This window comes from Balearica regulorum, chromosome 1, assembly GCF_011004875.1.
Source record: "Balearica regulorum gibbericeps isolate bBalReg1 chromosome 1, bBalReg1.pri, whole genome shotgun sequence".
NCBI classification, from domain to species: domain Eukaryota; kingdom Metazoa; phylum Chordata; class Aves; order Gruiformes; family Gruidae; genus Balearica; species Balearica regulorum.
In genome coordinates this window covers 199,211,875-199,341,999 of record NC_046184.1, presented here as the reverse complement: position 1 = coordinate 199,341,999, position 130,125 = coordinate 199,211,875, and the positions used below count along the sequence as shown (strand labels likewise).

Here is a 130,125-nt window from a genome sequence, read left to right as displayed (position 1 = left end):
TGTTGCACTTAGTACTGAGTTTGGTTTTATGAGGCGTGTCTGGAAGTAGAAATGCTTTCATCAGTAGGGATTTAAATAAAATTTAAGCCGGATTGAGTAATTTGTATAGGTAACAATCACAAGAAACTAGAACTTGTGTGTGTATCTGCAAAATGGGAAAGTGAATTTGGTTTTGCTCTCAGAGGTTTAGAAAATGAAGTCGCATATCTAAGATCTTTAAATAATCTAAGAATAAATGTCTGGAAGAATCAACTATGTTTTATAAAATAATACCCAAGTTTGATAGTGGCAAATGTAAATGCTTGAAAGAAATCCACAGCTCGTGTTGCTCACTACTGCCACAGCGTTTTTCATTTACAATCAAACAAAATCGATGGTAAAACTGAGTGCTACCTTTACTTTTCTTTGTTTTTGTTTGCTTGCTTGTATGTGTTAGAAAGTACGTAATGCTTTATTTGGGAAGGAGAGGAGAGTCCTGGCGAGGAATTCTGACAGAGCACAAATCCAGGGGTGCAAGCTTATTGCCTATGCTTTGCTTAACGTGCGGCTAGTTGGCAGCGGGGGTGAGAGCCAAGTATTAACAACCCTGGCATCTGTAAAAGTTCGGCTGTAAGGAGGGGTTATTCTGGTAGCATTGAAGGTGATGAATGTTACAAAGTGTGTATATAGGCACAAAACATTGACTCTTGTGGATTGTGAAGTAATGCAAAAATAAAAGCTTTGTAAAAACAGGAAAATAAATACTGTTGTAACTTTCTCAACACAGAAACAGGTTCTAGCTTATTTCAAGATAGCAGAAATCTTGGCATCATCTTCAGTAATGTCTTACGGCATTCCAAAGACTGTCTCTGCATCTCTTCAGTCAACACCCCCCAGGCACCTCCAGAGGCTCTGTCTGGATCTATACTTTTTATAGCCCTTGCTTCACTCTCTGCTTTGTCTAACTAGGTTTTGATGTCACCTGTATCTGGATTATATAAATATTTAGTATTTATCCCATATATATCTCAAAATCCACAAGATGCTGGAGTAATTAACTCAATAGCTTAATTATGAGTGATGAAAAAAAATGTTTCATTTACTGAAAACCTGCTCTTATATAATTTCATGGGACATCGCTGAGCCCTCACCATTGGGAGTAATAGCTAATTGTCTTTCCCTGTTCGTCCCCTCCACGAATGCATAAACTCCTGTCATATCCTCTCTCCATCCTTTTATTCTGTGCTGAAAGGGCTAATTTGTTGAATCTGTGCCATCCAGGAGCTGGTATATATCTTTATTATCCTTTTCACAACTTTTTGTGCTTTTTTTACGAGAGCAGTCCAGTACCTGCACAGTTTATATATGCACAGAGCAATGCTTTCTGTTGCATTCTCCATCATTTCCTAGTAATTCCTATTCACTTGTTTTCATTCTTCAGACACTTCAAAGCAATGGCTTGACTTTTTCATAGTCATTCCAAGATGCTTTCCTAAGCATTTCTAGAAACTAGAACAGTACCTCCTGGGGTATATATATGCCCATATACTTTAATAGATGTACTTTGGATTAATTTTCTTACTGTGTATCAATTTGCACCAGCGGACACTGAAGTCCATTTGCCATTTTATTATCCAGATACTCACACTGGGTAAGATCTTCTGCTATTCCTCATGGTCAGGTTTTGACTACCATGAACGATGCGTTTTATAACGCAAGCATTTGGATTTTTGCTAATTCATATGTGTAGCAACCTCTTTATTCATAATTTTTGCTTAAAATGAGACTCTGTCAACACCTAAAAGCTTACTTGCTACTTGTCATGCACAGCTGATGTTAATCAACTGGAAATGCAGCTATAGACTCAGATTGTACTTTGGAAATAGGTTTCATTTCTTTGAGGCTGAGCTCAACATGTGTTACACCTGACATTTTGCACTAACATCAGCAATAAAAGCACCTTCCCAGTTCAGCTCAGCATGTGTAACCAGTTTGTCTCTGTGTTTACTTTTCAAACACTCGTTTTAGTCATACTAAGACCAAAAATACCACACTTGCTTAAGCTTTGAGCAAACCAAGCTTTGATATCTTTATATGCATATTAGTGTCTGAAATAGGTACCCAGCCGTTATTTTCATGTTCACTTTAATTGCCCTCCCAGCCTTTAAAAAATAAGCCTTTGTCTTTTATAGAAGTGTTGCCTGAAGTGTTGTTGGCAAGGTCTGGCTAATACAAATACATGGTTGTAGCAGCTCAAATCCATAAAGCCGCAGCTTCCATGTCTACTCTACAACATTGAATTGTGTGAAGCTTACACAGCCACCGTGTCCAATACACTGCCTCCTCCCTCCCCGCACAGAAGAAATGGGCTCATGTATCATTTTCAAGGAACATTTTATATACAAAGAACAAACTTTTATTGTTTGACAGAAATACTTTGTTTGCTACTTCATCATCTTTCAGCTTTTTTAACAGTGAAATGTTGATTTGATAGAAATACCACTGTGGTTAAGTGCTGTAGGAGGAAGATCAGAGAACGCGAGGCTGGTCTGAGTGTGAGAACAGCACTCGGTGCTTTTTAAACCCAACTTAACGTAAGGGCTGCAAAGATCCTGGTTTATATCAGTGTTGCTGCAGGTCACTCTCACTTCTTCGGCCACAGGCATGGGTCCCATAATCCTTACAGTCTCCAAAAGCTTCTCTGTCTGACAAAAAAGCTTAAGATCACTGAAAAAAGAAGCCAGTACAGAAGATACCAACTTTTTTTGTGTGTTCACTGCCCAGTTCAAACAATTCAGGAGGCTTCTGGAGAGGGACACAGCACCTAGTTTACTTCCATGAGCTAGAGCTGTCTTCTACCAGACTGTTCCTTAAAATTATTCTCCAAAGTTACTCCACAAAACAGCGTGGCTCCTGTCTTTTCTGTTGGTGAAATCTTGGCTGTGCATGATAGCAAGGAGGTTAAATAGGTTTCATCATTTCATAGAGCTGTGAAAAAAAAATCAACAAACCCAACAGTGTGACACTTTAAAACGACACTTAAAGTGACACTTTCAAGTGTCAGTAGCTGCCCACTCCCTTGTTTCACCCCCCTGTGGCAACCAGAATTTACTTTGTTAGTGACTGTTTGCCTTTTGTCCCTAATTCGAACAGATTAGCATGGTTACCTCAACTTCCCAGGTCCTTTGTCCAAGTCCTGCAGCTCCACAGACACCTTCTCAGGGCAGCCGCCTCTTCCCTCACGGTGGGCACCTGGCTGGCCCAGCTCGCTTGCCCCAGCCAGCCTTGCAGCTCACGGGGCTTCCACTGCCCCGAGCTCTGCAGCCCCTGGCCCTGCTTATGCACAAAGGCTCAAATCCCTTCACAGGCAAAACAGAGTTGGTGGGTAGGACCCATATTTCCTATCTCTTGCTCCAAAAAAACATTTTGGGAGAGTGTAGCAGAGTCTCGTGTGAGAGAGGTGGTACGATACCTTTTCGCAGAGTGGGTCCCGTTTCACCAACAGCTGTATCATCAAGATGCACCATAGGGCCAGGCACCGACAGACAGAGGAGGGTTTATAAAGGAGGGTCATGATTTTCTTTGCTTCTGGGAAGGTGCTTTTCACTCTCCCTCAGAAATAATCTCTCCCCAAAGCAGAAGGATGTAGGGTACAGGCCAGAGCTAGGGGCAGACCTCACTTTTCACTGAGTCTCACCCTCTGTCATGCATATTATGGGTATGTAAATGCACTATTAGAGTTCAGGCAAAGTTTGCTCTGGTTTGCAAAGAACACTTTAATCTTTGATGCTTATCTGAGGAGGTTTTGTTCTTCTGTATCTCTTGGAGCACACAGAGCACAGAATAAACCCCCATCAGTTTACTTATTCATAGATAAAAGCCAATGAGAGAAATTGTTTGCAAATGCTGGAGCCTGGGGAGAGAAATTGCTAAAGGCAGTATTGATGGAGCAGCCATAAAGGCTGCCAAGCACAAAGGATAGTGCCAGTGAAGCTTGAGGAGAGGCTGGATGCCAGCAGTGGGAGAAGGACCGATCCTGTCCACCCCACGGAGGGAAGGGGAAGACATGGGAGGGGAGCATTGGAATTAAAATTTCTGCTGTCAGAAATTTTGTTGGACTCAGTGACAGGAGCTCAAGGGGAATGGAGGGGAGAGCAGGCGGCATCCGAGAATGATGTATGATTCCTCCATGGCAAGTGGGCTGGACTCACACATTTTACATTGTTTTAGTTCAATCCAAATAAAGTACATTCTCTTGTTCCTTCTGTCAATATTCAAATCACTGACTAAGTGACTAATCCAGCAGTTTGCTGAGGTCTCAAGTGCTAGTCCTGAATCAGATTAAAAACAAGCTGATTCAGTAATGACCTGGTAGCACCTATGTATACATCATATTAACTAAGTCATTTCTTGAATGCAAATATACAATGGGAAACATTTCCTCTTGCTAAGCTAATCAGAGACAAAGGACTTGATCTGGGTTTGGGAAGGAAGAGTCATGAGGAACTAAGGGGATGCAGTTAAAATCTCATGCTGTTGAAAAAAAAAAAAAAAAAAAGAAAGCAGTGGCTATTACAAAGAGCTTTCCAGGCAGAAGCTACAGTCAAGCCCACACCAACATGTTCCATCAACAGATCTGTGCTGGATTATAGGTGTGACCTGGAGATCATGTGTCTGTGTGGTGCTCAGTCAGCTGCAACTGAAATAAGGACAAGTCAAATTCTCAAATGCCCACTGTTTGCTTTTTCATGCCCTAGTTTTTCTGCATTCCCCATTTTTAGACTTTTTTCCCCTGGCAATTCAGCTACTTGTCAAACAGCACCTGTCACTGATCCCATCAGATGGCTCCTTCACATGTCAAAGCCAAGCAGTTCTTTCTCTATTTGTGGGTATTCAAGAACAAGGGCTCCATCACCACTGAGGGGTGAAGACAATTTAGCACTCTGCAAGGGGGTTATGCAAATAATTTGGAGAATGCTCAAAATCTGTTGACTTTTGGTGGCTATCTATACTCAGTGGAGCAGATTAAAAAAGAGCACAGTGTGACAGAGTGAGATAGTGATGCTGATTGGGGAAGATCTACAGCTCCTGCAGAGGTCTTGGGTGCTGAAGCACACAAAGGTACGTGCAAAGCTGGCATTAGTGCCCCTGTGCAGAGACAATACCGGGGGAGCTCCTGTCATGACAGAAAACCAAGCAAGCAGCTGCATGATCGAGCTTGGCTGTTGTTAGTCAACGGGCAACAATTTGGAGCTGGAAGGTCAACAGAAATTGTGCAAGACTCTGAGGCTCTGCATTGTACAGGAAATAATAAACTGAAATGGGCTTCAGGAAGACCTATTTGGCTAAGGTCCACCAAGTATATAAGGAAAAAGGGTATATTCCCAGATTATACTTGTACTGGGAAGGTGAACGGAAGCCTGCCACATAAAGTAACAGAGGTTGCATTTAGAAACTAGAAGCCATGCACACTTCTAAGGACACAAAATAGGTGAGAGAGTAGTATCTGCCTAGATCTACTCCTCGTCTTTGGGAGTAGTGCTTTTTGAGTGACAGCTATGGTTCATCAACGTCTGTGCTGGACAGCAAACAGCATTAAGGAAGGATTCAGATACCATCTGCTCACTGATGTTCCACAAACTTGAAAAGATACCAGTGATGATCTATACGCTACCTCATAACTAAGGTAACATAAATGTTACCAGCACAGTGGGAGAGTGAAGTCAGCTTGCTGGAATGATTCTGCTGACCTGAAACAACCAGACACAAAACCAAACTGCAAAGCACACAAAAAAGCTGTTGAGTTGAGGGCAGCTTCCTTTGTCAGAGGAAGGCAGATCCTGCTTAGCTGGGGTTTGGGGGAGGTGGGGCTGGACTACAGCTTGGAAGGACTCTTCTGAGTTCTATGGCATATGCAAACCCCAGGTGAGTAGCACAAGTCTCAGTGTATTTGATATGTAAAACCTGATAAATAAGCACACGAGTAAAATCAGGGGAAATATATATTGCTAATATAAGTTAACAAAAAACAAAAGAACTTTTTACTAAAATAATTCTTCTGGAGCTGACTAAAATGTTCATGGGCCAGTAAATGTGACCCTTTTCATGCCCAAATTTTTATGGTTTTGCTATGTTCCTTTGCTGCATTTCTACAGGTGATAAATATTCAGTAGAAATAGATGGACTTTTAATATTTAAGGGCTAGATAATGACCAATGCTTATGATTTATGACCCTCATTGATAACTTTGGTCTACAATTGGAGATAACAGCTAGGGATTGAACCAGCAGTTCATGAAAAGAGTCAGTAATTTATGACAGTATCATTGTGAACAGCCACAGGAAGGGTGAAGTGGTTGTCGTTTTGTATTCATCAAAGTTTCATAGCCCTTGTCTGTAACAGGTTGTAAAGGGATAAGGATGTTGGCTCTTCCCCAGCTTTGTGCAATAAGAGGTGGAGAACACTTTGAACATGGCAGTATCCTTGGGATACAGAGGCTGCTGGTGAAGAAATCCCTGGAACTCTTCCCTTGGTAGTCTTAATTGTCTGTCTGCTATTTTAGGATCTCCCTGACATCCTTATGAACTTTACATTTGTGGTTCCCAGTACTGACTTTCCCAATAGATCCTTTTCCTTGCCTGAACGACAGTGTCTTTTCAGCCCTGTCACTCTCCCCAATCTTTTTGTCAGCAGCTGCGATGAGCTGGAAAAACTGAGAACTTCTCTGTTGTGGTTTAGGCCCAGATGGCAGCTGAGCACCACGCGGCTGCTCACTCCCCCCCCCCCCCCCCGACTCCGGTGGGATGGGGAGAAGAATCAGAAGAAAAAGGTAAAACTTGTAGGTTAGGATAAGGACAATTTACCGGGACAGCAAAGGAAGAAGAAAATAACAGCAGTAATTATAAAAGAATATACAAAGCAGGTGATACACAATGCAATTTGTTCACCACCTGGAGGCCAATGCCCAGCTCAGGGACCCCTCCTCCCAGGCCAGCCGCCTTTATATGCTGAGCATGATGTCATGGTATTGAATATCCCTTTGGCTAGTCAGCTGTCCTGGCTGTGTCCCCTCACAGCTTCTTGTGAAAATGAACTCTATCTTAGCCAAAACCCAGGACATTATCCACGCCTTTTTCTATACCACCTACATCATGCCCAGATCCTACACTTTCCAATTAATCACCACCACTTTTTCTGTCTTAGAGATGTATAGAGAGATAGATAGATAGACAGACAGACAGACAGACAGATATACAGACAGACATATACATGCAGATATCATTCCCTTAGTCTATGGGCCATCCATCTAAAATGTCTGTTGAGTTCATTTAGTCCATGACTTTGGGCTCCATCTGTCATTACAGTCTTTCAGGGCAGGAGAGATGGTGTGTGCTGCTGGATTGTTACATGCTGCATCTGGAGCTCGCGGCTGGTGTATCTGGTGTGGCCCAGGCCCACGGTCTGCAGGTTGAAGATGTCGATTCTGAGGAAGTTGCTGGGCACCAGTTGCTGAAGCCGGTTCTGGTTCCATCATCACTGCACTTTGCTCAATTTCATCAAAGTTAATCCTTCATTAATTTGGGTGATTCTTACTGTAATACCATTAATACAGCATACAGCAATTGTAGTGATGACATGCAAAGGCAGGGTTATTTAGCAATTAACATCATACGGTTTAATTTATTGGCTATACTCACCCAAAATCAAATCCCCTTGAGGTACACATCAGACTTCCCCATCCTTCCACATCACTCACCAAGTGCATCCAGGTCCTTGAGCAAAAGCAATCCCACAGAGGGGTTTGCCTTTGCCTGAAGCAGGGCTAACCCAGACTGTCTTCCCCAACATATTCTTCATGTGCACTATGGGGACCTTATCCCCTTCTACAGTACGTGGAAGTTTTGATTGGGCAGGGCCAGCTCGATTGGCAGATCCCCTAGTGTTAACTAACCTTTGCTAAATGTGTATCCCAGTGTTTGAGGGTCCCACCACCCATTGCTCTCAGGGTAGTTTTTAGCAGTCCATTGTATCGTTCAATTTTCCCAGAGGCTGGTGCATGGTAGGGGATGTGATACACCCACTCAATGCCATGCTCTTTGGTCCCAGTGTCTATGAGGTTGTTTCAGAAATGAGTCTGACTCAGTTCTTTCTGGGGTGCCATGTCACCACAAGACTTGCTTTTCAAGGCCCAGGGTAGTGTTCCAGGCGGTGGCATGGGGCACGGGATATGTTTCCAGCTATCCGGTGGTTGCTTCCACCATTGTAAGTACATAGTGCTTGCTTTGGCAGGTTTGTGGGAGTGTGATATAATCAATCTGCCAGGCCTCCCCATATTTGTATTTCAGCCATCGTCCTCCATACCAGAGAGGTTTTAACCACTTGGCTTGCTTGGTTGCAATGCATGTTTCACATTCATGGATAACCTGTGCGAGAGTGTCCATGGTCAAGTCCATCGCTCCATCACGGTATGTTGCATCTCTTCCTTGATGGCCTGAGGTGTCATGGGCCCACCAAGCTATAAATAATTCACCCTTATGTTGCCAGTCCAAATCCACCTGAGCCACTTCAATCTTGGCAGCCTGATCTACCTGCTGGTTGTTTTGATGTTCCTCAGTGGCCTGACTCTTGGGTACATGGGCATCTACATGACGTACTTTTACAACCAGCTTCTCTATCCGGGCAGCAATATCTTGCCACAATGGGGCAGCCCAGATGGGTTTGCCTCTACGCTGCCAGTTGCTCCGCTTTCACTGCTGTAACCACCCCCACAGGGCATTTGCTACCATCCTTGAGTCAGTGTAGAGGTAGAGCACCAGCTGCTTTTCTTGATCAGCAATGTCTAAAGCCATCTGGATGGCTTTCACTTCTGCAAACTGGCTTGATTCACCTTCTCCTTTAGCAGCTTCTGCGAGTTGTCATGTAGGACTCCATACAGCAGCCTTCTACCTCGGATGTTTTCCCACAATGCGATGGGACCCATCAGTGAACAAGGCATATGGCTTCTCATTTTCTGGCAATTTATTATACAGTGGGACCTCTTCAGCATCTGTCACCTCCTCCCCTGGCAACATTGCAAAGTCTTTGTCTTCTGGCCAGTCTGTAATAATTTCCAGAATTCCTAGGTGACTGGGGTTTCCTGTTCGAGCTCACTGTGTGATCAGTGCAACCCACCTACTCCATGTAGCATCAGTTGCATGATGTGTGGAGGGGGCCCTCTCTTTGAACATACAGCCCAGTACTGGCAATCAGGGTGCCAGGAGGAGCTGTGCCTCAGCACCAATCGCTTCTGAAGCAGCTCGAACCCCTTCATAGGCTGCCAATGTCTGTTTTTCAGTTGGAGTGTAGCAGGCCACAGATCCTCTGTATCCCCGATTCCAAAACCCCAGGGGTTGGCCTTGAGTCTGCCCTGGTGCTTTCTGCCAGAGACTCCAGGTAGGGCAGTTCTCCCCAGCTGCGGTGTACAGCACATTTGTTACATCTGGTCCTGCCCAGACTGGCCCAAAGGTTACTGCATGAACTATTTCCTGTTTAATTTGTTCAAAGGCTTGTCATTGCTCAGGGCCCCATTTGAAATTGTCTTCTTCCGGATTAGGTGATCGAGAGGGCTTACAATGAGACTGTAATTTGGAACGTGCATTCACCAGAAAGCCACAATGTTTAAGAAAGCTTGTGTTTCCTTTCTGCTAGCCATTGGAGACATAGCTGCTATTGTGTTAATCACATCCATTGGGATCTGATTACACCCATCTTGCCATTTTATTCCTAAAAACTGGAATGCCCTGTGCAGGTCCCTTGACCTTTACGTTGTTTTAAGGCAAAACTGTCCTTCAGAGGGATTTGGACTATTTCCTTTCTCAGAAACTTTTTCTGCTGTCTTGCCCCATATGACGGTGCCATCAATGTATTGCAGGTGTTCTGGAGCTTCACTGTGTTCCAGTGCACTCTGGATCAGTCCATGGCAAATGGTGGGGCTGTGTTTCTACCCCAGGGCGGTCGATTACATGTGTACTGGATGCCCCTCCAAGTGAAAGCAAAGGGTGGCCTGCACTCTGCCACCAAAGGGATTGAGAAAAATGCATTTGTGATATCAGTTGTGGCGTACCACTTGGCTGCCTTTGACTCCAGTTCATATTGAAGTTCCAGCATGTCTGGCATGGCAGCACTCATTGGCGGCATGACTTCGTTCAGGCCACGATAGTCTACTGTCACCCTCCACTTTCCGCTAGACTTTCGCACTGGCCATAGGGGGCTGTTAAAGGGTGAGCAGGTTCTGCTGATCACTCCCCGGCTCTCCCACTGATGAATCAGCTTATGGACAGGAATCAGGGAGTCTTGGTTGGTGCACTATTGCCACCGGTGCACTGTTGTTGTAGCAATTTGCATGTGTTGTTCTTCAACCTGCAGCAACCCACAACAGAAGCGTCCTGTGAGAGACCGGGCAAGGTAGACAGCTGTTCAACTTCCTCCATCTTCAAGGCAGCTATGCCAAAAGCCCATTGGTTCCCTTTTGGGTCCTTGAAATACCCTCTCTGAAGGTAGACTATGCCAAGGATGCACAGAGCCTCTAGGCCAGTCACAAGGGGGGCATTTGCCGCTCATTCCCAGTGAGACTCACTTCAGCCTCCAGAATAGTCAACTGTTGGGATCCACCCGTCACTCCAGAAATACCAATGGGTTCTTCCCCTTTATAGTTTGATGGCATTAGGGTTGGGGTTGGAGTAGCCACAGTGCCTATTGGCCTGTTTTCCCTCTCTTCCCCCTGCTGGCGCTGCCTAATATAGAGCAGTGTTTGGTAGTGGCTAGGGCCCAGCACAGTGCAGTAAGTTGTGCCTCTTTGCAATAGCTACAGCATTTTCCTTTCAAATATTCTGTCACTTTGTCAGGCTCCTGTAGTTGTTTGGGAGTGAAGTTCCAAGCCATTGGAGGTGAGAAGGTCTCTAGATACCTGCTCATATTCTTCCATGTGCTATACCACCCATGATTATCCAGCCTTGGGGCAGATCTCTGGGTGGTATTCTTAAAACATTTTTTGTAACCTTAAACAAGACCTGAAACACATTCAGGAGACAGACCAATGGGAACATGCTGGCTTGAACGTCCCAAGGGTATTCAAGATTCTCAAAAGCTGCTGTAACCAGCCTGAAGGAAAAAGGGGAGGTGAGAGAGTGGGAGAAAGTATCCCCCCTGCCATCTTCCCCATAGATTGGGTAGGATTATTAATCAATTCCAAGAGATGTTGTGCGAGGTATGGGCATGATAGCAATGCCACATACAAATACAAGTTTAACTTCATGACCAGTGATGTTATCGTATTATAAGTCAATATTACACAGTACAGAAAAATGAGAATCCTCATTCCTGTCCCAGAGGTGATAAACACGGCCGTAGGGAATACATACAGCAAGTAGGGGTTTACATAACACAACCATGTGACCAAACAAAACACCACTGTGACCAGCGACTATTTAACTAATATAATAAATGTGTATAACAAATTTGTTTTGACACGCTCTGGTCAGATCTGTTGTCACCTCAACCCTTTGAGCCCCTGTTGGGTGCCAAAAAGGACTGTTGTGGTTTGGCCACAAGCAGCAGCATCCCCTCCCTGCCCCAGTGGGATGGGGAGGAGAATTGGAAGAAAAAGGTGAAACTTGTGGGTTGGGACAAGGACAGTTTACTAGAACAGCAAAGGAAGAGGAAAATAACACCACCACTACTTGTAAAAGAATATACGAAGTGGGTGATACACAATACAGTTTGCGGTATGGAATACCCCTGTGGCTAGTTTGGGTCACCTGTCCTGGCTGTGTCTCCTCCCAGCTTCTTGTGAAAATTAACTCTATCCTAGCTGAAAACCAGGACGTTGTCTCACTTCTGCATTTCTTTTTATTGAGGACCAAGAAGTCCCTGGTGTGCAGAATGCTCCCAGAGAGAAGAAAGGCTGTTTCGTGGGCCTGAGTCAGACAGTGGAAGATGACTTTAAGCTGTCTGGGGAGAGAGTTGTACTGGCTAATTTGAAAGGAAAAGATAAGTTGCAGACTGCCAGGATGTTCCCTGAAAGATCTCTCCAGGATTTCTGTGCAGCTGCAGGTGCATTTGAGCTGCACAGAACCAGGGAAAGGAGCTCAGGAGGTTATCAAGTCTACATTTAGACTGAATCAGTTGGATTTGGACCAAGCCCAAACGGACCAGATCATTCAGGAGTGGAGCAGGAATTACTGCTATAATTAATATAAGGAAGGAGTCCTTGATTTCTGGTGGTGGACCCCCAGGGAAGGTAATGTTCCAGGCACCAATGTCTCTGCAGCTTGTCTGCTAATGGCAGAAGTCCCAGCAGAGCCCATGGCAGAGAACTGTTGGAAGGGATCTTGCAGATATAGAAGAAACAGAGCCATCATGCCAAGAAATGGCAAAGAGCCACACTGCATCCTCTCAGAAATGCCACTGAGATTGTTCCTAAGCAATGTATGCATTCAGGTTTAGAAAAACTCCAGGCAGAGACAAGAAATATCCCTTTCAACCAACACCCCAAGGGAAGGAAAAATGAACCCCTTGGGTCAGGAATGTTTCTGCCTCTGGTCTCTACTTTATTCAAGTATACCATAAAGGGATTTGCTTCAGGCAGGGAAAGGTGAATGTCCAAGAAAACCACTGTCTTTTGCAGTGTTTGCATTACCCGTGTACTCTCAGTACTTACTGCTAAAAGTTAAGGGCTCCAGCTAAGCAAGTATTTGGTAACTTGTTGGCATTTTTTAATGGGTCAGTAGGTAATTCCTTTTGTTAAGAAATAAATTTCTGACAGGTTGCTGGTCCCTGTTGTTTGAGATTTTTTCTCAGCACCAAAATGTGCCTGCTGCTAAGTGGTTCCTGTATTAACTGACTTTTTAATGAGTAAATGGTGAGTGGCAGAATAAGTTGACTATGAAAAAAAAAATCTATTCCTTTGTTATCTGACTACATAAAAGGGTAACATTTTGAAAGAGAGGTTGGTGGGATTTGGAGCACCCTCAAGGGGAAATCCCCAACCCTACACTGAGTGCGTGCAGTGTTGCATTAGCTGGGTTTTCCTTACCAGATCCAGCTCTTGGCTCAGCCCACAGCTGCACTTGGCCATAGCTCTGTCCTGCACCCTCCTGTGCCCCTGCTCCCCAGCACAGTCACATACACTCACGTGTGTCACACAGGATGTCCACAGCTGCCGAGAGGGAGATCATAGCTGTGCTAGGATGCCCTCCAAGAGAGCCCCAGAGCAGCTCCCAACCCTTTTGCCAGACTCACTTTTGTCCATGCCGCTCTGTCTGATCCCAGTGGCAGCCCCGGGCTCACAGTCCTTCCGCTGCCTACACCTCGATTTTTCTCTCATCCCCATCTGTGTGTGCAGCCCCTTCCCAGTATGGCACTGTGAAGGACTGGGATGCCTTTCCTGGTCAAGGCAGCACAGGGGAACCGAGTGTTGGACTGCCTTGGCACACAGTGATGCCTGCTTTTTTTGCAAAAGTAAAAAGCAGGAAAAGGCCACTTCCCATATAGGTTGGGCTTTCAGAGAAAATGTAGAGGAAGGGGAGAGAGGCAAATTTCAGGTCTTGGTGACCCACAGGCCATGGGGTTCAAAATCAAAATGAGACCAGGCACTGCCAGGAGGCATTCACAGTGGGACTCACCTCTTTGGGCTGGCATGGGGAACACAGTGGCCCTGCTGGCATTTGCACAATACAGGCTGGCTGATGGCCTGAGTTGTACAAGGAGCTTTGTTTGGACAACAGAAAAGTGAGATTAAAACAACCTTACAGCAACTCTGTACATGTCTAGCTTGTGGAAAAAATGTAAAATAAATCATGCCTAAACCACACAAGATGTTTTACTGCTAGGTATTATATTGTTATGGGTAGAGTGTCAGGCAAGTAGTTTCTATTATTTCAAAAGAGATAGAATCTACTGGAAATTATTCTGATCGACAGCATTTATGTGAAGCTACAAGGAAATTCCAGGCAAGATCAGAATGTGCAGAGTTTCTAGTTCCCATCAGGGATTACAATTGCTGTTGAAACACTTTACTTCGAAACTGCAACCCGCAATCTCAGGTGAAGTCATTCTTCCTTCTGTCAAGACATGTTGCATTGTCGTGTAGCCTGTTGTACATCCTGGGAACAGGAATTTTGCCTGTAAATCAGCAAAATACACGTGCATGTCTATAACTTCAGAGACACGAAATGTTGGCATAAAACCTGAGATTGTTTATGCCCTTTTAGCCATGCACAGCTTCAGTTGGCCTGCTTAATTGGATTTGCATCTCTTTTTTCTTTTCTGTGGCACTCAGTACACTTCTAGCACTACCCATTAGTGTAATGGCACTGCCTGCTGATGTGAAAATCATAGCAAGATCACTAAAACCAGCTAAATTAATTTTTCTTTTTCCTATTGCTCATTTGAGATGTGCTATGACAGAGTTGCAGCCACACTCTGGCTTCAGGAAAAGAACAGCTTGTTCTCCTTCTGAAATTCCAGAGAGCGAAGGAAGATATGGGGAAAGTTAACTAACTACTCTCCAATAAGCCCTAGAAGCTACTGGCCAGATTTCTGAAATCCAGCACTTTCTGGTAAGCATTACATTTCTATACCACACCCCAGGACAACTAGGGAGGACTTGTGAGCTGTGCAATGGCGGGGGGGTGGGGGGGTGGGGTGGTACTCTCACCTCTCTTTCCTCATGTTAGACCATCCCTTTGGATGTGGAGCCCAGAAGCCGCTCCTTTGGCATGGAAGACACTCCCATAGCTTGTCCTACCAAAAGCCGAGCAGCTTGCTTTCTTCTAAGAACAGCTGCTGATGCTGACAATTTAATGTAAAATGCAGAATCCCACATCAAGGATCCTCTCTTTTTTCACACCTGCCTCATTTACAGAATAACTTCTGGCTATGCCTACCTTGCATTACATTATAGTACATTACACCGTATTACAGCACACAACATTGCAATGTGACATTTATAGGCACAGACTATGGCTACAGACATTAGCAACCACTGCAGCCCAGCAACAGCAGTCTGTAGAAACCGCATGTGTTGAGGACACAGCAGTCAGACCACATGCACATCTAGAGGGTTTGCTTCGGGCCAGTCCCCGTGGACTCACTGCTAGGGCCACTGGAGAATAAGGACTGTGCTCCAGGAGAGGGTTTTCCAGTTCTGCTCAATCCAAAGGAGACCCAGGCTGACTACTCAGTGCGAACCAGAACACCAGAATGAAGGTAGTCAGGGGATTCTCTTCAGCAACATGTTCCTGTCCCTGGTTAAAATGCTAATGTAGATACATCCTTAGGTTTTCCCAAACTCACCCAAGATTTGGAGATTTTTGCTTTGCTTGACCTGAGAGGACTCAAACCTTGATCTCCTACTCCCCACACAATGCCACAACCACCAGGCTGTAGGTTAGCCAAGGCTGATGTTGGTGTCCACTTCTTCCACAGAATTTATTCAGCTGGGCAGAGCAGAACAAAAGTCGGAAGGGCAAAAGGACAGGGAGAGAGAACAAGATAATTTGTGGGAGAATTTTCCCTAAGGACTAGGGGACTCAGCTGGGAAAGAGGAGGCGGCTGTGGAGTCTCTGCTCCCAGGATTGTTTATGCATTTTACATTAAACACTGAACTTTACTCAGAAGTAAAGTTACTCCTTCCTAGCTGTCAATCTCTAACCACCAGATGAGTCAGGACCTGTCTTGTGTGCTCTCTGTCCTGTGCAGTGTCCCACAGGAGCAAAGAGTGTCTCTTCTTCCTTCCCTCCCTCCACACCCGGCTGCCAGCCTCAGGAAGGAAAGATGTAGGATTGAAGGACAGGTGTGGGATTGAAGGAGAGGTGTGGGACTGAACCCTGCAGTCTGGGTCTCCTCCTTGTTGGGAGATAGATGCACCCAGAGGGACAGACAACTATCCAGACAGCTTCAGTAGGAAAGGAGGCATTTTGCAAGGTGCCAGATCGTGCCCAAGCACACGCAGGCATGTCTGCGTCAGTGGCTCCTTGTTCATGGATCCCAGGCAGATTTGTGGTGCAGAAGGGATGGGGTGTCCTGAGGGGGAAAGCTGGGGGCCGAGGGGGAAAGCTCTGAGGTGCCTCACTGAAGTGTGTCCTGAGGAACCACGTTATGTGTGTCCACACAAGAGGAAAAGTGACCTCCTGAGCATGGTTTGTTTTCAGGAGATGAGAATTTAAGAACTTCCTCCCAAAAGCAATAGTTAAACCTGAAAATAACACGTATTCAGGCTTTTGCTGACAGTGTTGCTGGGCTTGGCTAGTGCTGAGGGTTTATCCAATGTTCAAATTGGTTTAGCAGCACTGATGGCTTACCAAATTAAGGTAAAATAATGTATACAAGCTTTAGACTAATTGAAGCAAAGGAGTTTTCCAGGAATTCATCAAGATAAATATAAAATTAATTTAGTTAATCCAAACAGCCTTTTGCTCTAGAAAAAGCCCAAGAAAAAACAGCCCTTAATTTTCAAACATGCCATGTCAGACAAATACACCTCAGGGATGACCCAATTGAATTTGATTCTGCTTCAGGTTTGCAGATTGGGCTGTGTGACCTCTCATTTCTGATATTTACTTTTTTTGCTTTTTATTTACTCTTTTTGTCTCCAGAGGCAGTGGCAGATCTAAAGAGTTCCCTTGGGTGGGTAGCTGGTACAGATGTCTTTGACCGCCAAAGCCTTTGATGGCTAATCAAAGTTTTCCTACACAGTGATAAAGGGTTTAGATAGGTTTTGGGATGAGTTCCAAGAGACTGTTTAGGTACTTGATGGGATTAAAATAAATGTCAGACACCTACAGAGCTGCAATAAACAAAACCCCCACCCAGCTGCTACCCAGCCCTCCAGGCACTTAAATTCACTGGGTGCCTTCCACTACAGCCTGCAAGTTCACCCACAGCTCCTCTTTTCAGGGAGCTGGAGAAGGGTCCTCCCCCCACATCAGCCCCACCTCGGTGTGGGGAAGAAGAGGGGAAATGCCAGAGGGAGAAAGTGTGGGTGGCAGTTTGGCAGGTCAGGCTCTCCCTCTGGAGGAAGCCCCAGCATGACTTTATGTTTTGCAATAAACAGTGGATAAACACAAAAATAGTCTTGGGATCAAGGTTATCCCCCTTGGCTGTGAGGAGGGAAACCTGAGTTATACAGCATTCCCCTTTCATCCCTGATTCCTGTGAAATATCACACAGTCAGCACGGTTCCAGGTTATCGGTTTCATATGTCTGTGACAAGTGAAAAAGTTACTCTTACCGATGTCCCCTTTTTTCCTTACAGTGACCAAGAAATAGAAGGTGTCTCTGGCCGTCACCCCTCGCGGCTGCTGGGTGTGGGGAATGATCGTTCCCGAAAGTGCCTCAATTCTTCTCTGATCTCAACTAATTCTCTCTCATCATCAGATGATTTTGTCTTCTATCAGCCTCTTCTGGTGAAAATACCCCTTTAAACACCAATAATTATCAGGGATGCCAAAATAAAACTGAATCTTCAACCCAGAGTTTAAAGCATTTGCTGGGAATTCTAATTTTTGCCGTATTTATTCTGTGTTAATACAAACTATTATTATTATGCCCACAGATCGAGAGTCCTGGCCGCTCAGGAGCTGGCAGGGTGTAAAACCTTCCTGCTTTACTGCTCTTGCTACCCCAAGCTCCTCTGATTCATGGGCTCGTACACAAGTAAATGGCTACCCAACATCCAAGCCAGCGGTGAAAAAAGGCCCTCAGATTTTTTAAGAGCCAAACCACTTTAGGGAGCTTTCCCCCCCTGTCTCTTAAGTAATAAACTCTTTTCTGTGGCCACCAGCAAATCCCTGGAAATAGCTAAAATGGTTGTGAGAGCATGACCGCATGTCAGCATGGGCACTCTGGTCCGCACGGCGCTGGGGCAGCAATTGCTGCCTGTGGTGGGTGGGCACAGCCCGAAATGGGAATTATTTACCCGTTTTGCAGATCTGCTGTGAGGAGGTAATGGCTGCTGCGTGAAATGGGACCTGATGTTGCAAAAGGGCTGTGCAGAAAGTGACGGAGTGGTATTGCAGTGTTTTTAAGGAGTTACACCCTTCCTACGGGCCTGGCCCAAGCCCGCTGGAATCAACAGGGATTTGCTGAGTGACAGTGAGGAGCTTTGGATCCGGCCCTGAAATATCTGCAAGCTTGCGGAAAGTGTTGACATGATTCTCAGCATTGATGGGTGGGGGAAGGCTGAAGTAGAAATTCTGTCATTGATGGGTGACCCAGCAGCACAGGCAGGTGGTAGCCGGGTGGTGACGAGATGACTGGGGCGGCACTCCTGTCCATACGCCTCTTGGCACGGATGAAGCACAGTGCTGACTAGGGCCCTTGCTAGGACTTGATGGCTGAGTCAAGGCTCTGCAAGAACCTCTCCCTGTCTCCTCCTCCCACGGACCCACCTGCCCATTGCTCTGTGTGTCAGGCAAAGCGTTGGGTGCTTCTGTGCAGAGAAACCCACCCGAGCCACCCAGCTGTGCATGCACGCTGAAGAAGCAGTCATACTCCACAACTAGCATCAAGGGTGCAGGGGCAAGTAAGCGGAAAATTGCAGAAGTGTTATTTGCACCCCACTCCCATCTTTTTGGGTGAAGCTGGCCAAGTTTTGACTTCTGAGGGAGTTGAAAAGGAGGTCATTCACCTTTGCATGCCTAGCCTGAGAAATACAAGCCTGACAACACAGGGCTGCGCAGGGAGATGGGTATGCGCACTGCTTTGCGCAGGGGAAAGCTGCTCCTTGGTAGTGCTCTCGCAGCAGTCAATGGTGCCAAACCAGGAAGTTTGCAGAGGTAGAAATGGTCTCTGCCCACAGGCCCACCTGAGGGCAGAGCAGTGGCCAGTATGGTGTAGGATCTCAGATCCAACAGTCCCTCTGGCTTCAGAGGCCATGGTCTCTGAGACCACAGCAGAAACTTGTACATGATGATTGCACACCAAAAAAACTCAAAATGTGCATGGAGAACTCTGAAATGCCTGCCCCTCTGCCTTCCCGCCCTGGCAAGGGCAGCTCAGCAGGCATCAGGTAACAAAGACAAGAAGCCGCATAATTGCTGTTAACTTATGTCCCCACCTACTCTTTTAGACAAATCAATAAACACAGTATATGAGCTAGAAGTCGAGCTGTGAATAATCGTTACTCATATACACACAACAGGGACTTTTCCAGGCTGGCTGCTGGGCACCTCCTCACCATCGGCACCGCAGCGGCAACGAGGGGAGCCAGCAAGGCAGTGCATGCTACTTTACAAAGAACAGAAATGGATTTATTTCAGGAGCACTGTAATAAAGCCTTGGTTCAGTGAGGGAAATAGAGGTAACAGTGGAAAAAGAAAAACACAGCAAGCAATTGGGAGCAGAGGTCTGCCTCATGTTGGCTGTGGTGGTACTTTCCTGCACACCATCGCAGGGTGAGGGTGGGTGAGATGCTGGGCCGGCATGGCATGCACCAGCAGCATCCCTGCTCGGCAGAGGGGCTGGGGATGCTGAGGTTGCTTGGACCTGGCAGCAACATGCTCGTGGCTGCAGTACATGGGGTAGGGTAGGCAGCTAACTATGCAAAAGGAGGAGAGTGGGTTCAGAGAATCCCACAACTGGTCTCGTTTGCTTTTAGCGCTTTGGCATCCAGGTGTATTGGGTTTGCGTGGCAAGGTTTTGGTAACGAGTGGGCTACAGGGATGGCTTCTGTGAGGAGCTGCTAGAAACTTCCCCTGTGTCTGATAGAGCCAATGCCAGCCGGCTCCAAGATGGACCTGCCGCTGGCCAAGACCAAGCCAATCAGCGCCTCTGTGATAGCATATTTAAGAAAGGAAAAAAAAACAAAACAAAAAAACCAACTTGGAGCTTTTGCAGCCAGTGAGAGGAGTGAGAAGATGTGAGAAACTCTGCAGACACCAAGGTCAGTGAAGAAGGAGGGGCAGGAGGTGCTCCAGGCACCAGAGCAGAGATCCCCCTGCAGCCCGTGGTGAAGACCATGGTGAAGCAGGCTGTCCCCCTGCAGCCCATGGAGGGAGGATGAGGGGGTGTAGAGATTCCACCTGCAGCCCGTGGAGGACCCCACGCTGGAGCAGGTGGAGACACCTGAAGGAGGCTGTGACCCCATGGGAAGCCCGTGCTGGAGCAGGCTCCTGGTAGGACTTGTGGCCCCATGGAGAGAGGAGCCCAGGCCAGAGCAGGTTTGCTGGCAGGACTTGTGACCCTGTGGGGGACCCACGCTGGAGCAGTTCGTGAAGGACTGTAGCCTATGGGAAGGACTCATGTTGGAGAAGTTCATGCAGGACTGTCTCCCATGAGAGGGACCCCAGGCTGGAGCAGGGGAACGATGAGAGGAGTCCTCCTCCTGAGGATGAAGGAGCGGCAGAAACAATGTGTGATGAACTGACCGTAACCCCCATTCCCCGTCCCCCTGTGCTGCTGAGGGGGGAGGAGGTTGAAACTGGAAGTGAAGTTAAGCCTGGGAAGATGGGAGGAGTGGAGGGAGGTGTTTTAAGATTTGATTTTATTTCTCATTCCTCTACTCTGTTTTGCTTGGTAATAAATTAGATTGATTTTCTCTCTAAGTTCAGTCTGGTTTGCCCGTGACGATAATTGGCGAGTGATCTCTCCCTGTCCTTATCTCGACCCACAAGCCTTTCATTATACCTGTTCTCCCCTGTCTAGTGAAGGATGGACAGTGATACCTCGGCTCTGTGGGCACCTGGCCTCCAGCCAGGATCAACCCATCACACCAGGGTTGCTGGGAAGGGCTTAGGTCAAAGCTGCAGGGGGGCTAGGCTGAGAAGAAGACAGAGGCATGGAGGAGGGCTGGAGTCAAGGGCTGTTGTGTGTAATGGGAGCAGTCTGGTAGATGCTGCTGCTGCTGCTGTACATGGTCAGGGCTGCTGCCTGTTTGGTAGGAAAGCAAGACAGGGGGGTTGGGAGGGGGTGCAGGGAATTTGCAGGAGAGCTCTTCCACAGGCTCTGATTAGTCGTTTGGCACCACAGCCAATTTAAGCAATCTCTGCCCCAGGCATAACAAAGGGGAAATCACAGGGTGGGGAGATGCACCAGGGATGGGCAGGGACAATTAAGCCAGCTGCCATCAGAGAAACTGGCTGAACTACCACGGGGTGGTGGTGGTGCCAGCATAGTATAAACTGCCGGTCACCAACGGGTCAGAGATTTGGGGGGGGACCCCCTGTCCACGGTGGATGGCTACGAGGCAGGAACAAGGGCAGGCACAGAGTAGGGCTGGGAGCAGGTGTGCTCTGCAGTTCAAAGCAGCCCCAGCCAGCCTCTGCCAGCTTGTGAAGACAAGCAGCTCAGCTTTTCCTTGCAGAAAGGGTTAACTACTGCCCCACCAAACATAGCTGCCTCCCCTGCTCAGGCCACAGGATGTAGTAGGTGGTGGGAAGATGACTTGGACAAACAAGACACTGAAAGTTGCTGTTTCCTCATGTTGCCATCTACTTCAGCCTACCACAATGGGATATGAGGAATTCAGGACTTCAGGAGAGCTAACTTCAGCCTCTTCAAAGATCTGCTTGGGAGAATCCCATGAGTTAGGGCTGTAAAAGGTAGGGTAGTCCAAGAGAGCTGGTCAATATTCAAGCACCGCTTCCTCCAAGCTCAAGATTGGTGCATCCCGAAGAGTAAGAAACCAAGCAAAGAAGGCAGGAGACCTGCATGGATGAGCAAGGAGCTCCTGGAAAAACTCAAAGGGAAGAAGGAAGTTTATAGCGTGTGGACAAAAGGACTGGCCACTTGGGAAGAATATAGGAATGTTGTCAGAGTATGCAGGGATGTGATGAGGAAGGCTAAGGCCCACTTGGAATGAAATATGGGAAGTGATATCAAGGACAAGAAGAAGGGCTTTTTCAAGTACATCACCAGCAAAAGGAAGACTACAGAAATTGTGCACCTGCTGCTGAATGAGGTGGGTGTCCTGGGAGGATACAGAGAAGGCGGAGCTACTGAATGCCACCTTTGCTTGAGTCTATACTGCTAAGGCCGGCCCTCAGGAATCCCAGACCCTGGAGGCAGGAGAGAAAATCTGGAGAAAGGAAGACCTTCTCTTGGTCGAGGAGGATTGGGCTAGAGATCATTTAGGCAAACTTGACACCCACAAATCCATGGGCCCCGATGGTATGCACCCAGAAGTGCTGAGGGAGCTGGCAGACATTATTGCTATGCCACTCTCCATCACCTTTGAAAGGTCATGGAGAACAGGAGAGGTGCCTGAGGACTGGAAGAAAGCCAATGTCACTCCAGTCTTAAAAAAGGGCAGGGAGGAGGACCCAGGAAACTACAGGCCAATCAGCCTAACCTCCATCCCTGGAAAGGTGATGGAACAGCTCATTCTGGGGGGTCATCAATAAGCATGTGGTGGAAAAGAAGGTTATCAGGAGTGGTCAACATGGATTCACCAAGGGGAAATCATGCCTGACCAATCTGATAGCCTTTTATGATGGCATGACCAGCTGGGTGGATGAGGAGAGAGCAGTGGATGTTGACTACCTGGACTTCAGTAAGGCTTTTGAGACTGACTCTCATAAATAACATCCTCACAGGCAAGCTTAGGAAGTATGGGTTGGATGAGTGGACAGTGAGGTGGGTTGAGAACGGGCTGAATGGCAGAGCCCAGAGGGTAGTGATAACTGGTGCAGAGTCTAGTTGGAGGCCTGTAGCTAGTGGTGTGCCCCAAGGGTCAGTACTGGGTCCAGTCTTACTCAATATATTCATCAGTGACCTGGACGAGGGGACAGAGCGTACCCTCAGCAAATTTGCTGATGATACAAAACTAGGAGGAATGGCCAACACACCAGAAGGCTACACTGCCATTCAGCAAGATCTGGACAAACTAGAGAGTTGGGCAAAGAGGAACTAAATGAAATTCAACAAGGCCAAGTGTAGGGTCCTGCACCTAGGGAAGAATAACCCCCAGGCACCAGTACAGGGCAGGGGGTGACCTGCTGGGAAGCAGCACTGCAGAGAAGGACCTGGGATTCCTGGTGGACAACGAGCTCTCCATGAGCCAGCAGTGTGTCCTCATGGCCAAGAAGGCCAGTGGTACCTGGGGTGCATTAAAAGCATGGCCAGCAGGTTGAGGGAGGTTTTCCTCCCCCTCTACTCTGCCCTGGTGAGGCCACATCTGGAGTTCTGTGTCCAGTTCTGGGCTTCCCAGTTCAAGAAAGACATGGAACTACTGGAGAGAGTCCAGTGGAAGGCTACAAGGATGATGAGGGGACTGGAGGATCTCTCACATGAGGAAAGGCTGAGAGAGCTGGGTCTGTTTAGCCTGGAGAAGACTGAGGGGGATCTTATTAAGGTTTATAAATATCTAAAGGGTGGGTGTCAAGAGGATGGAGCCAGACTCTTCTCAATGGTGCCCAGTGACAGGACAAGGGGCAACGGGCACAAACTGGAATACAGGAAGTTCCATCTCAGTATGAGGAAAAACTTCTTCACTTTGAGGGTGACAGAGCACTGGAAGAGGCTGCCCAGAGAGGTTGTGGAGTCTCCTTCTCTGGAGATATTCAAAACCCACCTGGATGCCATCCTGTGCAACATGCTCTAGGTGATCCTGCTTTAGCAGGGGGGGTGGGACTAGATTATCTCCAGCGGTCCCTTCCAACCCCTACTGTTCTGCAATTCTGTGATTATTTGAAGAGGGCACTGAAACTGCCAGGGACTTTTCCTTGGCAGTTAGTTACAAAAGTCTGGGGATGTTTCAGATAGAGCATCCATAATTAGGGTTTCACACAGTGTGACAAGAAGCATCCCAGCTGAACACATCTCAGTCACAACTGGTCTTCCCTGCTGAGTCAATGACTAAGCACTAGTGAAGCCTTGGATAAGCTCCAGCTCTTTAACATACAGCTGCCATTGGTGTAGGTTGGACAAGGCTAGCACATCTGTTCCTGACCCACCTGGGTGCCAGGTCACCACAAGAGTGGGGCAGTGTTGCTTGACTACACCTTACCAGGTCCTACTGTCACGCAGGAAATGTCCAACCAACCCAAACCCATTTACAGCATGGCCATATGCTGGCACACAAAGGACCACATACGCCAAATTTCTTCATTTAAGCTTTGCCCACTTATCCGGGCTTAAAATAGCAACGGATGTGGAACTGATCTTCTAGAAAAATCCAACTGCTAGAATAAAAACTACTGTTTGAAAACTTGTAAGCAGGAAATGAAAATACCATATAGAGAGCCACTGTCATACCCCGTTCAGGGTTTAGCAGGCCTGTGCTTTATCACAGACCAGGAAAAATTACCCCTCCTCCATTTGAGGAAACTGTATCTGCCTTAACACATTTTCCAGGTTTACTGACGTTCAGCATAGGGCTATTTTAATTTGATCACTAAAAGCAGTGACACATTATCAGGCCTAATCATTAACTGATAGCCATTTGTATTCCCTATGGTATGCGATTTGCAGCATGCCCTGGATGAAAGTCCATCACAAGTTGCTCATGAAACACAGTTCTGGAACAGAAGTAGCTGTCTCCACACCCTGGGACCAGCACAAAACAAGGCCTGAGCCCTCGCTGTGTGCCCTGGGGCAGACTGGGGGGTGATCTGGTGAGGTACAGACTGAGCACCCACCTTCCTGACCCCAAGGGAGCAGTTCCATTAATTAAAGGTTTAAACCATTGCCATAGCAGGATGTGGAGCCTGCAAGAGCCATGATGAGGCCGCCAGGAACATCAGCTATAAAGGCAAACTTTTGTAGCACTTTTCACTTCTGCTTGTATTTGTGGTCTGCACAGAGAACAATACAAGTACAGTAATATACAAAGTTTTGTGTATATCTTTTCCTCCAGCTTGCAGGTAGACACATTCAGAAAACTAGCAGCAATTTCTTCTCACAACAGCAATTAAAAAAGAAAGTGTGCTGCAAAGGCAGGAAAGATCAGGAGTTTGCCAGCAGAAGAGAATAGATAAATGACATGGCTCAGCTCAGGCCCTCATGCAGGCACAGAGCTGACTAGGTATTTTCTCTCTCCTGCTGCTTGCACCTGCACCCTGTTAAGGTTCTACTGGTCACACATAAAACAACCAACTGACCCAAACCCACTTACAGCATGGACACACACAAAGCTGCGCTGGCACCTATAAGAAAAAGTGTGATATAACAGCAGGAGGAAAACTGCACCAAGTGTAATCTCTGCTCCTAGAGATACCCGCTGTTACGCCCCTTGAAAGAGTAGCTCTGTGATAGAAAAGCAATGAGGCTGATCTGTTTGCACTGGCATTAAAAAAAATAAAAAGGCAACTTTGCTGAGGTCAGTGTGTCAATGATATTTTTATCATGGCAATAAGCGTTCCAAAGTAGGAAACATACACAAGACACTAGAGCTAAGGTCTTGTACTACATCCACCTCACTGTCCTGCAGGATCCCCTGCTGTCAACAGCATACCCCTCCCACAGCACATACTCCCATGCACTCAAGAGTTACATGTGTACTGCTATTAGAATACAGACAACAGAATTAGGTCATCAGTGCTCTGGCTAGGAATGGGGTACGTATGGGCTATGTGCACTTTGGATGCAAAGTCCCTGCTTGAAAACAGTTTTTCACAAGCACTTGTCCTGCTTAAGATCTCCCTAGCATTCACACACAGACTCTCACTACATTGACAAAGGTTAAAGCGTTTGCCTTTTATTCAGACTTGTTCCGTTTCCAGTGATACTTTTCCATGTCCTTCAAACCCAAGAACACCTAGGTTCATAACAGCACCAGTCTACCACAAAAAAAGCAAACAAATAAAAACAAAAGTTCTATAATGTGATATAGCATAAAGAAACAAATACAGCTAATACATTAGAGAAAAATTTAAATCAAGTTATGTATGTTGCTATAAAACTGGTAGTATGCAATGAAAAAAAATTGGTAAGATTACTAGGTCTGCTAGATGTTTAAAACAAGTCTACTTAGGCTGTATCTATATTGTCATGCTGGTTTTAGGCATGACTTTGCACTCAGGACCTAGCAACCTCAATTACCCATACTACACACGGTGGGCTTTCACACAACTTCCCCTACAGCCAGCAGTGTGTACACAAGTATCTCAAGCTACCTGTTCAGACTCAAGCAGCACTTGCAAAGCTGTAAAGATGTAGCCTATTGCTGTCTCCTCCCTACGAATATGATATTACTGGGTTCTTCTGCATATGCCTGGTTAAGAAACAAAACCACAGTCAGTGGTATACTATAACACCTTAAGTAACATGGCATCTTAGATTTTAGAAAAATATTTTAATTGTCAGTTCACAAGTAAAATCTATCACTATTACAAAACATCTTGTAATACTAGAATATCTAGCTTGTAAAGAATTTTGTTCTTATTGCTGTCGCATGTAGTTTTCAGGAGCTGTGTCAGCATGAAGGTATTGGTGGGTTTCTCACTTGTCATAGTCAGTTTGTAAGGGTTCTCATAGGAAGATACACTTTCCTATTTAATCCTCACAATTTTCACATTTAGGCTGCCCTGACTTTTTTCAGATGTGCATAATTGACACCTGACACTATGTATCAAAGTCTCACCCAACTTAAATTGTCTAATATAACAAATTTTATTTGCAGCCTTTAAACAAAGAACATTCACTCAAAAAAGTGAACACCAGCATTGACACCCTCTTAGCTACTTGAAAATCCTATAACTGTGTTCTGACAGCTATCAGATATTAACTCATTCATTTCATTTTGTTTGGTTTCTTCCTTATTCTCGTGGTTGGGGTGATGTTTTGTGTTTCCAGCTTTTTTAGACCTTCTGAGGAAAAATTTTGTCAGTAAGTAACATAATTCAGCCACATTTAAAAGAATGCAAATGCTAGACACAGCAATCATGAAAATAGTAAACACTGTCTTTTCAGTAGGTCGAGAAACAAAGCAGTCTACTGTGTTGGGGCAGGGCCAAGCGTTACATTTCATTAAGCGAGGCATTCGGAACCCATCGTACATGAAATAAAATGCGTACATGAAGACTGCTTCAAAGACCAGTCTGAAGAAGATGCTGCTGGTGTACGTCCACCACAATGAGCCCTCAATACGAAACCTCTGTCTTCTGATTTCTTCAATGTCCTTATACTCACATTTCTGGTCTCCCTTTCTGAACTGCCTTTTCTTCTCATGCCTCCTGTAAGCTACATGCATGGCCACCAGCAGCGCAGGTGTGGAAACAAAGATCAGCTGCAGGGCCCAGAGTCTGATGTGAGAGATGGGGAAAAAGTGGTCATAGCAAACATTCTTGCAACCAGGTTGCAGAGTGTTACAGATAAAGTCATCTTGTTCATCTCCCCAGACTCTCTCTGCAGCCACAACCAGAATCATGATACGGAAGATGAACAGGACTGTGAGCCATATCTTCCCGATGCTGGTGGAATGCTTATTTACACCTCCTAAAATGGTATGCAGAGCTCCCCAATCCATTGTCTTGCTTTAATCGTCTGACCTAAGACAAGACAAACAAAACTGAGATTAATCAAGATGGGAAACAAATACCATCAAGCATGTGATATAAAATAAAGGCAATATCATATAATTGCAGCATATTCACTTGCTGTTGTAACATTTTGTTGACGCACAGTGGACTTACCTATAAACAGTCATAAATTAAGCAAAGTTGGCTCATCCTTAGCTTTAGAGCATAAACAACATTTTCATGAGGACATTCCAGCAATAGAGAGAGATTGGTGATGCTCTGCACCTTCCATGAGCAGGTCTGGATAACCCGCATTCACAAATTTTAGAAGTGTGACTAAGGCTCTGTATTGTTAGCTGAAGCAAATTCCACACTAACTTGAGGCAATGAAGGTAACATCTTGGGCACAATCCATCTCATCTTGAGTTGGATTTCTAAAAGCAGTGCTTAAAGATTCATCCCAAAATTGCACCTCTCTCCACTAGCTACAAAGAGAGCCTAGGGTAACTAGACAAAGACTCCTTCATTGTCAATGCCTGTCAATTCTCTCCTAACACAGACTGCATTACTCCTAGAATAGCAGAGATGTTTCAGAGGCTGGGAGAATGCTGAAGTCAACATTTGAAGAGTTCAGATAGGGCCAGCAGTAGCTCAGAGACTTTTCAACAGAAGCATAAAGTTTCAAGTAGGTTAGATTGAAAGTACTATGACCGTAAGGAATTAAAGGCTTTCACCTTTGTCTCCCACATACCTCTGCAGGAACAGCACAATTGTCCGTGTTTGCTCAGCTTCCACAAACAACAGCCTTTCACAGAGCGTTCAGAGGCATTTCAGCCCACCCCCCCTTCAGATGGATTTACAGAAAGTTAGTTTGCAAGCCACTCAATTAAAGAAACCAGCATTTCTTATGCCTATCAGCCAGGACCTTCTAAAAGCACTCACAGCTCTCTTTGCTCTGAAATTCCTCATGAAGGTTTTTATTTCTCAGCTTTATGAATTCATTTGCATCTCAGAGACCATTTATCTTTGGCATTCACAGCCCAGAGCACCAATAAGCAAAGATCACATTTTCAAGGTTTCTAGAGAAGAGCAGCCACTGCAGCAAAGGCCATCATATCTGTCACATGACAGTATCTAAGATTTTCCTAACTCTGAGCTGGGTCATATTGCATGCAGAAGAAAATAAAGACATTTCCTTACAGTTATCTTCTGTGTCACACTCCCATTCTGAGTAAGGTCAAAAAAACTTACTGATTATATAATTCTACTGTAAAGCAGAAAGTCAGATAAAATAATACAAAGTACACAACGGTTCAGGGAAAATTAGGACATAATTGTTATATGAAAGTAGGGTTTTTCCTTTGAGTTATTGAAATGTAAGCATAACCTCCCTTCACTGGTTCCATAAACTACATTTCCCTGGGATCATGCTGGTTGATCATGTGGGGTTAGACTTCAGGAGGTGAATACCAAGGGAGGGGGACTCAAGATTTCTTCAGATTGGAGAGAACCTTTCCCAAGTCTCCTTCAGGATGCAGAACTTAGGTGGGCTATGACCTCTGTATCTGACTAAAAACAGTCCTGGAAGCAGAGCTACTTTCCTATCCTGCTAGTTTATTTTTCCAAGAAAAGTTTATTTTTCATTAGCATACAGGTATAGAGAAAGTCTCTGTAGGTTAACAATCCTATGAGGACACAGGAAAGACCCTGAATACCAGAGACACTTAGAAAACATAGTAGCCAGATTTTCAAATACTTGTTTCCACCCCTTTTTTTCATTAAGTAGACTAGCCTTTCTGTCAGGATTTGCTTTGGAGATCATTATATGTTTAACAGAAATAGTTACTACTTTTATTAGGTTTTTTATTAATGTTCTCTGTTACTATTACACACATATTGCAATTACAGTACTTATAATAAAAATGACACAACTATGTTACGACTAGAAATACTTACGCACATCTGACTATAAATCTTGAAGACTGGCACCATGCACACTGTGGTATTACATGCATCATTCACTCATCCTTTAATTCCACCAAACGCCTTGTATTTCTTCTCTCAGTCATTGTTCCTTCTTCTCCCTGCCTGTCAGCCATCTCCTTACAGTGTGAAAGGCTGAGAAGTGGAACCTGCTCATAAGGCCCATTTCTTACGCTTCACCTCTCACTGTACACCAACACTGCTGCCTTTGTTACCACAACTTCACAAAGATTTCTTTCCACACACAATCGCTCCTTCCTGTCTCTCTGTGCAGAAGGGGATTAAAAAAATATGAGTGCCTCAAGGTGTTGTTAAAGGGTACCTTGTCTTCAGTGGTAAAGTTGGCTCAAGATGCTTCCCCACTACTGTTTGCTCCTGAGGTCACACTGCAGTTCTTAATCTGTTACAACTCTGTGGGGGTGCATTATAAACCAGGTGGCTTGTTCAAAAGCTATTCCCAGTATTAGCATGTTTTGTTTGGTTAGTTTTTGGTTTTTTTAAACCCAACCCATTTCACTAATCTGCTTTAGAGCACAGACCCACAAAGCATCTGAAAAGCACAACTTCATTTAAAAAGTAGGCTGTAAATTGCAAAACCCGGGAAGGAACAAGCAGTCAGTGGAGAAGAGGGGTTAGCAAAGCTTTATTGCTGAGGACAATACATTGTGAAACTATACTCTGCATTTGACTTGCTCGATCTCCTTTGAGATTAGACTGTGCTTGCTAAGCCAAAACACGGTGCTTCAATTCTAGCAAAATGTAGATGTCTGTACCTGGATCAATGCAGAAAAAGCCACCACACTTTGGAGAGGCAGCCTTTTGCCCCACGTATCCTAGTGACATTTCCTCTCCTTCTGAAAAAAGCTTTGTCTTTCATATCTGCCCAAACCCTCCCCGTCACCATCCCCACCTACCTTTCCAAATCCTCCAACTATCTCTTCAGCTCCTCCTGTCACCATCCCCTATTCTTCCTGCTGCTTGCCAAGCTAGTCACCAACCTTTGCTCCTTCTTGCTGAAGCCACGTGGCCTCTCAGGCTTGTTTTCATGCTGGTGGAATGTCATGACTTTGGGACACTCCAGAGATTGTTACAGACACTGATCAGACACCAGTAAAGTCTCACTACCTTCTCCCTGAAGGGTGGCACAGTTAAGATAGTAGGGCCATATTTAGGCAGCCTGCATTCCATCCAGGTATTTTGGCCCCAGTGTTTCCTGCTAGCTAGCTTTAAACAGCTCTCATTAATGCAATTTAGAAGATTTAATGAAGGCAATTCAGAGACTGCTGAAGCACCCACCTGTCTCCAATAAACAGACACAGTGACCCAAGCAGAATTTAAGTTAACTGAGTATGGCCCTTCACACTAGTAAACCATCAGTGCTAAACATCAAGTTTGGGCTCTCTGTACTGATATGATGCCTCATTTACTCCTGACTTACTCGAAAGCTAGGATGTTGACTCATGATCATTGGCTATATTTCTTCCAGATACTTGCTTTTGACAAGCAAGTAAAATATTAACTGTCTTGCTGACCAAAGGAGAAGAAAGCAGGAAAGCTACTTCCCTTTAATGGGTGGTAACTCTTATTTTCATCAAGCCAGTCCAGATACTATTTCTAGGTGAACAAATCCAGCTACATGCCTACAGAAATACCAGTATGTAGACAGTCAAGGACTGACTTGCTTTGCTGGTCTCAGATGTACAGCATAGTACACAAGTTGAAGACATGAAAGCTTAGGTGAATTTTGAGGGGAAAAAAGTAAAGTAGGAAGCAGGATAGGGACTGGTAATAAAGAAAGAAGCTGGGAAGAACAGAAGATAGCTGAAGTCAGCAAGGTTGAGTAATTTGGCATTTAGAACCCATTCTAACATGGGAGTGTATTTTCTTTAAATGTTAAATCTTCCTTAAAAAAAAGGAGTTGCAACTGGGCATGAAAATAAGCCTTTCCAAGTCTCAGCATAGATCTCTGTTCTGCTACCAGCTGAACCTTCTGTTCCAGTTCAACAATCAGAGGATCACAATAGTATATGGCTGTTACAGTAGGAGTTAAAGATCATAAAAGATCACCATCCACTGAAAAGTTAGTTACAAGGGAAATGGTTCTATATGATCACATAGCACATAGAGAAGCACATAAGCAGGTGCTTTGTTTTGAGGTTTTCACCACCACCAGTAGGCTAGACAGCAGCAAGAGAAGAACTACAACTTAACTATTTCTGTAGTTCTCCAGCTTCTGGGCAGTGTTGTTTTGAGCTCTGTGTTGCCCTGGCTAGACTTCTACTTTAAAGCTAGCTCCCGTAAGCCTACATTAAACCGCAATCACAGCACAGTGCATACACCCGGTGAAAATCCCTGCAATTCACAACACTGAAGACAATTATACTTGAGCTTCTGTGTTTGAGTACAGCTAGTTAGCAGATGCTTTTTTCACTCTGTTAAAGACTGTTATACTGGGAAATCATTAATCAATGGTTAAATCCACCACTTCAGCAAACCACAACTAGAATATAGTGAAGGTAAAAATAACAGAGGATACTTCCTTTCACATACACAGCATGACACTTGCTGTTATAGAATATTATCAAGCAAAAAAGGTAGTCATTAGCAAGTGTTACAATATTCGCTTATGCTATAGGAACATCTAGGAGTCTGTCAAGAAGAGGTTCACAGTACATTAAAATTACACATAAATTCAGAGTAAGATTATACCCTTCTCCCCATAACTACAAATTGGATATCAATTTACTTATTCTACTGGAATTACACAGAAACATAGAGGGTGTTCACATTGCCTCCACTCCTATTAGAATTTTACTGTAGGGTATACCAAGAACTACCAGTCCAGTGTGAAATTCCACCACTTTCAGTAATGCCTCCAGATACTGATACAAGATCAGCAGCCTACCAAGACAAAAGTTACTTTATCCCATGTGAGAATATGTTAACCAAGATAATTTTTAAGCAAAAAAAGCACTGATCCCAAGTGTCCCTCCCCACCCCCCTCAGCTGGGGACAAAGATAACTCAGATGCCTGAGAGTGGCAGTTCTAATACAGAATTTCTCCCATAGAAAAGCTTTAGAACATCTCAACTGCATCAGACTCAGGATGATTACCACAATCACTTTATGACCCAACTTCACACAAGTAGTATTGCTGTATGGTGAGGTCCAGCATGCATTCAAAGGCCCTCCTGATACAACTTTTCCTTCAGGTCTTCATCTAGACAGTTACACTGGGAGCACTAGCTTGTATATAGGGGCTGATACCAGCATGAAGGTATCTTAGAGCTATATGTGCTGTTTCATACCCAGAACACACAAACCTGGATTTCGGCAGTTTTGTATCGCTGTACCTTCACACTGCCAACCTGGAATCTAGTTTATTGCTAAGCAAAACAGCAAGCATTTAATTGCTAGTGTGTAAATTTTGTTATTCCTATTGCTGAGTTTGTTCTGGTGCTGTACCACAAGAGCGGTGGCATTACCAGAACTGAACCAAGGAAGCTTCTAATAAATAGAGATTAACATCCAAATACAGCATCCTTTTATTTCACCAAGAAAGACTGGCATACAGGCTTCAGCAACTACTTGCTAACTCCCTTCTCTCAGACTTCCTAATTGTAAGCCTGCCCAATGCCTCATATTCCCAGACATTAAACTGGGGATAATAAAATCTCACCATCTCACAGGGCTGTTCTGAAATGCTCCACTACGATAGGCTTCACAGACTCATACTTTGTTATCAGTGGACCAAGACAGGTAAGTACCAGTTCAAAGGTGGAAGCACAGAGCTTGAATTCAATCATCCAGGATGTCCCTGCCACCTCACAGAATACAGCTCCATACACTGCTATGGCTTTAATGCAGAGTTCAAACTGTAAGAAGATGCAGCTTTGAGCTCAGACTTCGGCAAACAAAATCCTTTAGTTTCACTATTATAGGCAGCTTCCAGCTATTTTAATTTTACAGCAGTATATTAAAAACTTCAAGGGGCATACAGCTGGAATGCTCTGAAATAACAACTCTACTTCTTTCCTAAAAAGTTGATTAAGATCAAAAGAGCAGTCTAACAATCACAAAACCCTGTGCAATCCTCTCTAGTAGCTCTTAAACTTTGTTCTGAACACCTATCTCCAGATCAGAGTGGAAACTGGAGAACACAAAAGCCATGACAGAGGGATTACAGCATATCTGATTTGACATAGGAACAGGCAAAGACTGATCAGGAACAGGAAGCCTCTGACAGTTGCAGGTCTGAACACTACAAGTATTGTACTTTTCTTCTACTCAAGTTTGCTAAAACAGGAGGCATTCTTTTCTCTAATTAAACTGAGTGTGAAATCCAGAGATGGCCTTTAACACAACAGATTAGGACCCAATATGTATGCAGTTAAATGTTAAAAAAGTATAGTAGTTAACTATCAACAGCATTAACGGTTCAGTTCTACCCACAATGTCCCCCTTATGACTGTCCCATATTCATGCCCCTACATGAGTTTTAAGTCATTTTCCAAGCATATTTGGAAATATCTACAGCTATTTTACTAGCCTACAAGTGTGATGGAGGATTACCATCCTCCAGAATATCTCCACACAAAATTCACTCCACTTGCGGAAAACAGGAAATCAGAAGTGCCAGTCATGCTTGAAGGCATAACAAGACCACACAAGTCCTACTAGAATTTGGCCTGTCACCCATTTTGCCTCCATATACCTTTCCTTCAAAATGTGCTTTAAATTTCTCACTTTGAAAGAAAGTCAGATTCCTGAGGACTGTGTCTTCACTGATGCAAGTACCCTATTTCCCATGTTTTTAAAGGAAGTTTTATACACATTGTGCCCTGCTCCCAGTCATGAAAATAGCAAGTTTTTAGTTATGACATTTTTATGTGTTTTTAACCTGTTATTTAATTCCTATTTCCTTCCCCCCAGACCTAGTCAAATGTCTACATCCCCTCTGCAAATCTGCCTACTCACTTCAATGTAACATTTCATACAAAATTGGCAAGTCACTGTCTCTTTCACACACAGACAGAACTTGCACCCTTTTGGAAATGCTAATTAAATTTATAAACACTAAGATTTTTATACTGCAGTGCAGCTTTTCCTTGAGCATGTATTTTGTTACAATTTCTTTCATCAAAAGAAATTTTAAAATCCATTTTAAAATCTATTACAGGAAGAAACGTTTGTATGAGATAAGGAATAGAATTAGCTTTCAACTTTCTTTAATCAGCTAATAGGAGATGTGTTTCTTTTTTTCCACATTCCTTCTGTTTTGACAGCAGGTTATCTCTCCTCATATATCATCAAGTTTTTCCTTACACAAACTGGTGTTCAGCCAGGCAAGAGTCACAGTTGTCCTTTCAGATAACTCATCATTAAATAACAATTAAAAGCAGCGAGGAACAGAACAAGGAAAAACATGAAAAGAAAAAACAAAGATTCCATCCATGCTCCTGTTTGGTGCAGTTTCTGGAACCACTGATTTCATTGGAACTGTTCATATAGGTAACAGAAAGAATCAACTTGCAAAGCATCCTCATTACTCACAGGTATCAACTGAGGTTATGCAATGGCTGTTATTAAGAACTTGCATTTATATCTCAAAGTGCTATTTTTCCAGCTACTGAGATAGTCTGCTATAGCTTTTTTCACTGTACAACTGCTTCTCAATTACTGTTTGCACAAATTAAATTATTTTTGCCCCATAATATACTTGGATTATGCGTCAAGGGATGCAAAACAGCAACACAGAGGCCCAAGCTTCAGAAAATTGAGAGAACTAGCCCTATCAGGACAGAATTAATTCCTCCAGAGAATTATTTTAATTTATGGCTTTTTATTGTTCCATTTTTAAGCTCTGTGATATGCAGTCCTCCTACCAATTACAAGACTGACAGTTCTGGGGACTGAAGTCTCCCAGAAACCCTGACACACGCAGTAGAGGTGCAACCTCAATGCTCTGCAAATGTGTTGGAAACTCCACCTGGAAAATTTTATTACAATGCCTAGTTGACAAATGGAGGTGTCTCCTTTGTCCAGGCTGACACCTGGCCCACCACTGCCTCATGCTCTACGCTAAGCTTAACACAATCACATTCACATCCTTCTGCCTTTCCTCTGGGGCTCTTCAAGATAAGTATCTGGCAAGCAGGGTTTCCAGGCTGAATGGTAGAAAGCAAGAGATACCAACGTAGGAAAAATAAGGGTTACAACTGTGCAAAGTATATGTCACCTCAAGTATCCTTGACAGTATGTTCCAAAACTGTATTAACCAGGACCTCTCAATGGACCAAGGACTTACAATGCCACAGGAACACTGTCAGCTACGAGCTACTGCCATGAGCTAAGCAAGCACTCCTGCCCTTACTCCAACACATCCACTGCACTTTATTTAAGGGCTTGAGTACTTGTTCCTCATGCTATCTTATCCAGCCCTGATACTCAGAAATACATTTATTTCTGACTCACACCTCATTTCCTATTCCCCTGTAATTCTGAGGAATGTTTCCAGTGTACAATCAGATGCTCACAGGACCTGTCAGTTTTACTGATGCAAGCTGTTTATCTTCATGCAGCTCTCTTAACATCTGTAGGCGTGTCGCAAATTACCTGTAATTGCGGAAGCCTTTATTTTCCTTGGTGTTTTAGCTGGTCGTGTACTTCACATAACGTGCTTACAAAGAGCTGCTGGGAGAAGGTGAATTTAAAAGAAGAGCGATTGTTAGAAGTTAAATGCACAATTAACAGCAACAGGAGTATCCCCAATTAAAACGCGGAAGTTCAAACATCCCCTCTCATGCTTAAGCAAAACCGAGAGCTCCCGGGCCGAGCAGGGGTAAATCCTCTCAGGCACAGGGCGGCAGCGCACACGGCGCCCCGCCGCCAGCCCCGGCCCACCTCCGCGGGCAGCTCCCGCTCCCTCCCCGCGGCGGGCAGCGCCACCAGAGTCCTCAGCTCCGCAACAGAGAGCCCCAGCCCCACGTTGGGGGGCAACAAGTGTGGCTACACAGAAGGACACCGAGCCGGGCCTGCCCCGCCGCCACCGGGCCCTCTCCTCAAGGAGGACATGCGGGAACAGCCTCCTCCGCCAGCCCAGCTGCTGGCTCGCCCCCTCCCGTCGCGCCCCTCACCTGCCTCAGCAGTGCCTGCAGCCAGAAATCAGCCCTGTCAGGAGCTCCCAGGGCCAGGCTGGTGGGGCACAACTGCGGGTCTGGTAGTGCTTGAGGAGGAGCCGGTCCCAGCTTCGCCGCCCCAGAGCTTTAAGGTTCCTCCCCGTTCACCTGCCTCCGCTTTTAACCCGCCCCTCGCCCGCCTCCGCCCGCGCCGGGCTCCTCAGGGCGCCTGTGGAGGAGGTGGGGAACCTGGGGCGGAGCTGGGCGCTCATCCCTACTGCCGTGCCCTGGGGAGGGGGTGTATGGAGAGCAGGGCTTTGAGGGGGAAACAGCCCAAATGAAGGGCGGGGTGGCTGAAGTAAGCCTGGGCGAGAGGGCGGTGGGAAGCAGTGGGGGGTGGCCGGCCCCCGGCCGCTTCCCGCCGCCCCGGAGCTGGTTGTGGTTGGAGGAGGAGAGCATGAGTGGAAGGGAAATTAAGTTAACAGCAGATGTGTGTTTTTTCACAGGAAATGCATATCTGTTTAAGATAACAGCGTCGTATTTCCATCTTGGAATCCAGGTATTCAAAAGGGCCTTGGGACACACCAAAAAAAAAAAAAAAAAGAAAACAAAAAACCAGGCCGTTTCTCTTGGAAATCATTAAGGAATTACTAGCCAAAGACAGAAGGAAGAGCCAGTAGTTTTTAGCTTTTTGAGGTTTATTTTCAAATGTGATTGAAATGCTACAGCAGTGCCCTGCAAACTCGCAGTCTTTCACCAAGCTGCAGATACTTGTCAACGCAAAGACCTATTTTGGAAAGTTTTCTGTTTCCAAAGAATAGAGTTGCTGAGGAAACAATTTCCTTTGGGTTCAAAAATCTCTGCCCCAAACTGAATTCTCCATCTTGCACATATGCACATCAAACTAAATAAATGGTTTCTAATGCTCTTAACTAAATTTCCAAATGAACATAGAGCACAACTGCAACAACAACAGTACATTTGCTCAGACTTTGAGTGAAAAATGGATGTGTGTGTGCTTGTTTAGAGTACGGGTATAAGGGCTCAAATGGTAAACAATTTCCTGCTAAATTCTTCTGCCCTTTATCTCCACTTCCTAGAATAAAAATAATCCCAGGGAAAATCTTTTGCAAAAGTCAATGGCTTAATTCATCTCATGCTCAGGAAGAAGAGGTAGCAATTTCTAGCACAAGCCACTCAACCTTTTACTTGAAGGATAAGAAAGTCTCATCAGCCTCTGTCTGTCTTGTGCTTATCTTTCCTCCACCACCCCTTACCCTTGCATTAGATCTGTGTGACCTGCACGTTAGGACTATAGGAAAATTAATCTCTGGAGGCTTCTTGTGCAACCTCCTGGTCAAAACAGGGTCAGCTCTTATCTCGGAGTATTCAGTAGTTATACCCCATCCATGGGGGACCCAGCATTTGCAGCAGCTGGAGTCAGTTCAGTGCAGCAGCTGTAGGACCAGACCCAAGGTATATGATGCTACGCTGAGTTGAACAAGCAATAAATACCTGAGGCCTGAGTCTTCCTGTATTTGCTGACTTCTGTGGGAGTTGTGTGTTCAGATGACGTTCAAGGTTCATGTGCACGGCATGTATTAGGAAGGGAGGTGGCTCCAGACCTGACCACGCGTCTGCACTTTGAAAAAGGGAAGTCCATTTCCTAATGTAAGAAAAGCTTTAGAAGAGACATCTGGAATTTGTGTGATGTTCTTTCTCCGGTCACCTTCCAGCTTGATTCAGTGACCTTGAAAAAGTAAAATGTGTCCCATCTCTGTCATTCCAAGGTCAAAATGCTTGAAACATTGGGTATATTTATCTGCAGTGGAGGATTTTGAGTTTTGTCCTGTTTTTCAAGGCTGTGTTTGCTACCAAAAAGAGGGTTGTGGGGTTTTTTTCAGTAAGAAAAGTATTATGAAAAGCTGGTGGAGACAAGATCCTCTGGGTCTCACTGTGAAATTACCCTAAAGGAGGTGAGCTGCGGGCAGGGGTACAGCATGGACCTCTCTGAGCCACCTTGCATCAGGTCTTCACTGCACTTGCCTTTGGGAGGGTGTTATGGTTGGAAGCCAAGACCTGGTGTTTATCCCAAGGCAGAAACACACAGTTCTGGCAGCAAAGAAGAAGTCTTCAGTGATGTTCTCTGTTTAAAAAATGAGACAATATTGAGCTACCCATTCGTTAGCTGGAGCCATGGTGGGGAGCACCAGGTGAATGGGTGGTGGGGAACAAGGGGCCAGGTTCTGCTTTGCTGGGTAATTTTTTCATCTCTCATCTGTTGCATGCTACTTCTCTGTTCTGGTGACATCAGCATGCTCTTTGATTATAAGTGATGATGCAAGGGACGCTAGATAGAAAGAATGAGACATGTCAGTGCTGGAAATTTAAGGAACAGAAAAAGGGTTTCCTAGTTTTAATCACAGGGGTTTTTCTTTAATTATCGGGAAAAAATAAAATCTATACAGTAATTGACTACTTAGTAATCAGAGCTAAATTGTACTTATTGCTTTACAGATGAGAAACATTTTGTGTGTTATTTAGCCAGCATATAAGAAGTACTGTTTGATAAACCTGTGAAATAATAAATACATGTAAATTGATTACTTTTGAATGATGACAACCCCTCCTTCTGTAATAGCTGCAGCTGTGCACTGTAATGTGCACGAATATATTTTGTTTGTTGACATAATTTTTAAGTAAAAAGGGAGAAGAAAGAGACCGATAGACATAGAAACCATCTATTATTGACATATAAATGAAGAGGACAATTAAAGTTACAGGGTTCAGAAATTCTGCGTCACTAGATGCCTCGCATGATAATGCAGGTACAAAAGAAACATCTTCATAAATACATTTTTTGGAAAATAAATAGAGATAGTTGTGACAACATAATATTGAGGACCAAGAGTACCTCAACAGGTATAAAGCCTAACTTTAGGATAAGGCCAGTCTCTTTGGTAGTGCATATCATCATCTATAAGGTCATAATCACAGGCAAGGCTGACTATCCTGTAAGAGCATTTAAATCACGAGCACCCTTTTAAAATTACTAGTGTAGGTCAAGTTTTTCTCTTGACCGCTCTAATCAAACCAGAGACTGAGACGACTACAACTTTTGACTGAAATTTGTACCTCATTTTCACATATTTCATTAGACTGAAGATTTGTACAAAACAAATCCCACTTCTCAGTCATCTTATTATTCAGAAGGGATAAAAAAGAGAGAAGAAAACACACTAGGAAGTTTATTTTCCATTTTTCCATGGCAAACCGCTGCTCAAACATTGTGGTGAAGACTGGAAGTGGGAGGTTTTTCATCCTGAAAATTTCTGGTTCCTTTCCAGAACTTCACATCTCTAATTAGACTCTTGTCACCTTCTGACTATTCTAGCAGTTCAGAGGGGGGGGAAGAAAACTAAGTCCAGTCCTCAGTGTGACCCTGTTGTGCAGGTGTCTCTCAAAGTGCATACTCTCCTGTGGCACATTTATTAGGGGACAACAAGCATGCATATGGTACTGATACTATATACTAAGTCTCAGATCAAGCCCCATCCTTGTTGTAAGCTGCTCAGAAAGCTGCTCTTCTTCAGCTTTTATTTTCAGTTTAATTTACTGGCCAATGTTCCTACAGGGATTGCTCGGCCCTGATGTACACACTCTCAGCAGATCCCAGGACCTCATATAGCCAGAAGTGACACCCAAAGTCACTTCCTTTTTGATATAGTTACTTTAATGACAATGCGTAGTATCATAAAGGTTGCCCATATAATATTGCTGTTTATGAACCATTATAGCTCCTGAAGCATTTGTACTGCTATGACAAGCAGTACTTTTTCCCACCTGGCAGGGTCTTACAGGTGGTCTTGTAGAACAATTAGGATTGCACTGTCCTTGAGTAACGAGGCAGATGGCTGTCTCCTTTATCTTTTTGACATTGGGTTGTCCTCATCAATGATACCTTGCCTTTTTTATTTTCAGTTAACTGATATTCATGAAATATCCCAAGAGAAACATAGCAGGTTCTTTTCTGCTTGCGTAACTCCACGATCTCAGTGATGTTCCCTGCTTGTGGCGATAGAAGAAGGAACAGGAGAGAACCAAAAAAGCCACCCCAACCCCAAATGATATGGGGGACCAACAAAAGGGGATGAAAATGATTCCTGGCACTGCCAGTACATGATTGGCTGACTCATTCCAATCCATATAATTTATACTTATTACCTCAAAATGGACATAGGCAGCTGTTTTAGTACATAGCCATGCTCTTCCAGGACACCATTAGAAAGTGTACCTCTCATGCATGCTAGGTAGGATAGACTAAATCATCGTCAGAAACCCGTCAAAGCTTCTCAGTTAATTTCTTAAGTTGGCAGCTCTGGATATCCAGCATCAGCTTGATTTGAAAGGCAGAGCTTTCTCCATCCTTAGGCAGCCCAGTAATTTCTGCAACGCTATTGCTAATTTGGAAGCTGACAGTTTCCATCTCCCCACCCCTTTGGTTTATTACAAATATTTCATCAGACCAGCTGTAGTCTGCCGTGTCCTTCTTCGCTCTGGGCAAAGGGGGACAAGGAAGGCTGTCAGCAGCAATGCACAGTTGCTGTTATGATGTTTCTGCTGGAGCAGGCAGCTGCAGAGAGAGTCCCCCCCGCTCCAGTGGCACCTAGCCCAGGCTCTGGATGGATCCATGGAGGCTTCCAACTGATTTAATTAGTTCATTGTTCCCTGGTTTGATGTAACAAGTTCATTGTTCCCCAGTTCAACTTAATTGAGTCATTGTTACTCGATTTAACTGACTGATTGCTGCCTGACTTGATTTAATTAATCACTGCCTGACTTGCTACATAAGCAAGCTCCTGCTGCCAACTGGCAGTGTGGTTCCTGACCCATGCTGTCTACCTCTGCTCCTTTCTCTATACCAACCTGCTCTTTTCCTGGGACCTGATTTCCTCTAGCCACATCCTCTGTTCCCTTCCAGCTTCTCCATTCTGTTCCTGTAGCTCTTCCCCAACCCAAGGAGCTTCTCTCACTCATCCTCTAATCCTCCTCTTCCTTCTCTTCTGCTTTTGCCAGGCTTCAGCCCTGGGCCTGCCTCCAGCTTGCCTCCCAGAGCTTTTACCACTGTGTCCCACAGTAACCCTCCCTGCTGTGACTCCTCTAAAGCTGCTCCTGAGCTTCCCCCAAAGGCTTTGCATTTCACTTCATACAGCCCAGATTGCCCTTCCTATAGTGGGATTTTTTTTATCCTATTCTGCCTAGCAGTCCTACATGAGCAGCAGTGCTTGTCTGGTGCTCTCCTTTTTCCTTCATTTCCACTAATTGCCTGTACCTGTCTTTCCCTTCCTTTAAGGTATCATCTAGAAGCCTCTCACCTTGTTGTGTGTTACCCAGCATCATCTACACTCTTGGCTCTTCTTCCTTCCCTGCCCTGGATCCTTTCACTTCCTTTGAGATTTCTGTGTCCACTGTAAGGATATCTTCTCTGCTTGCTCCTTAGCTCATACTCTGGCCTCTTGTTTTCACCTAAAATTTTCTGATGATGGTTCAGGTTTCTTGCTGACCTTCCCCTGTCTGGCTGTCACTCCATTCCCCAGTCTCCACCGATCTCCTTGGCTTTTTCCTCTGTACCTCCCTGTCTCCATTCAGCAGAAAAATGAAATATAGGTATATCTTGTCCTCTTTTCTTTGCTGTTCTGCTCCTATGGCTACAAATTAATTTCACTTTGTTTCTTTCAGGCTCCTGAACCTGTGCATAATTCTCTAAGGGAGACCCGGCATGGTAGGCAGGGCAGGATACGCAACTTCTGTATACTCTAGTTAATGCAGCACAGCCATATTCCCACTGCTCTGATATCTGTTCTTTCTCCTATATAAGCAACCCCCTTTGAATTAATCTTTGCAGGTCTTCCTGTTGTTGGCTTCAGCTCATTTACTTGATTTACAAAGGCTGTCTGACTTTACAGGTGATGCAGATACTGGCAATCCCTCTCACACTACTAGTATACGAAGGTATGACGCTCAGCCCTGTTCTCATGAAAGCTGGTGCCAAACCTCTCATAAAATGTTATGAGAACAGGATTGAGCCACAGATTCTTCATTGCATTCTCCATGATGGTAATTAAAATAACATTAAAATTAGCTCTAGAGTTAGCGGGTGTCAGACTCTACTTGACATCTTCCATCTTCTGCATTTGGTAAGGCATCTTTCTGATAGCGGTTCCATTCATTGAGCTGATATATGAAAAATATGGATGCTCAAGGCTTTTCATAGTGTGGAGCACACATTAAGAAAGAGAGAAATGGGGAAAACTGCCCTTCAATATGCAGCCTGCCTTTCCATTTGTTTTTGCAAAGCACCTTTGTGGCAAGAACAATAGCTGCATAGATGGTTAAAATAAAGGAAGTATCTATGGACTTTTACCTTTTTGTGGTGTGAAGTATTTTGTCCTTTTCTACAATGTTAATGACAGCCTAAAGTTGTTCTCTTTATCAGCCCCACCCTGCACTTCATAGACTTCCGCAGTTTGGGAAAACCCTGATATCAAGCACTCTACACTTCCTTCAGAAGCTGCAAATGAAACTAATCTGTGCAAGCCACTTCACTGCAGGCTTATCAGAGGTTTTCATTGGTATCATTGCATTGATGCAATTATTATGGTGTCAATATGCTCTAATAAAGAGAAGGACAGAGATAAAAAAGCTGAAGGTTTTACAAGATTATTTATGCAAATGATTTTATCTCAAACTGAGAAACAAAAAATCAGTTGTAACCATTTTGATACACTTGCATGCTGGGAAGAGTTGTTGCCTGTTGAATGGTGACATGGTTCTTCCCTTTCACGTGGATGGTGTGTAGCTGGGAGAGGTCACCTGTCACCTGGAATGGTTGTGCCACCTTCCCGTGTGCAGGCACAGTGCTTGGAGCATGGACAGGGGCATGGCGTGCTGCTTCCATTCACAGTGCTTTGTGAGATACTCATCAAGATACAGTTGTGAAAGGCAGTACTGGTTATGCACTGGGAGGTAGCTGAGGTCTTTTTTCCCCACATAAGGAAACTTGAAGACTTTTCTCTCTTCCTCTCTCTTCATCCTGTAGTTCTCCTTCCTCTCCATTTCAGATTACAAGACCGTGGTGAAGGACAAGACGCCTCTCTGGATTGCCCTATGGGAGTCAGGATCACTGGGTGGGTGTGTGGCTTCACTCCATGTCTCCAGAGCTGTGGGAGCTTCTTGTGTGCAAAGCAGTGGCAGCAGTTTCCACCAACAACTTCCCTTTCCACCACAGCATCCTCCTGACTTTCCTTTATAATGTCCGTGCCAGATGATTTTTATAAACACAGGACACCTACTAACTTGCCAACCCTTAGTTAACATTAGTACAGTGATCTGAAAAGGCCAAATCCTACACACATTGCCTTAGATATAGATATTAACAAAAAGCACTGTTCCTCCCATGCATACTAACAATACTATCTGCAAATGTCACCACAGTATGTTCAAGAGTTGAAAATTTTCCAGTTAAATCATGTTGATAATTATCTTCTGTGACTCTGGACAGGGGTGGTTGAATACCTCTAATTTGGAAAGCATTGTTAGAGTCTTCTGAAAGAAGAGCAAGAGTGGCCTCGCTGGAGGCATCTCGTAGAGGCAACGTTTCAGGGGTTAGGTCAGGGGGTTCTGTGTAGGTGATATAAAATTAAATTAGCCTGATCTCACATTCCTTACACACACCTCGATAGCAAAAGCCAAGAAGTCATATGCAGTCTACGTCTGGAAGAGCTGAGTGAATGCTGCTGGATATAGATAACAGCAGAGTTTGGGCAAAGGAGTTTAATCATTTGTATCTGCTCCTATTTGGCAGCCAGTAAGAGACATAAATTTGGGAAAGAATATATAAATACAGAGGTACATAAGTACACAAAGTGCCCATTTTCCTTACTGGCTTAGTCAGAGTAAACATGTATAACCCCCTAATTCAGCTACTTCAGTTTCACAGCATCCATCCATACCACAAAAAAAATGGTCTTCCTCTAAAGATCTGCCTTTTTTTCCCCCCAACATTATTTGCTATTAAATGTTTACAATGTTTTATGCAGCTGTGCAAAGAACAATGAACCATGTTCTTCAGGACAGAGGCTCTATAAATTAAACCTTAAATGTGAGCTGATAAGGGCTTGCAGAATTTAGCCTTAGAGACACAGTGTGTGCAGGAGCTTATGAAATGCAAAGAAAGAGCCACAATGAATTAGCAACAAAGTTCCAGAATGACTTGGCTCCTTCAAATGGTTTGCTCTCTTCTTCCATGGCTTTGTACAGAAATTGCATAATTACACAGTGTCACTGCTTTCGTATATATTTTATACTGTTATATGTGTTTCAGCTGTGAAAGACCATGCTTTCTGTTGGCAAAAAGGATGATTATGGTTAGAGCGTATTTATGGGCCTTTGACTTTGCCCTATCAGTTGGTAACTGCAGCTGCATATTCACTTCCAGATGTATAATTAGTCATAAAAATTAGCTTTAAATATAATTTATTACATTAACATTTTCACTTTGTAAATGTTCATATCTATGAACTGTCATTATTTAGCTTCCTATTGGAAAGGTCACAACTAACGCCAGTCTTCAGCGCTCCAGGTGGGCATTTTCCCTGATGCCCCTGGGGCTATGAGGGTCTGACCGGATATTTTCATATGTTCGCAAAATCATTCAAAGGAACTATTTGGATGAGCAGATACTCACCTACTTACATGTTTGCAGAATCAAGTCCTAAATCAGTAAATGGCATCGGTCTCAAGCCCATGTGATAGAAATGCACCAAGTCACCGCTGTCCTCCTATGCCAAATATTCCTTAACATCTTTGGCCAGGGTAAAAAAATGACTCCCTCCTGGTGCAGAACAGAAGCCTCAGCAGTAATTCACATTTTTACTCATGACTTAAAGGAAACGTTCCCCATTAATTTGTTGCCTGTTCCCAGATTTTCAGGATGAAAAAGAAGCAGGCTCTTCTGGAGCTTCCTGGCTCTCCCCAGACTGCTGGGGCAGGCCTCCTATGTTGTCTCTATCTTAAGGAGTGCTGGGCTTCCAAAACAGGGCAAGGGCTTTTGCCTTACTAGCTATTAAAAGAAAAAATAAATTCACATTACATTCCTCCCTTGCACCTTACCAATGAAATAAGAGAGCAGGTAAAGAGCCCTTCAAGGAAGTGTTGGGTTTAACCATGACGAGGTCCATGTGACTGAGGCTCCAGGGGGTCTCATGGCTCTTATCCTCCCCCGTCCTCATTGTCTCCTCCCACACATCTTCCTGCTTCTCGCTTGGGACGTGTCATTGCTCTTTACACCTTGTAGGCCAAGAGCAAGAATTTTTGCCTGTTCTCACAGGCATTTTGATTATCTAAGCAGCTCAACAAGCAGTGGCAAAATAAGAATGGGTTTCCATGAGTTACTCCAAATGGATTGTGACTTTGAATTAATGATTTGCAACAATCAAGTGCAAGGTTTTGCTATGACAGCTCCTGGGTTTGAACAGGAGGTATTCCCAGCATGTGCTCACAGAAGCGTCTCCAAAGCGAAATGCTTTAAGAAATCAGTCCTTACGCAAGCTGAGTAAAATGGACTCTGCAGCCTAGGTATGGGGTGAGCAGAAAGCTAGCAGCATTTTCCAGCTCAAGCACTGTTGTCCCCAGCCCCAACACTTGCCTAACTCTAGAAAGACTTAAGGTATGCAGATGGAGTGACTAATGAAGGTCTTGACAGACCTCCTCTCTTCCTCTCAGGAGGGAATCACTAAGCTGGGCTGCCAGGCCTGCAGGAAGAGAAAGGAGGAAGGGATCTTCCCTGCTCTCATCCTTCTATGATGATCCTCAGTCCCCATCAATCAAAGCCACGGGGATAATCTCTCCTCCAGTGCCAGGATCCCCAGGTGGATGGGCCAGGGTAGCAGAGCCAGTCTTGTCAGAGTAGTCCCAGTGAAAATCATAGCCTCTCCTTAACTTGGTCAGGCATAACTCATGCTTCATGGCCTGTGTGAGATCCTACCTGAAGAGGTAAGAAATATATCCCTTGACTTGTCATTACAGAAATCCCATGGGGTGTCCTCTATCCCCCAAAGCATATGGGCCACTGTCAGAGAGATGGTGCTGAGATCAGCCAGTGACTATTAGCATCTTTCTGGCCTGTCCACTGAGCCCATTAGTATTATCTAAGAGTTTTCATTCAGCCAACACTGTTGATTTTCAGTGGCCAGTGAGTGCCTCTCATCTAACACCTTCTTAGTAGAAAGGGATGGTCTCTGCTTAGCCACTGTCTCCCATCAGACACTGCAGTCAGGATTACACCTGGGGACGGCCCACTCCATCAAAAATCATCCCAGGCCACACCTGCTTCCTAACTAACCACAGGCTAACATGCCAACATGCTTTCCCAACCCAGTGCCCAGCCAGCCCTCTCCTCTCCTCCGTTCTCCACCAGCATGGCCAAGAAGATGCCAGCTGAGTGGGCAGAGGTTGGGCAATGCAGGATGGTCACACCCTCTGCTTCTCCTGGTTTGGCAGAATGATGTTATTTTCTGGAGCAGCAGGAAGGCCTGTGGAGCACCCGTGGCTCCTAAGGGATGCAATCTCCAATTTTTTCTGCTGCTTTGGGTGCATGTCTGTGTGGTAATCTGCAGTGTGGGGATTACAGAGCTGACTCAGATTGTGGGAAGCCTTGTTGTCTCATGACACTTAAAAGTCCCCATTGAGTCTGTGCTAGACACATTTAGGTTACAGGAGAACCTCTTTCTTTGTCATCCATCAAACCGGTTTGCCTCCCAAGGGAGGACTCTTCCCATTTATCCCAGCCTTCAGCCCAGCGATGAATGGCCTCCTGTTTACTTTGTCCTCCCAGTCATCTCCTTTGTAGTATGCACTGGCTAACACCTCTGCAGTTTGTATGGTTGGAGATAACAGGGCCTGGCCATGATCTCCTATGGTTGCAAACCTCCAGCCTCCCAGGTGTCCTCCTAGCACGGGGCCTTCCTGCTTTGCTGTGTAGAGCAAAGAAGTGAGCTGGGCTTTTGGACACTGCCTGCTGCTCATTCTTCCCTCACCCAAAACTGTTTTCCTTTCACCATGTTTAGGATCTCCCGTGGCTGCAGGGGAGGAAAGATTTGCCTTGTAGCCATGAAACCAGATTTGCTTTGGTTGTAGATTTTTCTCCACCCAGTGAAAACAGAGCCAGGAAATTTGTTTTGGACTATTGAGTTCAGCTTCTCCATACAACGTTTTTGGCCACTCATCTCGGCCAGGACTGGCAAGATGGGCAAGAGGGGAGACCAGCAACTGAATGGGGCCACAGGAGCATCCCTGACATAAGACATGAGACAAAATCCATATGAAAATCAAGTGAAAGGCAGACACAAAGACATGTTAGACTGTTCTCTGGTCATCTATGCAGTCCTCTGCCAGGAGGAGAGAAAGATTAAAAAAAAGGGGAAGAGCAGGTAGGAAATGAGATTGGCGACTGTCGCCAGCTTAACCAAAATGGACACTTAATAATGTGTAGAAGAAGTGACTCAGATTTTGATGCTGTCTTTTAATTTAGGATCGATGTGTGTGTTGATTACATGGCACATTTGCAGGAGGAGTCCTCACAGAATATAGATGTTATTAGAACAGGATAATTGTTCATATTTGGTGTCAAGCCAAAAGTCACATTACAGAAAGGTCTTAAATGCAAATTTAACAAAATAATTCAAATGAGAACTGGAGGGTTTATCAGTGTGTAAAGGGTGACTCACATCGAACTCAGTCTGCTTCATTTTTGTGTGACTTGCCTTAAATTTAACAAAGCAAATCCCATAACAGTAGTGGTTTTCGACTAGAGCAGGAGAAGGCTTCAGCTCTTGAGAAACCAGCGGTCTCCTGCACAGAAAGAACAGGTAAATAATCACCACCGGGAATTTTGGAGTCTGCTCTTACCCACCTCCCTGTTCTAGTGTTTCCTCAGTCTCCCTGCAGAAGATGGAGCTGCAGAAAGCAAGCTCTTTGGTGGCCACAGGGCTAATGCATTACCCTGAGGTGCTCAGGATGTGAGAGGACAGTCAGGGTGCCTAGGAAGCCTTTTAACACTTCAGAACCAGAAACATTTCTGTTTAACTTCCAGAATCCCCCTTCCCTCGGGGGAAACTGCTGCTTATTTCTCTTTTACCACTGGATGTGAGTGCAGGCCTGTTATTACTGGCACTTCCTTCCCATGGATGCATTTTTCTTGGTTCAAGAGACTCTAGTAAATTCTGAATTTTTAAAAGGGAAACTTGAGACATTTTTGTTAAAGCCTCCTGTATTTTATGTGAGCAGAGGAGTTCTCTCTTCCAGTATGTTTTCCATCATCAGGGTCTTGAGCATCAGGGATTCCTTCTTTACCTGGTACTTCATATACAACTCTGCCCTTTCTTCAGCCATAATATAACTGCACCAATAAGAAGATAAAAGTCACTGCCTACCTGTGAAATAAAATTATACAGTAAATTAACAAAAGTGGAGAACAAGACAGAGGTAAATAACAGTCCTTTCTCTGCCTTTATTAGAGATGAGTCCCATGCGTAAAAACTGCATCCCAAATGCAAGCAGGAAGGAGAGCTGCAAGGCACAGATGTCCAGAGGGTTTCAGTTTGTCCAGGTGCTTCTGTGACGTCTCCCAGCATGGCCCATACCCTCCCAGGACCAGCCTTATCCAGCTGCCTGAGACCTGAGCTGCTGTGACTGCTTGAGGGTCTCACCTCCAGGAGAGAGAGACCCTGTCTTCTTACGGCTTACACAGGCAATTGCTGGGTCAGTGACAGGACTGAAATTGGTGTCTCCCAAGTCTGTGTGACCTCTTGACCGTGCCACAAGCTGAGCAGGGGTAGAAAGTATTTTCTCATCTTGCTGGTTTGCTACCTGGAGTCTTGCTCTGTCAAATGGTGTCCAAGACCTACCCTTCCACTTCTGCTATTTCTTCAAGGATCCTACTCTATTTTCCTTTTCTTGTATTTTTATAAATATTTGTCCTGGAAACAGCCTTTCTGAAGTGGATACAATCCAAATAAAGCCCAAACTCTGAACCGTCAGAATTTCCCCCATCTCTGAGGGCTCTCAGGCCCTCTCTGTGCATTGTGCCTCCAAGTCCCATCTCATCAGCATCTACTAAAGCTCATGGAGGAGAGGGAATCAGACCAGCTTATGTTTTGCATGCCTCTGTGGCTTTGTTGTGACACATATCGCCTCCCACCCATCGACCCCGTTGTGAATGCGTAGGTCTTCCTAACCGTTTTGGGAAACCACACATCTACTTAGCTTCCCTGCTCAGTTTCCCAGCCTAACCCCAGAGAACAAGTGTTCCCTGGGGCTTTTCCTTGGGGGACCCTCTGGCATGAGGCAGGAGTCTTAAGAAAGAAAACTTCACATGAGCTACTTAAGTGTCACTTTGATTTGACCTCTTCCCCCTTTGCAAAGTCAGGGTAACGCTTTCACTTGGCATTGGCTGGGGGGGGCAGCTGGTGGTGTTGCTGAGCATGTACCTCCATGCTTTCAGACTGCTCTGGAGCGCTCACAGTTCTCATCATTGACAGTTCTTGTCCTGCAGATCGCAATCTCCCAGGGTAAAAAAACCTAGTACAGAGGACCCTGATCCCTGTGGGCCTGGTAGAAAATGTGCAGTTATTGAAAGACTACTAGTACATTAGATGTACACAGGCTGAGGTAGCAAAGGAACTTAATGAAAAAACAAATCCTAACAAGCACGGGATACTAATTTTAAGAAGTAATTCACATATTGCTTATTGCTTAAGGGCAAAATGCATGCTGCCTAACATACTTTCCCAAGTTTGCAATGCATGGCCTTTGCAACACAGTAAGTAGGTACTTTTTAACACTTTCTGTATCCACAGAGATGTCTCTCTAACCTATACCACATCAGATATTCACAAGGCAACAGCATGACTTCAGGAATATATTTTAGTATTGTAAAGGAGATCCCTGTTGAGATCCACTCCTGCTCTCCCTCCCCAAAGGGTCCAGGCTGCCATTACAACCACACTGAGCAAGGAGGAGATGTCCATTAACCCCTTCATTAAGTGATGAGATGGCAGTCACAAGTCAGGGTGCATCCAGAAAAGCCAGATGAACAACTTTTGCAGGGAGCAGAAATCCCATTTGAATCCTGCAGGGCTGTGGACAGTACCAGCAGTAACAGCACTGAGTTTGGATGCTACTTTCCATTTCTGGAGCTCGGATAAGCCCGCCATGATTAACCAGCCAAACCAGCAAAAATTTCCATTTTAGAGCATGGAGGAGGCAACCTGAGTGCCCTACCATCAAGCAGCCATCAGCACAGGACAAGGACACAGGCCTGTGACCCACAAATCTGTGTCTTAAGGTCATTTTCTCCATGAGACCACTCAGGTTTTTTCTCTTTCTTTTTTCTTCATTCACCAGTTGCAAGAAAAATGTGATTATAAATTCTGCCGCTGTCTGTCCTGCCCTGAGCTGTGTGGCTGCAGGAGACCGCAGTGGGGTCTATCCCACCTAACTCCCCTGCCAGGTACAACAACGCTCACATGCAGAGATGGCGATAGATGGTGATGGTCTACTAGGCTGTTGGTTTTCGCAGCTTCTCCATAGCCTCCCACTAGGACACCGGGTGGACAGATGATGTCATCAGCCATCCCCAAAGAGTTTGGTAGAAGAACACAAGGCCACTGAACTGCTCGGCCCAAAGTCATGGCTGCAGGAGTAGCCAGGGTCTTGTTTTCTCATACAAGGACTGAAGGGTACAGAGGAAGCGGTGTTCCTCGGCCTAACGGGCTGCTTTGGCAGGTGAATGGTATTTGAGGTTGGTCACCTGAACATAGGGGTATCTCAGTGTGTGGGAACACCTTCGCTCAGCAATCCGTACCCAGATCTCAGCCATCCCCTGCAGATCATAGCCAAGGCGACATCCCATAAGAGGAAACTCTGGGAAAGAACGAGTGGATGTTTACTGAAGAACAGTAAAAACATAGAAACATTATCCAGAACTGGACTTCCAACATCTGTGGCTTGTCACAATCCAAATTCTCTTGAGGTCCTCACCAAAAACCTCTCTTAGCATTAGAAGGAGCTAAACGTGTGGGAGAGGAAAGAAACAAATATCCTAAAAATCAAATTACCATGCAAACCAGAAGGCAAAGAATATATTGCATGAGATAAATCTTCATGTATAGAATTGCCGATGTGCAAAAGCAACACCAATTCATTTTCTAACAAACATCAGTGCATATTTCAAATAACGTTGAATTTCCATTTTCAGTTCTTTTCTCCTCCCTTCTTCCTTTCTTCCCCTTTTTTTCACTCTACATTTCATTTTGGTAAATATTTCTCCCTGTTGCTCAGATAACCATATCTGATTGCAGAGTCTTGAGGCATAACCGATGATGAAAGACTACCTGAGGGATACTGGAGCGCGTACGCCACAGGGGTGTGGACATAAACCTGAAATATGCCGGCAGTATGACCAGAGTTGTTCTACCTGTAGGTTAAGTCAAGATAAGAACTTGCTAGTCGGCTGCACAGGGGATTAGACCAAACCAAATCCCTCATGGCTGTTAAAAAACCACCAGGACTGTTGGCTTGAGATGGGGCAGATCCTGTGGGTTGGGGGACCAGGAGTGGGCTGAGCCCTCCTCACCTCCTCTGACACAAAAATTGATGGCGACCCTCTGTCGATGGTGCGGCCCCAGCTGGGAGAGTGGGAGGAGAAAGTCAGCCCTACCAGCCAGGACGAGGGCTTTTGCTCCAGGTGGGCTTTTCGGCTTGAGGCCGGCACCGTTGCAGCAGGTCCTCCTGCACCTAACTCACGGGCACCTCTGCCTTTTCTTGGCAGGCTTCAAAGTCACTCAAAGTGCTGGGGGGAGCATGCGGTGGCAGGCAGTGGGGGTGGCGGCTGCCCCCCGGCACCAGCCAGCCCTTTGGGGGGGTTTACATAAAGGTGGTGGAACACGTCTGTTCAGGGCGCAGGCAATGAGCCACAGGAAGAGCAGATGACTAATGGCCCCAGACCGGCCTAGTTACTGCCAGGGCGGTTTCACTATGTGCCGCCCCAGCGGGTCCCCGCAGTGCCGGTGAGCAGGAGAGAAGGACCACTTCTTGCTGGAGCAGAGGGCAGGGTGAGAAAAGCTTCCTTCCCTCAGAGATGCTGAGCGGGAGTCTCACCTCCTCTTCACACATGGGGAGGGCTTAGGTTTTGCACAGGAAAGAAATAAGCAGAAAATACCACTGCAGCATGAGAACTGGCACTTCTTCTTGCACAGCACCTTCAGACAGAACCATCTCAAAATTATTTACAAATGCCAAGCAAAGCCCAAGGCACAGCCGTGCAATGCTGTTCATGGATATTACAAGTGTTGGCTGACGGTAGGTTCCCTCTTTGAAAAGCCAGGGCTGCTCAGGTCACCTGGAGTATGTGAAGATCTCTGCAAACAACACAAGAAATCAGGAGATGTCAAATGAAAACCAGCTCCCATGGTACATTTATAATCTTGCAGATTGTGGATAGAAGAAACAAAAAGACATCTTAAAGTAGCCAAGTGCTCTAATACAAAAAATAATTAAAAAAAATTAATAACAACTAATAAAAAGTGTTCTTGACAATAAAAACTTGCATAATTTCTATGCCAAGCTCCTGGTAGTTTGATGCCCCTGAGCTGGCAGTACCAGAGTGGTGCCACGGTGTGCGCATCCGCTTTCTGACGCTCAGCTCCTCCAGCGCAGCCTCAGCAGGGTCCATCCTGCCCCACGCACCGCTGGAGCGAACAGGCATCGGTGCAGAGCATCCTTCCGTGGATAGCTTGTGGGTTTGAGAGGTTCAGGTGTTAAAGGGAATTCCCAGTGGAATGCTATGGCCATAGACATACTGATTTTAACACTTGAAAGCTGTCTAATGCTTAATTCCTCTGCTCACCCCTACCTTCAGCTCTGTACCTCTGGCATTAATGCAGCTGTCAGTAAAATGACATAGTGTGTTTAAGGTTTCCTTGCTATTAATCACGACAGGAACGGTAGCTTTCTGCGGGTTTGTAAATGCCCGCACTGCAGACCCGTACTGTCTCAGCTCTCCATCAGGTATTACAACATCATAAGACGATTGCTGTTTTTCTTCAGGCTTTTTGACCCATTTTTAATGCTGAAATTCTTCACGGTAAGGCCATTGCTTGGGCCGTGCAGTGGGGCGGCAGCAAGCGTCCGCTGCCAGTGGTGACACGGAGGAGTGTGGGGCTCGTCCGCCAGAAAATGGGGTGGGAGCATTGCTCCAAACGGGGCCATGTTTGTGCAACAGCAGTGGATATGTGCAGCGAGGGAAGATTTTTTTTCCCTGCAAGTGTGGGGCCGAGGCCTTGGCCGTAGCTGGCAGGGAACATGCAGCTCCCGGCTCGGGGAGGGAGCGGGAGTGGAGGGTGACTCACAGCCCAGCCCAGGCTTCCCTCCGTGCCGGCCACAAGTGCCGGGCAGCAGATTTCAGGGAGGAGGAGGAGGACAAAGCCACTTATCATCCACTCCCTGCCCTCCACCCATTCGCTCTCTGCTCATCTAGACAGGGCTGAAAATAACAGCATGCAAGAGCAAGGGCAACAGGTGCAAGCAGCCCGGGCAGGAGGTCCGCACGCACCGGAGTCCGGCTGGGATCACCACTGAACCCGGTGTAGGTCACCCTGGCATGGCAGCAAATCGATCTGGGGAGGACTGGGGGAAGACAAGAGTTGTCTTCATTCCTCTTAACACAGAAGTGAGCATCAATTCGGTGTGATTTAATACACACTAAGGTCTTTGAATGAATTAACAACTGGAGTGCTGGGTCCTGGTCTGGACATGGGACCCAGGCAAAGTGAGGAGCATTCAAGGAGCACAAGAGTCAGGAGAAATCTACACCAAGGGATTCAAAAGGAAAAACTGGAGAACTTGGCTCATTTAATAAAAAAAAAAAAAGACTATTAGGAACAAAGATGGGAACAATCCTCTAACACATAAAACCTTCTTAAGGAAATGATCATTTTAGATTATGTGTGGAGACAAAGACATGAAGAAATCAGTTTTCCTTCTGCAACAAAGAGTGTTTTGACTGGCTACTAGGGAACATTTCCAAGATGTACAAGGCGTGGAGCATGGGGAGAGGCTGGAGAATCCCTGTCCAGAGAGAATTTTCAGAAGTCCTTAGACAAAACTCCCCATGATGTTTCCCTGCACCGAGGGTGCCTGTGGGCGGGGGTCCGGCAGGGCTCCCTGGCAGGTGGGGGGTACCTCAGCGCAGAGGGGGTTTACATTTTGTCGCCTGAAATGCGGCATTAAGTATTCTTGGCAAGAGTCATAGCTTGGCTTGAACAAGCATTTGATAAGATCCATAAAGCTAAACAAGGATTACTGCTCTATAAGAAAGTGTTGAACACCAAGTATGCCCCACTTTCTATGATCTAAACCATGTTAATTCTCTAAGCGCAATTCATAACACATCTGGAGCCAACTATTTCCATCTGCTTATAGACAATGTTAAATGAGATACTGTTTTAATTTTGCTGAGCCAGACAGAGATAATACCCCCAGGAAACAGTTTAAGTTTGTAAAAAATAAAAAGGACAGTGTAGGTTGCTAAGTGATAATGATTCGCAAAACATAAACACTTACACAAAGGAAATTATTAATTCAGGACATTCTTTACATATCACCTCTATAATCTTTTCAGCTGTAGCCCATTAGGTACCTTTATCTCACAGCATACTCTTTTTATCTGTCTTACAACCAATTCTTTTAAGCTACGGGGCTTTTTTAAACTTACATCTCTAATTTACCCAGCCTTCGCCTGCTGCAGCCATCCTCACTCTGAAATAACACCCACAGACCCATCGCACACAGGATCAGACACATTTGACACCAAAGAAAGGCTTCAAAGAATGGTTCCATGTACTGCTGTCTGTTCATGCAGGGTGGCTGAGCCACATCTCCGTTTCCCATCATCTGTTGGGGAATTAGTGGTGTAGAGTCCAGCTCCTGCACACATGGCAGCTACCTGTTCTTTATTAACTCCTGCCACAGCGTGGCAAGGTTTTGCCCTTTGCCTTAGATGAAGACCTTGGAGATGAGAGTCTGTAAATCCAAGCTGGCAAAAATTATGTTTGCAGGGCGATGGAGAGTGTTGTCACTAATTTAAGCATGACTGCTATTTATACTGTGTTACCTGCAGTGACCAAGGAACAGCATTCAGATCTTCCACGGGAATACCTCTCCCAGCTCCCAAACGCCAAATCTTTGCTCATGAAAATGACAAGCACAGGAGCTCCACGACTCCTTGGCTGTCATTGGGGCTTGACCTCAAACAGTGGCCTAAAGGTTTGCCGATTCTTGGAAAACTACAATCGCATAAATTTTTTATTACAATGTTGTCATTTGAGTGTCTGCATGATGTATTGCTTTCCCTGTAAGGTGCTGCATCCTGAAGCAGATGCCTCCTGCAAGGAATGAGTGCAACCGGCCCGTAGTGTCCCCCAGCTCCCTCCCTGGCTGTTGGGGTTGACTGGGCTCTTCTTTCTCACTGCTGCATTTCAACTGAAGTGCATCCACTACTTACACCAAGGCTTCTTTCAACACCGACTCCCATCGTATCCCTTAGGAAGCATTGAGGTGACCTCCACAAAAACAGGAAAGTGCAGTAAAACCTGCCAGTCCGTACCTCTTTGCACTTCACCTGGTTTTGGAGATCTTTTCTGATCGTTCAGTGGCCTTTTCCCACTAGTTGTACTACAGGTCCTGCTCTGGAGCTGTTTCCCTTTTCTGTTCCCTTGCCCGTCGCAGCCTCAGTGTTGACACCCATCCCTCCCAACAGGCCCCCTGGTTAATTCAACACACTAGTGCTTATGCTGGGATGGACTGCACAGTTCAGTCCTTCATCCAAGTGCTCCTTCCGCACTCCCTGCACCTTCACAGCGTCTGTTCCTTTATGACTAGTGTTATTGGCCTACATTCTTGTATGTTGACTTTATTTCCCATTTCCTTCATGACTTCCCCTTTCTAAAAGGTATGAGCATCCACTCTTGGTGATTTCTTCATTACTTTGTGCAATGGTGATGTCTCAGCAGCCCTGGCTCATTCGTACCTTTCCGGGAACAATTTTATTGTATTGCTTGCAGAGCTTTACCATGTTTGCTTACACCTTTCTGCAATGCCCACCACCACACTATGTTGGATCGCTTTCTTGAATATTTATCCTGTAGTTTACTGTGAGCTTTTTTTTTTTTTTCTTTTCTTCTTAGAATCACCTGAAATGCTCCCAGAATATCTCTTTGGAAAGCACCTTCTCAGAGCTAGCCTTTACTTAGTGTGATCAAGTGTCACCCCACCTTTTTCTTAGTCTTCCTCTTGGTCTCTTTGTTAGATAGATAAACTAATTGTTGGCTGCATGATCATTGGGTGTATGCTTATATTAAGCATTAGGCAATGATGTATGTTTTAATTGTTTTTAATTTGCATGTTTATAGGGAAGAAGGATTTCTGATTTGTACTAACCATATCTGCATCATCTCCAAGAGATGTGTATCTGAACTTCCCTAAAAGAACTCCAAGACCTTTGCAACTGCTCTAAATAGCTTGTTCAGTTGCTTACCATACACTTAGGAAGACTTTTTAAAAACATCTAAGCTGTGGATCAAACTCTCTTGATGCTTGTATTTTCACCTAGAATAAACTTCATACGATCTTGTAAAAGCTTGAAAAATAGCTTTTAATCTATTTCATAAGCAGTGAGCCCAAGAGTGTAGATAAGTATGTGAAGATGGTCTCCATGCCCACAAAAAGGAAGAAAGCTCATGACCAAGTGGACAGTTAAAATAACTGTCTGCCAAAATCATGGGCGTTAGAAGGAGGAGATGTGGAAGTACAAGCAGCAGGTGATAAATCTGCTGGGCTTATTGCTGTCTTAGGGTGACAGAGGTTTGGTCCCCAGTCAGGCTTTTCTACCTTGCCATGCTCAGGGCTGAGACCATGGCTTGAGTAAACAACCTCTGCCAAGGTGTCCCCCTCAGAGCAGGCTCCCGCGCAGCCCCCGCAGCAGTTCCCTCAGTCATCTCCAACCCCCTTCCCCTGGGAGGGCGGATGACCCAGACCGCACCAGAGGGAAAATGGCAATGCAAAGATGCCGTTGAGCAGTGAATGGGCAGCTGAAAAATTAGGGAGACTGTCAGGAACCCCGAACAGGCATGGATTAAAAAAAAAAAAGATGGAGTAATAGGACGGGAACTGTACAAGGCCACAAATGCAAAAAAAGTGCTGCTAGGAGAAAGCACACTGTGTATGAACAAACGGTGGAAAGAAACAATGAGAGTGGGCCAGGACCGTTGCCCATCTTCCTGGCAGAGAAGGGAGACGCTGCCATGGACCTGGGGATGTCCCAGTGCAGCCTCCCTCCATCCCGGGCTGTGCTCAGGGTGTTATTCAGCCCCGTGCTATCTGCTGTGCTGCCTATTAGATTATTGCTAAAGGTGAAAACATACCGTCATAAAATTCTCCCTAATAAATCTGCCTTAATTAAGTCAGCTTGCAATTTAGTTGTGGAGACTATACTTTCTCCACCCAGCTACTGTGGTTTCTCCAGGTATGCAAGCTGGGGATTTTGACCAAGGATGGAATTTGTGTGAGTGTCACTGGTTCCATCTCCAGACTGAGAAAAAGACTCACAAAGGTAGAAACATATATTAAAAATTTCATAATTTCCCCACAAAAGGAATAAAAAAGAAGAACAGGTGTCACAGATTTGCTAAAATTAGTTTTCTCCAGGGGAAACTGTAGGATATACCACAGGAAACGTGAAAATAATAGTTCAAGTAACCAAAAGAGTAAAGACTACCTGAGAAAAAAAATGTTTTGAAGGTCTGTATTTGCAGAAGAAGCCTGGAAACAGCAAAAATATATCTCATGGCTGGAGAATATAAAGTGAGAGCTGGAGGGAACTGGGGCTCAGAGAAGCTGCAGCAGTAAGTGTGACGAAGCGAGGGCAGTGCACAGCAGCCTGGTACTGCCACCATGTGTGCTGCCTGCGGTGGGGTCTCTGCCACTCGGGGAGGGGGGGACGGGACATAGGAGTTAGAAAAGGTGACTAACAGGACCAGAATTGCTGCCCTGGGAGCTTAAAAAGGGGACATAATGTCCTCCATTACAGGGACAACCAGCGTCCTGCTTCTACCACTCTGTCCCTTGTAGCTCCAAAGATAAAAACCCCTGTGGTATAAAAAAGCTTTTTGCCAGTAACTTTGTTTTAAGGCTCACGGAGCAGTTGATCATCAATGATCTCAGCTGGCACCGAGTCGACAGATAAAAGCTGAGTCAGCCATAAAACAGGGAGCAGTTTAATCTCGGAACGTATCATGAGATTAAATCAGAGAAGCCAAACATCCCTGTCAACAGGGAGGATTAGGAAAAGGCTTCGCTCGGCTCCCCTGCCAGCAGCACACAGCCCTCTCCCAGGAGGAACGTGAGTCAGAGGAGTTGCTGCCAGTGGGCAGTTGGGCTGAGCCTGGGGAACTGCAACGTGCTGCTGGGGAATGACCAAAACAGGCCCTCGAGACGTCAACCATGATCAAGCAGGGTCCAGATGGCCAGAGATTGGTGTTTGGATCTCATCTATTGAGTGAAAAAAAAAATCAGTAGTCACCACAAACTCCTCAGTAGAGGCTGGAGTGGGAGGTTGGTACAATGTCTGGGTAGCAGTTAATCCATGTGGGTAGTTTTGAAATTAAAGATGATCCTCTGAGCAGCTGAGAAACCCTAATAATAAAGAAAAGGGTCATCAGAAGAGACTACTGTGGAAATAGAGGTGGATGGTAAATGGCAAATGGACAATTCAAAGGAAGGTTTAAAAAAAAAGGAAAGAGAAGAAATATAACAAAGTGCAATATATAACCATATGGCTGCATGATCTTGGAAATCAAGCAAAGGATCATATATTTAAAAAGGGCTGGAAAATACAAGGTCTTGCATCCCTCAGAGAAACTTCTTGAGGAAGTGTACCCAAAAAGGAGGAGTTATGAGAAGCCACCAGAGTAATGCATTTCCAGTGTCACCATTGAAAATAAGATCACTGAGTGTTAACATGAGGCAGCTATGGACTTAATGATAAACAAACCAGTCTCCCCATGGTAGCTGAGCTTTATTCAGTTCTGGTCTTTGTGCTTTCCTACTATAAACAAGGTGATCATGTATTGTTCTAGAAGTCTCTCAACACTGCCTTAATTAGGCAGCTTCCAAATTATCTCTGTTGTTTATCCCGTATTACTCATAAATCATGATCATGGTCATATTCAAGCTCTTCTTATAGGTGCTAACATCCAGTGGTGATCACCTCTGCCTTTTAATGATGATAATATAGGTTTCTGAGCCTTTGATATGATCTGCTGAAGAAGGTTCTACAACTACACATATCTTGGCAAAAGAGCCATGTGCTGCTGCTAAGATGAACGTTTGTCTTGCGGCAAGTTCTCAAGCTTTCCTCACACTGCAATAATGCCATCAGATGGGCAGAAGATGGCTGTAACCTACATTAGGGAAAATCAGAAAAGATGCAGCAGGGATCATGGAACAGAGATCCTGGACCAGCAGGAAAATTATCTTGGAAGGAAGAAATTGATTTTGCAGGTCCAAGCTCGTTAGCCTGGAAGACAGGTGAAAGAGGATGAGCTATTAACATCCCTTTCTAGCTATGCAACAGGCTGTGGCTGGGCTTCCTATGAGCTGGACTGAGCAGACTGGCCTATTTAAACATTCCAACCAAAACTCCTTTTCTACAGAAACAGGGCAGCAAGCCAGGCAGGATGCTGACACAGACCCACGGAGCAAAACCCAGGACTGTGGGCAAGGCTACCCACGTCGCCTGTTTACTGAACGGCACCGGCACAGCCAGGGGCTGGGCGGCAGAGGAAGGTCCATTCTGAAACTCATCGGCAGGTTACAGGAGAGGCGGCAGCTGCAAATTATACTTTCTTTTGCTCGGCATATGCACGGGGACAGGATTGCTAACAGGGTGGCCATGGCAATAATTAACCTGAAGACACAGTCAGCGACCACTGCCTGGACAGTTGTCACAGCAAGTTTGATGGCAGAAGGTGCGATGAATCGGTAGGGCAGTGCTCTCTGAGGTAGCGCTCTGCAGAGGGGTCGGGACTGTAATTTTTATAAGAGACTTGAAATCAAAAGCTGTGTGCAGACCCAGTAAGCACCGTTCATACAGTGTACCGGGACAGTTCTAACAAACACGTATCTTACTTTTACTGATGATTAAACAAGATTGCATTAATCCCTATCTAATGGTTTTCCTTATAATAAACTATTCAGATACTAAGATCAGATTAAAACATAAGCTTAGGTTATTACTTAATGAAATATGGTTTTATTTGTAGTAATATAAATAATACCTGCATCTTCTTATAAAATTTATATTTTTCTCTGCTGTCATATCCTTATTTGTAATAGCTTTTGTTTTGTAAACAACAGGCTAGAGAAGCATGATGTCTCTTGCAGCAACTGTAGCTATATTCAGACTTTAAAAATGGATCAGACTTCTGTAATCACCCTTTACTATGCACTGATACAGATTTTGATAGGGGGGAGATATTTGTAATTAACATTTCTTCCTAGAAAAGGAAAGCCAAAAGCAAATACAAGACACATTTCTGGTTTACAGAATTACACAATGCTACTTTGTGCTACTCGATAAGCTTCCATACGATACGGATCAGGCACAGGCACTGCCCATTCGGTTACATTGCCTGGTTACACAATTCGCTATTTCCACTACTCTGTATGTTTGAAATGGCACAATTACGTCTTTCCATTACTGCATGGGTTTGAAATGACACTGCTGAGTAATATCAGAAGATCTGGTTTTGTAGTCGTAAGGTGCTGTGAAATGTGGAAAGCTCTGCACTTCTTGGTCTGCTGTCTTTGTGTTATAGCGGTAATTCCAATAATTTAACTGCACAGAAATACTTTCTGTATTACTGCTGAGAACTCAGTAGACAGATTGCACCCCATTAAATTTTTAAGTAGAGCTTAAAAAGAAAATACAAGCTCTACAGCAACACAGCTGGCAGTAAAACTGACCGGTTGCTTTGCTATACGAGTGCTGCTGCTGCTGCGCACGGGGCAATGCTGCACGCACCGAGAACTCGCCTGCGCCACGTGGAAATGGCCAAAGTGTTCTCTGAAGCAGCTGCTGGAGTGAAGCACAAGGCAATGGTAAACCATCCCCACCGGTACTGCCAGCTTCATTCATGTATATGTATTGGCTTTGCACAGCAAGGTTTTGTGGGGGGGGGGGCTACAGGGGTGACTTCTTTGAGAAGCTGCTAGTCTGAGCTGCTGTTTGAGCCAATGCCAGCCGGCACCAAGATGGACCCACCACTGCCCAAGGCCGAGCCAATCGGCGATGGTGGTAGCGCCGCTGGGATAACATGGTTAAGAAGGGGAAAAAAACACCAGGAGCAATTGCAGCCAGCAAGGGGAGTGAGGAGATTGAGAGGAACAACTCTGCAGACACCAAGGTCAGTGCAGAAGGAGGGGCAGGAGGTGCTCCAGGTGCTGGAGCAGAGATTCCCCTGCAGCCCATGGTGAAGACCATGGTGAGGTAGGCTGTGCCCCTGCAGCCCATGGAGGAAGGATGAGGGGGTGTAGAGATTCCACCTGCAGCCCATGGAGGACCCCACGCTGGAGCAGGTGGATGCCCAAAGCAGGCTGTGACCCCGTGGGAAGCCCGTGCTGGAGCAGGCTCCTGGCAGGACCTGTGGCCCCATGGAGAGAGGAGCCCAGGCCAGAGCAGGTTTGGTGGCAGGACTTGTGACCCTGTGGGGGACCCACAGTATAAATGATTATTGGGCATGACAAAGGAAGAAAAAAACCCACCACCACCACCCCCAAAAAAAAAAAAAAAAAAAAAGAGATTTCTCTTTCAGAAGAACCAGTTACATCAAGGCAGTTCCCAGGAACTCCTCGTGAAATGACAACCTCATTTCTTTAGTAACATCAGAGCGACAGCGAGGATTTTCCAGCCTTATCACTTTCTCTCTGGGTTGCAAACAAATGCCTCCATTGTATTCCTTAGGAGTATTACCTGTTAAAACCAACCAAGAACAAGCAACTGTGGCTTCATATGGAGAGGATGTACTGTTACAATACTGGAAAATCTAGACTTGCTGTTAAAACTTCAACAGATGATGAATGCAAAGGAAAGTTTTCACAATGTTTTAAATTGCAGAGGCTTTTCAATGTTTTCTGTTGGAAAACGTCTTCATTTGTTGTGCCAACACAGAGGTGATGAACCCTTATGGAGGCCTTGGGCAGTACATTAATACTGTCACAGTAGTTGTCATCTAGACTTAAGCTAAACAGATCAAACATCCAAGTTAGGGCAAATTTACAGCTCTGTTTTATAGAATCTTTTAAAAAAGTAAGTAAGTTCAGCTTCTGCAGAAAGCTTTCCTAGCTACATGCAAGTATGGGCTCTTGACCTTTCTATGTTAGACTACGTTTTGCTCATAGGTAAAGGAAAACAAGTTTCTGGATGATTCTGCATGTTATATATCTCCGCTTCTTGTCTGAAATCCAAGTAACTGGAAGAAGTCTACAAAGCCACGTGTTAAAATCTCCATTTCACACTCAGGTTCAAGAAGAAGTGCCATTTTATTCCAAGCGTCCCTCCATTTCAGTCTTTGATGAAGGACAATCCATCCTCACTGAAGGAAGAGAATCATCAGAAAGGAAGATGCTGAGGGATGTGCAACACCATAGAGCATTTCTCTGAATATACGTTAAGAAAATAAGTCATGCTCTTTTCTAGCAAGCTAGAAGACAAAGCAGTTTTTGATGTATTTCAAAAGTCCACTGAATTTTATGGAAACAGTGCCCTTACCAACAGCTCTCCTTGAAATTTGCTCCTCTCCCATAGGAGTGGTGCAGGCTTTTCCTCATAGCCAGGAGGACATTGGACCAATTTTTGATGAGCTGTATATGAAAAACTGCTAGTCCAGCTGCATTTGTTCATGGCTTCACTTGCAGCTGGCTTGTGGTCGGAGCCAGCTGAAACCATCCTCGGAGTGTTTCACAACCACGTATCAGCATGTGCAAACCGGAGCTTCTGAGCAAATTCTGGGGGTCAAACATTCAAGGTTGCCCTGTTTTGCCTCAAAAGGTCACTCTAGCACCTTTTTCCCCCAATTCTTACGGAACTATTGATATGACAGCTTTTGCTATTTAAATTGCTAGTTTCTTTTCTGAGCTCCCGTTTATAAAAGCGAGAGGTCTGCGTAGCCACGGCTCTGCGCCTTTTGGCGTCACACACAGCAGTGGAGGATGCGGGTACTCACTCTGCCCAGTGGATAATTTGCTCCTCTGCTCCCAGCACATGCTGTAAGTAATAGTTAAGCCTTCGTGAGTAGTAAGATATGCAGCTAAATCTTGCCATTTTAATATTGCTTTTGTATGATTAAACGTACACATTCAGATCAATACACCAGATTTAAGGTCCTGTCTCTCTACTATTCCTTATTACAAAAATCAGCATTTATCATTATTCATATATATTAGCTTGTATTCAATGTTCAAATGAATCATCCATATTAAAGTTGTACAATAAAAGAAAAAACTCAAGAGGGGAGAAGAAAGTTCTACCAGAAAAACAAACGATAAGAAATACCAGTCGATGGGTAACTAACCCCCTCGAAGAGGTGTGCTCTAAGCTGCATGACCACTTAACCGAGTAACACACCGAAGGGCAGCATTCCTTTCTCTTTCTGAAATCACAGAAAAGAACGGCAAGAAATCCTTGGCTGTTGGCTTGATACAAAGCCTTACCAAATCAAATGTGAGGAGTTTTCCCCTGGGGTCAGTTTTTGTCTTCCCCCTCTGACTGATCAGCAGTAGGACGTGTACGTGCGCACACAGACACGCGCGCGCACAAGATGGGAGGCGCGGGACAAGCAGAGGGCTACCCTGCAGCGTGCCTGGAGCTTGGGGGAATGGAGCAGAGGAGCAGGCAGCTAGAGCAAATGTATTCATTTACACTTGTTTGACTAGATCCAAATTAATTTGTGAAACATCCCCTTTGCACCTGATAGGCTGTTGAAAGCAAAAGACCATTTGTTTTTCCTGCCGACACACTAATTGCTAGGTTCACATCTGCCCGGCTCCTCTTCTCGTGGAGGGTTCCTGTCCTCCATATCTCCGTCTCTGCAAGGGTACCACAATTACATGTTCTCAAAGACATTTTTGGAACTCTGTACGTGGTGGGTTGACCCTGGCTGGAGGCCAGATGCCCCCAAAGCTGCTGTCACTGCCCTCCTCAGCTGGGCAGGGGAGAGAAAATATAACAAAAGGCTCGTGGGTCGAGATAAGAACACGGAGAGATCACTTACCAATTACCATCACAGGCAAAACAAATTCAACTTGAGAAAATTGATTTCATTTATTGCCAATCAAATCAGAGTTAAGTAATGAGAAATAAAACCAAATCTTAAAACACTTCTCCCCACCGATCCCTTCTTCCCGGGCTCAACTTCACTCCCAATTTCTCTGCCTCCTCCCACATGGGGGGATGGGGAATGGGGGTTGTGGTCAGTTCATCACATGGTGTCTCTGCCGCTCCTTCCTCCTCAGGAGGAGGACTCCTCTCATCGTACCCCTGCTCCAGCCTGGGGTCCCTCCCACAGGAGACAGTCCTGCATGAACTTCTCCAACGTGAGTCCTTCCCATGGGCTGCAGTTCTTCACAAACTGCACCAGCATGGGTCCCTTCCACGGGGTCACAAGACCTGCCACCAAACCTGCTCCAGCATGGGCTCCTCTCTCTGTGGGGCCACAGGTCCTGCCAGGAGCCTGCTCCAGCATGGGCTTCCCAAGGGATCACAGCCTGCTTTGGGCATCCACCTGCTCCAGCATGGGGTCCTCCACAGGCTGCAGGTGGAATCTCTGCTCCACCATGGACTTCCATGGGCTGCAGGAGGACAGCCTGCTTCACCATGGTCTTCTCCAGGGGCTGCAGGGGGATCTCTGCTCTGGCACCTGGAGCACCTCCTGCCCCTCCTTCTGCACTGACCTTGGTGTCTGCAGAGTTGTTCCTCTCACATCTTCTCACTCCTCTTGCTGGCTGCAATTGCTCCTGGTGTTTTTTTCCCCTTCTTAACCATGTTATCCCAGCGGTGCTACCACCATCGCTGATTGGCTTGGCCTTGGCCAGCGGCGGGTCTCTCTTGGAGCCAACTGGCATTGGCTCTGTCGGACACAGGGGAAGCTTCTAGCAGCTTCTCGCATAAGCCACCCCTGTAGCCCCCCCGCTACAAAACCTTGCTGTGCAAGCCCAATACCCCATACTATGGCAATGCAATCCTACCATGTAACTACATAGGCACTGGCAGTATATCTCATCTTTCTTTTGAGAAACTGACAGTGACATCATTTTGTCTCTAAAGGGTTTTTTCTGGTTTTATAACAAGTACCACAAGCACTATCCTGCTTCCCTAATGAAGCACAGTTCGGGTTTGTTGGGTTTTTTTTGCCTAAAAGATGGTATAGATAGGATAACACCAATTTCTTAATACCATTCCAATTAAACGATATGGCAATCAGAAAATACTCACATTTAAACTTTCAAACTATTATCATGATTGAACAGAAGAACAACTACTGTTAGATACTGGACTTCCCTCAGTGAAGCAGGGGAGTATTTCCCTGCATCTGCCCTTTCTTCCTTATCTTACACAAAATAGGTGATTTGATTTCCAATAGCATTAAATCAAAGGCTTTGCTATGCACACATTGGACTCTGCTTTCAACAAGCAGCAATAACTAATAGTAAAATACACATAGTAAGGAAAACAATAAATATCAAATTGGTAAAACAGAGAAAAACTCAGTGCAACAAAGACAGGGATTTAGAAAAATCTGTAGGTGTAACTTGATTAAAAATAATACAGGATTTTAAAATATGCACTTGTATAAAAAAGAAACCACAAGATAAATTCTTCCAAAATATCTTGCAGTTTACCATAAAATAGTTGCTTGAACATTCATTTTCTGTAAGGAATTCTTTATACGTGAAGAGGTGTGACAATCTAATGATATTACGTTAATCCACCCAGGCAAATGCATGGAAAAACCTGATTGCAGATTTATTTACATCCATTCAGAACATCCTAAAGTTCATTTACAATTTAGGTTAAAAAGTCCTCTCAATGTATGTGGCAATTTGAACTAATTTATACACATTCTTTGGAGTGAATTGACTTGAGCCAGAGCAACATTTCTGATACAAAATAGGCCAAAATCAGACAAAACTTGGAATCAGGCTAATGCAGGCAGGGAGGGAGCACGGGAGGTCTCTGGTGGAACCTCCTGCTCACAGCAGCTTAGCTCTGAGGTCAGACCAGGCTGCTCAGGGCTTCATCCAGTCAGGACTTGAAAACCTCCAAGGATGGAGACTGCACCACTTCTATGGGCAACCTGTGCCTCTGCCTGACTGTCCTCATGGGGGAAAAAAAGCGTCTCCTTACATCCAGGCTGAAAATCTTGTGTTTCAACTTAACATCCATTGTCTCCATCTTCTCACCCAGCCCCCTACCATTTGTCCAATGTCTTTCTTGTACTGGGAGCCCCAAGCTGGGCGCAGGCTTCAGACACAGTCTAATGACTGATGAGTAAAGGGGGTTAACTGTGACCAGGGTACAGGTCCCTGGGATGAGGACAGCCCATCTCATTCCTTCAGCTACCTTTTCCTAATGCTTACCAGTTGTTGTTGCTTGCTTCAACAACCAGTTGCTTGTTGTTTGCTTCAACCAAATGTCAGCTAAAACACATTTTTTGTCAAGCATCTCCCCCCAGCTTGTGGCTGTGAACCTGGGTGGGAACTGATGCTCCAAGGCGAGCTTTGCTGTATGCCAGACCCCGCGGAAGAGCTGCTCAAGGCACAGAAGTGCTCTGGCACTCTCCATAGTAATTTTCCCCCCACAGAAAACTGTTCCCTCGCGGCACGGCTCATGTCTGCAGCAACTGGTTGCCAACACCTGAACTATAGGAGAATGCACATTATTTCTTGTCTATTTACTCCTACTGCCTTCCACAAATTATTCTACCAGGGCACTGGTTTCTAAAGACATTTTACCACTACAGTATCACACTGGAGCACAGAAGTTAATACCTTCCTCATTAAAATATTTTATTCATAAGCAAATAATAAAGATGGAGGCAAATATTTGACGAGATGATTGAGTTTTAAAAAATCTCAGAAGAAACAGAAGCAATGCAAGCTAAGTAGTTATGACAATGTCATACACTCATAGAAAACCAGGTGTAATCTTGAAAGTAATTGGAACCTCCTGTGGCCTTGTCTGAAATATAAAAACATACATAAAATGAGGAAATCAGCCCCATAATTAATTAACTATTGCTTAATAAGGCATCAGGAGTGAGGATTGACGTCCCTAACTTCAGATGTCTAAACGCAGGTTGAGCCACTTGCTGTGGCAATAAAAAGCAACAGAAGAAACCTGACAATGTTAAGTCTATATTGGGATAAAACAAATTGAGCTTACAAGTTTTCCTTTCTGATTATAAAGGAGCACAGGACAACCTCGGCATTATGCCTCCCTCCCCATGTTTCACATCCAGAGATGTGTTCTTGGCCCACCACTTGTGTCAAGTGATGCAATTTATCTCAGGTCTCTTTTTCTGCAGTGACCAAGCAGAAATAAGTGGTATTGGTATGCTCACACAGACATTTCTGCCGTTCGGCTCAAAATGGCAACTAATTAAGTCTCAGTAACTTGTTTGTGTGCTGCACCCTCTGTAAAAAACAAAATTTGAAATGCCCCTGAGCTGAGCATTAGCAAAATGACAGCTTACCACCTCTTCATCTGTGCTGTGACTGAAGCTACATGACCAGTTAGCACAAATTCAGAAATGCTGAAGTGAAGCAGTGTGGGTGCGATGCACTGTTTCAACTTCTTCTTACTATCTGCATAACAATGCTGCCCCGGGGTTCCAGCTAAGATCAAAGTCCAACTGTATTACTGGGTACACACATTCATAATTACACTTTGTCTGCTGTGGACCAAAACGCGCCACTGCAGCAACCGAGGATATTCCTATTTCCAGGTGTATACTGCGTCCTTGTATGTGCAGGAGATGTTGTGTCTCTGCAGGAAGGGCAGCAGTAAAGCATAAATGCTACATCTGAACCCCTGCATCTTTCCCTCTGTGGGGGGAGCAAACCAGCAGATACCTGGGGTCCCTTCAGCTACAGCTGCTATATTCAGTACAGCTGAGTCCTAAATAAGCACCCCTTGCTTCAGACATGGAAACAGGTCGTGAACTGGCTTTCACGGTCAGTCAGACAGTCATGGAGCAGCCAGGGAAAAACATCCAAACTGATCCACTACACCGTACTGTCTCCCAAACTAGCTATTAAATCAAAATCTCTTATTTCTCATAGACAAGTCTTAAAATGGGCGCATATTTATGCAGCAATGCCAACGGTCAGCATCAAATATCTGACTAAAGCTGGGGGCAAATCCATGGGGTATCAAGTGCACGGTCTTTAAGACCAAGTAGGTCTCTGGTAAGTCTTACAGAACCAGGGGTAGGGGATGACGGGGGAGTTCTGCTCTATTTACTCACATTTAGGTCATCATACAGGTACAGAAGTGCCAAAGGGAGGGAAAGGAGGAGTAATTCTTTCCCCTACGTTGTGGAACGGTGACAGACCTGAGTTGAAGTGACCCTTACAGCTGTTGAGGTCTCAGCTCACCAGCCAGTGAATCTACTCTTTGCTCAACACAAGCTTCTCCGATCTACAGTCAGTGCTTTACAAATTAACCTTGCTGTCACAGTGACTGGTGGGTGAGGGCTTCTTTTCTTGAGTAACAAACAGCTGGTGTTTGCCTATTTCAGATCCCTGCATAAGCAAATATTGTTCAAGCGCTGAATTCCTAAGCAAGCTGAAAAATGCATTATTTAAAACATGGTTGTGTTCCAGAATTGCACAATATTAATATTGCTAAAGCTACTTAATGCTTACACATCTAATGCATATATATAATAATTTGATAATTTTTAACTGAACTTTTTAATAACTGTTTCCAGTTATTCATGAATTACGGCATGACAAATTTGGACCAAATATTTCATTGGTCTCTACATTTGTGCATATTATTGGTTGCACATTCAGTCTCCTCTTCTGCATGACCAAAAATTTCCACTTTTTTTGAAGATCTGCTCTTCCTTTAGTATCTCCTGTTAAACAAGGTGCACCTCAGTCAGATTTCATTTGTGTTTTCAGTTTGGCAAGACCAGTGAGACATTCATCTCTCCATTTTCTCCTGGCATCCAGGATTTTTGGAACAACTGGAATTTTTTCAGACATAGCCTGGAACAGAAAATTTAAAAATGATTCAGTCTGACGTTCTGAGTAAAAAGTTTTGCATCAGCATTGTTTTCCTGCCTTCCCTGTGTCAGACCAAGTAACCATCCACTCAAACTGTAATTCAGTCCATCGCAAGCAATAGGCTGCTAATTCTTTACATGGGTGACTGGCAATGAGCTAACCTGTATGAAAAGAAAAGTGCTCCCACTTGGAGAAGGTTGGCCTGAATGTGGCAATGAAGGTACCTACAGAAACATTAAAGCATCAGCCTCTTCTCTCGGTTTGCCCCACACAGCCACTGTCTAGTCTCTTTGATAATAACCTTTTATTAAATAGGAAGGAGGCAACCTGGCCACTTATGTGGCTAAAAAAGTGCTCTAAACCAAATTCCTCTGTGTGTGTGCTTAAAGCCGTGATCTCTCTTCTGGCTCCTAATAAATGTAATGAGGGATACCATGTTTATTAAAAACATTTTGTCTTAGGAGTGCCATTATAATCAAAATGACAGGGGAAGACACATAACAAACCCAGAATTATGATTTTGGAATTCCATTATTGAAATATGGGGGAAAGTACAGCACTATTTGAGGACATGGAGGTAGAAGTCTAAACAAGTTATCACACAAAAATGGTATTTAAAACAAAGTGGAAAAAAATAAAGTATTTCTGAGTGCATAATCAAAGTTGTCTTAGAAGTGCCAGTTAAATGTATCACTGAAAGAAGAACAAGAGGTAGTAAGCTCTGGCCAGCTAGTACTTGTAACAGATTTTCTTTCAAAGAAAAAAAGCTGGTTTGAGAGCTCAGGTAGAGATCACAAGGTCATCTTTGCCAAAATAGCACCTGAGGTCTTAGGTTAAAAAGGCAAGTGTTGAGAAACTGGGTAAAACCTGGACCTCCTACCAATGACTGGCAAGTTGCAGTCACCCCTGAAAAAAGTCAGGGGAGGGACAGAGGAGTAAGATAAGAAATGTTTAATGTTTTACTCTTAAGAGGATTCTTGCAAACCCATCTTTGGCACTGAAGACCAAAGATAATAGAGAGACACAGAAACAGACGGTGAAGTGAAATCCAGCTTTCCATAAAGAAACCCAAACTGTTTCATACTAATCAAAAGCTTCTAATTGTGAATAACTCCACAATTATTATTGATTGTTATTATAAGCAGTCTATCTTGTTTAAGCATAAAAAAATCTTTTTTCCTTTTTAACACAGCTGATGTTGAATTTATATAAATAGGAACAAAAAAAAAAAAAAGGAACAAAAATGCTGTCTTCCAGTCAGAGAACTTCCATATACGGAATCAATCTGACAGCTCATCAAGAACAATTCAACGCATGCACATGTTTTTTAGCGAAGCATTAAAAAAAGGGAACTATGAAGAGGCAGAGTTAGGAAATAATACTTCATTTAATTCCTGTGATCATACAAAGTAGTCTATATAGTGAGTCATGGGCTTAGAAATGTTAATAGACAAACTGGGTCCCAATCCAGCATAGCACTTAAATACATCTTATCTTTAAACATGCAAGTAAACTTACCGGACTGCTCATAAGTATAACTTAAATGTGTATTTGCATGTTACAGACTGGAGTTCTAGTTTGTAAAGTATACAAAACCAAGAAAACACTCAGAAGAAAAAAGCTACAGGGTTTATGCCAGAAGATGGAGTAGGAGGAAGACATGGGGGGAAAAGTCATGTAGGAAAGGAAGCTCAGAGCTGTGGTAAGGACAGAAGTGGTAAGAAACAGTGTGGAGGATTACTGTCAATAACCCATAGTTGTTAGCAGCAGACTCCTCTGTCTAGTAATGATGTTACTCAGCTGCTAGATCACTTTCCCTTGATATATGTCAAAGTGCTTTGAAAAGGGACATACATGCATTCTATACTCATCTTTTCAAAGTACATATTCACACAAGAAATACAGACACCTCTAACAGTAAACTGAAATGGTACAAATGTTAAAACAAAAGCTAACAAACTCTGTTATGAATGTCACTGCATTTATCAACTCCATATTTACCTGATTGATTTTCTGCTCAATTTCACCTGAAAATTCTGGAACTGGTCCAAAGGTGTTGAGAACACGTCTCATACCTTCACGGTATCTTTCACAGTAATTTGAAATACCTAAAAATAAGAGTGAAAAATTGCCTTTCAACAGAAAATCCTACTTAAGTTCAATAAGGCTGCCTGTGCTTATGCACTGTCTTAAATCAGAGTCCAAAATGAAGGTGTGCTCTTACGCTTAAGATACCTAATTGTCATCAAGGAAAAATGGATTCTATCTACCACATTTCCATTAAGGTTCATGGAAAAATCATTCAGGATGTGCCTTCATTGCAAATCCAATTAATGCTACATACCAACAGGCAATGCTATATGAGAGGTGTAGTACACAACCATGGATATACTCGTGCTTTGTTACTTGAGACCAGAAAGCTTCCCCAACCAGTGTCCACAAGGAGAGTGCTCTCACGTCCTATCAGTTGAAGCATTCCTGCTGATACCTTTATTTATTGACCTGGAGCGTATCGAGAGCAGCATGGCTTGGGGAGAAAGGGTCAATGGCATAGAGACCCAGGTGGCCTCCAGTGAACGAGGAACAGATGGATCTTCCAGATCAGTATCTTGTATTGCAACTCGGGTTAACAACAGGGATTTGGCTTTTAGTATCCTCTTTGATGGTTCAGCACTGCTAGGGGGAGATGAGATCCACCTGACAAAGTGGAGAAAACGCATCTTTGCCAAAAACCTGGCCAATGTGGTAAGAAAAGCTTTATATTAGGAAAACTGGAAAAGTGAAATTACAACCTGTAGTCAAGTGAAGAAGGGGTGTACAGGTTGGGAGAAAAAAAAAAAGAGTGCAGGGTAACAGGTACAAGAGAAACCTCAAGAAAGTATAAAAAAAGGCAGGAGTCCACCTCTAGTGCACGTGCACAAATGCACGCAACCTGGGAAACAATCAGGGGAAATGAGAGCTCCATGTGTGGTCACACAACTACATTGTTGGAGCAACTGAGGTGTGGTGGGATAGCTCACACAGCTGGAGTGCTGCAGTGGACAGATACACACTTCAGGAAAGACAAAGAGGAAAGACAAGGAGAAGATGTGCTATCTCTGTAAAGGAGCAGATGTATGGAGTGTTCTATGGGATGGGCGACTGGCTGGGTGAGAGCCTGTTGGTCAGCACCAGTGGAGATGCCAGTAAAGGACAGCATCCTCCAAAGGCAAAACCAGTCCATCCTGATATTCAGGAAGACAAGTAAATGCATCAAGAGATTGGCTTGGATGAGCTCCAGTGCAAAAAGGCAGCATATGGGACATGGAAGCAAGGACAGGCTGTAAAGGAGAAATTTCAAAACACTGTCCAGGCATGTAAGGATGGTGTCAGGAAAGCCAAAGCTCAGCTCTAGTTGAGACTTGCAAGGATGTCAAGGGCAACAAGAAGGGCTTCTATGTTACATTCGTAATAGAAGGCTGAACAAGCAAAGTGTGGGCCTGTTGCTGAATGGGTGGGTGAATTTAGTGACAGGAGAAACAAGTAAAGCGGAGTTACTAATTGATGTCTTTGCTTCAGTCTTCATTGACAAGGTCTCCTATGCCTCTGTGCTTAGAGGCAGGGTTCAAGGAGGAGAGGAACAATCAGCAGTAGATGACAATCCAGTCAGTGACTATCTGCAAGAACTCCGCCCCACCTGAGACCATGGGACAAGACAGACTGTATCCAAGGATACGAGAGAAATGGCCCCTGCCCTTGCAAGGCTGCTTTCTATTGTATTTTAAAAATCATGTCAGTCAATGCATCTCATCATTTGAGATTCCCAGATGACTGAAGGCAAATATTGCACCCATCTGGAGAAAGGTCAAAAGAACAATCCAGAGTACTACAGGCCAATCAATCTCACTTCTGTCCCTGAGAAAATGAAAGAGCAAGTCCTCTTGAAACAAATTCCTGGGCACAGGATTAAGACGAAAGTGATTGTGACAATCAGCATGTAGTCACCAATGGGTACACCATGGTGTAAATCATGTCTGATGGACATCGTTACCTTCTGTGATAAAATCATTGGATTTGTGGAAAATAGTAATGGATATAATTTACCTCAACTTTAGAAGGGCATTTGACACTGTCTCCTGTGATATTCTGTATCAAAGTTAGGACATTAAAGTCTGCATGCTTTGACAACTAGACGGACAAAAAATGGGTCGGATACTCAGGTTCAGATGGTAGTGGTCAATGGGTTGTACTCCACCTGAAGGCCAGTAAAAGTGGAGTACCACAGCAATCTATCCTGAGACCTGTACTGCTTAACAGCATTTGCTGATAAAGTTTGTGAATGGTATCAAATTGAGCACGGGTGGGAGGTGGGGGAAGATGGACCAGCTGATACATTGGAGGGAAGGAACAGACAGGCAGGGTCCTTAGACAGGATGGAAGAATGAGACAATACAAAACCTTAAAAAATTTAACAAGGACCAATGCAAGATCCTGCACCTCAGAAGGAAGAGCTCTGTGCAACAACAGGCTTGTGAACCCCAAGAACTGGTTGTGGCAAGCAGCAAGCTGAACGTGAGCCAACAGTGTGTGCCCTGGCAGCAAAGAGGGCCAACAGCATCCTAGGCTGTGTTAACAGCACAGCCAGTAGATTAAAGGAAGTGAGTAACTCCCTTTACTCGGCGTTCATTAGACTGCATACAGAATGTTGGATTCAGTTTGGGGTCCTCCAACACAAGAAAGACATTGACAAACTGGAGCAACTTCAGCAGAGGCCACCAAAATGGTGGGGGCTGGAAAACTTGCCCTGTGAGGAGAAGCTGGGGGAACTGGGCTTGTTCAGCCTGGGGCAGAAATGGCTTTGGGGGGACCTAACAGCAGCTCCCCAGTGCCTACAGGGAGGTCACTGAGCAGACAAAGCCAGGCTCTTTACAGTTGTTGCATGGCAGGAAAAGAAGAGACAACAGGCACAATTTGAAACAAGAGGTTCAGACTGGATACTCAAGCACTGGCACAGGTTGCCCACTGAGGTTGTGAAGTCTCCATCTCCGGCGGTTTTCAAGACTGGATGAAACCCCAAGCAGCTTGGTCTGACCTCAGAACTGACCCTGCTGTGAACATCTTAAAAGACATGTGGTCAGAAAGCCTGAGAACCAGCTAACTGGTAATAATGGGTAAAATGGCAGTCAAGCAGACCTTGGCTGAATTAGGGAAAGGTCCAGCTTCCATCAGCTCCAGTAGGAATCTCAAAAAAATTACTCTTGAGGCACTAGAGAGGAACTGGGATGATAAATGCACCACGAAGGTGCACTTATCAGACACTTAGCCAGACATAGACACCTAGTTAACTTTTTAGTGCTATTAACTCCCACATAATCAAGAAAGGATAAGGCAGCCTTTCCCACTGTACATCAATCAAGAAGTCACGAGCTGCACCACAACAGTAAATAAGCAATGCTTGTCTGGCAGTAAGCAAGCCAACATGAGTAAGAATGTGATTATCCCGATGAACACCCTAGATCTGAGAAGGGAAGTTCTGGATATGCACTAAAAGCTTGTCAATGTCCCTTTTATGAGAACCATAGAGACTGAAGAATTTGCATCCTTAACTCTCTTTTTATTACCTAATTATCAAAGCAAAGAGGAGAAAGCTGCAGAAGACAAAGGCAAGGAGTTACGGTTATCAACTCTTTCCTGAAGACTCAGATCATACAGATCAAGAAGCATGAATCTGAACTGCTCATAGTCTTATCCAACCACAAAATGCAGGAAATGTATGTAGAGTGGCCTGACTACCACAGAAAAGAATGCAACTCAGGTCAAGAGTCATTAAGCAGTCTCTTTCCTGAACAGCTTGTAGACAGTTCCCTGGAATGCAATACTGTGTGGTATCAATACCGTAGAAGTCACACCTGTCTAACCCTAAATGGCTGAGGTTGAAAGGTGGATGAAGGAACTGAAACCTCCAACTACTGGCAACTATGAATCATAAACTACAACACTTATACTGCTCAACATGACTGAAATCGCTGAAGTACAGGTTTTCCAAAAGGTCTCTGAGGTCAGTAAGAGTACGGAGAACACTCTGGTCTCTGGTTCAAAGACAGAAGAACTTTCAAAGGACACATGCTCAAGGAAGCATTAAATTTCCTTTAAGAAATTAGCACTTAGAAGTCACAATGACCTTCAGATCAACAACTGGAAGAACAGAATGGGAGAACACATCCATTGCATGAGACCAACATGGAGAAATTTGAGAGTATTCAACTCGCTTAAAAAATGGACTGGAAACATTCTTCAGTATCAAAAGGAAGGAGGCTCTGAGAAGAACAGCTGCCTTGTTAAGTAACATGAACCTTTATTTGGTGCCAAGAGTGTGCCAATCAGCATTTAGTCAGCCTTTTTCCTCGCGTTATCTACCCATGGAGCATATGTGTTCCCAGAACACACTCTGGCATGTTCTGGCCTTCTCCAACACAGTAAGGGAGGTCACCTAGTCATACAGGTATATTGGTGCTCTAATTATATGGAAATTTAGTATTTCACTCAATGTTCTTGATTGACACACAACCAGCAACCTTCAAATTGCCTAGCGGGCTCTAAAACATCACTGGCAGGAAGTGAGATTCAGGAAGAGAAGCATTACTGTGGGATGTGGAACAGGCTGAGATACAATTCTATCCCTTCACTGAGGCAATAAGCAGAGACCATCCTCCTCCATAAATACTCTGGAAAGGACCACTGGTTATCAGGGTTTACTGACCATACCCTGTCATTAGTATAAATGCTTGCCTGTTACACCTTAACAGCTGGGCTCACAGACTTTGGCACCTGAAGCCAACCCAGATCAACTTACAGGGGATATGCTATCTACATAAGCAATCTTGGGAACCCAAGACAATTTTGGATGAGACTCATGCACCAACCACAAGATTATGATATTTACATTTCACCTTGTTCACATGAGCCTCTTATTCTAACAGTGAGGAGTCTGAGCAAAAAGTTTGCCCCCACATCATGCAACATCATAGGAAGTTCCTAGATGTAGTAGAAATGACTGAGGCTGAAGAGTGCAGAACTGAGGTGGACATGGGTACACCTTGCTAACTCACAGCTGCTGGCAGCAGCTGTTGCCAGCTGAAAAATCACACAATCAAAAACAGAAGTTCAGTCAAATATGGAAATTCAGCCAAATATGGCAATTCAAGCAAATCCACATGAGCAACTGGTGGTAGAAGGAATGGTAAACAAAGCATTGTCAGTTACCAGTTATTCTGGTGCTTATCCAGCTGACACAGGTCTATGACACCTAGACGGGTGCTGAAATAGTTTGGGTTTGGTACTTTTCCAAAAGTCAAGGGGAACCTCTCAACAATCTGGTAAGCTACCATAGATCTGGGTAGGTTTGATTCTGGTACAGTCAGAAGGTAGAAGACTGTGTGCCAGAAATCTTTTTCATGAGCCTCAATCTAAAGAGATAACATTAGTATCTTGGGAAAGCTGAAGGCTTGGACATGGCTGATCCATTTACCTGGTGAATGGGAACTCCTAAGCTGGAGATGGCCTTCAAAGCTCGTTCAGTCAGCTCACCGGAAATTGAGCTCCTATGGGCAGCTCACCCACAGCTTGAATGAACCAGAACAATTTCTGGGTGAGTATAGCTCACCAATGCAACACAGACATGGCAAATGCAGGTTTGGTAGTACAATTCACTCACTGCATGCAATGTATGAATGAAAAGAAACCCTAATGCAAAGTCAGCAAAATAGGAAAAGGTAAAAAAAAGTTACGGGTCTACAGAAGAGCAGCAGCATTAGTATGGCTGATCTCAACGTTGTGGCTGAAATGGCAACATGCAAGCATGTATGCTGCATGCCAAACAGAGGGGGGGGACACTGCAAAATCTTTCAAGTCTCAAGTGAAAGAAATACGCCAAAAGTTAGAATATACACATAGTCTCACTCAGATTAAAATAAATAAATTTCAAAATAGCTAACTCAAGATAACACTCCCAGTGTGAAATGTCAGTGGAGACTAGTGCAATCTTTAATCAAGATCAACGCTATGCTGCCAGCTTGAAGGCACTTGAGCAATGGGGAATATTACTGGAAAAATCACTTTGCTTTTCAACTGCAAACTCAAAATTGGCAAATATTTGACTCCAGGCCTTTAGACTTAGGAGTCCTTTGGTTCAAAGGTCAGGGCTATTGCAAAGGTGGAGGAGAAGAGCACTTGACTAGAGCATAGGAACAAGAAGATGGAAAACAAATAGGACAGAATCCCTTTACAGGGAGCAGCTTGAACTGGAAGAATTAGCATCTGCAAACAGTGCGAGACAGACAGGGCAGCACCTGGGAGCTGGAGAAACAGGAGGAAGATGGCAAATGAGGCTGTTAAAAACAATCAACATCTCTCCTTGCATCCAGCTGCTGTGCCCGCACTGTGCCCCACTGGGTCCATCTGGAGAAAAAGAATGACACAAGATGCATCTGGGACAGAGAAAGAGGGGAATCAATTCGCAGCACAGGAATGACAATAGCTTCCTCTTATCTATGTGGTTTGTTGGCTCCCTGTCTAAACCTCCACCTTCCTTCCACACTCACCTCATCAGTGTTGGAGGGAAGGGGCTGGGGGACAAGGTAGATATTGCAGCAGGCACCTGAGAACCGTGAATGCAGAAGAGAAATACCTCCAGGGAAGGCAGGAGTTTCCTGAATCTTCCTTCCACCATGTGTTTACAACTATGGCAGAGAGTGGAAGAAAAAGAACGACTAACAAAATGTTCTAAGGGAGTAGTGAATACAGGATTGTAGAGATGAAAAGGGAAATACTCCATCTTCCTTGAAAGTCCCAAACCCACTCAGCATTTCTGAGTTGTACAGTATAGTTACAGGAACATGTTATCACAAGCTAGATGACGGCAGTGATTCAAGGCTTTTCAGCTGACCATATGTCTAGGAAATGCAAGGCTCTTTATAACCACCAACAAAGGAAGAATAAGATGCTGCTTCTTTAGCTTCAATGAGAGTCCAGGCAATTTCCAAAATAGCTAATGAACACAAGAATTTGTTCACATAACTACTGTTCAGGTTTGCAGGTCCTTATCTGAAGGACTTGCACTGGTGTGGTGCAAACATGGGTATCAGTGAAATGCCTCTGACTGCATCATCAAGATGAACAGGGCATTGATGAAGGAAAAGGAACTCAGGACAGATATTTAGTTTAGAAGCATGCATAAAATGCTACGCTGCACTGAGAAGACATCTTCACAAGTGGGGTTCATAAATATAAAGGTGGTGGGAATAGTAGGAAAAAAGAAGGGAAAACATGACAGTATAAAAACATGTCAGTGTGTTCTTGCATTATAGTATGTAAGCATCTTCAAGTATCTCAGCTTCTTGTATGCTATTCATAAGACAGACAACAGGCATGAGGGCTGAAGGATGCAAGCAAGCAAACTTGGTAAACCAGTCTGGCGAGGACACTACACATGGGGCAAAACAAGGAAAACACTCAGATATTTGTGAGAGAAAACAAGAGACAGGAGCAAGTGTCACTGGCAAGGACAGGGAACACGCCAAAGACAGAGGATGCCTCACGATCCTGAGTATTAACTTGATGACTTTGAACCTGATGAGCAGTGTAAGATACTGTAATGACTCAAAAAGAGTAGGGAAGATGGTCAAGCCACTGATGTAATAGCATCAACAATTTGAAAAAACTGGGGTGGGGTTGATTTTAGCAGGTAAAATCTAAGAGGCTGCACTTGGTAAAACTGAAGAATATGGATGAGAACAGAAAAGAAGGAGCATATTTCAGGAACATCATGGAGGAATCTGTTGTGGTTAGGTTATGCTCAGAGAAAAAAAAAAAGTCCCAACCTCCTTGTTTTGCTGATAGAGGGATTACATTTCTAGGCATTACAGCTCCAAGGAAAACTTTCTAAATGTAATCCTGTCTTCATCAAGGGTGTGTCTGAACACAGATGCATGCTCTTAGTTAGGGTGTGAATTCACAGGGTGCTTGCTACTACTCTACATTAATTCCCATATGAATTCACTTAGACTGTAGTTGCATGAATACTTTCAGTTACCCTAAGACAGCTGTAGTGCCAACAAAAGTTTTATTCTCGCTGCCCCTGTATTCCATCTCAACAGCAACACACAAATATTTGTGCAGGACTGCTGTGAGCTGGATCAAGGAATTAAACTGAGTTAATATGAACCACTTCTTTTGTTAAATCAGTTTCAAGTTTTCAGTTTGATGGTTAGACTTGATGATATTAGAGGTCTTTTCCAACCTTAAAGATTCTAAATCTAGGATGGATTCCTCAGTGTGAGCCACTTGATGACCATACAGATTCTTTCGTTAGCATAAGGGAGAATGAGGGACCAACATATGTTGTTTAGGACACATCTATAATGACTTGAGCAATAAAGCAACAAAGCATTAAGAATTTCTGTGCAAGGTCATGTGCTCCTTTCAGAAGGTAGAGGGAATCACTTTACATCTAAGAGACCATAGAAGGAAACTGGTGCACAGCAGCCAATATGCTGAAAAATTCACACCTTTGCTTACTGCACACAAACTTTTTCATAGAGAAATGCCCTGCAGCTGCATAGAAGAAAACAGCAGTTCTAGAAGGACTATAAACTGCTTCTTTCAGCCTACCAGGAAGTGAATTGAATATGTGTAAATATGGACGAAGTAACTGGTGGGTTCATGAAAGAGGTTTTTGTATGATTGTGTACCACTGTGATATTTCATCTCAGTAGTACCCTCTTACAAGTATTCCTGAATTAAGTTGCGATATTTTATTATCCTAAAACATAGTATGTGGGTTGGATAGAAACAGAGGCAATCTTCATTTTCTTAGATTTTACTACCTTAGAGATTCTCACACCTTCTGCTTACTAGCTTGTGGTACAAAAGCTCCTGAACTGGGTTAAAGCTTGGTCTGCTCCTTCTATGGCAGCATTAAAGCAGCAGCCATAGCAATGAAAATAATCTCTGCTTTTGAACCAGTCAGCACGCCTGTCTAGAGTAATCATTAAAAAACATGCTTGGCCATGTTTTGCCTAGCCAAACAAGAAAAATTTCCTTCCTTTGAACTATGGCTTATGATTCCCCCCCCCCTTTCCTTTTCATATGTTGTGCTTTTCATACAGCACAATCATCTTGCTCCTATCATCCAAAACCAATTCATCTGGCAGGTGCTTCTAAGTCGAGCAAGCGTTCCCACTTCCAAAACAAGAAACAGAGTTTTGACCATGAAGACTCATTCCTAGCATACCAGGTATTTGCACTTACATTATAGGGACCACACATCAGCCCCAATTTCCACACAACTCCTGTAGTCACCTGAACAAATACCACAGTGAGTGATATGTAGAATATGATCCTAGAATGGCATTTTTATAAACACAGTAGAGAAAATAATAGCAACAAAGATCCTTCAATCTCCCCCTATCCAACTCTTCTGCTAATATCAACAGTTTAGATCAAGATTAAATTCCAATTATAGCTCACTAAACAACCCACTAATAAAGTAACTGATCTAAGACAGCCAATTGTGACATATATATGAAGAACTTTTGCTGCAAACATGTAAAATATATGGTAGTCTAGCCTCTGGTTTTACAGATGATTTTTTGCAAGGGCTTAAAAGGAACTGACAGTTCAAGAAACAAGAGATTCAGGAGATACAATCTTACTGAGGGTGGATCATCAGCAGTATAGTCACAGATAGCCAGGTACACGTATAGGAGGGACACTGTGTCTGCTAACATAATCCCACGATAAGTAAACAGGTGAAATGACTCTACTGAAACCTACAGATGTTCCTTGTAAAAGACTTAACATTTGTTGCGATGCTACCATGTGGAATCATAAGATGACAGACTAAAAAGACAGAGCTTACTGAAACTAAAATCAACATTAATTTTATTTACTGACACCAACAATCAACATTGCATAACATGCAATTTGGATGTGCTTTTTTTTCCCCCCAAAGGGGGTTTCTTTCCTGTCTGTTGCAATTCAGTTCTCAAATTGCTGTAGCTGCTTCTGCTCCTTTTAGTGACTTGATACTGTCATTTTATTCCATGTTCAAGGCTGTTGGCTCACTGCCATATATTCAAAATTTCTAATTTTCATGCATGGATTAACTGGCAATCTAAAGTGGCCTGGATAACAGCTTTTGATAGGACCACTTATGAATATGGAGGAAAGGACATAAGAACTAACACGGGGGAAACCTGGCTTTAGCACACAGGAAGTTCATGGGAGGATCTTCATGTACGCATCCCACAAGGAAAGAAGTAACACTGATCTCAGACAAAAATCATTGGAAAAATATTCTTTATTCAAAACAAAGTATCACATCACCCTTTCAAAAAAAAAACCCAAACAAAACCAAACTTCTCCATTTTCCAGGATCCCCCACAAGTAACGCTATTTTTCTCTCACATGCTTCCCGCATCCCCACCATCCTTCCACACTGATTAACAGAGAGTGCAAGATTGTGGGTATTTAATATCTTATGGCTGTAAAGAAAGGCAGCTGCTGTGAAGTTGGTGGAGCTGCTAGACAAACTGACAAACAGGATAGAAGGGGTTTCTTATCTCTACCTCCATTTCCCTCCACTGATAAAAAATAGACACTTAGTACAATGCATCAGAGCAGGCTATCCTGGGCAATCAAAAGGAGGCCCATACCATCCAGAGGGACCTTGACAGGCTTGAGAGGTGGGCCCGTGCAAACCGCATGAAGTTCAACAAGGCCAAGTGCCAGGTCCTGCACGTGGGTTGGTGCAATCCCAAGCACAACTACAGGCTGGGCGTGGAAAGGATTGAAAGCAGCCCTGAGGAGAAGGACTTGGGGGTGTTGGTTGATTAAAAGCTCAACATGAGCCAGCAATGTTGCTTGCAGCCCAAAAAGCCAGCTATGTCCTGGGCTGCATCACAAGAAGCATGGCCAGCGGGTCGAGGGAGGTGATTCTGCCCCTCTACTCCACTCTGGTGAGACCCCACCTGGAGTACTGCACCCAGCTCTGGGGGCCCCAGTACAAGAAAGACATGGAGCTGTTGGAGCAAGTCCAGAGGAGGGCCACTAAAAATGATCAGAGGGCTGGAGCACCTCTCCTATGAGGACAGGCTGAGAGAGTTGGGGGCGTTCAGCCTGGAGAAGAGAAAGCTCTGGGGAGAGCTTAGAGCAGCTTTCCAGTACCTAAAGGGGATCTACAGGAAAGCTGGAGAGGAACTTTTTACAGTGTAATGATAGGACATGCAGTAATGTCTTTAAGCTGAAGGGAGGGTAGATTTAAATATTAGGAAGAAATTCTTCCCTGTGAGGGTGGTGTGAGGCACTGGAGCAGGTTGCCCAGAGAACCTGTGGATGCCCCCTCCCTGGCAGTGTTCAAGGCCAGGTTGGATGGGGCTTTGGGCAACATGGTCTAGTGGAGGGTGTCCCTGCCCATGGCAGGGGGGTTGGAACTAGATGATCTTTGAGGTCCCTTCCAACCCAAACCATTCTGTGATTCTATGATTTTATTCCATATCATGTGAAGCAATACTGGGCAACCAAAGAGAAGTTGGCACTAGTATGACCATAAACCATCACATGTCCTGACATCAGCAATTTTGATTTAAACTGTCTCTGATGAGAGCAACAGCCTGAGTCAGCCTGCCAGCGCATAAACAGGAGCAGCTCTAGACTCGGAGACAATGCATGTGCAAGACTGGAAGTGAAGCAATACTTCTCATGATCCAAGTTACTGAACAAGCTGACAAAGTGCTTTTGTGTAAGTGGCCCAGTCCACAAGTGTACTAATTACGTTATTTTAGGGTTATTTTTAATTGAGAATATTATATAATGTTAAAATAACTCTACAGGTGTATTTTGAGTTTGTATTTTGCAAGTCCACCACAAGATTACTTTTCCGGTTTATCAGTCTCTTGGATTATATTTCATAATTTTTCTTCCTCTGATCTGGAATACTAAAATTCCTAACAGAAGGAATCTAGAAGCTGGATAATCTCTGCTGTGAATAAGCAACCTACCAGTTGCACATGTTACCTAAACTGGTTAGAGATGGGAAATTTCAGAAATGTTTTTGTAACAATGACTACTTCCTGATGGGAGGAAGGAAGCTAAGCTGGATCATGATGGAACATCAAACGCCAAAGGGCACTCCAGGAAGAGCATCAAAACCAACCCAGATGACTTACATGATTCCATTAATCTCAAGTAAACATTGTTTTAGAATTAAGGAGTCTAAAACATGGATTAAAAAAAAAGGATTCACAAGTAGGATTTGATCTCTGAAAGGGATTAAATTTTCTTTTAATATTAACAAGCATTTCACTTTGGTTTTATGTTTTAGTAGAGGCAGTTCAGCAAGTTACTTTGACAGAAGACCCTGTGCATGGACGGTTCCTGCAGAGGAGGGCATGGCAGCTTAGTGGAGTGGTCGGGACAGGACTGGACAAACTTGGCCTACAAGACTCCAGGTAGATTGCTGTGCTTAAGGGTAGTACTGCGTGCATCTGTTCTGCTCTATGGTTTACAGTGAGTAAGTCTAAAATCACTAGAAGGGACTGGAAACCTCTAGATATTAAGAGATCAGAAAAGGGAAACTTTTAGGAAGGTGCCTCTTCTTAGAGGAGGGATGTTGTTTACCTAGCAATGCACAAAATCAAATATTTTGTGACATTTAATTTACTGAAATACAACCAAACCGACAAGCTGAAAGACTCTGGTGGAGGATCCACAATTCCACATTCATGTCCAAATTGCTTAGTCAGCCTTAAGGGACCTAAGTTTCTGCCAAGTAACTAACAAGTAACAAGTTGACATAAAATAACAGTTCTAACTGTGCACTGATATTTTATGATCTTGGTTTCTTATTTTTATTTTATTATTAGGCATTGCAGCAGTGCCTAAAAGGTTCAGTAATGGAACAGGGGCCTACAATGTCAGGGATCATACAAAACCAGGATAAAGACACAGCCCATAATATAAAGAGCTAAAAATTTATTTAGTTGATCTTCACTTCCTGAAGTTTTCATGTTTTGTTAAATTCACTGCTCAAACCTTTGTAAGCCTGATCCATATTTTTTATTTCATTTTATGCAATTCACTTTTTATTTAGCTGGGATTCATGTATACTGTTCTAAAAATATCTAAAAAATCTGTCCTGATTATGCAAGTCAGATGTTGAACTATTACTTGACTGCTTTGTCAAGTCAACCTTGTACGCACAGAATTGCCGACAGAAGTAATTTTACTTCACTCAGGATTTAAGACAGCTTAAACCAAGCCAGTTCCAGCGATATTTACACCAAGCCTTTGCTATGAATTCTTGGGGGAAAAAAGCGGACTCATCATCAGCAAGTGACTTTCTGTTGACACCGCATTAGCAGATGAACTTTTCCAGTACTTTCTTTTCACTCAGGCAGTCCTGAACTACGGGTACAGCAATGTTTGCAAAGCACTTGTACAAATCTTGGAAAAAATGAAGTACACAGCTACTGTTTCAATGATTTGTCATCTTTCATCTGATCACTTACAACAGGACAGTAAATATCCATTTCCTTCCATCTGACCTCAAGTTTTAGATAAATTAGAGACGAGTCAGTTGCAGCAATCCTAACCTGGTTTGTTATATAACATTTCCAGAGCCTTGTGCAACGTAAGTCTTCCCTTCATATCCATAGCATTTTAAACTACCTACCTTCTGCATTAAGATGCATGGTTTCCAGAGGTCCAATAAATGCGTATCGCATTCCCAATCCATCAGACATCACAAGGTCTAGATCAGCAGGAGATATTACTCCTTCCTAAATAGCAAAAGTAGAACAGGAAGATTTGTGAATGTTTGGTTTTATATGCAAAATTGCCTGCTTTTTGTATATAATTAAAAAATTAAAGTAGTAATAAAAACTAAGGCTAGAAATAGCAGTTAGCTTGCAAACAGAAACACAACTGTTTGCCAGAAATGTCCATCTATTACGCAAGCCTTCCTATGGTTCAGCAGAAAAACTCGTTCACATCTCTAAGATTGCTGTACTTCATAATCCAAATACACTTTGATACATTTGACAGTATCTTATTTTTAAATTTATAAATTAATACACTTTTTCCATACAGTATGTACTATTTGTACACACTAGTTTGCCTGATATTTATTACTTACAGTAATTCACGTACTAAAACTAAATTGAGCTGTTTACGTTAACAAATATACTTTTTCCCCAAAACTGACAATCAGAGAACACAGAGCAAACATGACAGTCTTGATAGCACATGACCAAAAGAGTTTATATCAAATCCAAGTCATATACCAGCCCTTTTAAATACAGGAGTTTTGGCTAAATCTTACACTTCCCTTCATATTCTCTTAGTTCTGGATTTTTAGGCATAGTCACAATTGGCAGTGTGGGGGTGCATATTGTATGAAAAAGTATATTAATTTATAGTGGGTACTATTCCTGAGGCCATCCGCAAAAAAGGGAGCATGCAGGCAATGCAGCTGCCACTCCCTCCCACAAAAATCACTCAACATTCAGCCTCAACCTGCCCAGGTTCTTGAGTTCATTGACAGCTTCACATCTCAGAGCTGGCAGGACGTGGAGCATGCAAAATGAAGCATTTCTCCTGTTAAAAGCTGAGCACTGCTGTTCCACCCACGTAGCAGCACTTACAAGAAAGCCAACGCCTCCATCAGGTTAGGGCAAGCACACGAAAGTTTTTGTTTTTTTTTTAAAAAAAGAGGTACAGTTCATTACCTTAACAGATTTACGTGAGAAGAATAGTATTTATTATATGAGGTTGTTTTCCACCTACTAGAAAGACAGGAATTAACTAGGACCTGTTCTAACCACTTCCATCAGATAAAGCTTGGTTTCAAGAACTTGTCCTCTCTATTCTCAGAGACATAAAAACATTTCCTTCTGGTTAAGAAGGTGAAAGAGATGTTGAACTGCTTCTAATTGGTCTTCTCACCCTACCTTGAGGTGGCCTCCCTATTCCAGTGTCTCTTTCTCCACAAGCCCCTTTGAGCTGCAGAATACGAGCAGGTATACTCATCTGCTTGGCAAAGACATGTCTTTTTCTGTTAAATCTCCCTCTTGCAGGGCCCTGTCTGAATGCTCCTTCCTATCACACAGTGATCAGCTAGAGTTACAGGCATGCAGGACAGCTCTCCTGACCTGCTGTAGACATTGACATCTGAGCTAGACATCTAGACTCTCTTTATAATCCCTAGGGAGAAAAAAGAAATCAGCATGCTAAAGCAGGCATCTAGAATAGGTAAGATTAGTTGTGTCCTAAGAGAGCTTGATTCTCCTCATCAACTGAAAGATGAGTAAGGAGCTTGGATGTCAATGTCTACATTGTAGAAATCCCATCTTAAGTGAGCTGAATCCCACCCACAGTGTCTTCCTGTGTTCAACAACTACATCATCTACTGTTATGTTAAAAGAAAGTTACAAGCCAAGGACCAACGTAACTTCTACAGCTGGCCACAGACATCAAGTCTCATCATCTCAGGCTTAAACAGAGCCTTTTATAAGGATCAACCTCAAGTCTCGATCTGTTAGTAGGCATTGCTCCTATCAAAAATAAGCCTGGCTGAATCCCTGCTGCAGGTGGCTTTTGAACTCTATCCTGACAACAAACAATAATCTAATTGTTAACATCTACCCAGCATATATGGAACATGCAGCTCTGGTAACAATTTAATTAGACATAAAAGGGGTAAGGAAGCATTGTTTTCTTCAACGTAAAGGTATGGCATACGCATGGTAAAGTAACTCATCTAGAAGCAGACAAGAAGGTCTGTGTAAAGACAGGACTAAACAAAAACCTCAGAGAGAGTTCAGATTACAGACCAGCATCAGTGTAACTAACACAGGCACCATACGTTCTGTCGAAGTTTCTTCCCCTGACAGGGCAACACAACTACCCTGAACAACATCAGCAAAGTCAACAAAATTGCTCTTCTGTTCAGAGTGCTTCATCCAAACAATGAGTTATGCTGGTAAAGCTGTGCCTGATGAGTGATTCTTTTTTTTCCCCCTGGTTGATATGGATTTGTGGACAAAAGATTAACCACAAGCTCCACACAAGCATTTGAACCACAGCAGCAGTTATAAACTGTAAACATAACGTTAAAGAGTTAACAGGCTCTTCAAGCACTTCAGAATCATTGCAAATTAATTTTCAAACTAAAAACCAATGTATTTCTTTTGATACCATAGTCCTCAGCTTCAATACCAACATTTGAAGACCAGGTGCCCTCAAAATCATGAGATGACTGCTTTGCTCTTGGCCTTTTGACTATAGCTGTAATTTTATGGTTATAGCTGCTAAAAGGCAAAAATTGCTGCTACCAGAAGAAAAACAAGACAGATCAGTCCAGTTGAGGGCTATATCATTCTATTCACGTGAGCTCAGTTTCTCCTTGTCACATAGGCCCTCTTAAAGAAACACCTTTTACTTTTTCTCTTCAGAAATTAAAAACACATAAATGAGAAACAAGTTAGACCGTCCTCCCCTAGGGAATAACCCTACTCCCACTTCTGTTAAGGAGATCATAAATTGGTGGAATGATTCAGCAGGGTGGGTACAAGGTCAGCAAGGTGTCTTCCACAAGGATCAGGGTTTATGCTAAGAAGTAAACAAGAAAGAGTTCCAACCCAGTTTCATTAAGTCTAGGTATGGAACAAGCTTCCCAAGGGGATTTTTCATCCTCTTCATTCTGGGTAACCCTTCTTGTAAGCCTTCCCCCCTCAAGCACTTGTCAAAGGGAAGAGGAAGTGTGTTAGAGTTCACCAGGAGCTTTCACAGCTACAAAATTAGGATCTTCATTTCAAATAAATTCTTCCAAAATCCTCAGTGACCCCAATGGCCAAACTTTAAGATATAGACTAGCTCAGAATCCTCCACACTTCTTATGACATCATTTACATACTGCAATCTCATCTTCCTGGAGATTTTAATCTCCTGTGATGCCACAGGCTTGCCCTAATGCTTCTTCCATATTTTATTAGTGCTTCTCACTATGCAAGGACCCTTTTCTCCTTTCCAAAAGCCTGTGGCAGTTCTGTAGTCTCCACCTTTAGGCCCTGACCCAACCTACTTGGTTTTAATCAACAATCTTTACATCTGTGAGTCACACCCACATCGCAAGTTCTGTCACCGACCTAGTTCATAATCATATTAAATGTGACATGGCCAAAAAAACAATCTAACTTTTTCTCATACTACCAATTCATCATGTTCTCCTACTCACTCCAGTCTGTCTATAATTATTTTGGACTCCACTCCCTCCTGGACCACATACTTTCTGTCTCCAAATTTGCCACTTCATCCTCTGCATCTCCCAAATCCAGCATTTTTTTTTCTGATTGCCACTAATATATGCATTCTCTCTCAGCAGCACTTGTTACACCCTTCTCTTCAGTATCATTTCAATCAAGTCCCTTCCATCCACACCCTGAGAAGACCTTTTTTCAGTCCTGTCATTTTGAGCATATGACTTCTCTCCTAGATCCCTCTACCAGCTCCATCTCTTTCCATTTCATCATGTTTGAGAAACTTGTTGTCCTACACACTTCACATCTCCTTACTTTGCTGGCCCTTATCTTCCTTCTTCCATGGCACCCTCACTCCCCTCACCCTGTAAGAAACACTTAGTATCAACACTAATTTTCTCCCTGGCCCTTTAAATTTCCTTTTATGATATCCCCCTTTTATGGGGCACTATAATGAGATGTTTAACCCTCTACCTTATCTTTGATCTTTTGGAAAGGTGCTCTGGATAACATAATACAATTATTAATATTAAGGAATTTGGAATTAAAAAAGTCCTGCCAGCATTTAAGGACTGCCAAACTAATCACCTGAGAAGGGAGAGGTACATAAATTAGGGACCAAAGCCAATGCAGCTGATTGCTGTGAAAACAACTAAAATGGACAGACAGCCAAACCACAACTGTTTATTTTCCAAAATATTAACAAAAATGTCAGGGCTGCCCATTCTTCTTGGTTTTTTTACAATGACTATAACCTAAAAGAAAACCCACTTTTAAAGAAAAAAATACATTAAGACAGTATCAAAAGCTTATACAGAGGAAAATACAGGCTCTTAAGACACATCATACGATCCATCACACAAAATAGTTTTAGTAGGTTCTTAAAAGCAGTTGAAACTCCTACATTAGACCAGGGCTGAAAAACTGCCATGTTCTCCTCACTATTGCTGCTGCTGTATTTCATGGCCTCCTTGCAAATTCCAGGTGATGCTTAGAAAAATATTTCACCAAGATAAGCTTCCACTCAGTAATCCACAGTAGAAGGACAGTCGTAGATAGTCAGAGTAAGGTTTGAGACTTCTGATCTAAAGTGCTGGTGAAACTGTTTGGTTGTTCTTTTCCGGATGAAGTTAACCAAAACTTTACCTTCAGAACAAGACAAAGTCAAGCTGTTTAACTAACATTCTTTTGCAACATAATCCCAAGCTGTTACAGAATGTATTTACTGGTAAAAGTACAAAAGTAATAGTATCAGTGGTGCACAGGGTGCTTCCCAGGCAAATAAAGGCAGTAAGTCTGCTCCAAGGAGTTATGAACAAAATCAATATACCAGTGACCACTGTCAATGGAGGCATGAGAAAGTAAATAAATGGTAAATGGGAATAACAGAGAAAGCTGTTTGAGATATTTTTCCTATTACTGGCTACAGATTATTCTAATGGTTCCAAACTTGTAATATCAAAATTTAGGGTTGAGAAGACAGGAAGACAGCAGATCTTCAACCTCAACATCTCACAGGATGTCTTTTACTCACATCACAATCAGCATTGAAACACTTCTACTACAGACCTAAGAATTAAAAACATAAATAAGAAACCTACAAGAACATCAGTCTCACACACACTATGTAGTCCTACAGAAAGTTCTCAGATACATGACCATAAAGAGACAGACTGGAGTGTTCCCAGTATCTGCTTTATCATGGAATAAGTGTGGAACATGGGGAGACAATCACAGAAACACAGAATGGTTTGGGTTGGAAGGGACCTCAAAGATCATCTAGTTCCAACCCCCCTGCCATGGGCAGGGACACCCTCCACTAGACCAGGTTGCCCAAAGCCCCATCCAACCTGGCCTTGAACACTTCCAGGGAGGGGGCATCCACAGGTTCTCTGGGCAACCTGCTCCAGTGCCTCACACCACCCTCACAGGGAAGAATTTCTTCCTAATATTTAAATCTACCCTCCCTTCAGCTTAAAGACATTACTGCATGTCCTATCATTACACTGTAAAAAGTTCCTCTCCAGCTTTCCTGTAGATCCCCTTTAGGTACTGGAAAGCTGCTCTAAGCTCTCCCCAGAGCTTTCTCTTCTCCAGGCTGAACGCCCCCAACTCTCTCAGCCTGTCCTCATAGGAGAGGTGCTCCAGCCCTCTGATCATTTTTAGTGGCCCTCCTCTGGACTTGCTCCAACAGCTCCATGTCTTTCTTGTACTGGGGCCCCCAGAGCTGGGTGCAGTACTCCAGGTGGGGTCTCACCAGAGTGGAGTAGAGGGGCAGAATCACCTCCCTCGACCTGCTGGCCATGCTTCTTGTGATGCAGCCCAGGACATAGCTGGCTTTCTGGGCTGCAAGCAACGTTGCTGGCTCATGTTGAGCTTTTAATCAACCAACACCCCCAAGTCCTTCTGCTCAAGGCTGCTCTCAATCAACTGATGCAAAAAGTTCCTGCCACAAACACCTGCATTACCCAAGTGCTCATGACTTGCAAGTCAAAACAATGTTCAAAAAGACGTCTTGTCACACAAAAGACTAACTTGGATCCAAAATGAAACCGCATTGTAACACTCTTGCCTCAAATGGAAGCACTTGCTTGAATTCCTTCTTTTAGGCCCATAAATGTATCTATGGTCTTTGCTTCTAAGTTCTTGTAAAGTCAAACTTCTGCATCCTTAAATCCACATTCCCAATTATCCACATGGCCAAAGTTCTCAGCACCCAATTGTATGTCTCCAAATGGGTTTTCATTCTCCTACTTTCCTGCACACTGGGATCTCACCCTTCAGGCCTCCTGATTTTTCACCACCTTAACTCTGTAGTTCCCACTCCCACATTTATCCTAGTCCTGTATCCGCAGCATTCATTTTGTACCCAGCTTCAAAATTCCAACCTCCCTGTGTATGCTCCTGGGGACCCCAGCACCTTTGGCAAAGAAACTATCCAAATACCCACGTTGCTCATTGCTACTTTATTCACTTTGCCCTGAATTATACTTTTCTCTCTGCTCCAGCATCCCTGCCCACGTGCAATTTGAGCACCATACGGAGTCTGAGCCTGAACCCAACTTGCTGGCAGGGCCTTGCCTCTGATTTCTGGCTGTTACAGTCTCTCCTACTCTTGGACCCACATGGCAGAAGTTGGTGAGCCCCACGCATCATGCAGCAAGCAGCTATATTTATCACATTGCTTTCTATAGAGCCCCATGTTCATGCTCTGTATAAGAGCCCTTCTCCCATTGTATGATCTCTGTCCCATGCCTCGCCCATCACCCCATCCCAACACAGCATTGCTAAAGAAAAGAAAGAGACTGGCAGGTGGTCAGTTGCCAAGCCACATCTGGGAACCAAAACATATCTTGCACACTGCTCAGTCCATTTGTGATAAAGTTTTCCAGATAAATGTTGTTAGTACAGCTGCACCTGCATGTCTGTCCTACCACCAATGCCTTTTTTAACAGTACATCAATACTTCTACCAGAGAAGCTTTCTCTAGTCTCAAGTGAAATAAGCTCAATTGACAAAAAAAAAAACAAAACCAAAAACCCACAAACAAAAAACCTTGTCCAGGCAAAGGACTGGACTGAACCTGGACTTTGATAAAAGTGTATGTGCACACGTGTGCACATATAACATTGCTCCCCTGCCACTACTATAAATATTTGTAAGGCAAGGATGCAGATGAGAACTTTCAAGCTTGCATCTCAAAGTCCTCAAAAAACCAGATAGTTGTTTATATAAAGGGGCTGATTTAAGATAATTTCAAGTGGCTTCAAAACACTTGGAGACTGCTGCTATGTTTCTCTCCTGTTTCACACACAGCATTTGTATCTGGAATATTTGTCCTTGTTATGTGGCAAAGAACTGATGCACTGCAATGCAAATACAAACAGTCCTCCAGCAACAACACAGATTTTTCTCAAGCACTCACCATCTCAAAATTAAAGAAAACTTGTAACAGAAATAGGAGCACTCATCAGTTTATGATACTTGTTCAGACCTTTACAACCACTAATAAAATAAGTAATCTTGAAATGATGTTTTATAGTTCTGTCTCATTGTTGTTTTACAATAGTAAAAAGCAATATACAACTATTAGCATCAAAATGCCGTAGTGTTCTTAAGTAGTTTCATAAGAATGCCTGTGTTCTGCATCCAAGCTCACTTGGATTGCCTCATCCAACACATGCAATTTACATATCCAGCCATAAAAGGATTAATAGTGTGGTCATTTTGGACAAGAATGCTTTATTAATATGTTCTTCCTGCTAATATTTGTAGTTCATCTTCCACCCTAGTGCTTCTTAGGGTATGGAAACTTTTGTTACCAGATGGAATCAATGTGAGTAAAACTTGATTTTTAGGAGCCTCTCAAAGACTGAGCTGGGGAGGCTGACGTTTTCTACAATAAGGACTGAAAAGTGACTTAATCAGAAGCAAGAAGTATTTTTCCCCCACTTTGAAAGTGGAAACACCAAAAGAACATGACTCGCAAAAAATAAACAAAAAACCTACTAAGTTGGCAGCACAACAGTAGAAACCCAGAAGCAGCCCCAGGCCTGCAGGTCTCACCTATCTGCAGTGATTCTCCTCCTGTCAAAGGCAGCATGTAGCCTGAAGTCACACAGCTGAAACTATACACCTTTGATAGCTGGTATTTGTCCAGGCTTTTGGAATGAAACACAGCTATCAAAGTTGTTAGTTTAAATGTGTATTTGCCTGAAACTCAATAAAATGATACAAAACCAGAACAACTTGGAAACGTTGATGATGCACAACAAAAGCAATTTGCATTACCTGTCAGTGCTTCGAGCACTATTTTGTTACTATTCATGTACCACCACACATACAAAAAGCATTCATACGGGTTCATACTAAAGGTTCACCTCAAATCAATACCTCTTTTTGGGCAGCAGCCCATGAAGTGTTCTTATACGCTTTCCATAACCGAAGACCAAATAGAGAGTGATACTTTCAATGATATGCACTGCCTCAGCTCCCAGCAGTCAAGTCTTTGAGACTTTGACAGCTGGAGGTTGCTTCTGCATGGTTTTCCATGAGTGTATCTAAATGTTGCCTGAACCCACTTGTATTTTTAACATCCTTGGTTTCTATAGGAGTGACTTCCGCAATTCAGTTTGTGCCTCTCAGAGACATGAAAGAATCCTACTACATTTTTGAGGCATTACCTCCCTGGATACCTGTGCTGACCAAAGGCATTGTATCGGTATGCCTACACATTATCAGACTTACTGGCCCACGGTTTCCCAACAACACTTTGAACTCTTTTAAAAGAGCTCAGATGTAAGTGCTAACTTCCACTTCTGCTGTATTATGCTAGTTACTGTGCACAAAGGTGCTTAAATCAGTATTTCATCAACTTCATATTTGAGTTTTGGGATTCTTGGGTAAGTTCCATTTCTCCTTCACAATCTGCCATTACTCATTTACTCTTTCCTGCTCCAAAAATCTTGTTCTTAGCATGAATTGTTCTACTTCTACAGCAGATCCCTTCCTTTCAAGGAAAAGTTACAGTGTGGGAACCTCCTTAACAATGAACATTGCAGTTCAGTTAGATTTTTCACCATGAACTTACCTTCCTTGTTCACTTTTTTAGAAGTAATTTTTACATTTTTGTTCTCAAATTTTTTTTCATCTGGGGTTTTTAGGGTTTAAAAAACAATTTAGAGGTTACTATCCTTTCTATCCTGTGTCCTTCAACATGATTACAGCTTTCTGAAGGGGTTTTTCTTACCATATGCTTAAGAATTTGTATTAACTTTTTTACCAACAGAAACCTTTATTTTTTCAGTTTAAAGAAACATCTCCAGTAGAAGATAAGTTCCTTCCTAACAATATTGTTTTACTTATTCACCACCTCCTTTATATTGTTGTATTGTGGTGTTAGTGGAAGCTAACTAGAGGTAAGCAAAATCAGTTCAGCAACTATGTTTAGATACTGCTTTAGAAAAACAGTTGTTTTGTTTACGATATGTTAATATTACCTTAGTTTTAAGATCTTTACTTGTATTTGTGTGCATGGTTGTTTTAAACAGCTTGAAAAATCAAAACATTCTCCATGAAAAAAAAAAAAAGTAAGCCCTACTCAAGCCCAATTGAATCTCTTCTCAATAGAATAGCAATAGACTTATAATTTAGCTCTTCCTGATGAAAGATCAGACTTTGCAGCAGAAAAGGTAACTGTGGGAAAAGCTGAAGGGGCACAAACAAATGATTCTCAGCTAGAAGTCTGAATGAGCAGGAAGAGGAGAAATCTGTCTTTAACTACAAGTATCAAATAACTGTTGAACCCATGAGTGCAACTGCTGAAAGGCCAAAGAGAAAACCATTTAAAATATTATTTTCAAAACCACTGTACGGTAGGCCAGTACCATTCAGAAAATAACAGGAAATGATGAAACAACCTAGAAAAAAGAAAAATCAGCATTTTCATGTCTGTACTTTTAAGACTGTTCTTTTAATTTTCCTGAAAATGATAGTATTCTAAAAAGCAAGCAGGTTAAAGGATAGTGGTTATGATCATATCACTTTGTTTTTCTAAGTCATTGCTATTTGTAACTGACATCACTTCTTACTGTTTTTAATTTACATGTTAGTATATATTTCATGTTCATAAGGGACAGTTTAACAAAGATGACGCAAATTTACAGGAAATTTAAATATGATCTTGCTTGTAACATCTACAAGACCTGCAGTGTATGTCTGTAGAAATTGCAGAAAAAAATAAAAATACATACACCCACAAGTCTCCAGGATTCACTTATCACTGCATACTGGAGCCGATTCAGGACAAACCCCTCAATTTCTCTGTTTAGTTTGACAGGAGACTGACCAATCTTCTTCATCAGGGCAAATGTTCTCTCTGTAGTAGAAGGATCTGTTTCTGGATGAGGAACAATTTCAACCAACGGCACAAAGTAAGGTGGATTTACCTCAAGAAGAAACAGAAAAGAAGAATGTCAATTATCAACAGATTAACAGAACGAGTTAATATAAAGCATCTTTATAGCTTGCTACTAGCATGGATATTCTCTTGTGAAAACAGTAAGCCTGATCTTCAGACCTTGAAAGATTTCACTAATCCAGTAAGACCTGGTGTATTAATTCAAAATGAAAAAAATAATTAATCTTGCATTAATTCTAACTCTGTTTAACCCCAGCAAAGTTCATGGAGCTACACTAAAGGTGATAGCACTCAAACAATACTATAATACTTTATACTGACTTGAGTAACGGATGTTTTCTCAACATTCAGGCTGTTTGTTGTTGTAAGACATATGGCCACCACCTGTCTTTCCAAATGAAGCAAGGCATTTTCTTTTAGATATTCAAGAACTTTATAACAAAATTATTGCTAAACACCACCTGTAAGATGCAACACTTGATAGATAAGCTGCTACTGGCCCAAGCCTGTAAATATATGCTAAACACAGTAACAGATATCACATAAAACATACTTGGAAAAAGTTGCAGAACAGGTTACCTTCAAACACTGTACCTACTTTAAAAAAAAAATAATTTACCTCTCCCTGACTCTTCCGAAATGTAACTTCTCATCAAGTCAAGACTTTTGTGCAATATATTTTTGAAGTAATAAAAAATTCTAAAGAACATCATAGAAACAGCTAGAAGTTCTTCAGGTCATAGTGTTACAGGCGCTAATACTGCCTGCACGCCCTTTCCAAAAGCAGCAGTCCTTCAGCCATATTCTTAAGGTGTTAAACTCAGCTCTTGGTCTAGTTTCCAGGCAATGGAAAGAGCTAACGTCATAAATTACTACCAGAAATAAAACTGACATTTAAAGGTTGGTAATTAAGTACTGATTCTTTCACCATCCTCCCTTATAGTCAACTGCTTTTAACTGTGCTCATATAAATGCAACTACAGGATTTAGTCACAGCAACGTGCAAGCACGTTTCCTCTCTATGTTCTTTCTTTTCAATACTTACATGGTTCCTTTTACTGTAGGGTCTGACCAACGCATAGCCTGTTATAGGCTACGTCTGCTCTAACTACTGATGTAACACACTTACTTCATCCTGTTTAAAGTGCCTTGTGTTCCAACATAACCTTTCTCACATCAGTCTCTTTGGCAGTGCCACCACCAATGCTGAGAACGGCATGACAGACACCATCGCAGGTGTGGTGCCAGGCAATTTAGCAAGACTCAAACCACTGCAAGCACCAAGAAGTTCTCTGAAGGCTTTTCTAACCCTTAAGTATATCACAGGTTCAAATTAGGAAGAGGACAAGTTAATTGTTGAGAGAGACTGAGGCTATTATAAATTTCTTCCAAGATTAGTGCTGACAGTCATCTTATTGAAATATTCTGTTTCATGAACTTGGCACAGGGAGTATACGGGTGTGTTCATGAGCACACAGAGGAGACTTAGGAAGACAATTTTTTAGGAGTGAGATAATAGATGTTGGTAAAAACTAAAAGCGTAAAACACGGATGAAATTGGGGATGGGGCAAGGTTTCTAAAAATAAGAAGGGGAATGCAAAGCCTTTCTTCAGGGAGCAGAAGAGCTTACCTTACTCAGCCTAACAAAATGAAAGCTAAGAAAGGATATGACAAAGTAAACACAGAGAAATAATTAAGCTACATAAAAGCTGCCAACAAACATCAAATTAATTTTAATGGACTGTTCATAAGATTGTGACAAAAATTAGAAGACAGAAACAACTTCCAACAGGAGTAGTGGAGTTAAAGAAAACAATCCAACAGATAGACCTTAATACATTTTTAAGGTGATTTGATTACATGGTTTCCTGTACAGCAAGGGACTTCGCTCTATGGCTCACACTCTCATCTACCTCATTATTGCTAGCTGCGTGACCTAGCAGTGCACGAGAAATCAAGTGCTCTACAGAAGACATCCACCGATACATTGCCTGAAACTGCTTGCAGGCAACAGCTGTACCTACAAGTATTGCGTGCATTTCTATCATACAGCTGTGCTATGGGGTTTCATTTATTTTCTTCTAAATACTGAAGCTATTGCTATGTTAAGAAAAGGGATGAGCTCATTCTGCCCTCTGGGCATTTCATTTCTCCTCAACACGCTCACCTGTGCCAGAGGCCTTACAACTTTAGCTTTTAATTTTTCTGGTGTATCAAAACTTCTTGTCACAGTGTCTTCCAGAGCTGCTTGCTTCCCACAGCCACCACTCCCTATGTCTTACTGCCACATTCAAGATGTTAGTAAGGCCATGGTTAAAACAAAAACACCAAAAGCCAACAACTACTACTAAGCAAGCATGTTTTCCGATATAACAGATGCAGAAAGGCCCCTGGAAGAGTACATCGGCTTGCAGCTTCTCCAGTACACTCCCTTTAGAGTGAAGCTGAGATTACTAAGAAAATAGTCTCGGTTGGATTGCAAAGCCATTTCAGAACAATTAGATATTTCAAGGCACTCTAGTGTATTTGCTTTGGAAAATACATATATGCTTACAACAGCAACCTAGAAAATGTTTACACAGGGACTAGCTACTTTTCCAGATCTGATAAAACCTGGTTTCAGAAGTGGCTCCTCTAAAGACTGCAGCTCAGACTAAACGAGACAATTGGTACAGACCAGCTTGGGAAAACAGTAAGAAAGAGTAATATAAAAATCAAAGACTGATAAACAGTCAGAGAATAGGCAGAACCAGGAACTGGTTAAAAAAAAAATCACAGCTACAGTTACTTAATACAGAAGTCTAGAAGAGACATTATCTCTTCTGTTGCACTACAGAAAGTTACAACCCTGGAAATATGAGATAAGGAACTACTGAATTTTAGACTGGAGAAAGGCTAAACCTAGGCACAGATACATACTTTGAAGTTTGATTTTTTTTTTCCAATTAAAAGGGGATGAAAACTAATTATACAGAAAAAAACCAATCCTTTTGCTTCTCAGTCACTCCAAGGCACAATGGTGGCGATGAAGGGGTGTCAGAAAGGCACTGACCAAATTCTCTGACAGCGGAGCATTAGGCTACAGGTAGCTGTAGAGACTTTACAGTAAAGTAGTGCTGTATTTTTTTGTTCACACTATCACTCTTGAGCATGCCCAGGGAACTGACATTTACTTTACACCCTGAGGGATGCCCTGGAGAGACAACATGTAGTTACCAATTTGCAGACAGCAGAGCAGTACCTTTCTCCAGATACTGCAAGTCTTCGTAACTGATCTGTCAAACAGCAGGCTAACATTAGGCTAACAAATTCATTAGCTATGGGGTAGTGGAAAACAGAAGCAGTAAGAATCTCAGTGATCAAGAAAAAATGCTCTTCCATACTGAGAAGAGATGTGATAAACCGCTGTCTGGCAGCCCCACATAGAGCTCTACAGAGGCTCACAGGTGCCCTTCAGCATTTTGAGGTTCTGCTGCCACCTCTAGTCATGCCATTTCTGCATCACTGCTCTGTCCCAGCTGGTCACAAAGCATGCAAATTCAGCTGCAAGTACCATTTGTTCAACTTCATCCACTTGCTTTTCCTCTTCAGGTATACTGCTTCTGCATCAGAAGTCTGCAGAAACCCAGAGTCAAATCCTTCCATCTTTCATCGACACAACCTGACAAGCACATGCAAGATCCTTACTGTTACCCAACAGCAGCTGAAAAGGGATGCTTGAAAAGACTAATGATGCCACAGGAAGAAAGTTGGGAATTTCATAGGTTTGTCTTCAAAACACAGAATTCCTACATTTTGAGAGCCAGTAGTTTGAATAACACACAACAATATGAGCAGAACAGCTTACATAGAATGTATCTTGAGCCAATGGTATGAAACATGCACACATCCTCTCAATTTAGTAGGTGCTGCTGCTCACAGAATGACCAAACTAAAGCTTTTCTGAAGAGTTAGGCCCTTGCACACTAACGATGGCACAAAAGCACTCCAAGTATCTTTCTATATCTCTCAATCTGCAGGGAAGAGTTTGGGATGCAGTTTAGTTAAACACCTGTACTACTACTACTACAAAAACAAAACATGCCATCATACTTACAGGATGTGACACAATACACTGCTTAACATGCTTAAGGCCAGTGAACAATTTGCTGGGTAAGAGACAAGAGGTCGAGCTGCTCAAGATAACATTGTCACCAACAATAAGATCTAACTGACCGAAAATCTTCCTTTTCAGTTCCAGGTTCTCCGGAGTACATTCCTGGAATAAAAACAAAAATCAGTATTAGAAGTCTTCTAGTTCAATAGCATTTATCCATATATTTCAGACTTCACTGATCCCACCTTGACACCCAGGAACTCAGCACAAACCATCTATTTTAATCAGCCTAGATGTACCAGTGAGCCATAACACAAAAATACTTTCCCACATATAAAGAAATGGAAAGCCCAAGAATTTCTCTATAGAAGATGGACCACCAGACACCACAGGAGATTTAACACAAAACAAATGATTCTGCTTTGTCTAAAACGTAGACTTACACTCACAGACAGAGATAACACAGTATGGACGAGTAAGACTCTGTCTTCATTTTTTTTTAAGAGAATCTCACATGATAGAAGTCAGTATTGTCTCTCAGACAAGATGGAAATGAATAAGTGTATCTCAAAAGAAGACAAACTTACAATCTCCACAACTAGGGCAGGAGATTCCAAGGTACAGTTCTGGAACCTGCACTGAAACATCTCTCAGTGACCCTCACACTTGAAAAGTTTAAATACCTCCATTCATTTCAGCTCTGAGAAAGATTTCTGAAGTAGAATGCACACTATCAGAACTTCTCCCAAAGCTATTGGGCATGTTCAACTTTGCACTATTGTGTGAAATTTCACATGTATGAGCCAAGAGCCAAAACCCACAGTCACTAGAATTTCAAAATTATGCCCAGGAGCTGCCTGAAGGAGAGCATGCAGAATTCCACCAGTCTGGGAACAACAAGGACATGAGAGAATAACTACAGTAGATCCCACAATCAACAGGAAAGACTTCAGTCTACAAAAAGAAAACAGGGGAATGAAGCCAGCTGCTTTTCTGTGTTTTTTGGAAGGCTTTAAAAGAAACCAAACAGGATCCTAAACTTGCAAAACCTCAGCTTTCCCCTTAACACACACACAAAATATCTGCTCTTTTCCAACTCCAACCTTCTCCCACCTGTCAGTACTTCATTCTGTCCTTCCTGTTATGCTGACCTGCACAAAAGGGTGAGGAAAAAGGCTATACATTTAATGTAATTCAAAATTTACACTTCATACCTGCAGCTTCAGACAGACTCTGTGGCAGAAATGCCCAGGGCCAGAGTTTTTAACCCAGTAAATGGGTTAAAAGTAATTTGAAGTCTTAAAAAATAAGCAAGTTGCATGGAACAGTACTAAAACTTCCACGATGCAGAGGAGATAAACAGGGTCATTTAAGAACTCCACACAGAGCCCAAAGTAATAGACAGCCTTATCAAAACAAAATGATACTCTGCTTATAATTCCAGGATCCCTGCTTGTTGGTTAAGTTTAAATAGTTTCTTTTAGTAAAGCCAAAGATGAAGAGAACTCTGCAGATACTGTTCAAGCTAATAAAAGAGTTGCTCTGAATAGACGTATTGTGAACTTGAAACTCTAAGCCTCTTCTCACATCAGATGATAATCAAAAAGGCAAACCCAAATCTGCTGGAAACTCAAACCTGCCATGGTTACGTAAGCTTTCTGAATGGGCCATTTGCTTGAAGTTTCTCATATAGTGTCATAATTGTATTCAGGCTGTTGGATCACTGCAATAAAGTTTCTGTCCTGACCAAGCATGCAATTATTTTCTCAGAGACACCAATTCCCTGAAGAACAGGGGGAAAATTAAGTTCTAAACAATCCATTAAACAGGAACCCCACTTGCTGTCAGTTATAGAGCCTAGAGAGGTTTGAAGCTATTCTGTTTACCCTGAGAAAGAGAAGATCAAACAGTGAGCGGATAAGATACGGTTTTAAAGCTACCACAGTCCCTCTCAAAGAATCAGTGCAAAAAGGTTAGCACACACCTCTACACATTTTAAGTGACACTGAATATTTCTGTGCCCTTTTTGTAGAGTGGATCACACGTCTCATTTGCAGTGAACAGTAGACCTTTATTCCAAGGCCCGAGCACCTGAACAAGGTTGCTACTAATCCGACTTCAATTTAAACTTTATTTGACATATTTTTAACAGCCTGATCAGAACATGACAGTTAATTTTTAAAACCTACCTCCTGAAAGAGTTGTTTTGAATTAAAGGCTTAAAGGTAGGAGGCATCACACTATTCAAATACATGTTCAGAGAACACATAATGGCTACTTGACCAGCCTACAAAACTCTTAAGGAACTACACAAAGATAAACACATACTAGACTCTCTCTCCAGCAGACAACACTGATACCCAAACAACGTGATTGAGGTCTAGTTGCCCCTAATTAAAAAGTTGCACTCATATGACACAACCCCTTGAATGCCAGTACACAGAAAGCTAGGGACTTTTATCTGTTTAAATCCAGCAGCTTTGTGGTTTTGTACAGGCTCTTTCACCATGCTATCCGCCATCTGTGCTCCCACACACGTCCACATTCATCCAAGTGCACAACTTCAGTTACCTGTATTTAAATGCTGGCATCTACCCAGATTCTTTCTATCCATTCTCAGATATACCAAGGTAGCAACTCACTTGTACCACCTTCTAGGATACACCTCCCAAAGCACTATCTTGCAAAATACCCCCTTCTCCTTACACTAGCAATGGGAATCACTGCCAAGGCCATGGATTTATTGGCACTGGGAGGTGAAAGAAACAAAGCACAGCCTGAAGTAAAGCACTGAAACACAGTGGTACGGTCCCCAAATAAGTGGTATTGTCCTATACAAGCATGAAAGCAGTGTAAGATGAAAGCCAAAGATTTAAACTGGCACGGAGCTCAAACATTAGCAATCATTCAGCAACAAGCAAACCACTTTCTGTAAGAGCATCTGGAGATGCTGTCACAGGGAGCAGCATCAAGCCCTCTCAATACCAAGTATGGAGTCTGACGGAAGTCACCAAGCATAAGGAATTGCTGAATAATAAAGACTGAAAGCCACAGCTGCACAATGATGAGTTCCCACCTCCTGACTAGATTCTGGCTGCTGCATATTCAAAACATAATCAAGAAAACATTTCCTCCCTGGCAATCTTAATATAAAGATTTATGACAATGTAAATTCCTGCAAGTGCAGATACAGATCAATCTTGAGCTCTCCTAGAACCCTTTTCGTTCCCAGACTATCACATGCCATGGGATTCTTCCAAGCAGGTTTTGGCCTGAACAGGCCCAAGTCCTCTCTCCTAAAGTCTAGGGTTGTGATCCCACTTTTTGCCTTGCTTCTACTCTCAGGATCCTCAACTCCATGATCTCATCGGTCAAGGATTCCCCTGACCTTCACATCTCCAGTCAATTCTTCCTTGTTTGTACGTAGAGGTCCAGCACAGCATGTCCCCTCTTCTGCTCTTCAACCACTTGTGTCAGGAAGTTACCATTAATGCATTCCAGAATCCTCTTGAATTGTTTGGGCTCTCCCATGCTGCCCCTCCAGCAGAGATTGATGTGGTTGAAGCCTCGCCATAAAGACAAGGGCCTGCAAATGTGAAGCTTCTTCTAGTTGTCTGAAGAAGGCCTTTTCTTCCTCATCAGGTGGCCTGTAGCAGACATCTATCACAATGTCTCTCACACTGATGGTCCTGTTTAATCCTGACCTGTAAGCTCTCAACTGGCTCCTCATTCAAAGTGAGGCAAAGCTCCGTGCATGCTAGCTCACAGCACGTAATAAATACTCTGGGCAACTGTTCCTCTCCTACCTTTGTCTTACACCACCTAACCCCCAAAAGCTGGACTCCGTTGACATGAAGAACAGCCATGAAGCGCAAGAATGCCCTGTAGCCTTGCCCTACCTCAGCTGTGGCTAGAAAATGATTTTCAAGAGTTCTGTGACCTCTTTCTTCCCAGTAAATTCAATGGGGCTTCTGTGGTGACACAGCTCCCCCCCCCAACCCCCCCCTTTTTCTCCCAGCTCCGGATACATGATATGCACCAACAGGATGCACACTGGTACACGATACCACAAGAAGTGCTCATCAGCAGAAAGAGCAGCTGACCTGTGGTTTGAGCTCAGAGCACAAGCTGTAAGTCTGAACTTCTGGTCTGATTTCAGATTGTAACTAACTGTGTAGATAAAGCAGTTCTATGAAAGCTGGCCCTAGAGCAGAGCTAGCTGAGGATCTCACTAGTACAGTGACATCCTCCCACTGAGGGATGCTTGACCACATGACACTTAATTGCAATTGTGTTATTACTGGTACCAAGAACAATAATAATAATAATACTACAAATACCTGTATTACCACAACTATCTGTATAAGGTTAGATCTAACATAATACCTACTAGCAAATATTTAGACACTTAATAAGCATACATTTATTGGCAATCTTGAAGTTTGATTGGTTCAGTTCCTTTCCAAGATACTATTCTTTTATCTCCTACTTTCAGACATCATTTTGTGGACATTGGTTTGGTATTGTACATATACCTATTTTGCACAGTTGGGCAGAAGTAAGACGGTTGAGGAGGAATCTGGGTATTGAACTGAGTTTGTGATCACCTGACTAGAAGGCAGCCCAGATTTATCTCCTTGGCAGTCTGAACCTTTACCAATGCATAATCAGTCAAAGCCGTCAGGTTATGACAGCTTCAAGTAGGAGGCAAACTGTTTAGAAGCCATAATCACTTTGATCACTACAAGGATGTTCTTCATCTTCTGCAGTTAGATGAGAATCTCCAAACATGCCACAACCCCTGGTTCTGTTCCTCTATTTATACACATATAATTTACAGCATTTTAAGTGGTCTCAGCTTTTCAGTGTTGCAGTTTAGCTGACAATTTTGAGGCATTTCTGTAGAACACTTCCCAGAGTCAAGCAATAGCAATCCTCTCCTCTCATAGAATGAGGACATAGCAGCAGCTTTCAGAGCGCCAAACTATCTCACAAACTGGACTCAGACTGCCAGCACTCCTGTGACAGGAACACGTTATGTCCAGCTTTTTGTGGGAATATACAGATCTTCACAAGATTAAGAAACAAAGAGTTCTGAATCTCAGAAAAACAGCTTTTCTGAAAGTTTTGGTGCCTAATCCATTTAGACAAATATTTTCATTATCTTCTATAGTTATAATCTGCTAGAAAAAACACTTTCCAGAAAAGACTTCAGGCATAATTGTTTTATTTTCAACCTACCAAATCACTTTAGAATGTCGTATTTCTAAAACAAAACCTGATTGACATAAACTTACATAAAGCAGGGACCTGTGAGTTTTAAACAGTATTCAGGTTATCTATAGAAAGACAGACATTAAAAATACCTGAAAAGGAAACCTGGAAATTTAATTAAAAGAAACAGATTTCAAAGTACTGTTACTATAGCTAGCAATGTACAAATACAACCATTCCATACAATTTTGCCACATCTAAATAATAATGAAGAAAAGATTCTTATAAAAACATAGTTGAGTTCAGGAAAACAAGTACATATGCTAAAATAATCTCCCTGCAAATTAAACCGTGCAATTTTACAACCAATTCTGTTCCCCTCAGTACTACTGGCAAAGTTGAGAATCAAGAAGTTATCAAAGCAAGATTGCATGTACTTACTCCACTTGCGGATGCAGACAGACTGCTGTGTTTCTGTCATTACCATCATTTTACAGAATCCATGTCAAAGTCAAATTATATTTTAAGCAAAGTAGTGTTTAAAATACTAATGATAGCACTGAGCATTTCAGTGCTAATAATTATTATTTATATTTATATTGACATGCTGGTTTGGTTTTCTCCTGGAGGGTTTAGGTCTACATTTCTGTTGTGGAAGACTAAAGATGCATCTTCTATTAAGGAAACTGGAGCTTATTACTTTTGTATTCCATGTCAAACACTGGTGTGCATTCTACTCCATAAACAAGAGTCAAACAGTGGGGAACTACACAACCTGCAATTAAAAAAATGTGACATTTTGACTGCAGAGTTTGGGAGTTCAGCTAGTGAAACAAGCAGAGAAATAAAATGGTATTTATATTATCAGAACAAATTATTACGTCAGAATATCAATTTTGCATCTGGTATTATTGTTAACCATTATGATTTAGCTCAATCTAAAATTTTTCATGCATTAAATAGGTTTGATAATTCACAAAATTCAAAATTATTACGTATTTCAAATACAAATACTTGACTGCAAGTATTTTGGACTTTTCCATCATGCTCCTCACCAAAATGGCAAAGTAGTTTTAGATGTCAAACAAAAATGCATCGTTTCAAACTGCAAAGATGGGAGGGGGGGGGAGACACGTTTACTTCAGCCTCCTTTTATAAAGTATTATTACCCTCATCACAGAGTAAAGGCAGGGACAGCAGCTGGGCAGGAGACACACTCTTGCAGACTACTGTACGAGTTTGGGACACACCACAGAAACATGAGACATGTACACACAGCTGTTACTGAAGGAGTCCCCAGGCTATTGCACACCTTTCAGTGTAGTATCAGCATTTTGATCAGCTAAAATAATTAAGATGAAAAGAAAAAACACACCCTCAGAAACAACAAACAGCATAGACTCTGATAATTAACAGGATTATATTAGAGCATGACTAGAACTCAAGCCCCCAGCAGCCTGGGTCATGGGGAAAGCAGGGGGAGCAACCTGGCTGTGCACCACAGTGGGGAGGGAAGGTTATGTGGGACTTGACCCTGAAACACTTGGAGATGATGCAAGAACCCAAGCCACATGGGATACCCACAAGGGAACAGAAGCTCATCAGGTTGTTTGCCCCTTTTCCCCCTGCAGATATTCATTCTGCATACCTGGGTACACAGCTTCCTCCAAGATGGTTTCAAGCACATGTCCAAATACCAGATCTTTAACAAAAATGTGTTTGGTGACAAAAGACTCCTTAGATGTAAGCCAACTCTAGTTAGCCCAAAGCAAGCCACACAACCTTGGCAACCAAGACTTTACTTTCAACCAGAACAAGAAGTGGTATCTTGTAAGCCAAGGATAAGAAAGCAGGGTAAGAACAGCAGCTCCTTCAACTGAGAACCAGACTGGCAATTTGTTAATGACGGAGCTGCATTATCACTTTTTGACACAATTATAAAAAAATATAAATAAAATAGAAAGGCATGGTCACATATGTTCACATCCTGGGGCTTGAGCTACAGACTTTCTACAGGTAGGTATGCACAGAAGTAAAATGCTTAACACAGGGGAGGAGAAGGAATCATAGCACATGAGGATTTTAAGAACAGGTTAACCCATTTTTGGCAGACAGTTGTCTAGGTATGACTGATCCTGCCTTGGGGCAGGAGTTGGACTAAGTAACCTCTGAAGGTTTTAAAAAAAAGTTAGGGCTATAACTCACTTCAAATCTAAAAGAAGTGGTAACTTCTTAGTTGTCTTGAACTTATGAGCTCATACCAGCGTGAAATCTGATGCTTCTTAAATCACTACCTCTTGAGTGACATGCAAAGCTGTCCACCACATGATACTGTACAAGTAAATAACACTTTGGTGAGGTGAAATACAGTATTTGGATGGAAACATTTTGTACTTTCCTAAAGTTCAGAAACATACCCTGTTAAGGAACTGGAGCAATAAAAAGATCAAGTTACTGCCATTTTATACTGTTCAGAATAAATGACTGAATCACAAGTGTCTGTTCAACATTTAGTACAAAATACAAAACAGGGTATGAGGAAGTACTAGTTTTCAGAACTACATTTTCTAAAAATCAGACTTTCAGATTTGGGAAGGTGTGGGGGAATTGTGTGCAGATTTTTGTTTTGTTTAAAACAGTATCATGCCATGAAGGGCTCCATCTTTTTCCATGATGTTCATGTGCCCTACAAAAATATTCAGACAGACAGACTAGCTGATCAAGTTGCTACAAAAGAGATGAAGATCCTTTTTGTTCCCTTAGGGAAGGGCAGTAAGATCTCAAACAGGTTGATTGACATCCCCCTCCCCACAACCTTTGAGAAAGGATCAGATCTTCTCTGTTTTCTTCTTCTGTGATCCCATCCACCCTGAAAAATAGGCAAAATCATCTAGGAAAGACAATGGAAATACAATATAGCCATAGAAAAGAGACCAGGGAGCACTGAAAGAAAACCTGAGGAGCAAGATTAACTGCTGGACAGGATGACAGTTATGGCAACGATGACCTCCTGTAATGGGGACCAAAACCATATTCAAGTCTGTAACGGCAGACAACCACAGGATAGATGGGGAGCGAATGTTAGAAAGTTTGGAAGGACAAAAGTCCTTTCAGCAGCAGTACCACAGCAGTGACACTGGCAAGCTGTTTACTCAAACATCGTCTTTCAGTTCAACTCAAATACTGACTTTATCAAGTATTTTACAGCAAGTCTTGGAGATCAGACTGTTTCAAGCCCTAAAAATCAGGAAAAGAATTTTCTTGGAACTCTACAAACACAGCGAGTCAGGTCACATTCTTAAAACCAGCTCCTTCAGAAGCCAAAACATAGCTTCTGGTGCCTCAGGTCAGTGTTTAAGATAAGTAGGGTAAAATCAGGCCTAAGGTTATATTTACCAGCTGAGAGCAAACAGGCCCATGTTTGTCTGCCCAGTGCTCAGAGGTGACCAGTGACCAGTCCAGAAGTAGCCATGTTACTGCAACGCTTGCACACTCTGCCATCCCGCAGCTTTGTATTTACAGAAGTACATCATTACTGCAGCTTCCAAACCAGGATGGTCTTCTCTCCTATGAGCTCAGGGCAGCTGAAGACATCTTTACCCATTGCTGTCCGCAGATACTACCCAGAAATAAAAAGGCTCCTGAAAGCCATCAGGAAAGTAAAACAACAGCTAGTGGTAGAAATTGTTACCTGACAATCAAAGACAAATTTTTATGACAAGAGACAAGATATACCTCCTGTCAAAGCTCCCAAGTCAATGCTGGTTTCTCATTCTGAAGCACTACTGGTTTTTTGAAAGCTGTTTTTAAGCTGGTAACACTATTTTCCTAACAGTTCTATGTCTAACTGGGAGAGAGAAAAGAGTCAGCAAGATCTAAAAGAGATTAGGCTGAAGATGTATCTATTAGTGTTGTTATCACTAGTTCAAAAGAGTTTGCAGGTATAATGGGGGGAGGAAGGAGGGGAGTACACTCTTTTTAAAGAGGGGAGGGAAAAAAAAAGATACTGTTCTAAGGCTTTCAGGCAGAGTTCCTTCAAAAGCAAAAAGAATAAATACCTCAGATATTTACCACAAGATATGTAAGTCATAAGCTTAATTTCACCCCCTTGCCAGCCTGCTTTGTCCCATGCCTCAGCACAACTGATGGACTCAGAGATCACCTCTCAGCCACCCGCCATGTCCGGCTTCAACCAGCCCGGCCAGGCCTCAACTCACCAGCATACACAGTAGCTCAAGGGTCAAGAGTAAGATCTTACCAATAATTAGTCATCTTCTCCTCCTCCAAGAGCTAGTAAACTTTATTATTCTCTTAGTAAATTGTTCCAAAGCAAAGCATTTAAATAAGATATGTCTTCATTTTACTAGCATTGTGGTAAGAGATCATACGAGTGCCACACTAATTTCTGTTCAGCTTGTATTATTTAGGAACTAGACACACATCCACTCAAATACATTTTTAATAGGGAAAGGAGTACTAATAAAAGTTTGGTACCCCATAGTCACATAAAGACAAAAGTCAGCATACATTTATGCAGGAAAGTTAAGAGCACAATATTAAGAAACATTTACCTCACCCAAGATAGTTCTGTGTCAGGGATATTATAGTACAAATGTATCCATTAATTTGTCTCTATAGACTTTTCAGCTAATGGAAAAGTTGATGCAAAGCACAACAATCAAGATAAGTTACCTCATAAAAATGTTCAGGAGAGGGAATGTATAAAACAATATGCATCAAGACATACTTTGTTTTCAATGGTTCATGACATTACTGTTATGAATTTTCTTCTTACTCAGTCCTAATTATTTCTTGCCTCTTTTTCACTTTCATATAATCACTAATGTCATTTAATAAGTTCCACTTTTTACAACTTCACCCCATTTGTTTTATGTCCCATGAAAATAGCATAGAAGGCAGCTGTCTACGGAATTCATTCAAGGAGTGCAAACAGCAAGGAAATTTTTAAAGCTTGGAGTGGACTTATTCCACAAAGATCAAATTTGAACAGAAGTTAAGATTTAACTGACTGAAATCTAGGGTAAAGAAATGCAATTCTCATGAAAGTCTTCTAACAAGTTAATGAGTAGGTTATATCATTAAGCAAGATAGAGTCCTCTATATTGAACATTAATGCAACTGATGTTCTATTTTTTAATTAAGAGTCAGAACATTTGCACTCGTAAGTTACAATAGTCCATTTTGTCCTTCCAGGTTCAAAGCTGCACTAGGCAACGTTTCCAAAGTTTAGTATGGTTCAGCCAGAGAGTAGTCTGTACATTACTGAAATAAGGCTGTGAGCCCAGAATTAAGGTTCTTTTAGATCTATTCCACCCCCTTCCAAGAGCAAATTAAAGACTAGTTCAAATTATTTGCCCACTTACATTGTATATTTGTTAACACTTTGTATCAAACCAAAATTTGATGCTATGGTTTGAAACTGATGAGTTGATATGAATACCACCAACAGTGTTTCACACATATGATTTGTTACCCACAGACATACTGCAGCTACTTCATTTTCTCGTTTGCTTTTTCATTTATATGCTTAATGACTACATGTTGAAACATCAAAAGGGTTAAGGGAACATGAAACAGTACCAGAAAGCTTGAGTTACCCCAGGTAGATTGTTGGTATTCAGAGACTATCAACATACCACCACTGTCTTCCAACTACCTGAAGGGAACACAGAGAAGCCAGATTCCTCTCAGAGGTCCATGGTGGTAGGACAAGGGGCAAGAGACTAAAGTTGCAAGAAGGGAAATTCCAATTACATATTGGGAAAGAAGTTTAGCAGTGAGGGTAACCAAACGTTGTAACGAGTTACACAAAGAGACCAGAAGTGTTTAGCCTTAGAGATACTCTAAACTCAACTGCACAAAACCTGAGCAAGCTGATGTAAGTTGGTCCTGCAGCAGGTTGGACCAGATCACTTCCACAGGTCCCTTCCAACTAAAAATTACTTTGATTCTGCAACACTTGCTCAATGACTGTTTCATAGATCAGCTGATGGGGGGAGGGACAGATGATGCAGCCCCTGATTTAATCTGAAGTAGCATGCAGTACCTTATTCAAAAATCTCACTGCTGAAGACCCTCTCAAGATGAACAATAGCATGCTAAGATTCAACATCTCTGTAGGAGCAACAAAAGCCAAGGACTCCATCACAGCTGCACTTAGCTTCAAAAGAAGATACCAAAATAAAAGTGCGGATACTAAAGTGTTACAAAGTTGGCAGTAAGAAGGATCAGATCCTTACAGCTAGCACACAGAGAAAGTAAAGACACCACATGGACACACCAGGTAGTAAGAAACACCTGAAAGAGCAAAAGAAAACAGGAAAAACTAGGGGAGTCTACTAGAAACGAAGAGGCAGCTTTCACAAAGTTGAGACAATACCCAAATGAACATGGCCATGCAGGATTTAATTTGTCAAACTAAGACTAAACAAAGCAGACTCCCCTCCTCCCTGCAATTTACACGAGGAATAATTCAAAAAAATCCCTTAATTATTCAAAATGCATGGAGAAGAATGCATCAAACTACAGAAGGACGATCATCTGGAAAACACACACAGAACAGTTATTTATTTGCAACTGTTCTGTTTCTCCTTCTAATCCTCGCAGAAAACTGAAACCTTAGTCTTGGGTATGCCCAGGGTCCCTCTCAAGTCACAGAACAGAGGGGAGTGGATCCAGAACCAAGGTACTAGTACATGTTTCAATATGGTTTGAATACCCAACACAGTAACAGTGATATACAACTGCTCACTTGAAACAAAATTGAATGTACACTATTTTGGTACCAAACAGCAGAAGAATGGCAAACATGATGCCACTTTCAAGGGAACTTAGGAAAGATCTCAACAATGAGCCTGTAAGCCTTACGTCTCTAGCAAGCAAGTTAAGAGCAATAGGTAGCATGAAATGAGTATTACATAAATAGAGAGGAATCAAAGCAACTTTTTCAGAGGGAAGTCCTGATTCACAGATCTGGTAGAATTCTCTAAAGGAAGCAGCAAGGACAGGCACAATGCCCAGAAGTCTTGCAACAAAAAAAATAATAAAAGCTTTCAAGGAAGTTAACTGGTCACATATGAGATAAAAGGTCCTTTCATGGACAGTAACTAGTAAAGAAATAGTAATCAGACTGTAGGAAGATCAGTCACTTCTTACTCAGTGGAAGATGCTGACCAGAGCTGTTTCAGAGATTATCTGTGTCCTTTATTATATCCATTCATAATTGACCTGAAAGTTAGCTGACAAAATTAAGTCAGTCATCATCATTACAATCACAAGCCTTTGTGGAAGGACTTTACAGAATTGAGTGACTAGACAATAAATTTGCAGATTAAACTCAGTAGAGGTAGGCAATACATATGTGAAAATAATAATATGAGCTGAAAAACTCTAAGCTTGTTACTGATGAAGGAGTGAGATACTGAGGTAACAGTATATAGTTTCATGATTTGGAGAAAAGAAAGCAAACACAAAATAGTATACCACTGTAAAAAATCTATAGTGCATTCACACCTTGACTCCTGTGTGAGGCTTTGTCCTGTCTCCCATTCTCTCTCCCTCCACCTCACCAACTTGGGAGGAAGAGAAGGTCTGGAAATCTGTCTCTTTTTAATTCAATTTATTATCATGGATGCATTGCAGCTAAGCAGACCATGGGATTTACAGCCTGAAACAGTGTAAATTGTAAACTCTTGGGTGCAGCACACATACGTGTAGGGACAGTTAATGGTACAACACTGGAATAATCCTGGGGGACCACGTAGGGTAGAAGATGCCAAGTCCAATGCAAACTCATTCATACTTTACCCCAGAAATGGTTCCCAACTCATCTACTCCCTGAACTATGCCTATGCCAGTGAGCATACTAATAGACTGAACAGACTATCAGGTTCAGTAACATAGCTTGTTTCCCATCCCAATTTTACTGGGCAGCACAGATTCCAGCCCTATATATCAATCTTGGTTTTAATACTCGAACACTGTTGGATAGCTGCTTTTGGCTACAGTGCTCCCCCACAGTCAGAAGTCAAGTCACCCCTGGGCATAGCCATAGTCCCTGCCTTCCTGAGGTACCCAGAGAGGAAGAAACACGTTTTAATCCCAGCACTAGAATGTGTGCTGTCCCTTAAAAGACATCATCTCCCCCAAGAATCTCCTGCTCCCATTCCCCCACATTTGTCTTTCCAACAGGTAAAGTCTTTGTTACACATGGAAGTCAGCAATTCTCTCTTGGCTTAGCAAGCTACCAGCCTCTTCCAACATAACACAAAAAAACTTGCAAAGACTCTTGAGTAGGGAAATCCTACAAAGAGGCATCATCTCCCATGTCAAGATACTAGGCCAGAAAGAACTTTAACAAGCACAACCATCCTTAAGTGGTCAGGATGTTGAACATCGACTGCACAGCACAGCTCTTGATGACCTTTCTAAACTGTTTGCTAGGAGTTTGCAAATCTTTGCTTACCTGAATGAACGTAGCACCCTCTACTGCTGCCTTCAGGTCTGTACAGATGCTGATGAGAGCCAACTGCTGCTCCGCAGTCAAAGCTCCTTTCAGGAAGCCCGACTCCTCCAGCTCTTTCATTTGTTTGCTGACAGAAACAACATACACAATTAAGTACTTTATCATTCTTAAGCCACCATTAATTTTTTAAAAAGCTTCTTAACAACCCAGCAGTACTTTACTATTTGCATTATCACTGCATATATTTATACTCAAAAAATATAAAGGTTTGTTTTGGTCATTTCTCTTTGCTCCCTCCATCTTGAAACATTTTTCTCCTCTTCAAGCATGGACAGCTCTTAAGATCTACTCCTAGATCCCAGCTTGTCATCACCTCAAACCTGTTTTCACTGCTGCAGGATCAGCAAGAGTTTGTTTACTCAGATTTAATGTGAGTCCCTAATATACTTCATCTAGCAACAACAAACAGTACAAAGCTACAAAGAGTAGCTCTTTTGGTACAAAGCCTCCCTGCAGGAATACTGTTTCACTGTATAGAAATAAACAAATACATTCCATACAGCCAGGAGTCCTTCCTAAAAACCCCACACACCTACACAGGTAATGACTACAGAGCAAGTGTCAGAAAATTCAAGTAGTTACTAAATTGAGTGGCCAGAGCTTGACGTGAATGCTAAGTACACACCATTGCTGGGGCTGGACACGACACCTCCTCAGAAAGTCTCTACAGTTTGAAACCCTCAAAAATCCAGAGCAAGCAAGCCATTTCCAAAACTGTTAGAAGTCACTTAGAGGAGCAATTTCCATAGAAATTAAAGGGGATTAAACTATCTGATCACAGTCAACCTAAAGCTGTTTGATGTAGCCATTATCACAGATAAATCTGTCAGTTACCTCAAGCCAGAACTCCTTTGAGCCTCTGGTTATTATTCAGCAAAATTGCTCATCCTGAAGAGGAAATTGAGCTAATGATTAGCAGCAGGGAAAAAAAAAAAAAAAGAAAAAGAAAAAAGCAAATAATAGCCCTTTCTTCTCCCTACCAATCTAGTTCTGAAGCTTTGGCTTCTTTTTGGATGCCTTTTTACATGATAAATAAATTGTACTCGCCACCCAGCTGGAGGGTGGAAAAGCTGTAGCAAACAGAAGCTGCACAGCCTGGAAAAAGTTAATGTATTTTTGTACTGCACAAATCGTACAACTGCATATAGAAATAACCAGTGATCCACCATTTGTCTCCTAAGTGACTGGGGCACTGAAGCACACATGACAGTCTTCGTTAAGGGCCTTATGGGACAGTACATGTCAAATGGGCAGAACTTTATACAGTCCCAAATGATCTCCAGTTCCAGCCACACCTCAGTCCTTAATACACCTGCCCAGGCCCCAGCAAACAAAACAGCTTCCTAATGTATCTTTCTGACACCAACTCAGAGCAGCAATACCTTATCCTGGGAGCAACCCCGCTAAAAAAAAAAAAAAAAAAATCAAGGCAAGAAGTACTCAGTAGCCACTTAGCAGGAGCCAAAAACCACCTAGAGCAGTTCTGCTCCTGGTTTAGCACAAGCCAGAAAAAACCAAATACCTTCAGATCACTGTGGACTTTGTACAATAAATCAAAGTATTTCCAAAAACTTGGGAGTAGGTAAGATGTCAGAGGCTCTGTTTGAAGCTGGTAAAAGGTGACCGTGCACCTTCTAAACCAGAATATGCACCTGTATTTCAAACTGAGAACAACAAAACCAACAACAACAGAAATCTATATGCATGTACACACACAGCACTAACTCCTACAAGCATTAACTTTCTCCTCTTCAATGAACTGCTTCAGCAATTAACTCCAGATCATCATTTCTGTACTGCAATTTCTAACACTACTTCTTTATTTTTGTTAGAGCTGATCATGGTAAATGATTTTTGACTCTTAGGCAAAGCACGCCTGGGTAAACAGCTAGGCATTGCATTCTGTTTACATTGGACAAGAACTTTGAAAAAGTTCAATTCATTCTTAGCTGGAATGTGAAGCCAAGAGTCATATGCTTTTTACACACTGCTCAGGTCTGTCCTGTTTGCTTCCCTCGAGTCCCTTAGACTTGGCTTCAAAATTAGTATTCCTACCAGTTTATGCAGTCCAGAACTGATGAAAAGAGTTCCGTTAATAGCTTTCTGCCTCTTTTCTCAAATATGGATTTAGGCTCAAAACCCCAGACCTTTCCTATTCAAAGCTAAACAGGTCAGAAATTCTTTTCTATTAAGTTTTGTTTAAAAGCACTTCAAGAAAAGAAAAAAAAAAATAATGCTCAAACAGTCCCCTCCAGGCAGCACCACAAAAATAAGCAGGAAATCCATCAAGTTTCTGGATGAGTTCCCCACTTGGTTTCTTAACAACACAGCAAATGGACGGCTGGAAAGCACCGACTTCTGCCTTTGAGCAATTTGCGTGGTAAGGAATAGGAAATAGGAAGCTTCGGCTCCATTTTCCAAGCTGCCAAGGTACACCACAGCTTGCTAGGCAGGAGCTCCATCCAATAATTAAGGCTTCCAGCACACTAAAGGTGCCAGTGCTTCATCTGTGAAGAAACAGGTGCACCTAAATTAGAATATCCAAACTTCTGACTCCTTTACCCCTTGTGAGGGGAGATGGTAAGGAACCAATCATAGAATCATTTAGGTTAGGAAAGACCTTTAAGATCATCAAGTCCAGCCATTAACTTAACACTGCCAAGGCCACCACTAAACCACGTCCCTAAGCACCACATCTACACACCTTAAATATCACCATGTCCCTGGACAGCCTGTTCCCATGACTGACAACACTTTCCATGAAGAAATTTTTCCTAATATCCGATCTAAGCCTCCCTGGCGCAACCTGAGGCCGTTTCCTGCAATTCAAAAGGTCTTAACTATCCATTCATCAGAAGTTCATGTCCCAGGTGCACTTGCCTAAATCCAGGATCCTCCTCTTGCTCATACACTGTATATTGCTTTTAAAAAACAAACCCAAAATTTAAGCTTGAAGAGACCACAACAGAATTATTTCCTTTGAAGAAGAGGGTGAAGTTCTTGTTCTGTGCAATATGACACTAGTCTCATCCTCCCCAGTCCTCTGAAACTCCACTCCATGATCGGTAACTAAGGGATTCAAAAAGGCTAGAGTGACAGACTTAAGAGATCTACCTTTTATTTTTCTTCCACAAGTTTTTACAGAAGTTTGCAGCACCTGTCTCCTGTTCCATACCTTGCCTTCTCTGCCAGTGATGACCATCCTATCATTTCTGCTTCTCTGTCATAAGCCATTACACACTACACTGTACACCAAGAACACCATTTCTTAATTAACCTGGAAAATCACCATCTTCATACTTTGGAACTTAAGGCTAAACTGATTTTTCCTCCTAAACAAATCTTCCTGTTAACACCACCAATCTTCATGCTAACCATTTATTTAGATTAGTATAATTATTTAAAGCACAGAATAGGAAATACAATTTGTGCATTACTTGAATTTTGGCCTTCCCTCCCAGAAAAATTTTTTGCTGCCCGCCCCCCCCCCCCATTTATTGACATTTTGGCTCTTTTGTTCCACAAATGAATTTTAAGTCTTCCAAATGCTAAACCGTCTTTCTATTCCCCCAGGGTATTAGATTGTCCACACTTCTGTGGCAAAGCAAGGGAGTTTCCCCTGATATTTATCATACATTAAGGCATAAATCAGACTGGTTTGTACATACAGCAGTGCACCACTGACCTCTACTGGATGGCTTTTTATTCAAGGCAGCCTAGACTTCAGGGTGATCATCCCTGAGGATGACTGCAGACTGAGGTCATTGCAGCCATGTCCGTGGCACACACCACAGGAATTCGCTTTGTGATTGTATTGTGCATGCAGCTTGAAGAGTTTGACTAATACCAGTAAGGTCTTTGAAGAACGAAGAAAAATACAACTTCCTTTTAAGCCCACACTTTGTCTACCTCCAGAGTTTTACTGTTGTACCTGACTGCCTATGTCAACACTACTCTGGGAAGTAAGCCAGTATTTGCTTCAAGATAAGGTACCCAATCTATAACAACACTTCTGATCATATAAACTGCCTGGGATGCTCCTGGTTACAAATCCTATTCTAAAAGTCTTTACAGAAGGATCTTGCAAGAGATCCTAGTACTTAACTCATCTTGTTCACACCCCATTGCCTCACCTTTATCCACAGCTACTATTGGGCAGCCATAGTATTCAGCACACATTAAAGACCACTGAATCACAGATCTACTGGCCAAACCGGCAAGGAAAAAGGAGGGAAGAAAAAGACAATACCAATATTATTCTTCACGAGTTCAGCCAACCATTGTTGCAAAGACTAAGGCCATTAACCAGTCATGGCACCAGACTACTGGTGCTGCCTGATAAATGAGACAGTAGTTGGCATGGGAAAAAAAAAAAACAAAACCCAAACCAGAACACTCAAACATTATCAGTCCCATGTATCTAGCCTGAGACACAACAGACCAAGCAGGCAACCAAAAGCCCCTGACACTGGGACCAGCTCACTGTTCACACAAAATGGCTAAATAGTAAGCTGCTAATACTGAGTTGCAATTAGTCATTTGAAAGTGTTAGCAACCACTTGCCATCTTCCTGCTTTCCCCAGACTGAAGGTAAGCACACAACACACCACCATGAAAACGCTATTACATATTACACATTCTTGAAAGAGCAGTAGAAGCAGGATCACAAAAGTACATATGTTTCTGTCCAGACAGGAGAGATCCAGGGCTGTCAAATGCACTTCATCCATAGCAATGGCAGTATATTAATGAACGACACATCTGCCTTTGACACAGTTTTGAAAAGGCTCAACAGAAAGAATACAGAGGAGCCAGGACGTAGCATAAGAGCATGGCAATGCAAAAAACCCAATCAAAGTTCTGAGATCTCCTAAACTTATCACACACACAAACTGTTTTCCAGCCATGGCACACTCAGGACGTCTATACTGGCATTACACAAACTGGATGCTGCAATGAGAGCAAAGATTTTGTAACGGGAAAATACAGTTACAATCATTATGTTTTTCCATGATAAATGCAAAGTTGCCAATATTGCCGAGTTTAAGTAGGGTCTGCAACTTATTACAAGTCACTTTTTACCCTTAGAAGATCAATTCCAATTCTGTCTCCAGGTCGAGTGAGCTAAGTAAGTCCACTTGTTAGGTTTGTCAAAATTTTTTTTGCATCATGGCACCAGAACTGACAAGTTTATGCTGGGAAACCTACCTGCTAGGAAGCGTTTTCTATGTGTCTTTTTTTTATTATTATTTGTTTAAGTTCAGGTTCAAGTTGGAAATTCCCACAAAAACCAAAGTTGGCCTACCTAAAATAGAGCGCCACAGTTCACATTTCCGCCTCTGACCACACAGACCCAGCCTGAAACCTGGGTCTCCCACACAGTCACAGATGCACTGGCTGAAAGGGGCCCTGGGAAGTCTCAAGTCCAGCTTGCACCTGCAGCAGAAATATTGCTAACACCAGATTATGTTAGCCTTGGTTTTGTGCAGCTAAACCTTGAAAGCCTTCAGGGATGGAGATTTCACCAGCTTTTTGGACAACCTCTTACCTCTGCATACCGGGCACATGCCAACACCATAACTGTTCTCAAAATACAGCCTTTGTAATTGTAAAAAAAAAAAAAAAAAAAAAAAAATCAGTCTTATTTAAATTATATATTCTAGCTGCCCGGGGGACTGCCTGCCACAAAGGAATGAGATGAGAAGACACTTCCCTTTGTAGGTGGTTTCAACTACAGAATAGCCAGGTAGAACCTTTGGAAAGATGGAACCTATCCCCTTCCATTAAAGCCTATTAACACGTTCTCCAGTCAATTCTGCAAATGAAGGCATTTTCCTTAGCTAGTTAGTTGCACTCTTTTTGGTGGTGGGGGGTTGCAGCGTGGGGATATAAAATTGAAAGGTAGACTCATTTAGTACAAGCCTGATTACTCAAGCCCTTTATTACAAGTTCTAGATTCCACTTACAACAGTACAAAATTCTTAAAGTACTTCACCTTGCATCTCCCCACCCCATCCCTGGCTACGTTTTTCTGGCCCCCGCATCTTGTTTGTTTTTCAGAGCAATTTTGCTCTGACAGCATGGAAAAGTTAAGGTTGCTTAATACAATACTGCACTTTACTATGTATCAAGTCCAATAAAATTTACAGTTAAATTAATACTTAATGAAGAGAGGAACTATGATATTCTTATCTCAAGACTGCTTGGCTCCAATTCGTTAAAGGCCTAACATCTTTGAACTATGCAGAAGAGCAACCTATAGTCAGACAAACCTGACATATAAGCAATTCTCACTGAACTCCCTTTTGAGTTTAGATTCACTATCACGTAGCATTAGCACCACATACCAGTTTTCAGAAGGCAGAGTTCTGTAGAAGTCCATTCTGGAAGAACAGAACTCACTAAAAATTTCTTTTAATTTTAATTAATTAAAATTAAATTAATTCAAAGGGAGAGGGTCCCTACCATTTAGCAGAGGGTCAAAGTTGCTTCCCTTCTGACCAAGTATTTCTATGTTATGATACTAGTATTGCATTTCACTTGTACCTATTCAATAAAAGTAGTGGTAGTAATTTTATGTGCTCATATCCCTAGATACAACTATCACTTCAAAGTCAACTTTAATCTGTCCCAGAAAATTTTTCTACTTGGGCTAAGAGAAGAAAGGAAGGATCAGAAGATATACTAGAAGCTCTTTTCTAAGTGTACTGTTCAGTGCAGCTGAATATAATAACATAGCTTTAAAAATAATCTTGTCTCTACATTTTAGCGCAGACTGCTTCCTGAGATCCTCTACAATTTTTTTCTGAAGTTAGCTATAGCTTTATGCATACAACTGTTTGGGTTTTATGTATTAAAAAAAGTTACTTTCTCCTGTGTCCTGGAGGGGATACATTTTTGGGCCTAAGTAAATACCACATTTAACCAGCATCCACTTCTAGAAAGAAATCACAGAATGCGTGCACAAATATCCAAGTTTTAGTGTTCTCTTCAGAGTCTAGACCTAAACTTTTTCTCCTTGCAATAGTCTTTCATTATACATGCAGAATTCTTCTATATAAAACATGAACCAATTACATTGGGAAAAAATACAGCATTTCCAATGTAATTAATCTTTATCAGTAGCTTAATTATGTTTAGAACAGTAGCACAGTAACTATTTGAAAAAAATTTACACATTGCATGAATCTTAAAGGTTTTTGGGGCGGCATGCACTAAGCCATTTCTGCATCCTATGTTTTAGGATTAGTTTCAGCAATAGGGTACTACTTGTTTTTCCTAATTCTCATTATTTTAAAGTTTAGCAATCTTGCATCCAAACTAGAATCATATCGACTCAGAAGAAAGCATACTGGATATGAAAAGTTACATTTTCCAAGCAGGTTACTACAGCATGCATTCAGTAGGTCAAGTGTGGCATAAAGCTGTCCATTAGTTTGTTTCTTCAACAGAACAAAAGGTTGTTCCATTAGAGCAGACACTGGTTAATAATGCTACTAGGACACCTGGTTCAATCCAATGTGCAATCGTTTTGTGTGTCAGGGCACTGACTGCAATGCGTCTGTCAACAGTAGGCAGGTAGTAAACCCATCATACCATGTTAGGCCTCCATTTCTTTCTCTATCTGGTCTACTGATATTGCGGCAACACAATACGCATTTCCGCTTGTTTCATTAGATCCAAATTCCACGCTTTAATCTTATTTTTTAACCATAACCAAGTGTTTTGAATAAATTTACAGATTACATTTCAGATTTTCCATACAGCTACATGCAGGCTCTCATGATTGTTGTAGGACCATTCCAGACTCATCCTAGCCCTCTTGCAGAACTACACACCCCTGCTGCCAGCCTACTGTTTTATGAGAGTTGAATTCATTAGATTAATGAATTCTGAAGTGTTGTCCTTTATGTAAATTCAGAACAAGTTACAAGTCAATGCACTCAAAGTCAATCACAAAATAGTTAATAAATACTTAAGTATCATTTCTGTCATCAAGGTAGTAACATCTCCTTTTAGGAGTGAGTATTATTTACTACTCAAATCCCACTTCTCTTTTGTTTAGAAAAGGCAAACTACAAATAGTCCTCTGTACACTCCAGTTTCTCCTTAGTATGTAAAGTAGCTCCATACACTAAAAGCTCACTGCAGACTAGAATGGAAGAAATACTTTTCAATACTAAAAAAACCAAAACAACACAAAACCCTTAAGCCTAAAAACTTCCCTAAAATTCCTAGTGATTTGGAGACAAAGGCAAGCAAATCCCAGCAAGTCCAGAGAAGTAGCCACCAGCTGGCTTTGTCAGACAGCTCCAACAGGCATTCATTCCCCTGGCTGCTCTCTCCTACGACGCCTCATTACCTACTCAAGCTCTAGCCCTTACACAAGTATCATATCAGTAACTCAAAGGGTTTTACTGCAGGTTGTATGCTATGAAATCAGTGCAAGGAAGTTCAAGTTTGACCACATTTTGACAGGTACAATCACTAAATTAATGGTTGAAGAAACTGCAGAGCTTGTGTTCTTGTCATAAAAATGACATTGTCCTGAAACTAGGCTTTTTAACTAGGATGTTACAACAGCCAAGATACACAAGTTAATTATAAGTTGAGTTAAGAACACCTTATGTAAAAGGCAAAACCTGCCTTGAACTCCTATGGGACAGCACACGCAGGCACACCCGAACAGCGCTCTACCCTACCACATATGGTATTTCATGCCTCACTTTTCCAAGCTGAAAACCTTGGAAGGCTAAAGTCCTCATTTTGCTACTAGAAACAGAAAAAAATCAGGGATGAATGTTGTCTCTACTAACGCAGACTGCAAAACACGCGCAGTAATTCAGAATCTCATCACAGTTACTGCTATGACAGCAATTCTGAAAAACGAAACAAAAAAATAAAAAACAACCCAGAAGTGTCTCATCTAGGTGTAGCAACAGAGATGTTAGGTCTGACTAACATCTATCTGGAAAGATGGGGAGGGGGAGAAATAAAATTGTAGGAGACAGACTTTCCTCCTCTTTTGTTATCAAGGTTACCTACGAAGGGCTCCTGAAGTCACTCCTCTGTGCTATAAGCCTTGTTACAGGAAGCAATCAGAATACAACACTCCACACCCCTTTTTTAGGTACAACTTACTCCCCATACCTGCTGACACATTTCACTGCAAGGCATCACGAAGGAAGGGCTGACACATTTAGGTTGATGCCGATCATGAAGCAACCTGAACTTTAGAATTAAATGCTGATACAGCAACATAAGATTGCACGCAAATCCGCTCTACAAATGCACTCTCTCTAAGAGATATAAAAAGCCTTATTTCATGACCAGCAAGAAGAGGGTGAATAGAGCCAACCAGCCACTGTCCCTTCTAACATAAGAACGAGGGGCCAAACAAAGCAACCGAGGAGCCAGGTTGAAAACAAACAAAAGGGAATAGCTCTTCACACAGCAAGCAGTAAACCTGCAGAACACAAAGTCCTTTGGCAAGGAGGCCACAAAAGGCTTTACATAGGTTCAAGGGAAGGTTAGAGAAATACTTGGAAGAAATCTAGAGTTACTGAATACACAAGCAATTCCTAGGTACTGAGGGTTGGGGGAGGGGAGCAGACAGGCAGGACTTGAACTTGTGGCTCTGTGGCATACCAAAAGCATGTGGCTTCAGCCATAGTGCCAGAAGGCAAGAGAGAAAAGGGCTGGTGGATTGTGGGTCTGAGCCAGTACGATTGTTCTTGTGCTCACACTCTCAGATTTGCTCCTTCCCAACCTCTACTGTAACTGATCAGTAGATACATCTTTAGTGGAACTAGCAACCTGTTCTTCTAGGACTCAAAAATATTAAGAATTTTAAAAAAATCTAGTTATAAAATAATAATAATTGTAGCAGGACTCCTCAGCAATCCATATTGACCTACTTCCATTTTGAAAGAGTCTTTGTTGTCTTTCTATGCAAAAACTCTTACATTCATGTATTTTAAGCTTGGCCTATAGATAACCTAGTCATGGTAAACATCGTTTCAAGAATTTGGATCTAAACTTAAGCTCTTAAATCATTACTTAAGAATTAAAGTGCTCTTCAGAAGTGATATTGAGAGATTTGGAGCACAGTTGTTCTGATCTTAACAGGACCTCTACTTCTAAGTTAAAGCCTTCTTCAAAGCTTAAAATCTATACTCTCTTGAACAATAAGATATGACTGTTCATTCATAATTACAGAAATCCCACAGTTTCATTACAGTCCCAGTCATTTCAAGTCCAGTGACCTACCGGATATTTTCCAGCGCACTTGTTAGCTGCTGTTGTGCAATATCATAAAGTTTCACTTTGAAGCCTCCAGCAGCAAATACCATCGCCCAGCTGCGACCAATAAGTCCACTGAAAAGAAAATAAATATCAACCAATTAATAGAGAAGCATTTATTTTGGGGAGGGAGGTTTTATAAACATTGCAAGAAGGAAGACAGAGCTTGGACTCTTCGATATTTGATTAAAAGATTAGTTACATATCAATAAGAAATAAATCTCTAAGAGAAATATCCTTTGCTAGCTATGTAGGAGCTTTTCTGAGAGCTGGGAGAAAGATAATGAGAAAGAAAAAAAAAAAAACACCAAACAAAAACCACTCCACATCTCCCCCCCCCCCAAAAAACCCCACCAAAAACCAAACAACAAAGCCACCAAACAAAAAGGACAGCAGAATCCAAATAGTAGGAACCACTACCTTGGGACACTGGACTCAAGTTTTGTCAGCTACAATCTTAAGCTGGAATTGGTGCATGGAATTGTATTAAAGAGTTTGTTTTGGTTTCAAATTTAAAACTCATCTGTTCAGTTCATAGTCTAAAAATGGACAGCAACCCATTGGTCCAAGAGTTCAGGATCCTGCTTCAGAGATGATCAGAATACCTAATGCCCAGCTACTGAAGTCACGGGTCCTCAGCAATTCAGGAAGTACCATAAGCACGTGAAAAGGAAAAAAAAAACCCCAAACTAAAAACAACCAAGCATGGGTTTGATCCTACTTTTCCACCTACCCACCTCTAGTGCTACCTTTATTTTTAGATGAAGTACTCTACCATGCTGGAGGCACACAGGAACAGTCTGCCTGCACCTTGTGGTAAAGTCACATTACTGAGAAATACATAGAGGAAACGTTGTAACTGACAATTTTATCAAGTCTCTCAAAGCAATGCAGGTTTTAACTTAATTAGATTCATAGCAGGCATTAATCTCTTGAAATGGAAGCACTGAGGCACAGTGTCATAAGCTTAAATAACCTGAGATTGAAAAAAAAAAAATCTAACAGAGACAAGAGCAGAACTCCATATCTATGACTGTTATAGTGGGGGTTTTGATAACTACATGCATTTCCTGTCATTTCCAAGATCATTGTATTTGAAGCATTAAACTTAAGCAACCTCTGGGAAGTGGAAAATGCAAGGCCACTAGTGCATCAATAAAGGATTAAAGGGGACTAAAAGTCAGAGATAAAGCAAGAGGACAGACGAGAAAAGAAGGAAGAGAAAAACAGGAACATGTTCAACCTTTGGTTTAAATATAAAAAAAAAGGAACAAACCAGGAAGTTTCAGGAAACAGCAGGAATCAGTGGAAATAATGGGACAAAAAAGTGTGAAACTTTGCATTTAGTGTTGTTAGGTGGACAGTAAGTTCTCACTCAAAACTTACCATAAAAGAGAAAAAACACACACACAACTTCACTTCAGTAAGCCCAGACCTCAGCAGTTCTCAGGCAAACTACAGAACAAGCATATTTATGGAAAAGGCAAGGTATGGGTCAAGGTTTATTAGATACTTTAGCCTGCTAGGTAACAAATATTTGTAAAATAAAAGCATTTGGGTCAGTTAAGCGTATCTCATCTTCTAGTATTTTTATAAATTAGCATAGTATCTCTGAAATTGCACTTTCAAATTAAATTAGTTTCCTTAAATCAGTGTTCGACCAAAAAAAAGTTGCTTTTATTTTGATACAGGTTTTTAGGATTGTGGGGTTTGCTTTTTCTTTTGAACTACAGAGCGTACAAAGTCAATGGTAGGTATCGGGCCTGCACTGTTACTCCACTGCACATGACAGCAACGTTATAACCTGATGTCAGCATATTTGAGCCCAAGACAGTCCTTTCTGACACTTTCAGCACCGTCATTTTGGGTCCAGCCATGAAGCAATAACCACCAGATCTGCTCACATAACTTCTGTGGACGCTACCAGGAAGTTTTTCTGCCTTCAGTAGTGCACTTGTGCCACAGAGAGCAGAAGCTGAGCTCTGCTGGCCCTCTGCACACCTGTGAATACGAGTTCCCCAAATGCCACCGGTAAGCTCCAGCTTTGTCACCGTCACATGATGGCACCAAGACACGTGTCCCAAGACCTCATGCAGTCTCGCTAATAAAGTCTGTTGCAGCCCATACTTCTAGAACCAAGTTACAGTGGCACTTAAGGGAGTGTTACCTTTTTCTCTCCCCACCACATTATTGTTCAAATAAAGAACTTCAGGTTTACTCAAGAACAGGATGAAACAATGCCTTCTCAACAAGTAAAAAACACTGCTGTACCTTGTGGCAAGACAGTATAGTCTGTCAGAGACTTCGGAGTTTCTTGACATAGTTGACAAGCAGGATCTTAAAGCTCTGCTCAGATTTCTCCACTCCTCTTGCACTTACACACACACAAAACATTACAATGAAAAAGAGCAGCACTCTGTCAGATCTAAAGGATGACTGACTTCAAGCTGAGATGCTGTGGAGGTCTGCTTGTTGTGGGTTCGTGGCTTTGGTGGTTTTGTTGGATTTTGGGGGTTTTTTTGTTTTGTTTTTTTTTTTTTAAGTAGCACAGCGCTGTCAGGGACTTAAGCAAAGACACTCTTCCTAACGAGCCAAAGGGGTGCACTGCCCCCCGGGTTCCTGAATCCCGGCAGCAGCACGGACCCGCCGCTGGCCAGACCCGCCGTGCGCCGCTCCCCTGCTCCAGCCCGGCTCTCCCCAGCAGGGACGACACACGCTGAAACCCACCGACCGCCCCGAGTTAGCACCTCGCTGCGGCGTCCGACGCCTGCAATGGCGGGCACAGCCGAGGCAGCAAACTCACCGCCCCGCTGCCCGGGCCTCGCCGGGACGGCGCCCGAGCCCCTTCACGCGTCCCCGGGCATCCGCTCCCAGAGGCCCCGGGGCCAAGCCTGGCTGGCACCTCCTCCCCAGGACGCTGCACCTACGCGCGGGAGAAGAAAGACTTTACCTGCCGATGATCGCAACCTGCGAGGGCTCCATGCCTGCGGGAACCGGGCGATGCGGGATGAGAAACCACCACCGCGCCGCTAAGTGCCACCTCTGCCTTAATGCGCGCCCGCCCCCCACCCACGGCTCCCGCCATGTTACGGCCGCCCCCATTGGCTCCTGCTACGAGCGCTCCGATTGGTTCTGCGCCGCGCCCCTCAGCGACCGCTCCTCGAGCCGCCCGGTGGCCTTCGCTTCCCCGACGGGGAAAGTGCCCGCCCAGAGGCGGCGCGGGGAGCGGCCGGGCGAGAGCGGGTACCGGTCCCCCACGGGCTCCCGTCGCCTCCAGGCTGCCGGTCCCTCCACGGACCCGGAGAGGTCTCCCCGTCCCCCCTGACCTACCGGCAGCTCTCACCTGGGCCGAGTCCCAGCTTGCCTCCTTCCCCTCCTCATCCTCCACAGGGCGCCGGGGGTACAGCCATGACATCTCTCACAGGATCAGCGCAACCTTCCCCAGGATCTCGATGTGCTGGCAGCGCTGCTTTGGCCCCCGTGGAAAGGCAGGCCCTGTGTGTTCACCCTCAGGCTGAGCAAGAGGTAGATGGTGGGGGTGGTCACCTGCAGGACAAGGGCAGGAGGTCAGCCTTTGCCATACCCGCTTTGGGGTGAGACAAGGCCAAGGTTTGGGTACAGGCTGAGGTTCTACCCTACCATTAAAAAAGGTAGGCCCCTACAGCCACGTAGTCAAAGGTGTTCAGGTGCCCCAGGTGAGCTCCCACCTGTGAGAGCCTGGGCCCTGGCATTCACAGCCGCCTTTGAAGACACAAAGGCCCCATCACACTTTGGCCAGAGAAAGTACTAGAATACATCAAACCCCATTGCTCTCTATTTTTTGACAAGGGCACAAATGAATTACAAAGTAAAGTTAAAATTTTTAACTATTTCCATACTTCTTTTCACATTAAGCAAGGCCTTATTAGTCTTAATAATACTTTATTCTTGAATTCTGCATTAAAAATATATTTTTGCTGTTTTTTTACAAAAACTTTTTTAAATTGTGCAAAAATATGACATTACAATGTCAAATAATTGTTTAAGCTGCTCTACAATATGTACTGTTCCTGTTGGCGTGCTGTGTTACTCATTTTTTCTAATTCTGTGTAGTTCCTACTCATCTGCATATTGCTCTGTAATCATGCTGGATGTTCCTGAAAAGAAACAAAAGTTAACATTTTAAATGCTTACTTGTTATCAAAGATTATATTACTGTATTCTTAATAGAGCTGAGAAATACTTGCAAGCTTTGTGTTTCTGGCTTTCTGGGGAAAAAAAAAAGTTGAAAATTAATACATTTCTTCTCAGAAAAAATGTTCTGTAGTTACTGATGAAGTTCAGTGAACCTTTGTTTGGCTATAGTTTCCAAGAAAAAAATAAAAGACCTACATAATCATTTTGTATCTCCATCCCCCTCACTAGCACTTTGCTAATCCAACTGCATTCAACAAGGAGACAGAGATCTCGAAAGTATAAATTCCTAAAGGCTTCACGAAGACCGCTCAAAGGACAGCAGGTGGATAACCAAAGTAGTATGTTCTAGACTTCGTGACCATCCACGTGACCCAAGACCTGTCAGTAGCTGGGAAATGGAGGTGGAGCAACGTGGCCATAACTGACCCACAGGAAGATGTAAGGAAGTGGGACAGAAGGGTGCTGGATGCCGTGCCAGTTCTGCTGCTCATAGCTTGTTTAGGCTGGTGTAGAAAGCATGATTTTATGATTTTAGCAAGTACAAATTTTGCTCCTTTGAAGACTGACTCAAAATGGCATGACTTGGCACGTGTTACAAAGACTTTTGTCTAGCCAAAGCGTAACTAAAGCAGTCTATGTATACTTATTTTGTGTGCTCAAGTTTTTACTTCAAAGAGAAAAAAATAAATTCCTAGAACATAAAACTAATGTATCCTGGGCTTTGGAAAACATGGTTTTCAGAACAAGTTCACCATCACTCCTATTTGGAAGTACTTATCAGTTATTTAATATTCGTTGAACTCCTAAGATGTGTATTTATACCTTAAGTTGTCTTAAGTAATAGAATATTAGAGCCAAAAGCCATTCCAGACAGACAAATGGATTTAGCAGAATTAAAAGCTCAGTTAAATTGTTCAGGAGGTGTTACTACAGGGGTTTCAGAGCTACTCCCCGTTGTGGTAATAGCAATTACAAGCCCTTTAAGTTCTGTTGGTGAACAAAACAACAGGTCTGTGGCAATGAAATCTGAACTATATCATTACCATCCATGTATTAGAGACCAAGGCACATAGCTCTGCATTGGTTATTTGATTTGTGTATGACAGAAGCCACATTCCCCATTGTTTCTGGTGACCACACTCATGAGTCCAAACTGGATCAAAAGTGGAGAAAGAGAGAAGTCTGCAAGAAGAAAGGAAACTATGAAGAGTTAAATTCTCAGAAGTGTAAGTCAAGGGAAGAAAATGAGGTTTTTTACAAAAAAGAGAAAAGTTTCATTTTTGTGTAATGGCTTAAGAATTTTTAGGCCCAGTACTTGCAGCCTCCGTGAATAAGGGACAGTGATTCTGCTCCCTCTTCTGCAGCTCACGTGGGAAGGCCAGACAGTACCCTCAGCCCAGAAACATCAAAAACCTGTAACCCATAATATGGTGCGAGGTCCTGGGCTCCACTAGGGAATGAAAAGTCGGGCTTGGATTGGCAGCAGGAGAGGCCCCAGTGGAGCAAATATGCACTCACCAGTGTTTAGATTCTTTCTTCTAAGTCCAAGAGCAGTAGGAGCAAACTTGGCTTGTGTTGGGAGCTGCACAGTTGATCTCTCC

The 130,125-nt window shown here is 43.1% G+C and overlaps 2 protein-coding genes across 12 annotated transcripts; both read right to left on the bottom strand.

Annotated features, from left to right (window-relative positions):
• Positions 1–25,630: 25,630 nt before the first annotated feature.
• LOC104631695 (gap junction beta-6 protein) lies at positions 25,631–36,587 on the bottom strand. 7 transcript variants are annotated; one of them, XM_075742218.1, is made up of 3 exons: positions 36,533–36,587; positions 36,012–36,089; positions 25,631–27,443 (listed from the first exon to the last, which is right to left on the bottom strand). In XM_075742218.1, exon 3 carries the CDS (start codon positions 27,419–27,421, stop codon positions 26,630–26,632), a length of 792 nt encoding a protein of 263 aa, XP_075598333.1. In that variant the 5' UTR covers positions 27,422–27,443; positions 36,012–36,089; positions 36,533–36,587; the 3' UTR covers positions 25,631–26,629. The 7 variants fall into 7 exon arrangements, with proteins under 7 accessions (XP_075598333.1, XP_075598335.1, XP_075598336.1 ...); XM_075742220.1 differs by having other exon boundaries at positions 36,012–36,086; XM_075742221.1 differs by having other exon boundaries at positions 36,537–36,587.
• Positions 34,761–127,830, bottom strand: CRYL1 (crystallin lambda 1). 5 transcript variants are annotated; one of them, XR_012833390.1, is made up of 9 exons: positions 127,299–127,458; positions 124,316–124,423; positions 113,987–114,113; positions 100,288–100,449; positions 96,024–96,218; positions 85,689–85,794; positions 71,981–72,087; positions 68,877–69,961; positions 34,761–34,770 (listed from the first exon to the last, which is right to left on the bottom strand). XR_012833390.1 is itself a non-coding variant. In XM_075742215.1 (8 exons), exons 1-8 carry the CDS (start codon positions 127,727–127,729, stop codon positions 69,848–69,850), a joined length of 957 nt encoding a protein of 318 aa, XP_075598330.1. In that variant the 5' UTR covers positions 127,730–127,830; the 3' UTR covers positions 67,729–69,847. The 5 variants fall into 5 exon arrangements, 3 of the variants coding, with proteins under 3 accessions (XP_075598330.1, XP_075598329.1, XP_075598331.1); XR_012833391.1 differs by lacking the exon at positions 34,761–34,770 and adding an exon at positions 45,567–45,578 and having other exon boundaries at positions 69,291–69,961; XM_075742215.1 differs by lacking the exons at positions 34,761–34,770; positions 127,299–127,458 and adding an exon at positions 127,692–127,830 and having other exon boundaries at positions 67,729–69,961.
• Positions 127,831–130,125: the final 2,295 nt, after the last annotated feature.

Excerpts from the sequence above, each read along its gene's own strand:
- CRYL1 (XM_075742214.1), bottom strand. The coding sequence starts at position 127,450 with ATGGGGGCGGCCGTAACATGGCGGGAGCCGTGGGTGGGGGGCGGGCGC. Across the intron at positions 124,424-127,298 it reads CAGGTTGCGATCATCGGCAG|TGGACTTATTGGTCGCAGCT; the intron begins GTAAAGTCTTTC and ends TTTTCTTTTCAG. Across the intron at positions 72,088-85,688 it reads CATGCATCTTAATGCAGAAG|GTATTTCAAATTACTGTGAA; the intron begins GTAGGTAGTTTA and ends TCTTATTTTTAG.
- LOC104631695 (XM_075742218.1), bottom strand. The coding sequence starts at position 27,421 with ATGGATTGGGGAGCTCTGCATACCATTTTAGGAGGTGTAAATAAGCAT.